The sequence below is a fragment of the Monodon monoceros genome, unplaced genomic scaffold, assembly GCF_005190385.1.
Source record: "Monodon monoceros isolate NGI ecotype Baffin Bay Population unplaced genomic scaffold, NGI_Narwhal_1 Super_Scaffold_12, whole genome shotgun sequence".
NCBI classification, from domain to species: domain Eukaryota; kingdom Metazoa; phylum Chordata; class Mammalia; order Artiodactyla; family Monodontidae; genus Monodon; species Monodon monoceros.
Genome location: NW_021703768.1, coordinates 113283589 through 113427389, shown reverse-complemented (window position 1 = coordinate 113427389; position 143801 = coordinate 113283589). Strand labels below are relative to the sequence as shown.

Here is a 143801-nt window from a genome sequence, read left to right as displayed (position 1 = left end):
CTGACACAGTGGACAAACTTTCTACACTTCAAACTGCAAGATACATTTTTTTCCTCAAGTGGTATTATATAGAGCTTTCTTTATTGGTAAATCATTGAGCTGTATTGAAAATTTTATTCACATTACTCCTTTTTACTACTTTCCACAATAATCTGGAGGTTCTCCACCTAGGATTAAGACTCTCCATGGTGTCAGAAACCCAGCCTTGTTCTACCTTGTTGTTCCACTATATATATTTTCCATTTTGAAGCTGCCTCAGTCCAAAATGGCTGCTGAAACTCCAGCTATTAGGATCACATTCCAAATGCAGGAAGGAGAAGAAGAGGGATTTCATAAGGTCCTCGTAAAAACACTTTCTAGAATTTGCAAGTACTATTTCTGCTTATATCTCATTGGCCAGAACTTAGTTACTTTCACATCTAGCTCCACAGAAGGCTGGGAATAAGTTTTTATTTTGGTTGGCCAAGTACCCAGCAAAAAAAAATTGAGGGTTTCATTGTTACACAGGGAAAACTATAATGATATCCAGATGCTGAAATAAAGAGAGGAAAAAAAAGATTCACATTTTATCTTATTTAATGGACATTTTCTCCAGCCCCAGCCCCAGCCTATCACCACCAACAAAAAACAAACAAACTTTGCTCCCTAGGATCCCCTCTGTCTGTATTCCTTTGTCGTCGTATGAAGGGGGACTGGATGGGGCAGGGAGGAACAGGCAAGCGAGCAATTACTAAGTCAAGCGAGGTTTGCATCCATACCCTAACATAGTAGGTTTAACGAATAGGCTGTGGAGGTCTTGCTTTGCAAGTTAAAGTGAGTGATTGCATGGAAACTGAAGTCATTAATAAATACAGCCTCTATTTCATGTAGGATGTCCAAGTCTAAATCAAATGCAACTGTTGAAAGGCCAGATGTTATTCCCATTGCTACACTGCAGTGTTTTCCTGGAAGTGATCTCACCGTGATGGTAACGCTGTTGTCCAACTGTTCATACTATTTATATCTAGAACCCCAGTTTTCAGGTTTAAAATGCATCAAGCTGCAAACAGCTATTGCTTTCAATGCCGAGCCTGACACGGGGAAATCAAGCAGAATCCTCGAGCTGTGAGGTGTTAACTTCGATGGCTGTCAACAAGGCAAAGCCTTACGTAACTTGTAAACACGTGAGTCTATCGTTACGCATGGTTCTGGGCCACACTGCCACATTAACCGATATGGGGGATTCAAGTCTTTGCCGTCCTCTACTATGAAGAAAAAAGTTAACTGCGATTATGTCCTACAGATTAGAAAGTACATAACCCCAAAGCCAAAAGGGTTATTTGGTCAGAGCCATAAACAGAGTGCCAATCCTTAAAAGAAAAAACAAAAGCAACTATCAGAAAGAAGTGTGAAGATGCCCTTTACCTGGAATATTTTCTTCTTTTTGTTTTTCTCTTTTAGAATTTGAGGGTAAAGAAAGGCATTGTGAGAAAATAAGCTGTTTTTGAAGAATAGATTTTTTTAAGGATAATTATATCATTTTGGTTTTATGTATTCATCTCACAAAAACATTATTGGTACAATGAAGTGAAAACAATACAGTTATTGACACATTGGTAGTTATACACACTCAATAGTTCATTCACATTATAAATGAGAAATAGAACATTTAGATGGTTCTTATGTTGAATGTCAATATGAGACAACTAATGCCTAAGACTGATAAAAACGATAGCTCCCATTTCTGGGGGTACTTCCTATGGGACAGGTCCAGTGCTAAGTGGCTTGTTTGCATTATCTTACCAAATAGAAACAGGTTCTATAATTATCCTCCAAGTTCAGCAGAGGAAAGTGAGGTGCAAGCAGGGTATATCACTTGTCCCAACCCACATGGCCCTTGAGAAGTGCAGCTGGGACTTGAGCCCAGGTTGCTTGCTCCAGAACCCATCCTTATAAGCCTGAGATTAAATGAGACATACTGCATTTTGGGAGTTTAGCCCAGCACCTGGCACATAATGAGCTGCCAATAAAGGTAAAATGAAGGATATTTACACAAAAACAGATTAAAGCAAGCTGCAAATCACATACCTTCCACATCACTGAAGGCACCTGAGAGGACAGTTAATGCAAGATAAGGGGAACCACCTGGTTGAAGGTCCCTTTTTGGTTCTGCTTCTGCTTCACAATTATCCCTGGGCTCCAGCCCTGAATCACCCCCTGAGAGGCTGTGTGGCTTTGGACTAATCACTTCTGCTCTCTGGACTGGACATTCTTCTGTAAAACAAGAGGATCTGGCTGGAATGATTCCTAAGGTTTCCCTCTGCCCTGAACTTCTACAATTTAAGTCACTTCTAAGATTTTGCCCGTGAAAATCAATCCAGGAGCCCAGGGAGGCTGAAACCTAGCTTTACTATGTAGAAAAAGATTAACTGCCCTATGAAGAAAGAGAGCAAGGCTTTAGAAGGATCAGCATTTTCCACAAAGGATAAACTCTGTTTCAATGGCAACAGGCCGTGGTGGCAAAACTGCAAAGCTTCCAGAATGGGCATGACTCAAAACCAGAGGGCCAAGGAAGACCTTTAGAAGAGCTGACGGAATCGAATTAATACCAGTGACTCTCATAATCCTGCTCCATTTCAGACCCAAATGCCTCCAGATGGGAAAGGCAAGCAGGCTGCTCCCGGGGGCAGTGGCAGACGCTCTGAAGTCTGCTCCATGGCGTCCACTAGTGGAAGACCACATTGTAGCGATGCAGACCTGCTGATTGCGGGGGTTCCAACAGCTCTACACTGTTTAAGCCCAAAGTCCACCCATGCAACTCCTGACTAGGGAAACAGGAGAAACAGGAAGTGTCTTGTCCAAGCCCATCAGCTAGCTAGAGACAGAGGTGACCATTTGGTCCACACAGAGAAGGTGTCTTCTGTACAACACACCAATGGTTCTCTATCATAACCTATCATTTAATATTCATTTGTTGCAAGATCCTGGTCACTACATTAAAAGAAAGAGCAAACTTGCTCTATCTTTCATCCAAGGAAATATAAAATGTCTGGACAAAGTCAGGTCTTCTGATTTTGTCATAATTTAATAGCTGTGCAATTATATTGGAAGTAAGAGTTATTTGACAGATATTTTGAACTTCTCATGAGTGACCTGGACAGCATATTGCAAACTCTCCAGTATAAAAAAATCCAACAAAATCCACCAAGTAGTCTCAAGTATATGGTAGTAATGCCATTTATTTACTGGAAATCAACCTATACTTGAAACATTAAGCATATTTGTTTTCAGTGTTTAACCACATTAGGAAAATAAAAGCAGTGTGTGACAGTTCTTATCCTGAGAGGCCGCACATCTTCACAAGGAAGTAAGATGTACACAATGGATACAATATATGACTATAATTCTGAAATAACTTAAATGCTCCAGAAAAAAAGTTGGGAGGGAGTCTCAAGAAGGGGCACTGACAAACCTAGAAAGAGCTAGGAGAACTTCATGGAGCAGACAGGACTTGAACTGAACCTTAAAGAATGGGAAGGGCACTGAAGTAGAAAGAAAGGCAAGTGATCAGAAAAGGCAAACGCACAAGGACGCAGGGTGGTGGTGGCTGAGGCAGGAAGGCGTTCCATGGACATGTCCTGTCATGGCTCATCTCATCATGACTTTAGTTTCTCAAACCTCTCCCAGTTCCCAGCTGGCTTCTTTCTTGCCTCTCTGTCCAGCCTAGATGTCATGGTCAGCCCTTCCGATCAAGCTTGTCGACGCTATGCTTTAGCTACCTTGGGGCCTCCCTCTGCTTATCGCGTCCTCTTCTCCCACCCCTGCGCAGCTGGACACTCCTGGAGCATCACAGAGACTGGCCTCCTGAGTCCCAGCTGCTTGGCAATCCTTTCCTTCATTTCCCATTTATCAGCTCCCATGGCCAGTACAAACCATGCTTAATCTCAAGCTCGAGGTCATTTCCTTGCCACTCTCACATTTTCTACCCATCTCAGCTCAGAAGATTGAGGCTCTTCTACATGGGCTCCAACATACCTTGTCCCCACTTGAAAATGTTTCTTTATTGCCACTTATTCTCCTTCCATGTTCCAGACCACGCCCTCACCTTCACACATCACATCCTCAGGTAAGACTATAATTAGGTCCCCCAACTCCCCAATATTTTCTGTCTCTTGCCGAAGAGAGCACTATCTCTCCTTTGGGGCATTCCATGAATTAGGTGAATGTGAGACTTACAAGGGACAACATTTACCCTACATGTTCAGTCCTGGAGCTCCTGTGATTCCAAGAGACCCGGGATTAGTAATTGCCCAGGGAGACCGTCCTTGGAGATAGGAGAATGGACGCAGGACAGCTTCTCAGGAGTCAGACAGGCATCGCTTCACGTGTCTGAGCTTCAGTTTTGGCACAAACAAGGAGCAGGGACAAATGACGCAGTAAACTTGAAAACAAAAAGGTGCTTTGTTTTCTTTAAAAGAAACACACCAAGGAATGAAGTCCCCTCAATCATGAAACGAAGATCGATGCGTAAGCCTTCTAATTTTGGCACAGTAACGTTTTTTCTTTTCTTTCTTTCTTTTTTTACAACAAGGTTTTGGGAAGAAAGGAACAAACTAACTAACAAAAAGATGTTTCAGAATATTTGATAATGATCAACAAAAACACGAAGTCATTTAGCAGGTGACTTGTTTTTCATTTAGCAGGTTTTTGTTTCAAAAAATATGGGCCAGAAATTCTTCTAACATTGCTCTTAAATGATAAATTGGAACAGCTTATCATTTGCTATTTGTTATTGAACACGTGGGGGGCTGCAGGCTAACCTCAATGCACATTCCCTTGTGGGATTCTCCATTTGCTCTCTACAGCACCCACTCTTTGCTCTTCTCTCACAGCCCTTCTGTTTCTGTATGGTTTGGCACTGGTAAAATACAAAGAGACGTGCAGAGTGCTCACAAAATGCAAAACATGCTAATGAAATGTGAGAATTAGGGCTCCATCATTTTCATTATGCCTTATTTCTCCTCTAACTCCTCATCAAAGGTTTTAAATTGAACAGACCGTAAGGAAAGTTTTCAGTGAGATTGTACTTGGGTATATAAAGCGTCCATAAATTAAACCAACAAAATGAAATTTCCTGAAGTCCCATGAAAGCCCCCATGGCATGCCAAGCTTTGCTTCTGTTCTGGTTCAACTCTTGAAGTCAAAGCACAGAGTTAAATTTTTATTCCTGAAGCAAAGGTGCTACAATGTTGCGATAGTTAATTTTATGTATCAACTTGCATAGGCCATGGTACCCAGGTATTTGGTCAGAGACCATATAAATGACTCTGTGAAGGTACTTTTTAGATTAACGCTTAAATCAGTAGACTTTGAGTAAAGGAAATTACTCTCTATAACGTAGGAAAGCCTTAGTCGATCAGTTGAAGGTCTTGAGAGAAAAAAGAGGGAGGTCCCCCAAGGAAGAGGGAATTCTGCCCCCAGACTGCCTTTGGACTCCAAGCTGTAACATCAACTCTTCCCTAGGTCTCCATCCTGCCCACCTGACCTGCAGATTTTGGAGTTGCCAGCCTCCACAACTGCATAAGCCAACTCCTTAAAATAAAACATACTCTCTCTCTTTAGAATATAGTATACAGAGGGTTATTTTGTGTATATATATATATTCTATATAGAAAAAATATATTCTGTTATTTGTGTATACACACACACACACACTCTACTAGTGCTGTTTCTCTGGAGAACCCTAATACAAATGGATACCCTTTTGTTAATTGCAGAGAGAAAACATCTCCAGCAGAAACAAATTTTCTGAATTCATAATTACAAAAGATACTTCTAGGCTAGCACTGTTACAATTTCCCTGAAAAGTTCTGTTTACCCTGTCGTCTGGCAAAGGTTTCCTTAGAGTCATCTACTCTGAAGGTCATGCTCTCTGTCTTTTATGTCCAACCAACATCAGGTCCAACCAAGTTCCTTTCCTTGATAGTTCCTATTTAGAAATAACAGAAAAAAAAGTTTTATATCTCCGAGATACCTTCTGATGCAACAATTTAAAAGTAAACTTTGAAAACAGATAAAAACACAAGTATATTTAGTCTTTGCACAAATATCTAAACATCCAACAATGACTTCCCTATCCTCTCTCACAGCATCCAACACGTATTCCTGGAGCAGTTCCAGATCTCCCTAGGGTCAAATGAAATTTTTAAATTCCATCTTTATTGTTAGAAACAAGCAACAAAGTGGGAAATCAACACACACAGTCTTGATTTCCAAGGCCCTCTGAAATGCTTCATGGGCTTGGCCAACTTCAAGACCATCAACACTCCCCACACCTGTTTCACTCCTCCTGGGCCTGCACTCACCCTCATTCTCACATCCAGGGTTGATTCCTGCCATGTTCTCAGTCTTTCCTGGCTTGCTTGCCTCCCTACTCGTCTTCACATTCTCACAGCGCTTAGTTGAGTGCCTTGCACAAACTACTCACTGAACGTGAACTTGAGTCATTGAACAGTGAAGCAGTACTGTAGCTTTGACAGTCACTCATGTTGACAGTTCCTTTTTTAGGAGGTATCAGTAGCTAGAGAGACAATTTAGTCCCCAAACAGGAGAGCATCATTTCTTCCATTATCATAATCCACTTGTTACTCAGTTTAAGATGTTCAGCTGGTCTGAGTCAATCCGAACAATGGCGCCAAGAATGTGTGTGTTATAACCTCTGGCAATGTTCTGACCATGTCTGTGTGTGGTGCAATTTCAGGGTTCAAAGCCCAGTGGGCCAATCACATCTGTTTACCATGGCTTGGGGTAATCTAAGTCTTTGTTTCCCTAGGTGGCCATGGGATGTTTGCTTTCTGTTGGTCAAAGTACTAGCAGATGGTGAAACTGGGTGAGGAAATATGCCCACTGTGGGTCTGTAAGTATTTGATAGAGTGAGTACTGTCTATTGACTGGGCTTAGTACATTCTGGAACCTTAAACTCAAATGGTCAGTTCTGACAAAAAATTCTCTGGCAGGATTTTAAAACCAAGAGACTCTCATTCGAAAAGAATGGATTTAAATAAAGAACAGATCTTCCTTGATTGCATATTTGTACCCAGTGAGATAAAGAACAGTTTTTTCAGTAAAAGTTCAAGTCTAATTTAAATTTCACAGGCTAGGGCTTCCCTGGTGGTGCAGTGGTTGACAGTCCGTCTGCCGATGCAGGGGACATGGGTTCGTGACCTGGTCCGGGAGGATACCACATGCCGCGGAGTGGCTGGGCCTGTGAGCCATGGCCAATGAGCCTGTGCTCCGCAACAGGAGAGGCCACAACAGTGAGAGGCCCACGTACCGCAAAAAAAAAAAAAAAAAAAAAAAAATCTCAGAGGCTAGAATGATCTTATTTTATTTTGTATAGATGACTACCACTCTCTTTTAGCTACAAAGGTATGCAAGAGACAGAGAATCAATTGGTTCACAAGTGTTCTTGACGGCAACCTTAGGTAATATTAGTGGTTGTAAGCAGAGGAGGCAGACACTGTAATTTAATGAGTTGTGAGGAGTAGCCTCCTCATTTTTGATCCTCTGCCCTTAGCACACAGTAGATAGAAAGAGGGAGGATGTTTACATCCTACATAGGTACAAGCATTTCCCCTGGGGTCATGGTTCTGATAGCCAGATACAGGCACAAGATTTCATGTAGGGACTACGCACAGAGAATAGCCAGTACATACAGTCCCTTAGGAAAACCAGACATTGCACATACTAGACAAAGACTATAAATCAGCTACTTTAAACATTCAGAGAACTAAGGCAAATCATGTATAAAAAAGTAAAGTATGAGAAGAATGTTTCACCAAATAGAGAATTTCAATAAAGCACAGAAATTATACGTATAAGAACCAAATAAGAATTCTAGAGTTGGAAAACACAATTACTAAAATAAAACATTCTCTTCTGCCCAGCAGAAGATTTGAGCAGGGAGAAGAAAGAATCAGGAAACTTGAAGATATGTCAATTGAGATGATCCAATCTAAGAAACAGAAAGAGAAAAGAATGAAGAGAAATGAACAGAGGCTTAGAGACCTGTGGGGAACCCCCAAGAATACCAATATATGCATAATGGAAGTCCCAGAAGGACAGGAGAGAGAGAGAAAGGGGCAGAAAGAATATTTAAAGAAATAATAACTGAGGGACTTCCCTGGTGGTGAGGTGGTTAAGAATCCGCCTGCCAATGCAGGAGACACAGGTTCGAGTCCTGGTCCAGGAAGATCCCACATGCTGAGGAGCAACTAAGCCAGTGCGCCACAACTACTGAGCCTGTGCTCTAGAGCCTGAGAGCCACAACTACTGAGCCCTCATGCCAGAACTACTGAAGCCCATGTGCATAGAGCCCATGCTCTGCAACAAGAGAAGCCACCACAATGAGAAGACTGTGCATCGCAACAAAGAGCAGCCCCCGCTCACCTCAACTAGAGGAAGCCTGCACGCAGCAACAGAGACCCAGCACAGCCCAAAAATAAAAAATAAAAATTAATTAATTTTAAAAAAAGAAATAATAACTGAAAACTTCTCAAATTTGATGAAAAACATTAATCTACACCACCAAGAAGCTCAGCAAAATCCAGGTAAGATAAACTGAAAAACTCAAAGATTGGACACATCATAATCAAACTTTCAAAAGACAAAAGATTCTTGAAAGCAATAAGAAAGAAGGAATTCTTCACATACAAGGAATTCTCAAAGAGGTTAACAGCTGATTTTATCATCAGAAATCATGGCGGCCAGAGGCAGTGGTATGACATATAAGAAAAATACTGCCGAGTACCGAAAGACAAAAACTGCAAACCAAGAATTCTGTATCTGTATCTGGCAAAATTATCCTTCAAAAAATGTAGGAGAAGTTAAGACATTCCTAGGTAAACAAAAACTGAGAATTTGTTGCTAGCAGATCTGCTCTACAGGAAATGCAAAGGAACTCCTTCAGGCTGAAATCAAAGGACACCTGACAGTAACTTGAATCTCTATGAAAAAATAAAGAGTACTGGTAAAAATAACTATCAATACATAGGTAAAGAAAGCAATAATTACAAATCTGTATGTTGATGAGCATAAAATGTATAAAGGTATAATTTATATGACAAAGCACGAAGGAGGAGGGAAAGAGTGAAGCCATATAGGGACAAAGTTTCTGTATACTACTGCAGTTAATTTGGTATTAATCTGAACTAGATTGTTGTAAATTAATTTATAATCACCAGGGGAACCACTAAGGAAATAACTCAAAAATATATAGTAAAAGAAATGACAAAGAAATTATACAGTACAATAGAAAATATTTACTGAACACAAAAGGCAGTAAATAGATGAATAAAAGACTATTTTCAGATTAAATGACCTTGTATATAGAAAATTCTAAGGACTTCATCAAAAAAATCCTGTAAGAGCTAATAAACTTATTTGGCAAGATCACAGGATACAAGATATATATACAAAAAGCAGTTGTGTTTCTATACATTAGGAATGAACAATCTGAAAATGAAATTAAGAAAGCAATTTCATTTACAATAGCGTCAAAAAGAATAAAATACTTAGTGATACATTTAACAAATGAAGGTGCAAGACATGTACCCTGAAACCGTAAAACTTATTCAAAGAAATTAAAGAGGGCCTAAATAAATGGAAAGACATCCCATGTTCAAGGACTGTAAGACTTTATAATGCTAAAACGGCAATAATCCCCAAATTGATCTACAGATTCAACTCAATCTCTCAAAATTTCAACTGCATTTCAATTTTTTTCAGAAACTGACAAGATGATTCTAAAATTAATATGGAAATGCAAAGGATCCAGAGTAACCAAAACAATTTGGAAAAAGAAGAAAAAGCTGGAAGACTCATACTTCCAGATTTCAATATTTACTATAAAGCTACAAATCGAGTCTGTGTGATACTTCCATAGGATATGCATATAGATCAACGAAATAGAATTGAGAGTCCAGAATGGCCAAATGAATTCTGACAAGGGTTCCAAGAAAATTAAACGGGGGAAATAATTGTCTTTTTAATAAATAATGCTGAGAGAACTATCTACATACAAAAGAAAAATGAATTTGGACCCTCTACTTCATACCATATAAAAAAATTAACTCGAAATAGATAAACCTAAATGCAAGAAATAAAATTATAACATTCTTAGACTAAAACATAGGCATAAATCTTCATGACCTTGGATTAGATAATGGTTTCTTAGATATGATATCTAAAGTACAAGCAGCCAAAGGGGAAAAAAAAGATACATTTAACTTCATTAAAACTAAAAACTTCTATGCTTCAAAGGACACTATCAAGAAAATGAAAAGACAACACACATGGGAAAAAATATTTGCAAATCATCATCTCACAAAGATCTTGTGTCCGGAATATGTAAAGAACTCTTACAACTCAAGAAAAGAAAGATAAATAATCCAATTAAAAACTGGGAAAAGGGGCTTCCCTGGTGGCACAGTGGTTGAGAGTCTGCCTGCCAATGCAGGGGACACGGGTTCGTGCCCCAGTCCGGGAAGATCCCGCATGCCGCGGAGCAGCTAGGCCCGTGAGCCATGGCCGCTAAGCCTGCACGTCCGGAGCCTGTGCTCCGCAATGGGAGAGGCCACAACAGCGAGAGGCCCGCATACCGCAAAAATAAATAAATAAATAAATAAATAAAACTGGGCAAAGGATTTAAATAGACATTTAACAGACGAAGAAAATATACAAAAGGGTAATAAGCACATGAAAAGATGTCCAACTTCCTTGGTTATGAGAGAAATGCAAGTCAAAATCACTATTAGATACTACTTTACATCCACTAGAATAGCTATAATTAAAAAGATAGATAATAACAAGTGTTGGTGAGGATGTAGAGAAACTGGAACTTTTAAACATTGCTGGTGGGAATGTAAACTGATGTAGCCACTTTGGAAAACCATTTAACAGTTCCTCTAAAAGTTAAACACAGAGATACCATATGACCCAGCAATCCCACTCCTAGGTATACACCCAAGAGAACTGAAAATATATGTCCACACAAAAACTTGTACATGAATGTTCATAGCAGCATTATTCATAATAGCCCAAAGTGGAGACAATCCAACTGTCCATCAACTGATGAATGGATAAACAAAATGTAGTATATTCATTCAATGAAATATCATCCAGTCATAAAAAGAAATATAGTACTCACATATGGTAAAACATGGACGAACCTTGAAAACATTATGCTAAGTGAAAGAAGCCAGACGTGAAAGATCACATATTCTATGATTTCATTTACACGAAATGTCCAAAACAGGCACGACCATAGAGTGAAAAAGTAGACTAAGAGTTGCCAGGGGCTGGGGAAAGTAGGGAATGAGGAGTGACTGCTAATGTGTCAGGTTTTTCATTCTGGGGTGATGAAAATGTTCTAGAATTAGTGGTAATGAGTGTATGATTTGGGGAATATACTAAAAACCACTGAATTATATATTTTAAAAGGATGAATGTTAAGATATGTGAATGAAATCTCAATTTAAAACACATCAAGTATGTTAGCAGATATAAAAACATACATTATATTTATATGTATATAAATATATACAAAAGTATACTGTTGTTATGCCTCTTCCTTTTGCCCCATTTCCAAATCCTAAAGAAATATTGACAACCTGTGTCACCATGTTTATCCTGCGCGTTTTTGTGTTACCTGGCCCACCTCCAGATACTCCTGGTTGAAAAACATGGGCCGAGGGAGCCAGAAAGGGAATCAAGGAGCAAGATGTTTATGGGCCCATTTGGTGTCACTGAAGGCAGAAACATTTTCTAGTCCATTTTATCACAGAAAAGGAAAGAGACTTCAGAAGGACCACAAAGTTGGTTGGAAAAGCCCTTAAAATTCTTTACCTCTTTTTGCTCTCATTCTACCTTCATCAAACCACTTTCCCAAGGGTTTTAACACCAAGAAGGGAGCATATCCTCCCATTAGAGAGGAATCATCTCCATTGAAAATCATCTATTTGTCTGTCTGTCTATCTATCTATCTATCTCTGTGTGCATTGGGCTTCCTGTAACTTGAATCACTCTCCCTGCGTCTAAGTCTTAGACAATGAAAAAACTAAGGGCCAGACTCTGGATTAAGGTAAATTCACCTCAATCAAGGGATAAATAGATTTTAATCTATATGCTAACTGACCGGGCTGGCACCATGATCTTGGACTTCCAGACTCTAGAACTGTAAGAGAAATTTCTGCTCTTTATGAGCAACCCCGTCTATGGGGATCTGTACAGCAGCCTGAACAGACCAAGACGAACACAAAATATTAACATATCAGAATCAATTTGTTCATAAACTCCCGCAATTTGGCCAGTATTATCACTTTGATATTTCAGCACAAGTTCACTACCTACCTCGTCAGAAGCAGAAGACAGTTACAGAGAAGCAGAGACAAGACAGGAGGAAACAACTGAGCCTTGCAACTGGGTGAGCTCTTACATTCCTTTATCTCAAGGTTTTCTAACAAAAGATGAGAATGATGTGCTGAAAGTAACTCTTAGTAAATCTCAATATAGGAAAAATAGTTTTATCACCACTGCCTTCAAATTTGAATTATAGCCAGTTTTGAATTTCTCCTCATCCTGAGCCTCCCTTCCTTTGGTGAAAGTGCTAAGAAAAGTAAAATGGTCAAGGCATGAGGCCTGGGGTGGGGCAGTGGAGGTGGCAGGAGGTGGGGGTGGATAGGAGAGAAATGTGAGATCAACTTACAATGCTGAGAGTTGACTACTTCTTGCAAGAGTTAAATGCCCGTCAGTAATTGTAGCCCAGTAAGAATGTGTACTTCCACATGTATTTCTTTATGAAGTATAGCTCAGAGAAGATAAAGGTCTCCTTCAAAGTTGCCTACTGGGCTTCCCTGGTGGCGCAGTGGTTAAGAATCCGCCTGCCAATGCTGTGGACACAGGTTCGAGCCCTGGTCCGGGAAGAGCCCACATGCCGCGCAACAACTAAGCCCATGCGCCACAACTACTGAGCCTGTGCTCTGCAATGAGAAGCCACCTCAACGAGAAGCCTGTGCACCGCAACAAAGAGTAGCCCCCGCTCACCGCAGCTAGAGAAAGCCTGCACGCGGCAACAAAGGCCCAACGCAGCCAAAATTAATTAATTTAAAAAGCTGTCTATTAACAGATAACTGTTTCTAGTCAAAAGATCTCTAATATATAGCAACCATCTGATCATTCCTCACAATCACTGATTATACACAAAGAACAATGGCAGTGCCTTCTGGCCCTGGGATCCTACTCCAAAATGGACATCTGCCAGCCTTATTCAGAACAAATGTTCAGTTAGCTAGCTTATATCTGCTTTAATTCCCTTACTATTTCCTTAGACACAATGGAGTTTAATTATTGTGTTCAAAAATACTGAGAGCTGGTGATTTTCTAATGTAAATTAAGGAATATAGTCCGGGTTTAATATGCTAATGCCCATCGTGATGTTTTTAAACCTGTCAGTAAATCACCTAGACAAATTTAGTTCAACATGTTCTTAATTCTTGTTACAAACAAAATATTGGGTATACCTCAGATCACAGTTTTGCAACCTTGGCACAATTAACATTTGTGGCCAGATAATTCTTTGTCGTGGGGTCTGTTCTGTGCCTGGTAGGATGTTTAAGAGTACCCCTGGCCTCTATCCACTATGTTCCAACAACACCCCTGTAGCTGTGACAACCAAACATATCTCTAGACATTGCCAAATTCCCTAAGGGACAAAACCATCCCGGGTGAGAATCAATGCTCTGGATAAATGACAGATGCCTCAGAGAGAATGTCTTTAGACGATTCTAACACAGCAAAACTTCCCCACTTCCCCATAGGTTTGAATCCCAGATCTGCTATTTCCTCCCTGTATGATCTTGAGTGAATTTACCTACTCAAGCTGTGCCTTTGGTTTCTCCTCTGGAAAATGGGAATTACAATAGTACCTACAACTCAAAGGCGTAAATAAAATGATCCACTTAGCAAATAGCAAGCACTCAGTAACTGCGGGCTGCCGTTATTGCCATTGTTAATATTTTCATCCCAATTTCAGCTTTTCGAGGTCCTCACTCTGCAATCAGTGAGCTAGGGCTCTTAGGATATTCAGCTGGAAATTAAGATTCTGACTGAGGGACAGTTGCTCTTTTGAACAAGCAATATGATGCAGGTGGTAAAATATGGATTTTGGAGAAAACTGGGATTCTAATTCTCATTTCCTTGGGATTTTCAAATCTCACACTTCCCACCTTCATGAACATTATCCTCAAAATAGGGCTGGTAGTAACATCATCAACATCGTGTGTGAAAATTAATGACGAAACCTATATTTTTAAAACTGCTCTGAAAATTACTGCAACGTGGAGCTGGTGGCTGTGAAAATGCTGCTCCCAGGGCCTCCCCTAGGGAGCGTAATTGACCAAGGTCCCCAGCTTCTGTGCTTTGAAATCCAACACCTCATTTGCACCAAAGACCATGCCTCCACCTGGCTGCTCCCCACCAATGACTGCATTGGAGGGAGGATACTAAGGTAGGCCCGTTCCTGGGAGACACAGCCCTCCTCTGTCCTTGGCTCTAGTGAGAATGAAATAAGATGAGCAGTGAGCAGAGTGCCTGACACATTCGCTGCACTACACAGTGCACGGCACTATAGTTAAAAACACCAGCCCGATTCCATATGTTAATTCCTCACTTTTGTTCTTAGAGATCCCAAGAAAGAAAAAGCATATTTGGACTTAATAGTATCACCTTATGGTTTGTGATACTGTTGCTGGACACCGTCCCACAAATCTACACATTTATACATTTTATGTGAATATGTGTTTGATTTTACGTTTTGATGGATTAAAATACATACATGTTTAAACCAAATAGAATGCAACCCAAAGGAAAAAAAAAACAATTTGGATTTGCTGGCACTGTTTTTCCTCTAGTACAGAGACTCAAGTTCTTTGATATAGTAAATGCATAGGCAGTTCGCACTTTACACATGAGATGCCTCCTTGAGAGACTGTGTGTGAAGTAAAAAAGTGGAATATACTCTAACTGGTATTGATTAGTTACTGCTACTTAACATACCATCCCAGAACTCACCCGCTTCAAATGACAACCAGTTATTCTTGCTCACACATTTGTGGGGCGTGCTAGGCTGGCTTCAGGGGGCTGCCTTGGCTAGGGTGACTGCTCCAATGTGACCTGCATTCTCTTCCTGAGGCCAGCAGGTGAGTCTGGGAACGCTCTCCTCACAGCGATGGCAGAACACAAGAAGGCAAATGGAAAGACACAGACCCTGTAGGACTCAGGCTCTACGGACACATTGCCACTTCTGCTTCGTTTTATTGGTCGAAGCAAGTCATATCACTGAACAACAAATCAAAGGTAGGGAAAGCTCCTCTGCCCCCAATGAGACACAGCAAGGGCACTGATGCAGGGAGGCGTGAAGAACCAGGGCTACAATCTCAGTCTCCTGCAGACCCTGACAAATTACTTAAATAGGGATGTTTCCATAGAAAATTCCAGGGCCTCAATTAATATTAAGCATAAAAAGGCGGAGGTGCTAATACATGTTTGGAATATACAGAAAAGTAAAGAGAATAATATAACAAATACCCATGTATTGACCTTCAATAATTAATAAATTAATGTTTTAACATAGTTGCTTCTGATCTTTTTCTCTTCTATAAAGTATTTTAGAGTTTAAGCACTTTGCATATCCTTTCACAATTCTCTCTCTCTCCCTCCTCAGAGGTAGCTATTATCCTAGAGTTAGTTTGTGCACATTTTTGTATTTTTACTATACATGCAGATTTTCACAAAGATAATACACTTGCTTTCAAAATTTAATAAGTGGTTAAATTTAATTCTGTGTATAACATTTTAAAAGTAGCTTTTTTATTCAAAAGTGTTCAACAGTAGATCTAGCTGTTTTAAAACATACAGACTGCCTTCATTTGAACTGTTAAATTATATTCCAAATGTTATTATTATACTCCATTGTATGATGATATCCTAAGTCATCTTTTCCTCTATTTATGGATACTTTGGATGTTGTTAATTTTGTAACATTGTTACAAACAAGCAAACATTTAAAATCGTATATTTAAAGGAAAAAAATATAATTTTATCAAAATAGTAAAATTATTTGCAAACATTACACACATGAAACTGAACTGATGCTCCAAAAAAAACCCAAGGGATATATACTAAAGAATATGTTATAGAGGGTCATACATTATTAATGGTCTTTTCTGAAATATGTCCTACCCAGGAAATGAAAGGTAGATCTTCTAGAAGATAGTACTAAGCATTCAATTTTTCACGGGATATTCTCCCACCAGTCACAGCCCAGGAAAGAGTCACTCTTCACCCAGCCTTATCACTTTCTGTTAATATTTAGTCAGCATTTCCAATAAAGTTAGCTTCCTCAGAACAAAAGCTTTTACATAGGTCCTACATATGAGCCAAACAGCTATCCATGGAATATCAGAATCTGATTCCCCCCCGTTCTCATATTTGTTTTGTGTGTCTCATAACAAATTAAAGATATGAGAGATGCAGCATTCTAAGGCTAAATAGCTAGAAAATACTAATTCAAACTTGAGTATTCTTCCAAGAGAGCATAGGGGCAATCCTAAGTATCAGAGGAAGAAGCACCCTAAGGGAGACCAAAGCCAAATGTTTTCCACAGGAGTCCTCCTTCCGGCTGTTTTGATTTCACCTGGTAAGTCAAAATTACAATTTTACAATCTTGGCTGACTTTTGAAAACTGATTTCAAGGATAGATTTAAAAGTCATTAACATCATAATCACAACAGAAACTTGTCTATTTGGTTATTAAAAGTGGAACAGGAAGGATACACGGGGGAGAGGGGTGGTCCTCAATGAGTTCCATCTGAATGTTCTGTTTCTTTAATGAGAGAAATAGAAAAGTCTTTCCGTCTTAGTCTAGGACTTAATCGGAACAAAATTAGAAAATAAAGTTTGTATAAGAATCTGATTTATAAAACTCCTGATACAGAGACTAGTATGGATTAGGACAAGGGGAACTGCCACAGCACAAGAGAAAATGAATAAATTAATAAACTGTCTAATATATGTCTCAATTCTGAAGGCTAAATATTAGTTGCCAAAGAGATCTGAAGCTTGGCTCCGAGGTATAAGACTTATGAAACCCACCTTTTAGAGGTATATTCAAGAATATGCTTAATGGCCATATTCTGTAGCTTCTCTTCATAGCACATATATTACTGAATAGCAAAATATCTTTAAATAAAATCAACAACCAAATTAGCAGATTCTTGCTTTTACTTGTTTTTGTTAGTCTGTCCTGAAGTAAAAGGACGAGTTTCTTAACGCATCTCTCTGTGAACGTTAACAATTGGAAATCCATGAAATTTAATTCAAATAAACATTTATCAAGTGCCTACTCTATTAAAGAGAAGTCGCGCTAAAAACAAAGTTTGCACAAAATACACAGAGAGAGCCAGCGCGCTCCTCCATGTTTTACTGCTTCATAATTTTTTAAATAATTGTTTTACTCCCTTCCCCACTTTCTCTTCTCACTCCACTCTAGGCTAAATTAGTTTGACATGTTCTTATTTCTAAGAATCTCCTCTTCTATGTTTGCAAATATGAAAGAGATTTATTTCCTGTTAAATAAACTTTGCTATAGTGCAGAGTTTGCTTCTGCTTTAATTCAAACATTTTCTTGGATTTGATTATGAAGACTAGCAATAAAGAAAATTTCAAAGTTACTAAAGTAACTAAAGAATTTCTAGAATTATTTGTTTGAGCCATGCTGTTTATTTTGTTTAACCTAAACATAGTGGTCCCCATACCAAGTCATGAGCAAAAAAAAATTTGAAAAGTGCAATCTATACCACTGTTTAATGAATAATCTGAAACAAACTATAATGATAAAGGTAAATGCTTATAAAGAAACACACAAATACTCTACATGTCATAAAACAGACTTCCGTGACCAGGGGAAAAGCCCATTTTATAGCTGAATCAGGAGTTAAAGGAAGCCCACCCCTTAAACTACAGAAAAATTAGAGAGAAAGTATAGTGAAAACAGAATTTTTCAATCTACTGGGAGACACAAGGATAGTAGAGATTGGGAATATGTGGTCAGGAAATGTGCTTCTCCTGTTTCTCCTTTTTAGCACTGGCTGGGCCATGGGCTACTATATGTGCTGGCAAGTCTTCCAATGAGATCAGGACATGTGATAGCCACGGCTGTGGCCAGTACACGGCTCAAAGGTAACAGGGTTTCACACATAACCATATCCTCTTTTGGCTCGTAACCTCTTTGCTTAGTGTCCTTGCCCAAAGTTCCTTCAAGTGCTCACCATCTTCTCCCTTCCTACAGCAGGAAAATTCAGAGATATAACCAGTTACATTACCACGTTTGGAGCAACTTCCAAGAACAGGGTGTCAACTCTGCGCTCTGAATTAGGAACAGAGCATTGAACAAGGGCAAGAGAGAGGAGAGCAGTGTTTTCTCTCAATGTTTTCACACGTTGACTCACCTCACCTGGCTTTTCCAAGGTGGAAGCCAAACATTACTGTCCCATTTTATAGATGAGGAACTTGAACTGGGGCACCAAAGGGTTAAGGGACTTGCCAAACACAGTTGGAGGTGGTGTAGGCTGGACTAGAATTCAGGCTTTTGAATCCTCTTCCCATCAAACCATGGTGTTACTGACCCAGGCTCTGGGAGGTGAACAACTGAGGCTGGCCCTAAGCAGGTCATCTCTTCCAGACAGTGAGAGACACACATGTGAACTTTCAACAGTGCACAGTACTACCTTGGGACTGCCACTTTCTGATGAAATAGCCATGTGTCCAACTGTATCACTGATCTCCATCCTAATCACAGAACAACTCTCACTCACACAGATACTACTTACAAAGCAACCTCACATACCTGGAATAGGGCTAAGAGACAGGACATAGGGGAAAGTGGCCGCTGAATTGCCAAAATTAAGACTCAATTAGTTCATATCCTAAACTTTATGCACTTGACTCATACAATAACTTACTGGCTCCTCACCTGGAATCTGCTCAGTGTTGCTTTACACATGATGCTAACAGTCCTAGTGAATCTGACTTTCAGGTAGACTATTAGAAGGGAGAAGAGGCGGGTGGAGAACGGGCATAGTGTCAACAGTGAGGACTGGTGGAGATGGCAAGAAATCTCACAACCTGGGATCATTTTGTGTTTGTGCTCCACACACTTTAATAAATGCAGGAGGTATCACTCACTATATTAAAACCATACACAATAAATGATGTTTATAATGACTTATGGATCACTGGGAGAAAAATAGGACTAGGGTAACATATGATTCTTTTATCATAGGTTCCCATAAAAAGTCATCTCTTTTCTAAGTGGTCTTGCAGGGGTCAAGATTCAGTTATCTATAAAATTTACTTACACGGATTGCCTCATTTCCCCAAAATGCCATATAATAATAATGGCTAACATTTTTAAAGGCTTCCTGTGTTTTACTATCTTAAATGTTTTAACCTTTATAACATCGTTATTACAACCTGCAGAGAAGGAGGTGAAAATTGGGTAAACAGGGTGAGGAAACCTGGGACATTCCAACACGTTCCAGCAGCTTCAACTTTTGATACCCTGGTCTGGGAACAGTGGGCTAACACCATGTTCCTGGGCAATAAAATTCCCAGGGCAGTTCCTCAGTCTGTTCATTCTTATTTACATCCTGGAAATCATAGGCTTCACCAGGGTGTGGATGTCTTGTGCTCGGATGGATCTACTGTGTATGCACCTTTCACCGGAATGATTGTGGGCCAGGAGAAACCTTATAAAAACAAAAATGCCATCAATAATGGTGTTCGGATCTCTGGAAGAGGTAAGGGGTGGTGTATATACCTGGAGCACATACTGGAGATGTTTGATGCTTATTTATTTAATGCATATTCTATACAAAGACGTTTCATTCTTCCTTCAAAGTGACAAAACCTAGGACCTAAAGGACAAAGGGTACCAAACTAAAGCAGCCCTTGCATTTTCAAAGATGTTCCACCACTTTCCCTGAAGTCATCTTCTTTATGCATACACTCCCCACCTAACTCTATAGTTGACTGAAGGGCTTTCTTCCTGAGGCCCATGTGGCTTTGCTTAACAATCTACAAGCAAAATCACTTTCAGCATTGCGGTATTAACTGTAATGAACAGACGCTTTCATTCACCAAAATCCCACAATTCGAAAATGTTGGCATCTCTGCAAGAGTTGATGTGAACTATTTTCAAATGCTCTATGTTCTAGGTAAAGCTGGGCCTCCTGGTACTCCAGGTGCTGGGCTTATTGTCTGGTTGTTTTAACTGGATTGACGTAGAACATACACACAGCAAAGTGCACAAAGCAAAAATGGCCAGCGCCATGAATTGTCACAAAGTAAGCGCACCTGTGTAGCCTGTTGGTTCCATCAGATCAAGAAAAAGAATATCAGCAGCAGTTCAAAGAACCCTTGTGCTACCTTTTAGTCATCACTCCCAGCAAGGGTGATTACTATCCCACCACACATTAGCTTTGCCTGTTTCTGAAAATGACTTAAATAGAATTAAACAGCATGCAGTCTTTTGAGTGGGGCTTCTTTTACTCCACATAAGGTTTGTGAGATTCATTCATGTTTTTGCATGTAGTTTAAGTCCCTTCACCCTTATCGATGTAGAGCATTCCATTGTATGCACATATCTTCACCTATTTAATCATTCTTCTCTAAACGGACATCTGGGCAGTATCCAGTTTCAGGCGATTATGAAAATGCTGCTATGAACTTTCTGTACATTTCTTTTCATTAACATAAATATGCATTCCTGTTGGGAGTGGATCCGGAAGACACTCCTCTCACTAAGGCTGTGAGAAACACTTTGTGAGGGAGCCCACATCCTTGAGGAGCTATCTGGTGGCTATCCTCTCTAGGCCTGAAATGACAAGAGGAACTACTGCCATTGAGTGGAGTCCACTTAGAAGCCAAGGCTGGCATGGTTATCCAACAGGGAGCAGAGCTGAAGCAGTAATCAGGTACATCAGAAGCAGAGACCTGTGGCATTGTCTAGTTAATCATGGTGACCTAGAACTGAATACATGGGCAGCCTGCTAAAGCCTTATTTGATTTGTATAAATGGAAACACTCTAGGTCTGATGAACAAAATTCTGACTTCAATCATGACAATACTGGGTCTCAAAACCTTCCTCCCAACACCATCCACCAATTCCCAGACTTGAGCCAGTTCACAGTCCCAGAGCCCCTTGAATGAAAGAGAGGCTGAGTCCTTCTGAGGAAGGGCCCTATTACAATGCCAAAAATTTCTACTGTAACCCTTACTTCTAGCCATCCCCAAAAGGACCTGCAGCCTTTCAGCAGGATGATTGTATACTGGGGAAGAAGAGACTCGCTCAAAACTGACAGTGATTCCTAAAGACCCAAGCCACTGTAGTCCATCAATCAGACTAGGGGCTTCTAGGGTCAGGTGATCAACATAGTTTTTTCCTAGGGTCCACCCTACAGTTGACCTAGTGCATCCACATATCCACCCTGTGGTAATTTCGCCGGTACCAGAATGCGTAACTGGAATCAATATACTCAGCAACTGGCAGAATGCTGGAGGAGTGGAGTTGCTGGGTTACTTGGTATATGTATCTGCAGTGCTAGAAGGTACTGCCACCCAGTCTCCCCGAGTAGTGGTACCAATTCACAGCCCCAAGAGGAGTGTATGAAAGTTCCAGTTGCTCCATACACAATACTTGGTGTTATCTAGCTACCTTTCTCATTTCAGCCATTCTGATGAGTATGTAACGGTATCTCACTTAAGTTTAATTTGCATTTCCATGATGGCTAATGATATTGAGCCCCTTCTCATATTTATTGATAACATGGATATTGTCTTTCGCAAAGTGCCTATTCATGTATTTTGCCCTGGCTTTTTTGCCTTTTTCTTATTGGTATGTGGGAGCTTTTTGTGTCTTTTGGATATGAGTCCTTTGTCCAATATATGTATTGTAAGTATCTTCTCCCACTTTATGGGTTCCTTTTCACTTTTCTAGTGTTTTTTAATAAACAAAAATTCTTATTTTTAATGCAGTCCAATTTAGTAATATTTTCCCTTACCTTTGATGCATTTTTATTACCCGTTTAAGACACATCTGCCCACCCTAGTCATAAAGGTATTGTCCCTATGTTTCTGTGTACAAGCTTGATTGCTTCATCATTCATACTTAGATTTATAATCCATCTGGAATTGGTTTTTGTGTAAGGAATGAGATAGGGATCAAAATTTCCCCCCGTATCGACATCTGACTCAGTACCATTAACTTGCCAAGACCATTTTTTCCTTACCACACGGCAGTATCTCTTGTCATAGATCAGGGTTTGAATATACATAGGTCTGTTTATGGTCCTTCTATTGTGTTTCACTGGCCAGTTTGTCAATCTTCCACAAATACTGCACTGTCTTAATTACCATAGCTTTAAAATACATCTTGATATAAATAATATAACTCTTCCAACTTTGATCTTCTTTCAGATTGTCTTGGCAATTCTTGGGTTATTTGCATTACCAAATAAATTACAGAATCAGTTTGTCAATTTCCACCAAAAATTTTGCTGGGACTTTGGGTTTGCATTCATCATACAGGATCAAACTGAGAAGAACTGATATCTTAAAAGTAATGAAAGTCATCCAATCAACGAACTTGTTAAATCTTCCATTTATTTAGGTCTTCTTACACTGTTGTATTAGTAACTTAATTAGAGTTGTATTAGTATCAATGTAGAGGTCTTGCACATATTTTTGTTTAATATATGTGCATAAAATGCACCTTATTAATTTTCCATAGATCTTCTATAGCAGTACTGTCCAACAGAAGTATAATAAAAGCCACATATGCAATCTTAACTTTTCAGTAATCATATTAAGTAAAAAGGAACAGTGAAATTAATTTTAACAACGTATTTAACTTAATACCTCCAAATTATTATTTCAAAATGCAATTAATATAAAAATTAGTAATATTTTACTTTTTGGGGAGTACTGTCTTCAAAATCCAGTGTGTATCTTATACTTAAAGCACATCTAATTCAGATTAGCTATTTCAAGCACTGACTAGCCACATGTGGGTAGCAGCTACTGTGTTGGACAGGACAATTCTATAGCCTTACTTATGTTTTCTGCCCAATTGACCTGTTTTCACTGATGCAAGTGTGTTGAAGTCTTCTGTCACTACTGGGTTTCTATCTATATATCCTTATACCTCCTGTATTCTCTCCTTTATATAGGTGGTTTCTGTGTTATTTACTGCATGGATAATTATATCTTCATTGGATTTAGCTTTATACATTGTCCTCCTTTGTCTTGTTTCAATGCTTTTTGGCCTGAATTTCACTCTCTGGTAACAGGATCATAATCCTTTTTCCTTCCATTTACATGGCAAATCTTTTCCAGTCCTGAATTTTTAGCCTTTTTCAATTACTGTTTTATTGTATACAGCACAGAATTGCATTTTGCTTTCCAAGCCAATAGGAAAATCTTTTTACTATATGAATTAACATTTATAGATACAACTCATATATCTGGTCCAAACACTGTCATTATTTTATGTTGTAATTATGGTATTATAATGGTATTATCTCTATTTCTCTATTTGATGGGTCTTCTTTGTTTTAAATTTTTCTTTTGATATTTAAAAAGATTTGCATTCTTGTGCCTGTTATTTCCATTTTTCTTTGTCTTTAAAGTCTAATAGTTTTATTGGAATCTGTCTTGGAGTTGACATCGTTCTGGGTCAATTTTCTCAGTTACCTGGTGTTTTTCTGCTATTCTTCAATGCCTTTTAAAATACTCATTTGAGTCCATTCTTCCTTAGGCATCTTGTAATTTTAATCTTCATTTCTGATATGATTCTGTCATTTTCTTCTACGCCCTCATTGAGTTTAATCAACCTTTTCCTTTTGTATTTTTTAATTCATTTCTGGCTTTTTTTTTTCTTTTTTTTTTACAATTTCTGATTCAAGGCTGCTAAAACCCAGATAATGAATAATTTTACTGCTTCTTTTCTTTTAGGTTTCTGTATTAAAGTGTTCTACATTAAGCCAATTAAATATAAAGGTTCTATCAAGAAGGGAGAAAAACTGGGTACTCTATTGCCCTTGCAGAAAGTTTACCCTGGCATACAATCTCACATACACATTGAAAACTGTGACCTGAGTGATCCTACTGTGTACCTATAAATGGAAGACAAATAACCAGATCTTCTAAAGAGAGAGCCATCTTCTTAAAACCTGGGTGCATATTCTGCTTTTCAAGAAACCTGTGTTCAAATAGAAACATGATGAATGCAAGAAAGAAAAAAGCATGTTGGTTTCAACTCATTGCCACTTTGATGTTTTGAGGGTCAATTAATCTCTCAGGTCTGATCTGTAATCTATGGGATCTGGGGTGTCTTTTTTCTTAAAGATTTCTCAGTCCTGAATACATAAGGTAAATAAATATGAATTCAAACTGGTCCCACTAGCTTTCTGCTTGAAAATAAGAAAAAGCCTGAAGTGTTTTTAGGGTACAAGAATAGAGTGTTGTACAATGCTAGACACATAAACCTGATAAATATTAGGTGAATAAACTGGAGGCTTCTTTTGAGTTAAGGTAGTAGAGAATTTCAGCAATAGCCTTAGGTTTGTCAAAGTGCTTGGAGGGTGAGGGGTTTACACGGATAAGACAGAGTTTGCTGGTCTTTATATCCACACATTCCCGTGCTCTATCTAAGCAGTTGATCTTCCAGGTAATGAATGACAGCAGTCCAAGGTAATATGGAATATTCTAGATTTCAGAAAGATTGCATTACAGGGAGTACTAGAGAGAGAAAGAGGTCTATCCTAACCTGAAGTGTCTCATGAAACCAAGTCAGTCAACCTCATCTAGCCATACGCCTATCATAGCTACTGATTCCTACACATCATCGTATATCCTTATTATTCCTTCCTGGTTATGCTGACAACAAGTACAAAAAAGAAATGAAACCATATGAATGTTCAAAGAACCAGAAATAATATGGCTCTGTAGATTTTAGGCAGTCAGTAAGAAATGAGTAAGGTGAATTCATCATTCTGGAAACTTTCTTCATGAATTTTTGCTTAAACTCTTTGGAATGTAGACAACTCCAGTAGAATGACTCCATTCCTAGTGTAGATATGCTATAGGAAATGCAGTCAATTGAACTTTTTTACTGGAGAGAAGTGGCTGCATTTGTATACTAGGACGTAATGTATAAGAATGTTCATGAATCACTATTTGTCATAGCAAAACCTGGAGCAACTCAAACGCTCATCAATTGGAAGATGGACAAATTGTGGTTTAGTTATAGATGGAATATTATACTGCAGTGAACTTCAGCTAAACATAACAAAATAGATGAATCACAGAAATATAATTCTGAGTAAAAAAAAAAAAAGCCCAAAAGATCACATATAGCATGATACTCTTTTTATAAAGTCAAAACAATTAAAGCCAAAATGTAATTTTTAGGAACACATATACATATGTGATAAAAATATATAAAAAGGAAATCAAGCAAATAATGAACACTAGTTATCTCAGGACTGGATAGGGAATGACCACACAGAAAAATTTAAGTTACTATCAATGCTGTAGTTTTATGGTTGGGAGGTGATTTCATGAGTATTTATTATTATGAAGAAGATGTTATGGAGGCAACAGGACTTACAGGTGGGTCTCCAGGAAGAAGAAAGAGTCAGTGACGGCTCTCAGACCGTTTAGAGTCTATATAACAACACAATTAGTACTTTCTCATATCCAGTTAGATACTATTCTCTACTGTGTCATAACATCTTATACAAGGCTAGCAAATTAAGACTTTAATTTTTGGTTAAAAAGAAGAAAACTAGGGCTTCCCTAGTGGCGCAGTGGTTGAGAGTCCGCCTGCCGATGCAGGGGACGCGGGTTCGTGCCCCGGTCCGGGAAGATCCCACATGCCGCGGAGCGGCTGGGCCCGTGAGCCATGGCTGCTGAGCCTGTGCGTCCGGAGCCTGTGCTCCGCAACGGGAGAGGCCACAACAGTGAGAGGCCTGCGTACCGCAAAAAAAAAAAAAAAAAAAAAGAAGAAAACTATAACACCAGCACTGTCTGGTTTGATCATCTACCTTGCTCATCTCCTTAGTGCCAAATAACTTTAGATTGTTTCCAAAGATTACATTTGTTTTCAACAGACAAAGGCTGTGTTCCCATTGAGATCCCAAAAAAGGAAATAGCATACAGATTTCAAAGGCAATTTTAAAAGGAGCTCTAAAATGTCTGAACAATGAAATATATGCTTAGCCTTCTAAATAATCAACCTTCTGAAGTGACTGTTTTAAAAAACAGACTCATTACCTGGAACGGAGAGCTTCTCCAAAGTAGAGCAAGAACACTGCCTTCTGCCTAGCTTTCCACAAGCACTCTCATATCTGTTGAATGGAAATGCAAACTTTAGACTAAAGGACTTCTTTCCTAGGAATCACTACAATACAGCGCCCTCTGGTGCATTATATCACAGGTTTTTTTGTTTGTTTGTTTTTTGTTTTAATTTCCTTTTCCTTTAGGTTTGAGTGTTAAAGTGTTCAGTTTAAAGTATTGTAAAGGTTCAAATGACAGAGAAGTAATAGCCCTGAGTAACTTAATTTTCTTTACTGAAGGTGATTATAATATATACTTAAAATTTTGGTGTGAGATATTAGGTTAAATGACTGTAAAATCCATTTTTATTTAGAAAATGTTTTGAGTTTTCTAAAAGAAAGTAATTTAATGAAAGAACAAGATAAGTGGCCAATTTAAGAGGCCAAGGCTAGAGAGGGAAGAATTATTACATCCTTGTGGCAACATTTATCACACTTAGCGCATATTAACAACAATACATATAACTTTAAAATCTGCCTATCTCCCCAATATTTAGTAAAATACAAATGAGGCAAGCAAGGCTTATAAGGAAGGAAAAAACCAAAGAGAATCCTATTTTTGTGTCTCTTCAATATAACCTACAATAGAACCTTCTCTCCCATTCTCTCCATTTACAATTTGCCTACAAAATTATCCTAACTTTTCCAGAACCCTCTAACACATGCAAAATAAAACATTTTAAAGAACAAGTTTGCTTACAGAACTAAAATATTTTTCAAAGGTTAAGGCTTGAAATCCATCTAATATTGAACTCACTCATTTATCTAGAAACCTCTATCCTTAGGTAAGCAGTACTTTTCATGGACTTCCAAAGTAATGGCGACATTTTCATTTGATGGAGCAACAAAAATGCTCTACTTCCTCATCTTGTTTATGGCTATCCTAAAGTCGTTGCTCTTCAATTTATCAAAAGTATACCAGATCAACCAGGGCCATTTAACTGAGCTGATCAATTTTACTCTGAGTTTTGTTCTAAGAGTCACTACAGCGCTTAGCTAACTAGGTTTGAATACTGGGCCACCAAAGACCACTATTTAGAGCAGCAACTGCTCATTCAATGAGAAAGAGGCCACTGGTACTCATTCTCCCTCTGTGCTAGTGGGCTCACCTCCCTTCTCTAGCCCCTCTCTGTTTTGCTTCATTATCCTCTAGTGCAAACACCACTGGCATTCTATCACCTCACCATTCAGGTATATACACTTCAAGTAACACCAGGTGAGACTGGAGGTTCATCTCTGCAGTGTTTCCACCACTACTCTGATCTCCAGTCAGACTGACCTCTCCATCTCACGCCGTTTCCTTTATGGTTGTTTGTCCTGTGGTTCTAATCAGACTTTAAGCTCCCTAAAATGTGCTGCTTCTGCACTCTCCTGAAATCTCAAAGTATAAATTACATGATCTGCAATAGTAATAGCTATCTTTAAGAAATGCGCTTTATTTTTGAACCAGAAATATCGGTCCCACAAGCATTTATTGAATGTGTTCTGAGACTTTCAAACACAAAGGTGAATGAAATGCCTGTTCTCAGAATCACAGTAACAAAGACCGTGGTACAGTGGTGACAGCGTATGCACAAGGACAGTGTCTAAATAAACGGATATGAACTGTGCTACTTTTTAAAATCACCATTTAGAAATAACAATATATTTTAATTCCTTAATAGATGAGAATATTTAAAAATTTTTTCCTATAAAAATATTCAAAACTGGAAAATAATGAACGTATTTCAATTTTTTTAGTTTAATTGACTTCTTAGAAATTTAAGGTATTGGGGAGAGGACTCAGAGGAAAAAGTCTGAAAAAGAAAATACTTATATAAAACTTGCCGAATGCCTACTATGTGCTAGACACTATGCTAGATGCTGGGGATACAACAGTGAGTAAAAGCCAACCTTGATCCTGCAGCGATGGAGCTTACAGCACAATGGTTGAAGCAGATAATAATCATACAAGTGAAGAGCAAGTTACAATAGTGATAAGCACCACAAAGGGAAATCACAGAGCACTGAGACTCACGGAGGCTTCCCTGAGGAAATGACATCTAAAGGAAAGATGGAGCAAAGAGAGTAACTGAAGTAGAAAGAATATGCACAAATGCACTCTGACTAGAGGGTTCACGGCAGTCTTAAGGAACTGAAAGAGAATGGGAGCAGAAGGGCAAAGGGCACTTGGTAGGAGAAAACAAGGTCAAAGAAGCAGGGAGAAGCCAGACCTTGTAGGGTCTTGTGGGTCATTTTAAGGATATATGTTCACCTTAAAGGCAACAAATACACAGCCGTTAAAGAGTTTTAGCTGTGTTACTAATTAAATTCTAAGATCACTTCTGCAAAGGATCTGGCATAGTTTCAGATACACAGTAAATATATTCAGTAAATGCTGACTCCCTCCCAAGCACACTCTGAAAAATTCACCTTTTTATCTCAGTACTGTATTTAATCAATTAGCAATCACAGTATCTTTAGAAAATGAATTAGCATTACTTAATTTTAATCTAATGCCCATTTTCTCCCAAGTAATATAATAAAGTAGAATTCAAAGTGCACTGAAAATTAGAAGTTATTTATTGAATCATAATATGATTTTATATAGTGCTAAAAATGGAGTACAATTAAGCCAGCCTCTGTATCTATATTTTGATTGTACTCTTAGTTTTTAGTACTGAATATTTTGTAAAATATATCAATACCAAGATGAAACAAAAATGGTTAACAATATAAAGTTGTAAATGACATAATTTAAGGGATCCAAAGCTCAATATTATAAATTTATTTAGCAAGCCAAAATACACCTTCAAGGAAGGCTGAGGAACTTATCTAGAAACCAACTGTTTCTATCAACTATCTAATACACAATACAGTGTCTGTGCCCTATATACGGTTTCTGTCTTTTCAAATTTCTCTTATTTTCTCAAATGTTTCTGCTGTAATCCATTAAGACAGTCTGCAAACAATAAAATATTTTGCCTAAGACATTTCAGCAATGCATCTTAAAATTTACATTTGCAGAGACAGAAAGAAGCTAATCTTATAGATTAAAAAAAAAAAGTTAAGAACCTTTGGTAATCAATTACCAGAGAGGCATGACATCAGGGAACCATACTCTTCCCAGGTATTTGGAGACTTCAGCATGAATTTCATCTAGGCTATAATCATCATTAGGGATCAAAACTTCCTCCATGATAGAGAGCTGGGTTAGCCTTCTCCCACATAGTCTTACAAACTCAATGAATGCACTGCAGCTAACTTCACATTCACTGAGGCCCAAGGCTGTTAAGTTTTTACAGTGTTCAGCAATACAAATAAGTTCATTATCAAGAGCCTGAAGACCATTAGCACATACTACTAACTCTATTAGTCGTGGACAGTTAAGACCTATCCGTCCTAGAACTGCTTTGCTTATGGAACGACCAAAATAAAGGTGAGTAACAGGGGTTTCTTCTTTGAAGAACGTCTCCAATTCCTCTTCATATAAAAAGAAGTACATAACAACATTAACTCCAGGGGAGTGTTTAATGAGTACATCCCAACTTTGTTTTTTAACAGAAAGAAATTTGATTTGTCCAGGATTTTCACTCACAACATCTATTCGAAGATGCTCAAGGTTAACATGGGTCTCACTTGAAAGTGCCAGGAGAAGTTCATCACTTAGCATGTAATAATTTAATGCCAGTTCTCTAAGACCTTGACAATGGTCAGCTACACAAAGGATTCCTGCAGGAAATGGGGAAAAATCCTTAAACACAAAGAATACGGATACTACTAATATAACATTTTGTGAATTTAAATTTGATATTATCCATTATTTGCTAAAATAGACGTAATGATTTCTGAGGAGATGGATGCCAAGATATATGTAATTATACTTGTAATAAATATCCATAACTAAGATACTCCTAGGAGAAGCAATTTAAACTATATGTAGCTTATACATTAAGAGGTCTTTTGAAAAAAGATTAATGAATTATGTCTCATAAGCATGTAGTTTTCAATAGGAAATTGCATTATTACTACTACTATAATAAAAAAACATCATGCAAGCGTAAAAAATATAACCTACCATCAGATGAAACATGAGGACAGCTACTCATTTTGAGGCGTCTTAGAGTATCACTATTATTGGCCACAAGAATCTTCAACGAAGGATCATCCACTGGTGTGTCTTCAATTTTGATTGATGATAATGATTTTGAGTTGACAAAAACAACTGTAAGTGCTGACACAAAATGAGACTAGCATGGCAATAAGAAAAAAATTACAAAGACATTTAAACATCTACTGCTTCAATTAAGTAATTCATTAAAACTACTTATATCAACATGCTTACACTAACATAATAAAAGCAATCAACATACTACTATTTTTTACAGTGCCATTAGCCAGTAGAAGACATTTCTATAACAAAGTACAGTTTTATACTTTTACCATTAATAAATGGAATGGTGAGGAAGGAAGAAATTTCAAAGATTTCATAAACACATCTTCCAATTATTTTCAATCTTAAGGATTTGTTTTTCAATATTAAAAGGATATAATCATATTTATTTCCTAGAATAGAGGTTGGCAAGTTATGGTCCACCAGCCAAATCCAGTCCACAGAGTTAAGCGTGGTTTTTACATTTTCAAATGGTTGAAAGAAAATTTTTAAGGAGTAATATTTTGTGATATGTGAAAATTATATGAAGCTCCTTCAGTGTCCATAATTAAAGTCTGACCGTAATACAGCCATGCTGCCTCATTTATGTAATGCTACGTCTGCTTTCACACTACAATGTTAGAGGTGAGCAGAACTATATCACCCACAAAACCTAAAATTGTGCTTTCAGGACCTATTCAACCCCTTAGCCTAAAAGAAATAGAAGTCTTATCTGTTTTATTCACTCCTGTATGTCCAGCACCTGAAATAGTATCTGGCACACAGTAAAAGGTCAATATTTATTGTTGATGAATAAATGATGTCATATTCTTCCAAATTTTTTTCTAGCAAATTATCTAAACAAAGATACAGTTTGAAAACTTTCTCTGTTTTGAAGATTGACAAACTAAAGCTTATTTACAGTTTGACTTCAAAATGGATGGAATTTCACAAGTTTTCAGATCCAGTATTTTTTGACACAGATAGAAAGTATGGAAACGAAATCCATGCATGATCATTTTTCCTTTTTCAAAATCAACTTGGATTCTATCAAAGGCTCTATTGTCCCTATCAGAATGACCAAAGTGGTTATACATCTTAATTCATTTACAACAAAACATTGGTTTATACTAATTGTAAACTGATTTACACAAATGTTTAAATGGTGGACAGCTAAACCTCTTTACTAAATTTTATGGTGCCAAAAATTATTAGAGGAATAGAAATAGATCACTCATTTTCCTTAAGAAATATAAGGTTTATTTTCCTTTTAATCAACTCTCACCCAACTCTTTTAGTACTGAAGGACACATTTAAGCATTAGAGTACGTATTTCATCACAGTAACAATACATTAGTTTAGTACTTCTTATGCCTAGCAAAATGCTGTATCTTTACATTACTTTCCCTCAGTTTACAAATGAAAAAACTGAGGCTCAGAGAGATCCACAACTTTGCCAGAAGCCACAGAGCTCATTTTGCTGTGGAGGCAGAGCTTGAAATGAAGCCTGCTAATCGCTGGTCCTCCACTCTGGAGACTGCATCAGCTAACCCAGAAGCTAGCCCTGGAAGCTGATGTGCAACGTGAGAGACAACCCAGAATCTAAGAATTTCAGGTTGATCTGATTCCCTAGCTCATAAACAAGGAAATAACTATTTAGAAGTAGTAAGTTTTCATCTGGTTACTTAAATTACTTGAATCCCCAAAAGACCCATTCTTTTCAGGCTAGCAGAAATGCTTGCTAGAAGAGAGCCATGACCCAGTTAGGGAGAAAGGAGATGCTACTATTCCTCTGTCCTCTTCCATAGGAAGGTTTCCATTAGCCAGTTTTACTGACAACCATAGTTTAGTGCTTATTACATATCAGGCACTATTCTAATTCTGGGTTTATAATGGTAAATAAGCAAAATAGAATCCCTGCCTTCAAGGAGTTGGTTGATGTTTTCTGAGGAGAAGAGAGTAAACATGTTAAATAAACAAGGTGATTTCAAGCCCTGATGAAGGATATAAAGAAAATAAAATACTGTAATACATTAGTGAGTAACTAGAGGAGGGGGTATTGTTTTAGCAAAAGTGGTCAAGGAGGGCCTCCCTGAGGAAATGGCCTTCAAGTTGAAGACTGAATGAAGAGAAGACAGTCATCAGTTTCTGTGGCAAAGACTGCTGGTTGCTTCCTAGGAATCATCCATCCTTTCTTTTTTGGTAATCTGGTTCCAATTTTTAGCTGGGCACATTGCCACCCAGCTAAAAGACTGTCCTAGCCTCCCAGAAACGTGGTGTGGCCACAGAGCTAGGCTGGCTGACAGACAGAAGCACCATGAGGTACTTATGGCTAGTCCTGTGGTACTTACAGCTTGAAAAAGGAGAGGGCACACCCTTCTCCCCCCATTTCTTCCCTCCAGCTGCCTAGAACAAGGACGTGACGGCTGGAACTGAGAAAGCCATCTTGGGCAATGAAAATGAAGAAAACACCTCAGAGAGAATGGAGCGCCTAGAAGGGGCGTGGGTTCCAAACAACTTCATACCAGCTATGGACTGTGGCACCTATGGATTTCTTTAGTGTAAGAGAAATAAACCTCAGTCATGCTTTCAAGCCACTGCTGTTTTAGAATTTCTACTGTAAGGATGCAATCATCAACCTCATCAGTATAGGACACTCAGTTACACATGATATTGTTCCACCTCCAATGGAGAGACTATAGAGTTACAGGAAAGGCACCCACTATTGGCCCTACACACTCTACATTCAAAGTAACTAAGTAAACTGGCACTTGAAAATTCTAAGTATAACATCTAACTTTTATATTAATGACATCTACTGTGAAACAATTACTAAAATTACAGAATATACCTAAAGAATGAAACCATGCATCAGCTATTTCATCAAAAATAAGTGCTAGTCAACAGAAAACGGCTTTAAATAATTATTTGAATGCAAGTAGGGTTATGGTCTGTTTTTAGGAATAGAATTATTTGTGACTAGTTCGACAATATTTGAGAATTTTAGTAGATCTCACAAAAATGTCTAGCATCTTTACCTTTGACACATTCATAAAACTTGGCTTGGCCGTTGAAATCAAGCCCAAAGTCTGTATAGAACAATTTACCAGCTGAGAAAGTATGTCACAGGCAGCTTCTGCTGATTCAGTACTACTATCAACCTACAAAGACAATTTAAAATCTTAATTTCCTGAATATAACTTATCAGAAAGTTATCGGCAATATAATTATTTAATAGAATTCAATTGCAAAACCGTACTTATCCCTTCAAGCTATAAATTAGAATTTTTTCTCTATACACGCTATCTCAGATAAAAAATGAAAAACAGAAATGATGACAAATGAATTTTCTAAGCACTTTAAACTTTCAAATCTTATTTACACTTTCAAATTGTATTTATACTTTCAAATACAATTACCTGAATTTTAATAATGGCATCTACATGAAGGAAACTGAAGTTTAAATTATTCAATTATAGCTCAAGTGCTACACCTAAATCTATGCAAGTAACTACAGAGAAATAGGAAATAGTTTGGGATTAAAATTCTGCAAAATTCATTGACTGCTTCAATATAATGATCTAGTTATACACAAATGTCAAGAAAACCCAAGTCATTGTTTTTATTTAATGTTTATTTTTCTTACCTTAAAGCTGACATACTGGAGATGGGCAGCATGCTTTTTAATGATCTGCTGAATGAGAGCAGGATGAGTGGAGTTAAAATATGAAGTAGCTGACTTGTTCAGTTCAAACTCAAACTTTCTCCAAAGGTCAGGAATATGAAAAACTTCATTCCATCTCCTACATACAGAAGATGCCCGGGCCCGATCCATTAAAGGAAGATACTGAAAAATGCGTAACACTACATAGTGAGGCAAACTCCCCCAGTCTAGAAGGACAGTGTATGTATGAGTCTGGTTGAGAGAAGAGTAGAACCCAAGTTTAGGCTGTTTCACTGCTGGTGAAGACTGGACAACTTTATTCCCAACAGATAAATTGTTCCTCTTCATTCTGTAAACATTAAACAATGTTAAGTGACCATTTCCCCCACATTTCCATCATATATTTTGCTTTAATTGTATGGAATAACAACATTAGAAAATGAGAAACAGTTTAAGACAATTTTGACAAGAACCTTCCACTTTCATGCGTTGATAGGTACTACTATGTGCTAGGGATACAGAGATAAATAGGAGGGGACCTGCTCTCAAAGAGCTATGATGAAATGGCAAAATACGGTGATACATGCCATCACTGAAGTTGGGACAAGTTGCAATGGAAGATTAAGGGAAGGGCATGTATTTGAGTTTGTATGTGGGAGCGAGTGGTTGGGGAGGCTTCCAGGAGGAAAGGTCCAAGGAAGCAGTGTAAGTGCCAGGTTTATTCCTCGTCAATGACTGTATTCTCACTATCACACTGCAATTATGCTAAGAACTCCCAGGGGGTCTGGGAGCCCGTAAAACATAATTAAAAGCATAAATCTGGGTAAGTCCCAGCTCTGCCATTTACTGACCATGGGATCTTGTCTGAGCAAATTAACAAGCCTCAGTTTCCTCATCTGAAAAGCAGGGAGAACTGCAGTACCAATCTCATAAGGCTATTGAGAGGATTAAAGTATCTTAAATGCCTGGACACAATAAGTGCTCAGTATATGCTACAGTCATTGTTGTTATATTAAATTGCCCAGTGAATCTTCCTGAATAAATTTCATGACGTTACTTAAGTTGGAGCACAATTCTAACAAAAAGTCAAATGACCTGTGACAATGTTCAGATGACACCCAGGACACATGAGCTGTAGAGAAGTGGGATATAGCAGGGACAGAAGCCGTATGACCAGCATACTGGTTCCTTACCAGCCAATGTAAAATAGCAAAGGAATGAGCATTCCTTCCCAACGAAAAGAAATGATGACTCTCCAGGTATTAGTCAGCTTGAGACACAACTAAGTTCCAACAAATTTCAGGTCTAGATATACCCAAGTATATAATCCTATACAAAGATTTTACATAAGAATCTAAAGTATTTTAAGTATACAATAATTTTAAAGGTAAAATAATGATAAGAGTAGTTCTGAACTTATGTTGACTATTTAACCCTCTCTTTACCCCTGAATGTTAGGAATGTATATGTGGAAGACTTGGTGTCATAATTGAAACCGACCTTCAACTCTAATGAAATATCTATTTAATATGTAAATATCTCTGTCTGTGAGTCACTCTGTCTGATGTGAAACATTTCTTAACCACAACATGGAGTTGGATCCCAGAAACAGGCATGACCTATAAAGCCACTGAACAAAATGAAAGGTCATCTTTAGGGTTTGGAGAATAAAAGGAAAAAACATGTATCTCAATCATCAGGCAAAAGAGCTACTACACACTTTAATCTGACTAAACCCAGTTATGTGCATAACTGAGCAATACAATGTAGAATACATGAAACTGCTGACATCAATAATTCAAAGCATATACTATTTTAAAGGGCTAATTCCCTAAAATGAAATACGATGGCCCAGGGAAGGTAAAGGAATGGACACTAGATTCTCAACTCTGGTGTGGAGCACATTTATTGACATTTGGCTTGTAACTGATTTATTTGGTAGCCTACAGAATAGAGAGTTAAAATTTTACTAAGGAATTACAAAAGAGTTATCCCTAACATAATCTGTCATTAAAAAAGCAGTGAAGCCAAAAATAAAACAAAGACTTCATCCAAATGTCCAGTTAGAAAACTGCCTTGCAGTTCTAAATAAAGGGATTGTGCTATACATTAAATCTGCATTAACATGGATTAAACGTTAAACCTGTTTATTTATTACAATCATTAAATTGCCAATTCAGTGACAGAATCACCATAAATAACTTAAGGATATTAGGTACCAATAATTCTATTAAAAATAACACCTTAGTTTTCTTTTTCCTCATGTACATTAATATTCAGAATATAAAATCCACCCACAAATCATAAATTTTATATATAATAATTTTATAGCAATGAGCATCAGGAAAATATTAGAACTCAAGACAAGTTGATCTTTATTAGCTTGAAATTCCAGCCTAAGCATATACAATCACTTTTCAAAACTGCTATTTCCTTTTCAAACTACCAACTGTCTTACCTAAAGAAGGCTTCCAAGTTAGAGTCCCCTCTGAACAAGCGAAATGAAGTCACTGCTGCTATGGGGTGCTCACCAACATCCATTTGACTTCACTTCCTAGCTTGGCAAAACACCACAAAAACACATTTATCAGAATATATGTAAGTAAAATCCCAGTAATTTTTAAGCTTAGGATATTTATATATCATTGTATATGCTGAAAGTTTTTGTCAGGAAATTACTGATTCCCAAACTATTTTCTACTCAGAAGAAAACCTGTCCATTAAAAACAAAACAAAACAAAAAAACACATTAGCCTGATAAATGGAAATACTGCAACACTTGCCAGGAATTACATGTGAAGTTCTGCTCAAATAAAAGGCTGTGTGTGGATCAAACAGTCAAAGGAGGGCTCTGAAAATCCACATTTTAACAAACACATATGGAGAGGTATTACAAAACATTTAAGGTAGCCCATGATTACATTTATTTGTTCATGGGCTGTGTACATCTTTCAGTTCCAGTTTTTAGCAGCACCTAACGCCACTACAGTTAAAATAATTAAGCAGACAGAACTTTGATTTTTTATCATTCCCATATGAATGTAGTTTGTTTGACTAGTCTGCTGTTAACATAAGCTTCTGTGGTTTTTATTTTTTCACTTATATTGAGACATATAATTGATTCGTTCATAATCGATTGATTCATACTCTCTTTGAGGTTTGATCAATTTTAGGCACAGTGACTTATCAGAATGAGGAGCAGTCTATGGACATGGAAGAAAATAATAACAGGTCTACACCAGGATAAAACTCACTGCCTGGACATCATGAATAAGTATCATAAGTAAAAATAAATAAATGCATTGTGCTAATTTTTGTAAGCCTAACTCAGTTACACACAGGAGCTGGAGGAGGCAACCTATCAATCCACTAAAAACTTCTCTTAAATCTCTAATGCCTACCACCTGCCAGTTCTCAACTTCTCTCTGAAGCCTACTCTTAAAATAGAACTTTGGAGGACAGACAGGGAGAATGAATTAGAGGTCAATATCCACAATTTGATTTCCCCACTGCCAAGCGTTGTTCTACTATCATCCAAAACACTATTTTCCAGATAATGGCAAGGCCATCTCTCTCTCCTTTACATTCCACTCCAGAAGTAGGCAGAAAGGAGCCACCAGCTACACTTTCAGAGGAACACCACAAATAAGAGAAAGAAAAGTCAAGTGACATACTTCCCTCATCAGACGACACACAATTTTATTTACTGCAGAAAATTTTCTACTGACTTATCAATACGGCTAATTCTGTGTGTGCAGCCCATTCTTTATGCTAGAGAACACTGAGGAGATCTGGTAAAGGTATATAAATAGGGAATCACTACCTAAGACCCATAAGGTGGTACCAAAGTACCTAACTCAGATCAGTTCACTGGAGTCGTTAAGATCAGATGAATTACTTCCCTGGTGGCTGAAGGAATTTGACTGCTGTTTTAGAGTCACTATCTGAAATTGTGAGGGCTGGTGGAAGACAAACCCAGAATTCAGAATCCCATTGGGTGGTAAGCCACAATTTGGAAAAGGGAGAGATGAGCAAGCCTGACACTGATCACAATTCTAGAGTATAAAGCAGGTTTGTAAGCACTTGGGAAAGAATGCAATGATGACTCAAAGTCCACTTGGTGGCTTCACTATCCACCGTAACCCAATTTCCTTTCTTTGATACGTTAATTAATTTGGTAGATAAGGTGACCCTGTGAATCGGAGCCTCTAAAAGCATCTAAGAAATCTCCCACAGTATTCTTGAGGGAAAGATAATCAAAGACAGGTTAGACGAAAAACTCAACATCCAAAGTCATATCTTTTGCACCATCACCAGATTCTTCTAGATTGGTGAAATGAATAAACAAAAGGCACTTTTAAAAGTTTCAAGTTTTTAATAGTCGCAACAGTAGAAATATTGTGTAAATACTACGGATAAAGAATAAAAATTCAAAACTATCTAAAAGGTTAGACAAATTCGTTGGAAGCAGCAAGATGAAGACGAACAGAAATAATGAGCAAATGTTCTTTATTTAAGCTACTTTTCTAAGGTGGTACACTGAGAAATCAGGCTGCTGCCACCACAGGCACATGGCCCCTGCTAAGGGGTCTGAAATCCCAGTCACCAGTGCAATGACCAGGGAGGCGTGGCCTGGCAGGAGAGCAGATTTATTCCAAAATATAGCTTTGAAACACCCAGCATTCTAATAGAAGCGAATTGTGTTGAGGGGCAAAATCCTCCCACTAAACATATCCCAAGCAGAGGACAAAACAATTTTTTAGGGATGTTTTCAAAAATATTTATGCTTTTTGCAGCCCACATGACCCCTAAGTTCCTTTCTAAATCTAAAACCTACAATTTCTTAAAATATGAAAGTCAAATTACAATATCATCAAGGTTTCAACAGGAGAAAAATTAGTATTTATGTCAAACAGATCTTTCCTAAAGCAGTAACTGCCAACTTTTTGGTGTTATATTTTTTCATTGATTTAGCAATTTTCTATACACTCTAAATAGTCTCTGTTGTATCAAGATATATTTATTTTTCAGGAAAACTTTTAATTTTAAAATAGGTATGTTTGCTTTTAAATGACTCATATGAAAACTGAAGTTTTCAAAATACACGTGGATTCAAAACACCTTTTGAGATGCAAGGAGAGGGTTAAACAGAACTTGAACTGAGTTATCTGTTAAAAATCCTTGAAAGGGGGGCCCAGCTGTTCCCCTCTCTTAACCCTCCCCACCTCTCCTCCCAACTCTGGAAGAGAAAAAGGAGCGAGCACAGGAAGCCAGGCCCTCTACGGGGAAGCCTTCTGACGTGGGGAAAGCCCTATCTTAGGGCTGGGTACACCAAGGGATCCAACAATTAATACAAAGAGTTCAGGAAGGCATTTTGCAACATTTTTCTGAGGAAATAATCATAATTTTTCAACTTTGGGGAAACTTTCTGGGCACAGGTGCTAAAAACAAAACCAGTATACCTAAAAGAATAGATTCTTCCAACTCACAGGAAAGGCTTGAGTCTACTTTTCTCCCAGACAAGCCTTTGTAAATTTAAACTCTTAACACGATCCTCCTGTAAAAGGAAAACCCTTCAAGTAGTCGTGCAAAAGCAACCGCGTGTATCAATCACTTAGCATTCTCATCAACTACATGGACTGGAAACATGTAATGCGCGTTTGAGAGAGAGAGAGAGAGAGGTTAAGACGAATGCAATCCTTTCAGAGCTTACCCTCCAAAGATGAACAAAATGACTGAATTCGGGAAACCTGGGACCCGAGCTGTGCCCTGCAGAAAAACCACCACGGGAAAAAACCAACCACCTGTGGCTGTAAAAATAAGACGGAAGACCCGACCTCAAGGCAAGTCAAATGCGGGGATGGAGGTTGGCAAGGCGGCCTGGCCTGGGGCCGGGTGGGGTCGTTAGCCAGGGGCCCCCCCTCCCTCTCCCCGCCTCGGGCGGCCCCCGATGGGCAGCGCCCCGGCTGCGGAGGCCAGGTCACACCTCCTCGTTCCCGGAGAAAGTGCGCTGGGCGGGGCGCCTCCCGGTCCCCAAACCACAACCCGCCCGAGTCAGGACGCGCGTTCCGGCCCGCGGCTTTTCCCAAAGCCAGCAGAGGCGCAATCCCCGCACACCTCCGCGCCCCCACCAGAAGGAAAGGCTACCTTGCAACACAGAACCGCGTGTGTTTCCGCGCGCGCCCCGGTGTTCGTGAGCCGGGCTGCGGCAGCGGGACCAGCCCACTCTGTCCCAGCTCGAAGCCACTACACTGGAGCGGACTGCGCTGGGCCCCTGGCGAAGACCCCTGAGCCCGCAGGCGTCTCCCAGGCCCGCCCCGCCCCGGGCGTTCACGCATGCGCGCAGCTCCACTTTTCGCGGGAGGCCGGTGCGCGCCAGCTCACACCTGCGCAGGAGTCCGCGGGGCACCTTCTTAGTTGGTTAGTGGGAAGTTTCTGCCCGCCGCCTTCATCGAAATCGCTGTGGCCACCTGCGCCGTGAAACTGACTACCAGCCTCTCCGAATGGGAGTGAATTTGTAATTCCAGTTTCTAGAACTTAAACCTCCCTGGAAAGTGCACCCTTTATTAGTATACAAATAATGGAAACTTAAAATATCAAAAGTGTTAACAGCTCAGTGTTAAATATGTATATATCACTTCCTTGTCCTGCTCCACATCTCATTCCCTGGGGATAACCACTGTTCATTGTGTAAATTACTAGACCTTCGGTACACACCCAAAAGTATCCAGTGAGAGGCAAGGATTTTATTATTCTCATTTGTTAGTTTGAAAAAAATCTGAGATCAAATTGTATATAATGTTCTGGCACTTCTTTTGCTTACTACACCATGGACATAGTTCTCTATCAACACATATAGATCCCCCTCATACTTCTTTTTTGTTTTTACAAACATCTTTATTGAGGTATAACTGACAAGATAAACTGCACATGCTTAAAATGTACAATTTGATAAGTTTGGACACCTTGAAACCATTGCTGCAGTGAAGGTAATGAACATACGAATTTCTCCCGAAAGTTTCCTTATGCCCTTCTGTAATCCCTCCTTCAACCCCTCCTCCATCTGCTTTCTGACACTATAGATTAGTTCGCATTTTCTAGAATTTTTTGTAAATTGAATCAGAGTGTGTACTCTTTTTTGTCTGGTTATTTGCACTCAGCATAATTGTTTTGAGATTCATCCATGTTGTTGCATGTATCATACATAGTTCTTTCCTTTTTATTGCTATGTAGTATTCCATTTTATGGATATAACACAGTTTGTTTATACATTCACCTGATGATGGATATTTGGGTTGTTTTTGGTTTTTGGTTATTATAAATAATGCTAGTATGAACATTACACATCTTTGTATGGACATATGCTTTCATTTCTCTTGGGTGAACACCTAGTATGGAAGAGCTGCATTATATAATACATGTATGTTTAGCTTCTAAAAAAGACTGCCAATGTCTTTTCCAATGAGGCTGTTTTATATTCCCACCAGAAATGTATTACAGTTCCATTTCCTCTGCATTCTCACCCACACTTTTTAATCTAATAGATGTCTAGAGGTATCACAATGCAGTTTTAACTTACATTTCCCTAGTGAAAAATGCTGTTGAGCATTTTTTCATGTGCTTACTTGCCATCTGTACAACTTCCTTGGTGATGTGTCTGTTAAAGTCTTTTGCCTAATTTTAATTGGGTTGTCTGTTTTCTCATTGAGCTTGGAGAATTCTTCATATATTCTGCATACAAATTCCCTCTCATATGACTTATAACCATTTTTTTCCAGTCTGTGACTTGCCTTTCTACACTCCTTCAAAAGGGCAGAAATATTCATTTTGTTGAGGTTCAGTTTATCAGTTTGACCTTCTAAGGATCATGATGTCAAATCTAAGAAATCTTTGCCTAAGCCAAGTTCACAAAGATTTTCTCCTATATGGTTTATAATTTTAGATTTTACATCTAGATGTATGATTCATTTGAGTTAACTTTTGTATATGAATCAAAGTTCACTTTTTTTGTATATGTATATCCAGTTATTTCATTACTAGCTTTTGAAGAGACTATTGTTTTTCTCCACTGAATTGCCTCTGCATCTTTTTGGAAAATTAGTTATCCATGTATGTGTGGGTCTATTTTTAGACCCTCTATTCTGTTTAATTGATATATTTGCCCATCTTTATGCCAATATCACACTGTCTTGATTTCTGTAACTTTATAATAATTATTAAAATCAGGTAGTTTTAGCCCTACAACTTGTTCTCTTTCAAGACTGTCTTGGCTATTCTATATTCTTTGCATTTTAGACTCAGATTGTCAATATCTACAGAAAATCTTGCTGGGATCTTGCCAGAGATAACCTTGAATCTAGAAATCAATTTGGGGAGAACTGATAACTTAAAAACATTGGGTTTTCAAATCGATGAACACAATATATCACTCCACTTATTTAACTCTTCTTTAATTTCTCCCAGCAATGCTTGAGTTTTCATCCAGGTCTAGCACACATTTTTTTCCAGAGATATCCCTAGGTATTTTATAGTTTTTAAAATGCTATTGTAAATAGTATTTCTTTTTATATTTTAAATTTCTAATTATTTGTTACCAATATACAGAAATATAATTGATTTGTGTACATTGATCTTATATCTTGCAACCTTGCTAAAAATCACTTTTTAGTTCTAGAAGCTTCCATTGGAATCTAGTACATTCCACTGGATTTTCTACATAGACAATCATGTTGTCTGTGAATAAAGACAGTTTTACTTCTTCCTTTCCAAAATACATGCTTTTAATTTCTTTCCCTTGCCTGACTGCTCTTTACCTACAGTACAGTGTTGAAGATTACTGGTGAGAGCAGACACCCTTGGCTTGTTCTTGAGCTTAGGCGGAAAGCATTCAATCTTTAATCAGTAAGTATGTTGTTACCTATAGCCTTTTGATAGATGCCCTTCATCGGGTTGAGGAAGCTCCCTTCCATTCTTACTTTGCTGAGAGCTTCCTTCTTGTTTTTTTAATGAATAGGGGATATTCAATTTTGTCAAATGCTTTTTACATATCTATTGAGATGGTCTTACGGTTTTCTTTTTTAGTTTGTTAAAATGGTGAATTACATTATTCCTTTTTAAATGTTAAACCAATCTTGCATTCCCAGGATAAACTTGACTTGGTCATAATTTATTATCTTTTTAATCTATCGTTTAATTCAATTTGCTAAAATTTTGTTTAGAATTTCTGCATCTATGTTCATAGGGGATATTGACTTGTAATTTTGCTTATAGTATTCTTCTCAGATTTTGATAACAAGTAATGCTGGCCTCATAGAACAAATTGGGAAGTACTTCCTCCTCTTCAATATTCTAGAAGAGTTTGTATAAAAATGGATTATTTATTCTTAAATATTTGGTAGAACTTACCAATGAAACCATCTGGGCCTGGTGTTTATTTTGTGGGAAGGTTTTTATCTACAAATTCAATTACTTTAGTAGACATAGAGCTACTCATGTTATCTATTTCTTCTTGAGTGAGCTTTGGACGTTTGCATTTTTTAAGAAATCTGTCCGTTTCATCTAAGTTGTTAAATTGACTGGCATAATATTGTTCATAATATTCTCTTATTATCCTTTTAATGTCTGTAGTATCTGTAATGATGTCACTTCTCTCATTCCTGATATTGGTAATTTGTCTCTACACTCTTTTTTTACTGGTTCAGTTGGGCTAAAGTATTAACAATTTTATTGTTTTTCTCCAAGAACCAGCTTTCGGTTTCATTGATTTTCTGAATTGTTTTCTCTGTTTTGTATTTCATTGATTTCTATTCTGATAGTTATTTCCTTTGTTTACTTTGAGTTTAATTTGATATACTTTTTCTAGTTTCTCAAGGTGGAAGTGGAGTTCATTAATTTTGAACTTTCCTTCTATTCTAATATAGGCATTCAGTGCTATAACTATCCCCCTAAGTACTGCTTTAGTGGCATATCACAAATACCTAAGTTCAGAGAGTCCACTAAACTCAGCCCGGGTTCCCCCTTCCTGTATAGCAGTCTAGAAGCTCTCAATGCAGTAAAATGGCGGCACTCATAGGGCTTCTGATGTCTTGTGTCTTGAAAGCTGTTGTTTCTAATATTTTGTCTCTTCTCCACCTTTTTTTCTTCCATAGAGGGTAAATCTAGTCCCTGTTTATCGTGGTTGGAATAGGAGGTCTCCCCCTCATATTTTGTAGTGGATGAGTGAGAAGTTCCCCTTATATGGAAAAATCACAATTCCTTTAACTATTATCCTATCGCTGAAATTTAGTTTTTACTATTATGAAAATCATGTCTTAGTGCACTTCTGCAGATATTACCGAATAATAATCCTAGATACGGAATTATTTGTTCAACTACATTAGATTTTGACAGATACAGCCATATCTAAAAGAATGCTGGACAGACAATTGTGATATACTTCATTTCAAGCTAAGGACCACAGAATTATGCCAATAATAATTTTTAAAAAGAGCATCTCTGTATAGTCCTTTTGTAGGGAATGTCATTGTCATGCTATGAACAAATAGTGATTCTGGTGGTTTGAATCAGAATAGTCTCGGTTATGCTGCGTAACAAATAACTGCAAACCACAAGGATTTAACACGATAACGGTTTAATTCTCAGTCATGCTATGTTTCTCTCATAATTCAGCTGGGAGCTCTGGTCCCTCCTGTCTTCATTCTGGGACCAAGAATGATGGAACAGTTACTATCTAGAAAGTTATCAGTTTGTGGCAGAGGGGAAGAGGCAGTGGGATGCATAATTGTATCTTATGCATCTAACCTCACATCAATTCCATTCTCATTTCATTGGTCAAAGCTCATCAAAATGGCCACACTCAAATTTAGGTGGGTGAGAAAGTGCAATTCTATCACATATCTAGAAGGAAAAATCTGGAATATTTGGGAACAACCATAAGGACTGTCATATTAGTAAAACTGTGCAACCAAAATGTCACCAAAAATATTTTCAAGGATAAAAGAATGTCTCACTTTGGGGAATTATCAAGTTCAGGAAAGGACTGTCCCCAAGACTGCAGTCACTTCTGACACCAACTACAGATATCAGGGATACCCAAGACTATCTTGCTTCTGACACCATTCAGGTAGTCCTCAAGACTACCCTCAGATTGATAATTTGCTATAAAGACTCACAGAAATCACTGAAAGTGGCTACACTCATGGTTATGGTTAATTACAGTGATAGGATACAGATCAAATCAGCCAAGGGAAGAGATGCATGGGGCAAAGACCAGGAGAGTTCCCCATGCAAGCCAGCAGTTGTCATCTCCCAGTGGAGTCATGGACAACACTAAATTCTCCCGGCAACAATGTATGGCAATATACATGGAGTACTGCCATCCAGGGAAGTTCACCTGAGCCTTGGTATGCAGAGTTTTTATTGTGGTTTGGTCACATAGACATGGTTGACTGCCAGTGTGACTGATTACTGGCCAGCCCCACCAGAGGTAGAGATGATACCACATGGCCCAAAGCCCTCACCATAAATCACATTGTTAGACTGTTTGGTGTGGCCCAAAGCCCCAGGTAAACAAAGACACTCTTATCAGGCAGAACATTCCAAGGACTTAGAGATCACATTATGGGAGCTGAGGGTGAAGGTGAGACCTCTCTTCAGGTAAGGATAATGCTGTACTACACAGGGGTTAAATCATATTTGATTCAACATCATTTCAGAACTCTACAATTAAGTTGTCTCTGTATCCTACTGGAAAGAAAAATACATTTGAGGGCTTCCCTGGTGGCGCAGTGGTTGAGAGTCCGCCTGCTGATGCAGGGGACATGGGTTCATGCCCTGGTCCAGGAGGATCTCACATGCCGCGGAGCGGCTGGGCCCGTGAGCCATGGCCACTGAGCCTGCGCGTCCGGAGCCTGTGCTCCGTAACGGGAGAGGCCGCATACCACAAAAAAACAAAAACAAAAAAACATTTGAATTATATCAGTAATAGTTGCTACTGAATAAAAAGTCTTTATTTTTGGTAGTGTGATGGGAAAAAACAATGTCACATTTGCCAAACACATTACCTATATAAAAAGACCCTCTAGAAGTTGTTTTTGTTACAGTTTGTCCCAATTGAACCCTAAAATCCATATAATTATGCTCTGAAGATCTATCCTACCTTCCTTTTAAGAACTTGGTTTTTAATATTTAAAAAGATATATAAGCTATTTTCTAAATAGGTTAAGACTTCCTGATTTCACTTCATATTCCTTTAGATTAAGCTTTCTCCAAAGGAAATTAGTAAAGGTAAAATTAGTAAAGTAAAAATTAAGGCTTTTAATTTTAAAATCAGAAATGCCAGTTAGTGTGTCCCTAAATGTGGAAGAACTTGCTGCTGTTTTTACTGTATTCAAACACAGTATGAAGCCCCTGTAAAAAGAGGGAATTATGAAATGAGCATTTCTAAATGGGTCAGGGTTAGTCATCACCGACAATACTGATTCAAAGCCACTATTCTGTTTTGAAAAGTGAATAAAATCAAGGGGATTGCATGGAGCTCAAGATTTCATAAACACCATGTTCTACCTGGTGTAAGGTAGCCTTGTTTTGTACCATCTCATGGATCTGAACTTATCATTTCTTAAAACAGAGAAGAAAAATGATTTTGAACCTGGTTGCTTTTCACTAATGCTTTTCTAGTCAAGCTTTTATATGCAAAGTCTTTAAGATAAAGTATAACTTTGAATTATGTTCAACTTTGCAGATTATCTGGTTTTAAAAGCTGTAACTCAAGTAAATGATTCTGCAAATATACTTTGTTTTAAAAAGAAACTAATTTATTGTTATGTTTAACTAAACATTTCATACAAATACTTCGTTAATTTAGAGATAATTTTCTGCAGTCACTTTATTTATGAAAGGCAAAATGTATATTATTAATTTGATTGTCAGCACTAATCCAGGATTATAGAGAGAAACAGGGTCAGCCATTTCAAATCATTTGATAAAAGTATGTTAGTAGTAGGTCATGTTTTATAGCTGTCCTGGTGATCAGCCATTTCTAGAGCATTTCAAGAAGTAGTCATTAGCAAGAATGAAAATGTCTTAGCTTTTTTAACAAGAGGAAAAAATTTAACGCTGAAATATTTTCCTTACATAGAGCAGTAAACACTTTCAGTGTATTAAATTTTCTTGTTTATGACATTTTCCTATGTTAATTTAAAATCTTTGAAAAACAACACCTCTTAAGATTGGAAATTAACTACACAATAGTTTAATTTGACTTACTGGTTTTAGAAAGAAAATGCTCCAAAGTAGGGTTGTTTTAAAAAAATGATTATTACTCATTATCGTAAGGGATATACTATATTGCCAGTCAATTACATTAGATCATAAAAGTAGAACAATTGTCAGAGGAAATAGAAAAAAATACTATAATATTTAGGGGAAGTAATATTTTAAACGCTACAGCATAGCAGTAGACTGGCAGCGAACACACCAATCAAGTACCCAAACAGAAATAGGGCAGCTCTTTGTTACCAAGGTAATAAGGAGACACTGAAAAAACAGGCTCATAGACATCAACAGAGTTTGCCAGTCAACACCAATGGTAACCAGTGCAAGACAGAGAACAGAGCAAGAACAAACTGAACCACACAGTCATCTGTGCAACACAGCCAGATGCTCACGACAATAATGTTCACTACTGCTCATGTCACTGCTGATCACACACCTACCACCAAGGCTCCTAGATGGTGGTATTAATTAAACTACTGCATCAGTAGACATTCAAACAGAACACAGCATGTCTGGTTTTTACATTTCCCTGTGTGGACTCCCCCTGTTGAGTAAACTTATAAAGCTCAACACTTAGAGAGAGAGTTACATCTTTAAATCTTTCAAATGAGTCTTCTTATTTGAGCCTTATAAAAATGGGGTGAGGTGTGCAAAACATGTCAAATAAAAATCTAAGTGAAACCACTTTCCGGACCACATGCATACCCAGCACGTGGAGTGGTGTGCGCTCATAAGATGGTCTCTGAGGAGGAGTCCAGGCTTTTGAGAAGGCACAAAGCTTTGGGCTTAGGGGGAACGATTTTCCTCCAGAAGCGGGGAGCAGATCTCATGTGTGAGAACTGGAGCTATTTTCTTCCCTTGATGGTGAGTCACAGAATATGTATTCAGTGTGGGTCAAATCATAGTGAAAGAGTATATTTTAGATCCTCAAATCCTTGTTGAGCATTTTTGCCCTTATGTTTAATAAAAGACGTTTTCTCTTCAGAGAAAACTCTGTTACTCATATTCCTTTATCAACATCGATCACACCTTCTTGCCTTTAGGGAACTTCTCAAATCTTTGAAAGGAAATCATGACAGCATCCACTATTGAATGAAGTGTGTTTCGTTCAGAGCAAGTTGCTGTTGAGTCATATCCTGAAAGTGATTCGTTCTTTCTAGCAGAAAAATTGTATGGGTACTTCAGAGGAGAACCGAGTCAAACTCTTATTATATTGATGTATTTCCCTTTGGAACAGTTTTCATTTTGAATCCAGAAAAAATAACAAATTTCAAGCTTGTAGAATGCCATATATATGTTACCTTTGACAAATGACAGTGATGATGTGCAACTACTTCACTGACTTCTGAGTATAATTCAGTTGCATTTCCTTGAATTAACTACCTAGAAAATTATGCTAAAAACATTAATTAATAAATCACAGCATTTCTTATGCAATATTCATGGCATCCCTCGCACTTTTCCTAAATGTTCTCAACACAGAGTTAGAACATTATCCATAAAAGGTAAAGGATTTGAGTAAAAGTTCCTTTTCACAAACTCAGATTGCCCTATATTCTGGACATTGTATAAAACCTATTTTCAAATAGCCTAAATTTAATTTAAAAATTTTTGGCTAATATTCCATAGAAATATGTTGAGAATTATAATGACTTTACTCCTGAATTACGCAGAAAAAAAAAATCCCCAAATAGTTTTTAAAACAAATGCTTCAAATTTTATACTTTGGTATGCAGCCTCTTGTAAAGCAGGAAAAATGATGGAAAGGCATCACCTTTCTCTGACCAGAAGACATCACATTTGCCTGTTCTTTTAGCTTTGGTTTGTCCTACTCCCAACCCAAATCACAGACACTTTTCTAAATATAGGACAATAACGTATAATGATGTTTTTAGTACACTATTTAATTATGTCCTATTCCATGGCAAAGACTATGGATGCAGTCTCTGGTTTTCCCTTGGTTCCTCTGGCTGTAACCGAGCAGGACCCTATGGGGCCTTCCCCGGACAGGGCTTCCCCCATATCCTCTGCTTTAGCTCCTCTCTGAAGTGCCTAGATAACAGTATTTGATGCAAATTTCCTGAGTTGTTTTGTGGATGTGAAACCCCACACCACCACCACCAAATGGAAGAACTACTTGGAGACCACGAGCACATAGCCCCAGGCCTTCTGGAACCTAAGCACTGATAATGTTAACCCCTGTGACAGCACCTTGCTGCCTCACCATCAGCCAATGAGAGAACTGTGCACAAGCTGACCACTTACCCTGTGACCCCCACCCCCCATCTCCTGGCCTTTAAAAATGCTTTACTGACCCTTCGGGGAGCTCGAGGCTTTTCAGGGCGTGAGCCACCTCCTCTCCTTGCACGGCCTTACGATAAGCCTTTCTCTGCTCCAAACTCCAACGTTTCAGTTTGTCTGGCCTCACTGTGTGTGGGGCACGTGAACTTGCGTTAACATGGCCACTCCTCTCCTTGGCTGCCCCCTCTCCCAGCTCCTCGACCTCTGCCCTGGCTCAGTTCTGGGAGCACTTTTTTCTCCATTTATGCTGATTCTCTCGGTGACGTCACCCCTTCTCCTGACTTCAAGCTCAACCTACATGTTATTGACTCCCATGTCTAGATCTCTGGTCCTCCCCTCTCTCTTGAACCCCAGACTTTTATATCCAGTTCTCTCTTGGACTTGGATTTCCGACAGTCATCTCAAATTTGTGCCCAGAGTGACTTCTAGATCCTCTTCTTCAAAACCTGCTTCTCTTGCTGTTTTCCTATCTCAGTAAATAGCAACACCATGTTTTCCGTTCAGGCCCAAAACTTTAGAATTCTCTCCTTTCTTTCCGTAAAATGTCAGCAAATCTCAGCTCTAACTTCAAAACATGTCCAGAATCTGAATACCTCTCCTCACCCTGACTGCCAAAATCCTGATCCAAGCCACCACCATCTCTCCTGAGTGTTTGGTGGTCCCTAACGGCCCCCCTGCCTCTGCTCTTGCTGCTATGATGTATTCTTAATGCGGTACCCAGAGGACTCCTATGAGAATGTCAAGTCAGCCATGTCACTCCTCTGCTTGAAACCCTCTAATGGCGTCCTTCCACTCAGAGTAAAAGGCAGTCCTTATAAGGACCTAAGAAGCCTCCCTGCAGTCCGCTGTCTGCCACCCCATCCCTTTGACTTCATCTACTACCTCCTCCCTCGTCTGTCCCTCACTCTACTCTCTGTTCCTCAAACCCTCCCAGTATACTCTTGCCTCAGGGCCTTTGCTATTCACTTTGCCCTCTATCTAGAATGCTCTTTCCATAGATATCCACAGGGCTTACTCCCTCTTCTCCTTCAAGGCTTTACTCAAATGTCACCCACTTTATTTTCTCCTTAGTACTAACCACTGTGTAATATACTATATGTTCTGCTTATCGATTGCCCCCACTAAAATGTAAGCTCTAGGCAGGCAGGGATTTTTGCCTGTTTCATTCACTGCTGTATCCTCACTACTTAGAATAGCGCCTGGCACATAGGAAGTACTCAAAGCATAATTGTAAAGGACATGAGTAAATGAATGTCTTGTCATCTCACAAAATTGTTCCAGTAGACAGAAGATGGATAGATGGATGGATAGACAGAGCAAGCCTATATATAGATAGGTTGGTATAACCTGTCACTACCACTCCCCCACCCCTACTCCAAGAAAAAACAGCAGAACTACTAAGACAGAATTACAGACAGAACTTCTCATTTTAGGCTAAGGACAGCATATAATCATTACACATTTTATATGTTTTGGAAATTAAGTATTAAATAATACCTTTCATTTGAACATCTTAAAATGTGTTTTAAAAAAAGAGTACCATAATTACATGTACTTATACATCACTTTAAACATCAGGTAGCAGTAGAAGGCTTAATGGATTCAAGATCTCACTGGCTTTTGACACCTTTGTAATAGAACAGAAAATGAAAGAGGAGCCCAAGCAGCAGGCTGACATTTATAATATGTCATTTAAGCCTTAGAAAGTCTATTGTTGCCTCGCTTATCAGCACGAGAAAAAAGTGAAATGAAGTGTTGACTATCAACAGAGTGCCTTGGCGACCTTGGGCCAGCCAGCGACCTCAGTTAACTTCACTTGGTTCTTCCTGTCTTCTTACCACATCACAGTTGAGCAGATTGCTCAGAGAAGGCTTGGCGAAGGAAGAGGGGTTCACTCTCGGCACGTTTTTCTTAACCGTAAGTGTTTTCCTGAGGTCAAAGTGTGAGTGACACATATGCTCTGTGTTGACCACACTTACAATCTAAAGACAAGTGGCCTTTATGAGACTGAGCCCCTACAAAGCTGTCAAATGTTTAGAGTGTGGCTTTGGTGCCCTGGTCTCCTAATGGCATGCCCCTCATCACCTTAAATCCCCTCTTCTCGTGCCCGGAACCCTCACTCTTCTTACTTTCAAAACTAGCACACAGGAAAGCCTCTGATTATGGCTTAAATAAGCTGCCTCTTCCAAAGTTGTTATATGTCCTTTTGGAGAGATCAAAGCCGGAAATAAAATGAATGAAGTACCAGCGGTGACGTTTCAGGAATCAACAAGCCAGGCCTCTGTGTTTGGGGGCAGGACTTTGACTGCCAATGCCCTGGAGATGGCGTCAAGTAGGCCAAACACTCACAACCCCTGCGCCCCAAGCCTCTCCAGCACACAGCTGCTCTACTTACTAAAATAAACTCTTCCCCATGGGTCTAAAGTCTGAAAGAGACTCCAACAGGCCTTGAATCATATATTCACAGACTTCTGGAGGACCTTAGAAGTCATTTAGTGTAACTCTCCCATTTTATAGGTGAGGAAATTGAAGTTCCTAAACGTTAACTGCTGTCCTCTGAGCCCCTCAGTGCACATTCCATGTCTTGCTTTTGTGTGTGCCTGGAAATGACTGACTGCATTTCTTGCAAAAGGTCCTGTAATTCAACATAATCATTCATTCTATACATCTTCTTAATCAAAAGCAGTGATTTTTTTTTTTTTTTTTTTTTTGCGGTACGTGGGCCTCTCACTGTCTTGGCCTCTCCCGTTGCAGAGCACAGGCTTCGGACACGCAGGCTCAGCGGCCATGGCTCACGGGCCCAGCCGCTCCGCGGCATGTGGGATCTTCCCGGACCGGGGCACGAACCCGTTCCCCTGCATCGGCAGGTGGACTCTCAACCACCAAAAGCAGTGATATTTGATTGAGCTTGTCAACCAGGATGCTCCAAAAATGCCTGTATTCTAGGAATGCAAATCATATAAACTAATAAGAAGATTTTCAAGCTGGGTCCAGGAGGAATTAACTTGTCAACTGTCTCCAAACTAGGGTAGCCCATGACCTCAGGCACCAAGTGGTAAATCAGTATTACCTGCTTGAGCAAAGAAAAAGCACGGTGGTGTGGAGAGGACACTGGACGGGAGAAGGTAGGTATGAGTTTTAGCCCAGACTTATTTGCAGTCTAGCCATTTCACTTTTGGCAAGTACCTCATCTCTTTGGGAAATAGAAACCCTCCTAGTAAGCAGACAAACTTACTACCATCCACTAGGACAGGGCAGAGAAATGAGCAAAGCAAATGGGCCACAGTTTTACTTTAAAGGAGAAATGTCTCTCTGGTTCAGTGTCTCCTCATCTATCAGAGGCTTGGAGAAACAGATTGCCTGGGAAGGCTGAGAGCATGCTTGTGCCATCCCAAGTCTTTCCAGCTCTTTTCTGTGGCCAGAAAACGGACACCAGGTGGCAACCAAGAAGATCCCTCCCCAAAACCAATTTCAGTGGTAGACATGTGATCTGTACGCAAACAAGGATAGTACCTACTCCCCTTAGCAACAGAAATAAGGCCAAAGGATAGCCATGCGACCAAAGCAAACCATTCTCAGATTTCCTCAGATTGGTATACAGATCTTGGGAAATAGGAGTCCTTACCTCTAGAGTTAGTAAGTTGGGATGGTGCAAACGTGAGGTTACAGTGGCTCTTTCCTTTGAGCCCATCCATAGTGGAAGTCCATCTGCAGGAGGAGAGGTAAGGCCAACACAGAGATAAGCAGAGCAGAGAGAAGGACAGTGTTCCAACAATGCTGTCTGATTCCCGGATTCAGCCATGCCTGAAGATGTTTGACTTGAAAATTTCTCTTTTTTGCCTGAATTAGCTTTAGCTAGATTTCTGTCACTTTTGATTAAAAGAATCCTGAGTAATACATCCTCTAATATTTCAAATGGGGAAAGTGGGGTTCACACAGAGGGAGTGATAGACTCAAGGTTATACAGCACACTGGGGATGAAATTTGGACTTGAAATCAGATCTATTGATTTCCATTCCAACACATTTTCTACTGCACAGTGCTTTATATACTCTATCTTGTGAATTATTCAACACTTTCTAAATGAAGTACAGGTCTTTTTCCATACCATACTGCATCATGGCAAAATTCATTTATTTAAGCAAAAGATGAAGGATCATTTGCCAAAGATTCTGTGATATAATAAGACAATTTAAACTAATTGATTTGTGCCTAGGTAACTCCAAATAAAAGATCCGATCATGCCAGGATCAAAGGTAGAAACCATGTACTTGATTCTATTCTTTTGCCAATGGAACATCTACTGTGTTCCAGGCACAGAATAAGGTCTTTTATAAATGTGTTCATGTGTAGTTACTTCACACTGGGTTTAATGCATAGTTGAAACTCAGTATACACAGGAAGGAAGGAAGGAAGGAAGGAAGATAGGGAGGGAGGGAGGGAGGGAGGGAAGAAAGCAGGCAATAAGGGGGAGAAAGAGGAAAGAAGAAGAAAAGTAGAGTGGGTTTCAAGTAAAAATCAATTGTTTTTTCTACTGTTCAACAGAGCGTATGTTAGTAACTAGTATCTTACAGTAATCTCAATAAATGCCATTAAACCTAGTCTGCTATGCCACTACTGCTTCTCCTAAATTGAACAGAAGAAACTGTGAGAAGAGAAACCTCAAGCCAGAGCCTCAGACGACAAGCCCATCTTTGGAGGATTGAACGTTAGGAACAAATAAGGTAACAGAAGATGGTGACTCTTGATAAATGCCCTAATTGCAGTAGTTCCATGAACTGGTTACGACAGGGCTCAGTCACAAGTAGTAGTATTCATTTACAAGGGCTGTGGAATAAACTGTGTGAAAATGGGCGGTTCCTGGATTTAGTAACACAATGAATAACGTTTTAGAAAACTTGAGCACTTGATGATGAGTAGATGTTAAGATTATTCTATTTGAATTATGGTTTAGTATGTGTTATTATCATTCTTTGTGATCAGACTTTTTAAACCACAACCAGGATGAAGACAAAAGGTGAAAAAATAAGTTTCAGAGTCAGAAAATAAGATGGTCATCAGGAGAATATGTTTTGCATGGCTTTGTAAAAGTACCCAGACACTTTCAAACTTGCTCTTTTCTAGTTTTAAATTGAGTAATGAAAAACAACAACCCAAAAGATTCCTTAATATCATAAACACAGAACTGAAGGACATCTTTTACCATATTATATAATTTAGACATTATAAAAAGGAAGGGGTGGGGAGATCTCACTCTCACCCTCATGAAATTAGCAAAATAGAATATACTACGTGAATTATTTGTTAAAATAAGTTTTTCTTTAGGTAAGAAATCTTTGCCTTAACTCATATGGTAATCTAGACATCAATAGTTTCTATCAACGGTTTTATATTACAAGTAGAGTACATCACAATAATTATTTCTGAACTTTTGAAATACTGATAGAACTTTACATAAGCATGACTTTTGTTAAGATTCGCCAATGGCACTGATATCAACTTGCCATGTCATTTATTATCGAAAAAGTTATAACATGAGTGTATGGTTCACTGTCCAGCAAACTGCTCACTGGTTTCTTGTGCTATTCTTCCCTCTGTGTATGTCGAGGGCCACGTCACTGTCTCTCAAAGAAACACTAAAGACTTGACTTTGCCAGCCAGCAGTGCAGTCTTTTTATGAAACACCTACAATAGCACCACATGCATCTTCCCATTCATTCTTTAATTCAAGTGTTCATTCAACAAATATGTGCTATTCATTGTTCAAGACTCTGAAAACAGACCAGACAGAAATGGTCCCTGCTTTTGGAACTTTTATTCTTGAGAGAGAGAGAGGAAATGTTTTCATTAAAAAGATGATTTTAGAGGTTGGTAAATGCTTTCAAGAAAACAAAACAGGTAATATGATAAAGGGTGTGGGAGGAGGGCAGTTTGAATAGGGCCATTTAGAGAAATCCTTCCTGAGGAGGTGACATTTGAGCTTGAACCTGAATGACAAGGAGCCAGCCTGCATTTCCCAGCATGAGGGGACAGCAGGAGCACAAAGAGTGGACCGGCATCGTGCAGGAGGGAAAGAGAGAGAGCGGCCACCAGTGAGCGTGATGAGGCTGAAGGAGGAAGCAGGGGTCCCAGCATGCAGGACACCGTGGGTCACGGGGTAGCAGGTGGTGGGGGGAGCTGAAACTCTGTGCTAAGGGTTTGGGGAAGACAGTGAGGGTCTTCCAGGGCAGTGATATCTGATTCGTGTTTTTAAAAGATCCCTCTGGCAGCTGGTGGGTAACAGACCATAGGGAGAAGCTTAGGAGTGAGGAGGGTGCTGGTTCTGTTTATGTAGGTTGGATCCTACGCGAGGAAGGCACGCAGAGTAGGTGAGTGGGCTTGAAATCCAGCTTTTGCACGACTCACCAAGCCCTGTGTCCAGCAGGGGCCTACGTTCACCTGGAGAAAGGCATATATTTTTCTACCACACATAATGCACCATATGGGCAGGAAGCAGCCTCAGGAGTGAGAACAGGGGGGGAAGGTATTGAAAGAATCTTTGTAGGGATAACAGTTATGGTGGAGAAAAAAAAGAAGTGGGTTTAGGATATGCCTGGATGAAGAGCTGGCAGGACTTACTGATGGATTAGACGTGAGAGGCGAGGGGAAAGGAGAAATCAATGCTGATCCTTAAACCCATGGGGTACGGTGCTGTCACTGACTGAGGGAGGGAAATCGGGGAGTGGGCTAGGTTATTTTTAGGAGAGGGGTCAAGAATTCAATTTCGGCAAAGTTAGCCAAGATGCATGTTAGGTGTCAAACAGTCAGACATATGAGTTGAGGAAATTTTTGATTCTATTAAGTAGAACTCAGAAGTGTGAAGAGATCATAGCCTCTTACATCTTCCTCGAGATTCCTGACCCACTGAGGGATGGGGGCAGGTGGAGGAAGAGAACTAGTCAGCCCCGTCTGCTATTCTTCAACTGAGGGAAGAATTTAAACAGGTTCAATCTCTCGGATTTCCATCCCATCACCCCTCTCTCCCCCAAGACGGTGGGCACCCATGGTGCACTCCCAGCAGTGCCTGGCAGGAGTCTTTGTTCCCTTTGGTGTCCTCTACCACCTCTGGCTTCTGCAGCAGTGCACCTTGTTTGCATGGCCCTGGTCACTGCTTGCCCTGCTGGTGTTCACTGCTGAAACTGGCAGCCTGTGGCTGGTGAGAGCTCGGTTCAGGCTCTGGGACTCCCTGGGTGATTCAGCCTCTTGTCAGCTGGCCCTGTACAGCCCTCTGGGTGCCTGCCATATTCTCCACCCAGCCCCTGACCCGAACCACACTGTGGCCCTATGAACGTTTACTAGCTCTCTACCCAGCCACGGTCCACGGACACTTTCGGAACATGTGGGCATTTCTGAGTCCCATCCTCATCACATGGGAACTGAGGATACCTTTAGAGAGTGACCACCCAGCCCTGTCTCTGCCTGACCATGGCATACCACTGATTGTACTCTGATATGTTTGTCCACCATCTGCCTCCCATCACCCAAGCTGGCACCCATCAGGCCCAGATGGGAGACAATCTCCTCTCTTAGCCTCCAAAGTAGCCTGAACAAAAACTCTCATTGTCTGCCTCTTCTGCTCCACCTTCTTTTCCCAACAAGCCCTTGGTACCAGAAGAGGTGGGCTTCCAACTTTCATTCATCCTGGTCCATTCTTCTCCTGCCCTGGGAAGCAAGCATCACAGCCCAGACAGCAGAGATGGGGTGGGGGCAGGGAGAATCTTCTCCCTATATACAGAATTCTAATATAATTGAAGGATACAAAAATTCTTTCCAGTCACATTGCTATGGCCAAGGGATTATGGGAAATGGTGATATGATTATTCAGAGGGAAATGCAATCTAGACATATTTAAATATATTACACTTGTAACACAAGCGTAGAGCTCACTGAAACTGCCAGTGCTGGAGATACAACTGAGAGAAACCAGCATGTGGATGGGGTAAAGCCAGGAATGAAGGAGAGCATCTAAGTCATGTAGAAAAGCGCTGAGAGCCCAGAACCAAGTGCTGGGGCAATCTAGTACAGAGAGGCTGGACGGAGCCAGGAGCCAGCAAAGGACACTGAGAGGTAGTGCGTGAGGCAGAAGAAAGTTACGAGCGTGTGCTGTCACTGGGGCCACAAGAGGAGCAAGCTTCCGGAAAAAGGGAGTGTGCAACTGAATCAAACATTCCCAGTGGGACAAGCCTATAAAAAGACCCTACCCACACTCTGATACTGACCCTGACCCTACCTCAGACCCCCAATGCTTCCTTAGAAGGATAATACGGACAAGTTGGAATGAATAAAACAAATATCTTATCTAAAAGGACCATTAGTAGCAAAACTTCATAAAATCGTGTAACCATTGTTAACTAAGATGATACTCTATTCAGCAATGTCTGCGCTCTTTGAGCCAAACTGAAACCCCATCAGGATGACTGAAGTGAGCACTGGCTATTGGAGATCCCCTGCCCTTACTGAGAACTTTTAGAGGTACTGCACAGGATCTCCAGTCTGCCTCTTACGCAGCGTCATGAAGAGCAAGGTGACTTTCTTTGCCTTGCTTATCTTTTTTTCTGAAATCAACTTGGAAAACGCATTAGTCTTTCATTCTTTTAGGCAGACACTAAAGCACATGGTTTTGTGGGTGAGGCCTCTGGTGGCTCCCATGCTTGGTGTCCCAGGCATTCTGGAAACAGTAGAAATGTAGCCAGAGATGGTGCCTTTTTTTCCACCAAAAGGAGCCGTGAAATAAACCCCTGGGATGTGCATGGTGCCTGTGGCCTCATGCTTCTCCCCACCATTGCTCTGAGTTCATGGTGCCTGCTACCCCTACCCTGACCTTCACTTGTAATTGTGACTGTGGCCACAGTATCTTTATTAAGTTCCTCTATTCCATTTTACCTATTTAATCAAGTTAATACTATCTAGACTATGGAAAGAACAATACAAACAGTGATTGAGTTTGAACTGTTTACTTTAATGGTCAACCTGAGAGACAGAATGAGATAATACAAAGAGCATGGGTTGAATCCTGGCTCTGCCTCTCACTAGCTTAGTGACACTGGAGGTCTAAGTAATCCAGTGGGTTGTGGGGTGGGTAGTGAGAAACCTGCCCTCTAAGCTGGGCTGGGTTTCTAGGACCTGTCACTAGCCGTGGAGGAGGAGCAGGGCTTGCCATAATTATGAGGAGACTGAGTCAGGAACCAAGGAGACAGTCATTCTGATGCATCCCATCCAAGGGAGCAGGATACAGAGGTGGAAACTGAGACAGAGGCCAATCGTTTGCATATGGGGCCAATCACATAGAGTTAACAGATCTGAGGGGGTGCATAGGAAGTGGATTCTACCACAATCCTCAAGTGCTGATACACAGAGCCCTGTCCCCTTTGAGATGGAGACTGCCGCTGGATGAGTCAGCCAATCCTGGGGCTGGGAGGGAGCTGCTTAGGGTATTGGCATGCCCAGACATTGGAAAGTTACCTCAATTCTCTATACCTCAACTTTCTCACCCCAAAATTCCAACTAGTAATGCCTTCCACAAACAATTGGTGTGAGGTTTAAAGTGAGATAATGTACACAGAATATCTAAATTAAAAGCTGGCTTACAGAAAATGGTAAAAGAATTATTGTTAAGTGAACAACAGAATGAAAAATTTCACCTGAAGCTCTTTCTATAATTTCAAACTCAGCATATAAAAAATAAAGTTCATCATATCCAGGACTTAGTTAGATAAATGTTTTAAGCCCACTTTTTTAATGTGCATTCTTTCCCAGAGTCCCACAGAAACAACCCAACCATACCAGATAAAAAATTATGTATCCCAGCTGGAGACTGGAGTAGGCTCCATCCTTACATGTGGTAGGCCAACTTCTAAGATGACCCCAATGTTCCCCATCTCCTGGTATTTGTGTTCTTGTATAATCCTTTCCCCTTGAGTGAGAGCTGGACCTAGTGATAGGGTGTCATTTCTGTGATTAGGTTATAAAAGATCTTTTGTTTTATAAAAGATCTTTTGTTTTTTTAGCAGATGCTCTCTATTGGTCACTTTGGTGAAGCCAGCTGCTATACCGGAGAGACCCACGTGACAAGGAACTGACAGCAGCCTCCATCAAGAGAGGAATCAAAGTCCTCAGTCCAAAGAGAGGAACTGATCCCTACCCAAACCATGTGGGTTTGAAAGTAGATCCTTCCCCCAACTGAGCCTTTGGATGAGACCACACAGCCTTTGTTGACATTTGATTGCAACCTTGTGAGAGACCTTGAAGTAGGGGACCCAGCTAAGCCATGCCCAGATTCCTGACAGATGGAAGCTGCGAGAAAATAAATGTGTGTTGTTTTAAGCTGCTAAGCTTTGGAGTAATTTGTTACGCAGCAGTAAATAACTAACATGCCAACCTTGTTATTTTATAAGGTTTCAGTTGGAATGGCCCAGGTAGGAGTGGAGTAAGGGAGGGCTGGTCAGACATCCCACCATGAGAGGACGTTCACCTGGGGTAACTGAAAGGATTGCCATTGTACCCTCTCAGGGAGCTAGAGATAGAGCAGGTTACTATAAATGGAGCGAGCAGACTTTTGGTGGGGATGTAAATTGATACAGCCACTATGGAGAACAGTACGGAGGTTCCTTAAAAAACTAAACACAGAACTACCATACGACCCAGCAATCACCCTACTGGGCATATACCCTGAGAAAACCATAATTCAAAAAAGTCATGTACCGCAATGTTCATTGCAGCTCTATTTACAATAGCCAGGACATGGAAGCAACCTAAGTGTCAATCGACAGATGAATGGATAAAGCAGATGTGGCACATATACACAAGGGAATATTACTCAGCCATAAAAAGAAAAGAAACAAAACTGAGTTATTTGTAGTGAGGTGGATGGACCTAGAGTCTGTCATACAGAGTGAAGTAAGTCAGAAAGAGAAAAACAAATACCGTATGCTAACACATATATATGGAATCTAAAAAAAAGGTTCTGACGAATCTAGGGGCAGGACAGGAATAAAGACAGACGTAGAGAATGGACTTGAGGACACTGGGAGGGGGAAGGGTAAGCTAGGATGAAGTGAGAGAGTGTGACATATACACACTACCAAATGTAAAACTGATAGCTGGTAGGAAGCAGCCACACAGCACAGGGTGATCAGCTCGGTGCTTTGTGACCACCTAGAGGGGTGGGTTAGGGAGGGTGGGAGGGAGACGCAAGAGGGAAGAGATATGGGAACATATGTATATGTATAACTGATTCACTTTGTTATAAAGCAGAAACTAACACAACATTGTACAGCAGTTATACTCCAATAAAGATTTTTTTTTAAAAAAAAGGAGTGAGCAGAGACAAAGTTCAATACTTTTCTGTTTTGAGTCTTTTACCTAAAGTACCTAGAGCAGGTGCTAGAGACCAAGGGGAGTGGAATCCAGTAACCTTGCTTAAAATCTGCATCCTTGAGGCTGCTGAGGACAGGGTTTGTCCTCTGGGTGGAGGAAGACTCTGTGATGGCCAAGATGTCACCTAGAGGGAGGCTCTGTGCTAGCTGACGTCCAACTTCCAAGACAAGAAGGAGACCTTGCTCTTGAGCTAACATGAAATTCCACCCAAGCAGCTTAGCACTGCTTACAGCACCATCCCTGTCCTGAACAAACTATTCAATCTGTAAGCTGCTAAAGAAAAATTATACATCTAAATTTGTCTTCTATGTTTGTTAAGGACTGAAAGAAATTACACTGGCTTACATAGTCTCTGTTGGAACCCATCTCAGCTGCCCGTCCTGATTATCCTTCTGAACAACTGTCCATATGCCTCAGCGGTTACCAAAAAATTACCAAATATATAAAAATACTTAGCGGTTTAAATGGAACATTCAGAGTAAATAATACTGAATGAAAAGTGCTTAATAAAAGAGCTTCTCCCTCCCCCACTTCCTGTGCATATATTTTTAACAATTCTTATTCTTACATTGTATCAATAAAGCAAGAGCAGGCTGTTAGGAAAACAAATAATACGTAACAATTCTTGAAGATAAAAAATACAATTGCACAACTGAAAAGAACAAAAACAAAATCCCAGCAGCAATGAACAAAGCTAGCTTCCATCTTGCTTTCTAATACCATTCCGCAATAAAAGGAATCTGCACTCTTTGGAGAAATGGCTGATTCTAGGACTAGGGAAGCAAATAGACAAGAGGAGCCTGGAATATCTTACAGTGCCAGAAAGTAATACAGTGCTCAAAACACGAAAAAACCCACAATGATAGGGTCAAAAGGGACGCAGAAGACAATTCAAACATCTCCAAGTGGCTAAAGCTGGAGCAATTTGAGCAACCAAATAAATAAGGCAGTACTGGATTGTAACCCAAAGTGTAAAATAAACATTCATGAGTCCATACTGATATAAATAAATGAGGAGACAAATCTACCATGCAAAAGAATCCCAAATAATTTATGTAGATACTCAGCCCTCAAGAAAATGGAACACAGCTCCCTGCTCCTTATGTGTGGGCTATGTATGGTGACTTCCTTCTACAGAGTACAGTATGGAAAAAGGAGAAAAGAATAACCAACAGTAAGAAACCTGACAAATGCTACCTCAGCCAGATGATCAAGGTCAACATAAGTAGGGATAAGTCATGTTGATGTATGTACCTTTAATATGATGTGACAAAAACAACACTTGACTTCTGTGGTCTTCCTCCCAAAACACACAACCTCAGTTTAATCGTGAGAAAACCATCAGGCAAATCTCAACTGAGGGACATTCTCTACAAAATGCTTGACCAGTATTCCTCAAAACTGTCAAGGTCATCAAAAACAAGGAAAGTCTGAGAAATTGTCACAGCCAAGGAGAGCCTAAAGAGACACAACGACTAAACGTAATGTGGTGTCCTGGATGGGATCCTGGAACAGCACAAGGACATAAAGGAAAAACTAAGAAAATCTGAATAAGGTAAGGACTTCAGTTAATAATAATGTATCAATATCGGTTCATCAATTGTAACAAATGTACCATGTACATAAGTAACAAATGTAAGATGTTAATAGCTGGGGAAACTAGATGTGGGCTATATGAGAACTTTCTGTACTATATTCACAACTGTGTTGTAAAGCTTAAACTGTTCTAAAATTAAAACTTTACTAAAGATCAAAAAAGAAGATGGAAAGATGCTGAAGTAAGGTATGGGGGAGAGTGAGCCTGAACCAAATAAGTTGGTTTAGGGTCTGACAGTGGGTGTCAGATTTTGGAGAAAGAGAAGTTGGATGGCTGTATCCAGGGTCAAAGAACTTTAATGGAAATGAAAGCTTTGGTGGAATTCTTAATTAATCATTTTTATAAAAATGGTGCATGATGGGCTTCATGAGCTTATTACATACTATTTGGAATGCACATTGAAAATTTTAAGTTAAAATATTCATTGATGGGGAAAAAACCCTCAATAGAGGCGTTTAAACAACAGATTGGATTCTGCAAATAATTGAATTGGGAATTAAAGGACCCAATCCAAAAGTTCCCCTAGAAATCAGGAGTAAAAACAATGGTAAGAAATTTAAGGGAAAAACAAAGGCAAGAAAACTAAGTTTAAGACATTTCAAAATATGTACAATAGGAATTATAGGAGGACAAAAATGAAGATTGGTGATCAAAAAACTAATAGAAAAGATTTTAACTGGAAGAAAGATTATGATCTTAAGATCAAATGGGCTATTTGCTGGTCAGGAGCAAAAAGAATAGCCACAACTACACAAATTCTGGTGAAATTTCTGAGTTCCAAGGATGAAGATCACGTGGATAGGAAGAAACAAAAAGGTTTCATTCAGAGGAAGAAACCAACAGAAACTTCATGAAGAAATCAAAACTGAAATTATAGACTATTAAGAAACTAATGAGAACAAGCAAACCATACCCCAAAATCTACACAAGGCTGCTGTGTTCAAAAGACTGGCTTCTTATCTAGTAATAACTATGTGATCCCGGGCAAGTTACTTAACTTTATAAAGCTTCAATTCCTCACCTTTAAATAATAATATCAACTACTTCCATGGTGCCAATTATGTGCCAGACACGGTTCTAGGGGCTTTATGTGTATGAATTTATTTATCTCCCCTAACAGGCCTATCTTGTAGATATGATTATCCCATTTTACAGGTGAAGAAGTAGGAGCACAGAGAAGTCACATGCACAAATTACAAATGGCAGCAGCTGTGGCTCGAGTCTGCACTCATAACCACTATACTAAAGACTTCTTATGAGGCCTTATGGGGTGTTATGAGGATTCAGTGAGATAAGACATGGGATAGTGTACTCAATAACTGGAGCTACTATCTGTTTAAAAAATGAAGCAAACACGTGACTTAAGGAGCTAGCAGAGGAACAATAAAATAATCTAAATCAGGTAAGAAAGAATTAATAAAGGCAATAATCATTTATAATTTAGCAAAAATGCTAAATTAGAATAAGAAAAATCATACACAGTATTGATAAATAAAAGCATAACTTGATTCTCTGAAAATAATCAACTATACAAACTTTCCTACAAGTTTCACCAAAGGGAAAATGTGGGCAAAATGACAATATCATTACTTTGTTAGCAAAAATCTGGGATCATCTTCTAGGAAAATGCACAAAAAAAAAAAAATCAAGAAGTGAAAAACCTAATAGAGCACTAAAAAGATAAAAACAGAAAATGCCAGAGTTAACCTCCGAAAGTCATCAGAACCAGGTTTTATGGACAAGTTCTTATAAGAACTTAATTCGTTCAGCAATGCCTTTTTTTTTTTTTTAAAGAAACGGTTGTTTTCCGTCAACCTGATTTGCATTTTCTGTTTCACAGTCTGCGGAAGAACTGCTTAAGGTGACTTGGCGGATGTCCCTACCCACTGGCTGCAGTGCCGTCCTGGGAGGCGGGCTGACTCGTCTTCAGCGGGGAGTCGCCGAAGAGGGCAGAGGGTCCCTGTGCCTGCAGCCCAGCCTGCCACCTCCGGTTGAGGGGCCGTAAATTCGGGAGCTGGAGCAGTCCGTTCACCCAGAAGTTCCTCCGTGCTCTCAACCTTTTCAGCTGTAGCCGGCTCTCCCTCTGCCATCTCTTCAGGGTCTCCGTAGACGTAGAGCAGGTGTGACTTTCCGCGGGTGCTCACGGGAGATGGCGCCGCGCAGGCGCAGAACTTCCCCGGCTGGCATCCAGCACATCGGATGCACTGAGTGAGCACCCTTGCGCATGTGTGAGACGGCAACGTCCACATGGCGCAGAGGAGAGCGTGCCTTACCCAGAGAGATGCGGGGCAGGCCCTGGGATCAGTAACCACCGGAAGTTGCAGGTCCCAGAAGGCTGCCTGGATCTGGTTAGTGACGTTTCCAGGAGTGAAGTGTCCAGCAATAGGAGTGGCCGCACTGACTGCAACAAACTTCAGCACAGCCCACTGGCCAGTAGTCCTGGAGGATATGACACCAGCAGGATTTTCAAAGGCAACAACGGCACGAGCTGCCGGCAGAAGCTTCTCCCGGTTCTCTTCAGATTTATGATGTAGATACCATTACTTATTCTTGTGTAAACGTACCGTTCCATTTGGAAGTCAAGGTTGGTGCCACCTAAGTGGGTTCCTGCTGCTAGGAATTTGAGGACATACCCTCCTTCATTTGCAGGACCTCAAGGGCTCCAGACATTGTGAAAGTTTCCCTTTAAGTTACGACAGGAACCCAGAACAATGCCACGCACCCCTGTCTAGGTAGAACAGAAAGGACGGCAAATAATCTAATTGCTGTGTCCCAGGCACTGTTGTCACTGGGTTTGTGGAAATGAACAAGAAAAATCCCCTGCTTTCCATGGAGGCGTGACGGAACACTGAAAGTTCTCAGGCTGATTAAACTCTTACAAAGTATAGAGAAAAATGGAAAGCTTCCTAATGCACTTTATGAGGATAGCATAATCCTGACCAAAACCTGAAAAAGCACAGAAAAGAGAAAATTAAGAATGAACTTATGGATGTAGATGATGCACGTAATGTATTAACACAACAGTTTCCCCTTCCAAAAGAGAATTTGGCCTTTCTGTTAATTTTTTAGTTCTGTTTCTCTGAAAACCAGATGAAGGTAAAATATAAACTGGGCCTGATTGGCAGAGTGTGTCTAGACTGGGAGGACTACCAATGAACTATAAATTCCTCATGGGGACATCACAGCCTTGGGCTCCCCTGAATGCAGGGGACTTGGAAGCCCCCCCCCATTGGAACTTTTCCAAGGGATATTGACTCCTATGGGGCACAAGGCCTTTAAGCCACCACCATCCTATCCCCTTGCAGTGGGAGTCTTGCTACTTCACACCTGAGCCATCTCAGGTGGAGGGCTAAAGGAATGGCTGCTGGATGACCGCTCCCATGGAGAGAAGCAACCAATGCTGCCTTCCTGCAAATTATGTCCATCCTCTACCCTTCGGAGGAGGCAGGTACTGAGTGTGACCTAGGATAGTCTTGTGAGTCTGAATGTTTAGCTGAGTCCACATTTAGCTGAATGTTTGATTGAGCCTAGGAAGACCTCCCAGTGTGCATTACAAATAAAAAATTCAAAATAAAGGAATAGCAAATTGAATCCAGCAATGTGTTAAAAAGGTAATGTAGTATGACCAAATAGATTTTATTCAAGGAATGTAAGGATGATTCAACATTTGGTAATCTATTAAAATAATTTATCACGTGAATAAGTGAAAAGATAAAACTCACGGTCCTGACAGGAACTTAAAAAGACACTCTGTAAAATTGAGAGACATTTCTAATAACTTAGTAAACTAGAAATACAAAACCATTCTTTATGATGAAATCAATAGCAAACATGATATTTAAATGGAAAACACTGAAAGTATTCCCAGTAAAGTGAAGAAAATGGCCACGAGTCTTGCTATGACAAAAATGGCATTTCCTTAATCCTAGCTGTGAAATAATAACAACAAAAGGAAACAGGACATAGTATTCTAAAGAAATTGATTATAGCAGCAGGGGTCAGAAAACGGGCTGACTGCTTGTTTATTTTTAAATAAAGTTTTATTGGGACAAAGCCAGAGCCATTAATGTATGTAATGCCTCTAGCTACTTCCCTGCTACAGCAACAGAGTTGAGGAGTTGGGACAGAGACCATATGGCCTACAAAGTCTGAAATATCCACTAGCTGGACATTTAAGAAAAATTTGCTGATCCCTGGACTAGAGGATTATTATTTTCAGATGAGAACATCTACTTAAGGAAAAAAACCAAGAGAATCCATTGAAAATCATTAAAACTAATAAGAGGGTTCAGTAGTTGGTGGGTATAAGATAAAGATACAAACATTAATCATTTTTCTCTTGTGTTGGATTGCATCATTTGGCCTAGTTCCTCCCTCCTCCCCATATCCATGCCCTTTGCCATATAACTGCTACATCTCCTCTCACCATGGGCAAGGTGCCCTGCTTTGCTCATTGATCAGCCATATGACTTGCTTTGGTACTGGCATGTAGGCAGAAGTGATGCAAGCAGAGGCCTGAGATGAAACTAAGCACTGGGCTTTACTCCTACATGTCTTCCACTACCATGAGAAGAACTTTTACATGGGATTATCCCAACAGTCTCAGGTATGTGGAAGCCAGGCCCAGCCTAGATTAACCAACTCCTGCAAACCTGCAGATATATAAGTGAACCCAAACAAGATCAGCAGAGCTGTGCAGTCAAGCCCACCTGAAGCCCATAAATATATGTGAAATTAACGATTATTGTGGCATGCCACTAAGGTGTTGTGGTCTTTTGCTACATAGCAAAAGCTAACTTCTATACCTATAATATTAGCAATAACCAGTTAGAAAATGTAACCCTGCACTCAATACCTATTAAAATAGAAAACACTTCACCTCTTTCTTTACCCTTTTTACCCAACTACCTACTCAACATGGCCCCTGGATGCTTAATAGGCATCTCAAACTAAACACGTCCAGAACAAAATTCACCCCATCGCAACTCCTCCACTCCAGTACCTGTTTCTTCTGCAGTCTTCCTTATGTCAGTTAATGACTCTTCTCTTTCTCTCTCATCATTTAGCCAGCCCACCAGCCTACCAGATCTAACTGTAAAAGGCGATCAAGTCTTCCACTCCTGTGTCCCAGCTATTCTCCATGCAGCAGCTATGCTTCATGACCTAAACTACAGGTCAGATCATGTTATTCCTCTGCTCAAAGCTCTCCGATGGCTCCCACCTTATTTCGAGTAAAATCTTAAGTCCTCCTCACTGCCTATCATGCTCTATTTGATTTGCTTTCTGGCCCCCTCTCTGACCCCAATGTTTCCATTCTTTTCTTCAATCACTCTGCTATAGAAACACTAGCCTCTGTGCTGTTCCTCCTGCATGGCAGACACACTCTATCCTCAGGGCCCTTGAGCTTTCTATTCTCACTGCCTGAAATATTTTCCAAGATATCTGCCTGACGCACTCACCCACTTTCTGTGGACCTCCACTCAAATCACCGTATCAGAGATTTAATACTGATCAAAATCACTGACCACCTTAAAGAACATAACTCCCACCTTCTACCACTCACTGTTTCCTTACCTGCTTTTGATTTTCATGGCACTTATGACCACCTGACATATTACCAAGATATTTGTTTGTTTATTGTCTTTCTCTGCTTTCTAGAATGTAGGCTTCCCAAGACCAGATACTTTGTTTTGCTCACTGCTTTATCCCCAGAGGCCTAGAACAATGCTCAGGATATAATAAGTTCTCAATAAATACTGTTGAATAAATAGGTAGACCTAGGAATAAACTTCACAAAACTCTGCAAAACCTGTATGAAAAAAGAAATATAAAATTGAATTGAGGGAAATAAAAAAGGCTTGAATATATAGAGACATATCATCATCCTGGATGGAGAGATTCAATATTTCAAAGACATCATTTTTTCCTAACTTCAGTTTATATTGAACACAATCCCAATTAAAATCCTAGTATCATTTTTTGGGGAGAGGAAACTTATCAAAAGGATTCTAAAACCAATCTAGAACTATAAATGTTTGAAGCCATCTAAGGCACTGTTGAAAATGACAAGTAATAAGAAGCAGGCAGATATTCCCAGCCATATATTTAGATATACAGAAGAGCCACAGAAACGAAAGGTCATGGTACAAGAGCACCAATATAAGTAGACGTGTCATTGGGACGAATCGGAGAGTCCAGCTAAGCAGATAAATCCAGTTCACACTGCCAGCTGTGTGACTAAGGTGACTCTCAGCCTCTCTGAGCTTCAATTTCCACATCTATAAAATGGGACTAGTAGGGGCTTCCCTGGTGGTGCAGTGGTTGAGAATCTGCCTGCCAATGCAGGGGACACAGGTTCGAGCCATTGTCTGGGAAGATCCCACATGCCACGGAGCAACTAGGCCCGTGAGCCACAACTACTGAGCCTGCGCGTCTGGAGCCTGTGCTCCTCAACAAGAGAGGCCGCGATAGTGAGAGGCCCGCGCGCCGCGATGAAGAGTGGCCCCCGCTCGCCGCAACTAGAGAAAGCCCTCGAACAGAAACGAAGACCCAACACAGCCAAAAATAAATAAATAAATAAATAAAATTAAAAAAAAAATGGGGCTAGTAAAGATTGTCAAGAGGCCTGAGTCAGATAATATACATAAAGTGCTTAACATGTCACCTTGTATGTAGTCAGGGTTCAACAAATTCTAGTGCCTTCCCCAATGGGATCCAGAACAGGAGTTCTTATCCTTTCTTAATTAGATGGACACTAGTAAACTAGCCACAGCAAAGGGGGTCCCACAGTCTTTAACTAATGTAGGGGCAGGTTTCAGGTAATGATGGGCTGTGTCGATAGGAGGGTGTGAAAATTCCATTGACAAAGGTAGTCTGGATTGTTATTCACCAACAGTGCAGAGGAGAAGAGGGGGGGAGGGAAGAGAGGATGCTGGTCTCGGAGCTCTGGAAACTGCATAGGGGCCAGTCTGGGAGCAGTAGGCTCTGTGTCCTTGGGACCCAGAATTTCCTTAGGAGGGATAGATGCAAGGGGAGGGTGCTGGGCACCCAGCTAGAAATCACCTCCTTGGGGGAGAAGCCCCTAAAGGGATGACAGCACATCCAGTGGGGTTTGCCCCATCACACTTGATTGAGAAATACTAACTTAGAAATAACTATTTGATTAAGAAATTAGTGCTTGAGGATTCTCATAACTAGTTATCGCTTGGTTGTTTACTGAAAAAAGGAGAATGGGTTTTACTTAGAAATTGAGTGCCTTTTTTGGGGTGTATCATTTTGTGCTGTGGCTTCCTAGAACAAATAACCATTTTGTTTTATTCCCAGAGAAATAATCCATGACACATGAGTTTTTATCACAAAACAAAAATGTCAAATTTTATCTTTAGAACAAAATAACTGGTTGAGTATAGCCTTTTGTCATTTATTGTAAAATATGTTATCTATGCTAAATCTTGGTAAGCATCTTACTCTCCAATCTTCTTGATAAAATAGGTGAGTAATTAATTTCTGAGCTTGGTGTATTTCCTTTGTAAGAGATCATTTGCATACGTACATACATTTTGATACTGAAAGAAATCCTAGAAGCTAAACTTCAAAAGTTGTAGACTTTGCGTAGATAAACATCTGCTGTTTAATGGTGTTTTGAATTGCAGAGCTACCATTTAAGTACTTTTAATTCTTTTCTTTTTTATAAATGAGTGGGTGGGGAGATGGGAAAGAATTGTTAAGAACAGTCACCTCTCTTTCTCTCTATCTGTTTCATCCTTTACAGAGCTGGAGTTCCCACACCTGACATGCCTTCCTCATGTAGTTCAATGAGAATTGAAAAGAAGAAGAGATGAAAAAGTACTTCAAATTTCTCAAGGGACTACAGAACAGGAAGGTTTATTTTGTTCATTGCTGAATCACCTTCCTGGCTCAGGTTTTTAAAATGTTATATTTGCTCTTTTTTTGTTACTGGTCCACGGAGAATATGTATTGGTCATTTCGTAAATAATATAAATTTAATAAGCTTTTACAAGATTAAATGTATTCATCATTCATTCATTTAACCAGTAATTCCTAAATACTTAATATAGACTGCACCCTGGGAATACAAATGAACAAGAGTCAGTCATCGTATTGGCTCTCATGGAACTTACAGCCCACAAGGAGGAATAGACCGTAAGACAGAATCATGCAGATTGCAAAGACTACTATGGTCATGGAGGGCTTCGTGGAGGAGGTGGCTTTTGAGTTGAAACCTGAAGGATGAGAACGGGCCATACATGGAAGAGCTGAGGAAGAATATTCCAGGCAGAGCTCAGCAAGAGCAACGGCCTGGAGGCTGGATATAGAAAGAAACCAACATGACTGGAGGGTGGTAGGTGAGGGGAGAGTAGAGACTGGATCAGACCAGACCAAATTTCCAAATGGAAACGTGGCTCATTCCTGAAGAAGTATTCCAAATGGAACACTCCTATCCCTCCGTGAGGTAGGCCTAGGTGACCTGCCCCAGAATCCTGTGTGAGTGAGTGTTGATGGTACACTGATGCTTGGAAAGGCTAGATAACCTGCCCAAGTAGCACCAATGTCCACTGATCACCTATCCCCAGCACCAGCTCTTAGCAGGTAGGTAGGAGGGTGGGTGACTCAAGGCTAGCTGGTCAGGCCAGGATTTGGCCCAGGAAGAAAAGGATGTTAGTTCACCCACTTTTCTTCTGACTTCAATATGCAAAACTGTTCCCAGTAAACCAGGGCCAACTTTAGATACCACTGATGGTGGGTCATGGCTACACCAAGAGAAGATGTTTTGCTCGTGGGACCATCGAGCTCATTCCACAGACAGCTGCAGGAAATGATGGGCCTCCAGCACTGCAGAGAATCAGGCAGCCAAAGACTCCAGGGCCCCCACTCCCTTCCCCTCTGTATGGAGGCCTGACCTGAATAAGAGAAGGACGGTGGGAGAAGAGACACGTGAGCCACCAGTTCCTAGCTGTGCCCTTCCCAGGAGTGGGAGATAACAGATTGTATCTTCTGAAAATGAGGAATGTGGTATGTGAACTACCCTTTTTGGTAAAGGGTCAGATAGTCAATATTTTAGACATCACAGGCTATATATGGTCTCTGGAACACATTGTTCTTTGTTTTTATCTGTTAATTATTTTTTAATAACACTTCAAAAGGATTAAAAACCATTCTTAGCTTTCAGGGTTTACACTGAATCCGGCCAAGTAGGTTACAGTTTGTTGAGTCCTAAGCTAGACTACATTGCCCTGTCAAATTTCAAACTGAGGCTATGTAATCTGCATGACATGCTGCATAAACATTTCTTTTAATCTTTACAAGAATTCTCTGAGATAGGCCTTATATGACAACCCTATCCCCATTTTCCACACTCATCGGTGTTTTATGGTCAGGAGATGGAAGCTTGGAGAGGTCAAGACATCCACCCAAGGCCATGTGTCTAACAAACGATAGAAGCAAGGTCTGAACCCAGGCAGTCTGTTCTCAGGCTTCCTGGTCTTAATCACAACACTATACTATCCCCCACCATTAACTAGAGATACGGCTTTGGACAAATCCATTCGTCTTTCTGGGTACAGCCCCCATCTGTGCAGTAAGAGGGGTCTTCCTCAGTGTGAGAGGCACGCCCGATGCTGTGTGGAATGATTTCCATGGTTCATACACACGGCATTAAATAATGTTGATTCCCACAGTGAGATGACTGTCCTTTCAAGTCTCTTAAATCTTCCAATGATGTCAGGGAAAAAGGTTCAATATGACCCTCGCATATCTTTTAACATCTCTCCAGCACATGGTATTTTCCATTTCTATAACAGCTTTCCATTTTTACTGAGTTTCAAGGCTCAGCGTCTTCAGTAGGTGGTGACATCTAGCTAGAATTTAGTATCACTCTTCTATTCTTACTACTTTCTGGTGTTGCTTTCATGGTTTTATTGTTACTGTTTTTTATGATTAATTTCTATTTATGTAAAGTGTTAGTGCTGCTATTGCTGCAATTCTCTTTTCCATTCCTTCATGGTTATAAGATTGCTGCTGAAGCTCCTGCCATCACATCCATGCCCAAACTGGAACAAGGGGTAAGGGCAGGTTTCAGCTACTTTTATCTCCTACTACCAAGAAAGCAAAAGAATTATACAGACATTGCATTGATCAGAACATGTCACATGGTCACCTATAGCAGCAAGAGAGGTTGAAAAAGTGAATGTTTGGCTGGACACATTGCCACCCTGAACTAATCAGGGTTCTACCATCAAGGAAAGGGCATAGATACTGGACTCAGTAATAAAAGTGTTTGCCATAGGCTGGGAAGCCTTTGAACCTTCTTCTTAGTGCCTGCAGAGGACAGGCCTGGAAGTTAGAGATGCGGGAGGATTTGGGGAATTAAGCAGAAAGCCAATTTCTTTTTACCTTGTTTGCCACCAAGATAGTGTGGCCACATAGAGCCACCAAACACCAATGATCCGTCGTCGCTCGTAAGGAACAACATGCAACGAGAAAAGCAATAATGTCACACGCTCTTACAGTAGTAAGAGTAGTGGTGAGAAATCTTACGGGTTTGTCCCCGTTGGCCACTACGGCACAAAGTGCCAAGCAAATTGCCTTTTCAGTCCCTATTATGTAGAAGATACATTTTCTTAAGCACACACACCTCCAAATATGTACCCTAGAAACTAGGTCTGAAGTCTTATAAAATCTGTTTATGTGCACATTTCTTACTATTTCAAAAACTTTTCATATTAATGATTTGACCCAACAAGGATTTAGTGATGGCCCACTGTTCCCCCCACACCTTCCCAAGTGCTAAGGATACAGGGGTGAAGTAGACCCACAAGAGGTATATATCCTGATGGAAGAGGCATACAAAAAACATAGAGAAGCAGGAAAGCCAGAATATTAAGGACTGAACCTGGGAATCAGACTTCTGGGTTTGAATACAAATTTTGTTGCTTTCTGGCTGTGTGGCTTTGGGCAAATTGTTTGCCTCTCTGTGCCTCAGTTTCCACAGCTATAAAATAAAATAATGAGGATAATTATACTACTTCCTTCATAGGGCTACAGTGAGACTGCTTCCTGGCTCATAGGGATCAGAATGACTTCTCCAAAGAACCAAGAAGCTAAGGGGCAGACAGCGTTTTAAAAGGTAAAAAAATGGGGATGACAGATTAGTACAGACCTCATTTGATGACTGTACACATTACATGGTCTAATTCCCATAAAGTGCTTAGGACTGTGACTGGCATGTAATAAGTACTCAATAAATGTTAACTATTATCTTATTTTGAGCATGGAGTTTTTACTGGCTGTTGCACAGTGCTGTGTAAGTTCCCTAAAGACACTAAGGAATCCTCCAGGCCAGTTTTAACAGGCACTGTTGCTGCATTCTTGTGCTTAAGTTGAAGACTTCCTCCTTCAGTCACTTGTTCCAGGATGCATTTGTGTGAGGTAGGGAATCTGGCCCCAAGCATGGAAGACAAGTTTAAGATTTGGAAGTAAAGTATAGTAAGATTGAGGTAGCAATGACAAGACTGAGCTTGCAAAAACCCTGATGACAGAACCGCTCTCCTGCACTATTTCTCATCCTCCACACCCGCCTTCGTCAGAACACCAGTGACTGGTTATTATATCAGCATTTATCAGTAAAAAGGGGAAAATACAGACCTGGGCCTTCATGGAAAGTATTTTCACTCTCACAACCAGAATCTCCTGCCTTCAAAAAAATTATTGTTTTAAGATCTTTAACTTTTCCTGCAGCATCTTGATACCCAACTGTTTGAAAAGCATCTTTTCTGAGGAATGGTATTTCGTGGGACAATGTAACGTAGTCTTTGCCAAGTGACTCAGTTTGAGATACATACACACACAAATATTTTTTCGATGTCAAGTGGCCCAAATTTACAGAGAAAAAGTGGGCATTGGTATCAGTTTGATGTCAGGGATTTTCCATGTTTGCAGGGCAGCTTTAAATACAACTTGATTTGAAGGCATTTGAAGGCCAAGCTCCAGCCCCTTGTCAAGATGCTCCTGGCTGTGGTCCTTGCCTCTGCCCTACTCCTCTGCTCTGCGGCCAGCCAGAGCTGTTTGACCTTGACAGGGATCAAGGATGTCGAGTACCTCATCAACAACCTGCAGGTAAGCTGCAGACGGGGGCGCCAGCGGGAAAGGCAATTATTGAACATTTAAGTGAAATATAAGAGGATGAAAAATGCACCACCCACCATGGGTTCTTGTTTCTCCACTTACTTTTTTAGAAACATCCATCTTCAAAATGCAACTGCAGCACCAATGTGAGTAAATGCTCTTCTAAGATCTTTCCAAACTAATTTTAGTTTTCACATCTGGAATCTTCACTCTGAAATTTCTCTTTCGCAGGTGACTGATTGTTCGTGTCTGCCCATTCCTTCTGTAAGTATAGTAAAAGAAAATAATCTTGATCATGTTTTTTTAAAGGCTTTAAGTCAAAATTAATTGTTCTATTTGACATCTGAAATAAGAAACTGTTACTTAGTTACAATTGTTACAGATTATTAACAATTTTAAAAAGCTTTCAAAACCTTGAAATTCTATGCTATTGATATATACATTTCTTTGCATTTAGTCTCCTTGAGAAGTCTGAACACTTTTCGATATTTAAAAAAGAATCTTGAATGTGTTTTTAGATTAGTGGCCATGTGCACAATTAAATCAAACTGGGACTGAGAATATAACAAATGATATAGTTCATATCACAGTTTTCTAATCCATTTGCTGGTATCTCTAGGGTTGCAAAACAATGTAAATAAAATGACGTCCTTTTGTCCTTCCACTGGCCTAAACTCTCTACATACTTTGCCTTCTCCCTCCCTCCCTCCCTATCCTTCTGCTTAGCTGATTTAGAGTGGCTATTGCAAGGTTTGAAGCCTGCCTTCCAGGAGGATAGGGTGTCTGAGATTGTGGGTGGAGGGAAAGTGAAAAGGGTTTCCAGGGAGTCATTCCCCACTTTGGCGGAGAGGAAGCGTGGCAGGAATTTCCTGGTTAAGGTGAGGAAGCAGCACCTACCCAAGGTGCTGTTGTGCTTGACTCTCTCACAAGCCAGGCCTGGGAGAACCTGAGCTTTTCACCACAGCTGAGGTCAGGTGTCACTCCCTATCACAGTCCATCTGTTATGCCTTCTGAGGAGGAACCACACATTTATGGCCCAGCCCATTCCCTCAGTTTTTAATCCATGGTGTTAGCTACTGCTGAAACAATGGCAGTATTCAACTGGCACATCCCATCAGGCTGGTGTGAAAAGGCTTTTCCTTTCTCTGTACTTTCAAACTCACTATGACAAGACTTGGAACAAGGAAGCGTCCTTTGAAAAGTAGACTCAGCACTGGCTGTTTCCTGGGGTCCACAGGCCTCATGTTCCCTGGGGCACAACATACTGGAAATCTTCAGGGAGTATCACTGTGGGAAAAGAGCCTTACCTTGAAATATTGAAGATCATTTCCTAGCCTGGCAAGGGACCTGTCTAAAAAACAATGCAAGTTTAGATTACATTGGTTAAGTTAAAATAGCCTCTAAAAGCATTCTCTTTGTGATTCCTACTCAAAGCTGTCCTCTGTGTGTTTCTTTTCCTAAATCCTTGTTATTTACCAGGACACCTGCACCTCAGCATGCTTCCAGGAGGGTCTGTCGCAGATGACCAACACCACAGTGAAAACAAGTTTCCCGCTGATTTTCAATCGGGTGAAGAAAACAGTTGAGGCCCTCCAGAGCAACAAGTGTGGAGTGAGTGTGTTTTTATCTGTGATGTGCTCTGGTTAGTTATTTTTGTGTGAATGTCAATGCCAACTCCATCTGAATGAGAAAGGGTGATAAAGTTGGAACTGGTAGTTCAAGGTTGATTAGGGACATATAAGAAATTTAATCAGAGCAAGAGAATTAAAGTGAGATCTGCCCGGATGGCTCATTGTTTCCGCTCCCTTTAAAAAACACTCACCCCTGTGTTGGCTTTTACTTCTCTCCACCTCTTGAATAATGAAAGAATCTAGCCTGATTGTAATTAGAAGCTAAAATCTAGAGAATCAGGGCTGTAGGCCATACAGTTCTACATAATCGTAGAGATTCAGTTTGCCGAGTGGATATTCTGGCCTGTAAGTTAAAGTTTTCTTTCCATCGGCCAAGGAGGTGTTTAAGGGAAGACACATCCACATCCACGTGGAAGCTTGTCATCTGCCCTAAATGTCCATCAGCGCATCCTCTTCTTGAGCATACACCCTGCGCTGGAGGAGAGGGGAGGGAGTGAACTTTTTTCATTACCGTCACCCTGTGAGGGCCCCTCCTCACTCAGCTACTGAACTGCGGGCGTTTCTGCCATCAACAGCATGCAGTTCTAAATGCTTAATATATACCGTTTCATTGAATACCTACCTTAATGACAATTGTCAGATTTACCACCCTCACATTGTAGAGGCAGAAACTGAGGCTCAGTGAGGTTAACTGATTTGCCCAAGGCTGCATATTTAATAAGTGGCAGTGCTGAGATTTGAACTCTGGTCTATGGGACTCCTAAATCCCGCTCTTAGTCATTGTGCTATAAAATGACCTTGGAAGGACAGCCAAAAAGGACAAAAACAAAATTTTAAGCCTCAAAGCATCCCAAGAAGGTTTCCTCAAATGAGGAGATTTAGAGATTTAGGGTCACTTGATGTGTGTGTGTCTGTGTGTGTGTGTGGCAAGCAGACCCCTGAAATCCTACTTCAAAGTCAAGCACCTATGCCGCCTACACAAAATGTTAGCAACTCCCCATCCATTTGCTCCATGCCTCAAGCCCCCCACTGCCAGCACACCCCCCCCCCCCCTGCCCCCCCCCCCCCCCCCCGTCCACTCACCAGGCTCTGGGCAGGGTGGTTCCTGGGGCTGCTGGGTTCCATACTGTTTTAGTCACTCTGCCTTTGTCAACTTTTATCCCAACAGTCTTTTTCCTGTGAACAGCCATGCAACCAAACCACAGCAGGCAATATGCTGACATTTCTGAAGACTCTCCTGGAAAGTTTCCAGAAAGAAAGGATGAGAGGCAGAGTGTGAAGCTGAAATGTTATTTATTCTATTTATTGAATTTAGAAAGCCTCCTCTTTAAGTTGTGGCAATTAAAAAATCAAATAAGCCATGCTAAGTCAAAATCAGTTTTAATAGTTTGTTTAAAATTTTATATCTTTATTTTGGAATAAACAGATCTTGGAAAAAAACTCAAGTCTGGTCTCCAGGTGCTTATTTGTTCCTTGATGCTCAGAACAAAGAAAGCTGCAAGTCTGTCAATGGGCTGATGGGTCGAATACTCCTGTAATAACAGTAAGACTCGTTATCCTCAACACAGACTTGAAGCCTCGTGAACCGTGTCTGGGCTGTTAGGAACAAGGCCGCACAGCAGGAAGAGAGTGGCAAGCGAGCAAAGCTTCATCTGTCGCTCCCCATGGCTCACATTACTGCCTGAACCATCCCCCAGCCCCCCCACACACCCCCATCTGTGGGGAAATTGTCTACCATGAAACTGGTCCCTGGTGCCGAAAAGGCTGGGGGCCACTGGTTTAGAGGAATCTACTAAGGGCAGTATTTTTCTAGGTACTGGTAAAATTAAAATTGCTTCTCCCTATGGGGCTAGACCATCCTTTGGTACTTTTGGTGTCAATAATACATACAGTTCAGAGCACCCAGAGCCAGGATTCCTCAAAGGGATTTCTGTCGGTTACAATGTCAAGAAATATCCATGTGACCTGCACAGCAAACAGGCCTTGGCCAGAGGTGAGGTTCTCTGATGATATGGGCAGTGTGGTCCCTGTAGCTGTGCAGCTCCATTAGTGACGGGGGTGGCGTGAAATTCGCCTTCCACCTGCAGCCACGCCCCTCCCGCATAGGGGAAGTGGAGGAGTTTTAGCAAAGGGCGCCCAGGTCAGGGGAGTGTTTTATTATTTGGTGCAGAAATGGTGGGTCCATGGGTACGTCCAATCATAATTATTTTAGTCTTAGTTTTGACAGAAAGAGCCAAGTTTCTCAGTGATTAACTGACGGTGACATGTCTATCAAAGGGCAACAAGCTGGATCTCTAAGTCCAGAGGCTTTCTGCTCACTGGTTTAAACTCTGTCTTCCCTCAGTGCTGAAGGTCATCAGGCATGTTGCAGGGGACACAGACCTCCATACAGACAGACAACAGTCATAGTCTGTTGACCCATCGGCTTCCCGAGAAAAGGGAGAACATCACGTGGCAGGGGGGTGGGAGTGGGGTATAGGTTCTGTCGAGGACGTTTCCTCAGGACCTCTCATAGCATGAGAATTCGTGCTCCAGCTATTACTGTTTAAATGAGTATCGCCCAGCATCTCCTATATTATTTCCTCCCCGAGACTCACAGTCTGACCCCTAAGTGTCCTCAGTGCCCTTCCTCTTGGCACCCAGCTCCCAGCAATGGAGGCCTGCCCTGCAGGGTGAGTCGAATGCGGGGTCCGGCTGTGGCTGCTGTGCCAGCTCCCTAGCTGGCCTGCGGATTCCCATGGACAAAGCGCTGAGAAAATGGTCTATCAAATAACATAGTTACTATTATTTATTAATATTAATCATGTAATGATTAAGCCCTTACTCTATATGTACTAAGCATGCATTACCTCATTTAATCTCCTAATAAACCGTAGGAGGTAGGTATTATTATTTCTGTTTTACAGATGAGGAAATTAAGGCTCAGAAACGTTAAGTGACCTTCCCAAGGTCCCACGGGTGGTAAGAGTTAGAGTAGAGATCCAACCCCAGCTACCTCTGATTCCAAACTCTTTGCTCTCTCCATTCTGCTTTTTTCTTACTCTATATATCGTGTCTGTGTTGTGTTCCCTCTGACTACAGCCTGACAGTAAAAAAGATTCATAATAATATGGGTCCACATTCCATTTTCCAAAAACCTGGGGACCAGAGAGCTTTCAGAATTCAAACTGTTTACCTGTTTAGAAAGAGAATACACAGTTCACACTTCTTACATTACACAACATCCATAGCAGGGCCTGGGGCAGGATCCTGTAATTAAACACATTAATATTCTGCAAAAAACAGAGGAGCAATCGCATGAGGTAGTCAGCTTTGGCAACCAAATGAATCTCAACAAATCTTGGGCTTTCAGAGCTGCTTGGATTTCAACATTATGATGAGGGATTTGTGGGCATTTCTTTAGCTCTGGCCCCACTTACAGAAAGGGGGGGCCCTCTCTTTGCACTGGGCACCTCCAGGAGGGACGGAGACCTCTGTGGCTCCCTGGACAGCCCGCTGTGGCATCCAGGTTGTGGCAGCAGGGCCTTCTCCTCTCCTCTCCTCTCCTCTCCTCCATCTGGGTTTTCTGAATGACTGGCCCCAGACGCAGAGCTGTGCCACGTTATACAACATGGTTTACAGCCTGCAGCCTTGGAAGCCGCCCCCTCAGCAATGCTCACCCCACACGGGCATCACAACAAGGACAGACGCTAGCGGTTGGTGATGGTTTCACAACACAACCTGGGGATGCAATCAGCTGCCGGAGAAGATGGGCAGAGAGATAGGCTGCAACCCACTGTCACAGCTTAGTCACCAGCAGAGCTTGGCGGTTTCCCTTGGCTTTTCTGCAAAGGTGGCGTTACCCACCGGATGCACCCCTGCAGCCAGTTCAAAGCAGGATTCTCAGGGCCTGTCTGTGACGAGGTGCCCTGTCATTGCTCTCCTTCCTGTGCCAGAGGAGTTGAGATTTATCTAGAAGTCACCTTGGAGAAAGGAGAAAAAAGAAGGACTAACATTTATTGTTTGCTGTGTACCAGGCACTCGGTTAATGATGTTTTGTTCAACATCTAGTTGGATCTTTACAACAAGCCCATGAGGTTGGTGTAGAATTATTGTCTGCAATTATGCCTAGTGCACAGATGGGGAAACCAAGGCCCAGAAAGTTTACCTGGTTACATAACTTGCCAGGGGCAAACTGCTCACAAGTGGAAAAGCCAAGATTCCAGCTCAGGTAACTGACTCTAGAGCTACATTCTTAAATCTGACCCACAGGAGGGTGTCGGCTCTCAACACAGTCAGTCTCAACAACCTGGCTGCCTTGTCCAGGTTGCCAGGCCCCCAGCAGAGTTGTGCCCAGGAGATTCCAGATCAGGGCACATTGTCACTGGCCAAAGCCAAGCCCAGATGCTTCTGGCCTGAAAGCTGACCAGTCCACATCCGTCTGTCTGTCTCTCCCTCTCTGCCCATCCATCCCATTTGAGGCAGGAGGATACTGTGCAGTCTCAGCCCTGCAATTCCTTTCCTACCCTGCTCCCCTCCTCATTCACCCCAGACCAACACCTTTCTTCCTCTGCAAAGGGAGCGCTCAGCAGAAATGCAAAGACCATTCACCCATTGAAAGTGTACAACTCAGTGGATTTGAGTATATTCACAGGGCTGTGCAACCATCACCACAATCTGATTTCAGAACATTTTCGTCACCCGCAAAAGAAACCCTGTACACATTAGCAGCCATTCCCCATCCTCCCTTCCCCCAGCCTAATCAACTAATAGTCTACTTTCTGTCTCTGCTGTATAAATTTACCTCTTCTGGATTTTTCCTATAATTGGAATATGACGTGTTCTTCTGGGACTGGCATCTTTGACTTACCATGATGCTTTCAAGGTTCATTATGTTGTAGCACGTATCAGTACTTCATTTCTTTTTATTTTTTTAATTTTAATTTTATTATGATTATTATTTTGGCCACGCCGTGCTGCATGTGAGATCTTAGTTCCCCCACCAGGGATAGAACCCACGTCCCATGCAGTGGAAGTATAGAGTCTTAACCACTGACCACCAGGGAAGTTCCACTTCATTTCTTTTTATAGCCAAATAATATTTCTTTGCATGGATATACGGCATTTTACTTATCCATTCATCAGTTGATAGACATTTGTGTTGATTCCACTCTTTGGCTATTATGAATAATGCTGCTATGAACATTCATTTAAAGGTTTTTTGTGTGAACATGTTTTCATTTCTCTTGGGTATATACCTATGAGTAGAATTGCTAGGTCATAAGGTAATGCTATATTTAACTTCTGAGGAACTGCCAAGCTGTTTTCGAAAGTGGCTGCACCATTTTACATTTCTACTCAGCAATGTATGAGGGTTCCAATTTCTCCACTTCTTTGTCATCATTTGTTATTTTCTGTCCTTTTGATTATAGCCGTCCTAGTGGGTATAAGGTGGTCTCTCGTGGTAGCTTTGACTTGCTTTTCCCTTATAACTAGTGATGCATCTTTTCATGTGCTCATTGGCCACTTGTATAGAAATATCTATTCAAATCCTTTGCCCATTCTTTTTAAATTTTTTAATTTAATTTTATTTTTTTATACAGCAGCTTATTAGTCATCCATTTTATACACATCAGTGTATACATGTCAATCCCAATCGCCCGATTCAGCACACCACCATCCCCCCCTGCTGCTTTCCCCCCTTGGCGTCCATACATTTGCTCTCTACATCTGTGTCTCAACTTCTGCCCTGCAAACCCGTTCATCTGTATCATTTTTCTAGGTTCCACATATATGCGTTAATATACAATATTTGTTTTTCTCTTTCTGACTTACTTCACTCTGTATGACAGTCTCTAGCTCCATCCACGTCTCAACAAATGACACAATTTCGTTCCTTTTTATGGCTGAGTAATATTCCATTGTATATATGTACCACAACTTTTTTATCCATTCGTCTGTGGATGTGCACTTAGGTTGCTTCCATGACCTGGCTATTGTAAATGGTGCTGCAATGAACATTGGGGTGCATGTGTCTTTTTGAATTATGCTTTTCTGTGGGTATATGCCCAGTAGTGGGATTGCTGAGTCATATGGTAATTCTATTTTTAGTTTTTTAAGGAACCTCCATACTGTTCTCCATTGTGGCTGTATCAATTTACATTCCCACCAACAGTGCAAGAGGGTTCCCTTTTCTCCACACCCTCTCCAGCATTTGTTGTTTGTAGGTTTTCTGATAATGCCCATTCTAACTGGTGTGAGGTGGTACCTCATGGTAGTTTTGATTTGCATTTCTCTAATAATTAGTGATGTTGAGCAGCTTTTTATGTGTTTCTTGGCCATCTGTGTGTCTTCTTTGGAGAAATGTCTATTTAGGTCTTCTGCCCATTTTTGGATTGGGTTGTTTGTTTTCGTAATATTGAGCTGCATGAACTGTTTTTATATTTTGGAGATTAATCCTTTGTCCATTGATTCATTTGCAAATATTTTCTCCCATTCTGAGGGTTGTCTTTTCGTCTCCTTTATTGTTTCCTTTGCTGTGCAAAGCTTTGAAGTTTCATTAGGTCCCATTTGTTTATTTTTGTTTTTATTTCCATTACTCTAGGGGGTGAATCAAAAAAGATCTTGCTGTGATTTATGTCAAAGAGTGTTCTTCCTATGTTTTCCTCTGAGAGTTTGATAGTGTCCGGTCTTACATTTAGGTCTCGAATCCATTCTGAGTTTATTTTTGTGTATGGTGTTAGGCAGTGTTCTAATTTCCTTCTTTTACAGGTAGCTGTCCAGTTTTCCCAGCACCACTTATTGAAGAGGCTGTCTTTTCTCCATTGTATAACCTTGCCTCCTTTGTCATAGATTAGTTGACCATAGGTGCGTGGGTTTATCTCTGGGTTTTCTATCTTGTTCCATTGATCTATGTTTCTGTTTTTGTGCCAGTACCATATTGTCTTGATTACTGTACCTTTATAGTATAGTCTGAAGTCAGGGAGTCTGATTCCTCCAGCTCCGTTTTTTCCCCTCAAGACTGCTTTTGCTATTAGGGGTCTTTTTTGTCTCCATACAAATTTTAAGATTTTTTGTTCTAGTTCTGTAAAAAATGCCATTGGTGATTTGATAGGGATTGCATTGAATCTGTAGATTGCTGTGGGTAGTATCATCATTTTCACAATATTGATTTTTCCAATCCAGGGACATGGCATATCTCTCCATCTGTTGGTATCATCTTTAATTTCTCTCATCAGTGTCTTATAGCTTTCTGCATACAGGTCTTTTGTCTCCCTACGTAGGTTTATTCCTAGGTATTTTATTCTTTTTGTTGCAATGGTAAATGGGAGTGTTTCCTTAATTTCTCTTTCAGATTTTTCATCATTAGTGTATAGGAATGCAAGAGATTTCTATGCATTAATTTTGTATCCTGCAACCTTGCCAAATTCATTGATTAGCTCTAGTAGTTTTCTGGTGGCATCTTTAGGATTCTCCCTGTATAGTATCATGTCATCTGCAAACAGTGACAGTTTTATTTCTTCTTTGCCAATTTGTATTCCTTTTATTTCTTTTTCTTCTCTGATTGCCATGGCTAGGACTTCCAAAACTATGTTGAATAATAGTGGTGAGAGTGGACATCCTTATCTTGTTCCTGATCTTAGAGGAAATGCTTTCAGTTTTTTACCATTGAGAATGATGTTTGCTGTGGGATTGTCGTATATGGCCTTTATTATGTTGAGGTAGGTTCCTTCTATGCCCACTTTCTGCAGGGTTTTATCACAAATGGGTGTTGAATTTTGTTGACAGCTTTCTCTGCATCTATTGAGATGATCATATGGTTTTTCTCCTTCAACTTGTTAATATGGTATATCACATTGATTGACTTGCGTTTATTGAAGAGTCCTTGCATCCCTGGGATAAATCCCACTTGATCATGGTGTATGATCCTTTTAATGTGTTGTTGGATTCTGTTTGCTAGTATTTTGCTGAGGATTTTTGCATCTGTGTTCATCTGTGATATTGGTCTGTAATTTTCTTTTTTTGTAGTATCTTTGTATGGTTTTGGTATCAGCATGATGGTGGCCTCACAGAATGACTTTGGGAGTGTTCCTTCCTCTGCAATGCTTTGGAAGAGTTTGAGAAGGATAGGTGTTAGCTCTTCTCTAAATGTTTGATAGAATTCACCTGTGAAGCCATCTGGTCCTGGACTTTTGTTTGTTGGAAGATTTTTAATCACAGTTTCAATTTCATTACTTGTGACTGGTCTGTTCATATTTTCTATTTCTTCCTGGTTCAGTCTTGGAAGGTTATACCTTTCTAAGAATTTCTCCACTTCTTCCAGGTTGTCCATTTTATTGGCATAGAGTTGCTTGTAGTAGTCTCTTAGGATGCTTTGTATTTCTGCGGTGTCTGTTGTAACTTCTCCTTTTTCACTTCTAATTTTACTGATTTGAATCCTCTCCCTCTTTTTCTTGATGAGTCTGGCTAATTATTTATCAATTTTGTTTATCTTCTCAAAGACCCAGCTTTTAGCTTTATTGATCTTTGCTATTGTTTTCTTTGTTGCTATTTCATTTATTTCTGCTCTGATCTTTATGATATCTTTCCTTCTGCTAACTTTGAGTTTTCTTTGTTCTTCTTTCTCTAGTTCCTTTAGGTGTAAGGTTAGATTGTTTATTTGAGACTTTTCTTGTTTCTTGAGGTAGGCTTGTATAGCTATAAACTTCGCTCTTAGAACTGCTTTTGCTGCATCCCATAGGTTTTGGATTGTCGTGTTTTCATTGTCATTTGTCTCTAGGTATTTTTTGATTTCCTCTTTCATTTCTTCAGTGATCTCTTGGTTATTTAGTAACGTACTGATTAGCCTCCATGTGTTTGTGTTTTTTATGTTTTTTTCCCTGTAATTCATTTCTAATCTCATAGTGTTGTGGTCAGAAAAGATGCTTGATATGATTTCAATTTTCTTAAATTTACTGAGGCTTGATTTGTGACCCAAGATGTGATCTATCCTGGAGAATGTTCCGTGCGCACTTGAGAAGAAAGTGTAATCTGCTGTTTTGGGATGGAATGTCCTATAAATATCAATTAAATCTGTCTGGTCTATTGTGTCATTTAAAGCTTCTGTTTCCTTATTTTTTTTCATTTTGGATGATCTGTCCTTTGGTGTAAGTGAGGTGTTAAAGTCCCCCACTATTATTGTCTTACTGTCGATTTCCTCTTTTATAGCTGTTAGCACTTGCCTTATGTATTGAAGTGTTCCTATATTGGGTGCATATATATTTATAATTGTTATATCTTCTTCTTGGATTGATCCCTTGATCATTATGTAGTGTCCTTCCTTGTCTCTTGTAATATTCTTTATTTTAAAGTCTATTTTATCTGATATGATTATTGCTACTCCAGCTTTCTTTCAATTTCCATTTTCATGGAATATCTTTTTCCAACCCCTCACTTTCAGTCTGTATGTGTCCCTGGGTCTGAAGTGGGTCTCTTGTAGACACCATATATATGGGTCTTGTTTTTGTATCCATTCAGCAAGCCTGTGTCTTTTGGTTGGAGCATTTAATCCATTCACATTTAAGGTAATTATCTATATGTATGTTCCTATGACCATTTTCTTAATTGTTTTGGGTTTGTTTTTGTAGGACCTTTTCTTCTCTTGTGTTTCCCACTTAGAGAAGTTCCTTTAGCATTTGTTGTAGAGCTGGTTTGGTGGTGCTGAATTCTCTTAGCTTTTCCTTGTCTGTAAAGCTTTTGATTTCTCCATCGAATCTGAATGAGATCCTTGCCGGGTAGAGTAATCTTGGTTGTAGGTTTTTCCCTTTCATCACTTTAAGTATATCATGCCACTCCCTCTGGCTTGTAGAGTTTCTGCTGAGAAATCAGCTGTTAACCTTATGGAGTTCCCTTGTATGTTATTTGTCGTTTTTCCCTTGCTGCTTTTAATAATTTTTCTTTGTCTTTAATTTTTGCCTATTTGATTACTATGTGCCTCAGAATGTTTCTCCTTGGGTTTATCCTGTATGGGACTCTGCGCTTCCTGGACTTGGGTGGCTATTTCCTTTCCCATGTTAGGGAAGTTTTCGACTATAATCTCTTCAAATATTTTCTTGGGTCCTTTCTCTGTTCTCCTTCTGGGACCCCTATAATGCGAATGTTGCTGCGTTTAATGTTGTCCCAGAGGTCTCTTAGGCTGTCTTCATTTCTTTTCATTCTTTTTTCTTTATTCTGTACCGCAGCAGTGAATTCCACCATTCTGTCTTCCAGGTCACTTATCCGTTCTTCTGCCTCAGTTATTCTGCTATTGATTCCTTCTAGTGTAGTTTTCATTTCAGTTATTGTATTGTTCATCTCTGTTTGTTTGTTCTTTTTATTTTATTTTTCTTGCGGTATGCGGGCCTCTCACCACTGTGGCCTTTCCCACTGCGGAGCACAGACTCCAGACGTGCAGGCCCAGAGGCCATGGCTCACGGGCCCAGCCACTCCGTGGCATGCGGGATCCTCCTGGACCGGGGCATGGACCCACGTCCCCCGCGTCGGCAGGTGGACTCCTAACCACTGTGCCACCAGGGAAGCCCTGTTTGTTTGTTCTTTAATTCTTCTAGGTCTTTGTTAAACATTTCTTGCATCTTCTCGATCTTTGCCTCCATTATTTTTCCGAGGTCCTGGATCATCTTCACTATCATTATTCTGAATTCTTTTTCTGGAAGGTTGCCTATCTCCGCTTCATTTAGTTGTTTTTCTGGGGTTTTATCTTGTTCCTTCATCTGGTACATAGCCCTCTGCCTTTTCATCTTGTCTCTCTTTCTGTGAATGTGGTTTTTGTTCAACAGGCTGCAGGATTGTAGTTCTTCTTGCTTCTGCTGTCCGTCCTGCCTTTGCCCATTTTTAAATTCAGTTATTTGTCTTTTTATAGTTGAGTTGTAAGAGTTCTTTGTACTTCTGGATAAAAGTCCCTTATTTGATATAAGATTTGTAAATATTTTCTCCCATTTTGTGGGTTGTCTTTTTCCTTTTCTTCATGATATTGGTAGCACAGAAGTTTTAAGTTATCATCCAATTTGTCTATTTTCTATTTTGTCACTTACACTTTTGGTATTCTAAGAAATCTTTGCCTAACCCAAGGTCACAAGATTTATTTGTTTGTTTTCTTCTATGAGTTTCATAGTTTTACCTCTTACATCTAGGTCTATGATCCATCTTGGGTTAATTTTCATATATGGTGTGAGATAAGGTTCCAACTTCACTCTTCTGGCATGTGGATACTCAGTTGTCCCAACACCATTTGTTGAAAAGGCTATTCTTTCTCTATTGAATTATCTTGGCACCCACATCAAAAACCAATTGACCATGAATATAAGGGTTTATTTCTGGACTCTCAATTTTATCCCATTGCTCTACGAGTCTATCCTTATGCCAGCACCACACTATCTTGATCACTGCAACCTTGTCATAGGCAAGAGTGAGTCCTCCAACTTGACTCTTCCATATCAAAATTGTTTTGGCTACTCTGGGTCCTTTGCATTTCCATATGAGTTTTAAGATTAGCGTTTCAGTTTTGCTTGTTTGTTTTTTTTTAAAGCTATCTGGGATTTTGAGAGAGATTGCATTAAATCTGTATGTCAATTTGGGAAGTACTGCTATCTTAACAATATTTAGTTTTCTGATCCATGACATAGAGTATCTTTCTATTTATTTAGATCTTTTAAAATTTCTTTCAGTAAGGTTTTGTAGTTTTTAGTGTAAAAACCCTGTACTTTTATTAAAATGTGCCTAAATATTTCATTATTCAAATACTATTGTAAACAGAATTGTTTTCTTAATTTCATTTCTGGTATGTTCATTGCTAAGATATAGAAATACAATTGATTTTTGTAGGTTGATCTTATATCCTGAAACCTTGCTGAACTTGTTTATTTGTTCTAATAGGCTTTAGTGGATTCCTTAGGATTTTCTATATACCAGATCATATCATCTGTAAATAGAAGTAGCTTAGCTCTCCTTTCCAATGTGGATGCCTTATATTTCATTTTCTTGCCTAATTACCTTGGCTACAACATCCAGTGCAATGTTGGATAGAAGTGGTCAGAGTCTTGTTCCTGATCTTAGTAGGAAAGCACCTGTCCTTTCACTATAAGTTTGATGTTGGCTGTGGACTTTTTGTAGATGCCCTGTATCAGGCTGAGGAAGCTCTCTTCTGTTCTCAGTTCATTGAGTGTTTTTATCATGAACAAGTACTGGAGTTTGTCAAATGCTTTTTCTGCATCGACTGAGGTGACTGTCCTTTACTTATTAATATAGATGTTAATTCTTGGCTTTTGAATTTCCAAAGGTAGAGCTCCTAGCTCTAGGGGGAGGAAGTAATATCGTATGGACCGTGGAAGAGAAGTTAGAGAAGATGATAGCAGACACTGGTGAGTGCTTCTCCCCCAGCTGAGCTTGGAGTGGTGGTGGCAGAACTCCAAGGAGGCTTGAGGACCTGAGAAGGGAGGGCTCCTGAGCCACATGTCCTGTGTACCCTGGGAGATGACAATTGGAAAAGAAATTGTCTCCTGCCTCCCATTACATGGTGTGGCATAGGGAGCCCCAGGAAGGTGGGCCTGATGCAGGCCCTTGAGTAGTTCCAGTGTGGAAGGCAAGGCTTTTCCCATAGGACAGAGAGGGGCATGGATGTGTCACGGAGCATGGTAAGGCCAGAGGGGCCTCGGGGTTGGCAGATATGGCAGGCAGGAACCATATGGCCAGGACCAGATGGGAATGAAGATGCTTCCACAGAAGCCACCATGGAGGGAAGGCCATGCCCCAGGACTAGACAGGAAGAATGCTAGCATAGGATGGAGCATCTCCCAAGAGCAAGAAGCCTCTCCCTGTACCCCAAACCCTGAGAATCTAAAGTCACCCCAGGAGAGGGAGAAGAAGGAGAAAATCCTGAACTGGCTATATTTAACTTGGAATTTCTGAGTTTTACATCTGAAATGGCAAAATTACTTTTTCTGCCACCAGGTAGAATGGAAGCTTGAAAAAAACTAAATTTAAAAAAAAAAAAGCAAGCTTCTTTTATTTTTTGTACGCCTGTGGCCAAGTCAATCAACAAACACCAGTAAAGCACGCAAGGAGTGCCAGGTGCTGGGCTTGCCACAGCGGTGAGTAAGACACAGTGGTGTCTTCATAATCTACAGGTGTGGAGGGGAGCGACACCCGGCACAAGGCAGTTAGGGGTGGGTGCTGTGACTGGTGAGGGTGACTGGGCCCAGAGCACGCTGGCTTCTCCCCACTCTCCACCAGCAGCCGGAAAAAGTAGACATTCTCTGGATGGTTTTTCTGGCTCCCAGGTGCTCACGGGTTGGACTCCTCTGCTTGACCAAATGTTTCCTGGAAACTTCATTGATATCAGCCTGTCAGAGAGAGGCACTGGGAGTCAGAACCCTGGAGGACTTGAATCAATGACTCGACAGATATCCTGGGCATCAGAAAGGTCACATCAGCATCTGTATCCACCCCCCCCCCAAGCATGCATATCGGAGGTCTACTTGGGGGTCCAGAGGCCCAGGAGCCAAGCATCTGTAGAAGTCAGAGTTTTAGAGGCAGAGACAAGGCTCAGGGACCACTGATGCAGCCACTCTGTGTCACCCCATGAAAAACGCCAACAACCCAGACTCAGAGAGAGGAAGACAGCCTGAAACCGAAACAGGAAAAATCACAGAGTACCCAACCTCCACCACGTTCCTCTGACCCCTATGTTTAGCACTTCACAGTTTAGAAAACCACTTTAGCAATAGAGTCTTACTGAATCCCTGGAAGATAGGTAAGGGAGGTCCACCCAGTGTGGCCACTTTACAGATGAGGAAACTGAGGTCCAGGAGGGCCAAATCTTGCCAAGTTCATGCAGGTAGCTGATTACAGACCCGGAGCTGGAACCAAGGCAAGGTCTCCCTGGTCTGAAGTTAGTTCCACCACAGAGAAGTAAAAGAACAATGACAACAACGAAGATGATGAGATCCCAAAAAACAGGAAGAGAAGTGTCATGGGGCCCGGATGCTCTAACCACTGAAACCAATGTCACTAGGTAACAGGAGCCACGACCTGCGGTGTATTTAGTTGACCTCTGCTGCCACCTAGTGGCTATTCTACAGTTCATCAGCCGAGAGCGCTTTTGGGTGACTGATTTTGTTTTGTAGAGCAGGAGTTCTCAAAGGGAGACCCGTGCTCAAAACTATTTTCATATGACACCAAGATATTATCTGCCTTTTTTACCCTCACATTATCACAAGCTAACAATGGAGTTTTCAGAAAACTACATGGCAAGGGATATCGCAGCCGACCGAAAGCAGAAGCAAATATGGGAATCCAACTGTCCTCTGTTTAAGCCAGACATTAGGAGATTTGCAAAACTGTAAAACAGTGCAACTTTTCTCATTATTTATTTTTGTTTGGAAAGAATAACTGTTTTCATTAAAATATGTGTGCTAAAATGTAATGGGCTTTTATACTTTAAAAATTCTCAGTTTTTACAGATGGCTAAAAGATGCTTAACATTACTAATTATCAGAGAAATGCAAATCAAAACTACAATGAGGTATCACCTCCCACCAGTCAGAATGGCCATCTTCAAAAAGTCTACAAACAATAAATGCTGGAGAGGGTGTGGAGAAAAGGGGACCCTCCTGCATCGTTGGTGGGAATGTAAATTGGTACAACCACTATGGAGAACAGCATGGAGGTTCCTTAAAAAACTAAAAATAGAGCTACCATATGATCCAGTAATCCCATTTCTGGGAATATATCTGGAAAAAAAACATGGTTCAAAAGGATACATGCATCCCAACTGCAGTGCTGTTTACAGTGGCCAAGACATGGAAGCAATCTAAATGTCCATTGACAGAGGAGTGCATAAAGAAGATGTGGTACATACATACACTGGAATATTACTCAGCCACAAAAAAGAACGAAATAATGCCATCTGCAGCAACATGGATGGACCTAGAGATCGTCATACTGAGTGAAGTACCGATAAGTCAGACAGAGAAAGACAAATATCATATGATATCACTTACATGTGGAATCTAAAAAAATGGTACAAATGAACTTATTTACAAAAGAGAGATAGAGTTACAGATGTAGAAAACAAACTTATGGTTACCGGGGGGAAGGGGGGGGAGGAATAAATTGGGAGATAGGGATTGACATCTACACACTACTATATATAAAATTGATAACTAATAAGGACCTATTGTATAGCACAGGGACCTCAATACTCTGTAATGACCTATATGGAAAAAGAATCAAAAAGAGTAGATATATGTATTCGTATAACTGATTCACTTTGCTGTACACCTGAAACTAACACAACATTGTAAAAATTCTGTTTTAATTTCTGTAAATGTTATAATCTACATAAACAAAAATTCCTTGCGGCCCTCCGTAATTTTACAGAGTGAAAGGACTGCTGTGGAGAGCCTCTGCTGTAGAATAATGGCTATTGGTATTCTTTTTGCTGTCCCCAGAAAGGCAAAAGGGCAAGTCTGAAGTTCTTCAAGACCAGGATACAGGCACCAAACCTGGTGCTTAGCGTGAAATTCTGTTCTGTCTTCAGCCTCTCTGAAAAATGGAATTCTGGGACTTCCCTGGCGGTCCAGTGGTTAAGACTTTGCAGTCCCAACGCAGGGGGCACAGGTTCGATCCCTGGTCGGGGAACTAAGATCCCACATGCCGCAGGACTCAGCCAAAAGAAAAAAGAAAAAAAATGGAATTCCATTTGTAAACATATTCCTGAAGATGACACAGATCAGCCTGTACTAAGGTTCCCGAGGGCAGGATCCCTGCCATGGTCACCCAGCATGCCTAGCACAAGCACCTGGTACAGAGTCAGATTCAACACACATCTTTTGGGTTGAGTGTATGACGTGTGGACTAAGGAAAACCCCCAAACTGTTGGTCCCAATTATTCCACAAGATTATCTCCTCCAGGAGAATCTAACAGGAATTGGGGCCATTGCTGGTTGACCCCTCCCAGTACTGGCCACACATGAGGTTTGTCTGGGTTGGGGTCGAGTGCCTTCATTAAGGTTGAGGCCCATCCTTTTGCTGTCCAGGTGTTCCTGTGTGTGTGTGTGTGTGCAGAAAGTGTGCTGCAGGCTGTGTATAACTGGCACGGGGGTGGGCAGGGCAGGCAGAGGAAGGGCTGTTACTTAGAGCCTGAAGTTGGCCTGTGCAGCTGAGCCAGCGGGAACCCGAGAAATAAGTGCCCAGCATGGAACCCAGCTCTGCAAATAGATGTGGCTTTATTTTTAAAAATTATAAAATCAATATATGCTCACTGTAAAAGATTGAAACACTATAGTGGTGCACAGAGAAATCACCATCATCATCAAAGTAGAAATTGAAAGCCTTCCCCCAATTCCATATTCCCAAAATAGCCACTATTAAGTTTGGTGTGTATCCTTCCAGATTCTTTTCAATATCTATATAATTATGCATAATTAGAATATATTTATATAACATATATATATTTTAAAAATTAATTTATTTTTATTTTTGGCTGTGTTGTGTTGCTGTGCGCGGGCTTTCTTTAGTTGCGACAAGAGGGGGCTACACTTCGTTGCAGTGTGTGGGCTTCACGGTGCCTTCTCTTGTTGCAGAGCATGGGCTCTAGGCATGCGGGCTTCAGTAGTTGTGGCTCACGGGCTCAGTAGTTGTGGCACGCAGGCTCAGTAGTTGTGGCGCACAGGTTTAGTTGCTCCGCGGCATGTGGGGTCTTCCCGGGCCAGGGCTCGAACCCGTGTCCCCTGCATTGGCAGGCGGATTCTTAACCACTGCGCCACCAGGGAAGCCCCAACATGTATATTTTTAAAGGAGTAACATCACACATTTTACCCTTCCACTTCATTTTTGCACTTAATATACGGCCAGCATCGTATTTCCATGTTAACTTCCCTCCTTAAATCACGCAGAGGAGCCAAGATGATCAAAAGAAACTGGGACAGGTTCTGACACCTGCAGAAGGTTGTTGGGGATCTCAGCTCATCAGGAGCACCCAGCAGAAGACCCCACCTGGCCTCGTGAACACAATACTCTTCTGAACAAACTGGCCACCAGCAGCAGCGCCAGGAAATGGTCTAGCTGAGGAGGACTTAAGAAACATGTTCTGGGTTGTGCTATACAAAACATCTCAGGTTCCCCCGGGAATGAACCAGATGCTAGTCAGCCTCTCTTCACCAGCATCCATAGTGCCCGCCGGGCCCAGCGATGCATGCAGACCCATCTCTCATGTAAACAGAACCGTCTCTAATACGCCAGAATGGAAGTACCACAGGGGCCCTTCATGGCTGTCCCCAACATCAAGGACAGCGTCTGCATGTAGTAAATGCTCAAAACTGTTTGATGACCGAAGGAATGAGCAAACATCCTGCTGCTAGCGGGGTGAAGAGTTTAGACCACAGCCTACAGAGCTGCCCGGGGACCCCGCAGTGCCAGGGATAGTAAAGGAGAAAAATCAAAGAGACCATACTGAGGGTTTTATTTCAAGCAGGGAACGCTTTGCTACAGTAACAGCATAAGCTGAGGAGATTGAACACTTTCAACTCGGTGCCAGAGCCATGCTTTGTGTTGGTGCTGGGTCTGCTGGGGGAGGGGATTTTCAGAGACATTCTCCAAATCACTCAAGGGGGATGGGAGACAGTGGAAAAATCAAGGAAGACCCTTTCAAGGGGGAAAAAAGGGGTGGTGGTGGGGGAATCTAAGGATATTTTCCCCACCAGGATTTAAGCCAGGAATAGATGCATCGCGCTGGCTGGTGGCGGCTTCCCAGGGCACTGTGTTGAGAAGGATTCGGGAGCTGCATTCAGCTCACGAGGAAGGGGCTGTATGACTGATTAGGGATGCTCTTGGGGGCGTGGAAGTGGCAGTGACATCATGGACACAACAGCAAAAGAGCAGTGGCCTCCCCACGTGGTCCCAGGGAGAAGTAAAATTTAGATTAATGACATCATAATGGAAATCAGACTGTAGACAAAGAGTTCATTTTGTTCTGTTTTGTCCTCCATGTGAAAATAAGGCCCAGAGAACGCCCACCCGACCTGCGCTCAATGCCGCCATCCCGGAGATGTTGCAGCCGCGCATGTCACTGTCCGGGGAAGAGAAACCTGCTACAAGGCTTCCCTGCCGCCCTGCCCACCTGAGGCAGCTGGGGAAAAAGAAGCGAGCTCACCATCTGAGTTCCTCTCCTCACCTGTGTCGAGCGGGCTCCTCTCTGGGCCGGTGACATCCACAGGGGTCTAAGCAGAGGGAAGAATGAGGGTGGTCAGTCTCTTGGAAGCCAGGCGGAAGCATCTGATACAGAAATGTTTTTATTTGGGAGCTTCGAGACAACTCCAGCTCCTCTGTGAATTCCCAGTGAGTTTACAGCAGTCTTGGGGGCAGGGTCTATTTGATCCTGCTTGATATCAGGTGCCAGTGAGGATCTGCAATAGATGGTCATGAATCAAAGGTCCTTCCAAGGCAGCAGCTCAGCGGCCCCAGCCCAGAGGTGAGGAAGAGTGCTTGCAACTGGGAAAGCAGGGATTCCGGAGGTGAGACCGGTTGGCTGAGGGTCGGCGGGGAGGCGTTCTTTCTCTTCAGTAAATTCGCTGCCGCAGGTTCTAGAGATGCCGCCATCAGTATCAGCTGTAGCAGAATGAGGCCCTGGTCAGGTGATGCTGGCTCTGGGAAGAAAGAGGAAAGGTAAGACTTTCATCTAACTGGGGTTATCAGTCAGCGAGATCCAGGAGTCAATCCATCTGAAAACTGTTTTAGTGAAGCAACACTGGGCAAGGTATTGCCATGAGAACAGACTGGGGAAAGGCTATGAGGTTGTCCAGGGTTATCTGTAAAAGTTCGATAAAAGATATTGTAGGAAAACATGTATCTTCCTGCCTTGAAAAATGAATTTTCCTGAAGTTGAAAGTGGGCCAATAAAGTTTGAATATCACAGCAGAGGGCGGACCAGCATCATTCCAGGAAAGTTCTGGGGGCAGGGGATGCTGGCGGGCCGGTAGGGATGGTGCAGTTGGATTCACAGGCCTCGGACCTGAGAATTCAGGTCAGTGCTTGGATTCACAAGCGCTGACCACTGAGCAGTGGTTGGGACCCCACTTCTACCACCAAAGGTCATCTTCCTCGTACAGTCTGATACTGGTTTCTCCATGTGAACAGACAAAACTAACCACATCACAAAACCACCACCTTGTGTGGTATTTACTGGGTTTCAAATGATCCTTGGGTCACTCATATGTGTGATCTGGGAGCGAGATAACTGAGTGGATGAGTGAGAGGGAAGTGCTCTTCCTTCCCAGGACTTCGTGGGAGCGGGGGGGGGCGGGGGGAGGGCTCTGTATACGGTAGTTGGAAGGGGGCTGGAGCTGTTTGGGGCTGGACTCTATTCCCTGCAGGCACCTGGAAACAATTCCACGTCGTTCCCACCACCTGTGCCCAGGAATCGAGATAGACAGCGTCCCACCACTTTTTAGGCTCCCTAATTCTCTAACTACCTCATCCCACTCTGTCCTCAGTTTAGGTTACGAGGCGGGCACTGGCTGCCTTGTCTTCAAAGAGTGGGTTTTACTGCTGCCTGGGGCATGACCTGCCCGAGACCTCAGCGTGACTTGATAAATTCAGATCCAGGACTCATTAAAGGGCTTTGGTGTTCTTGGATTAGAGGAGGAAGTTGAACTCCTTGGGTGAGGCTTGTTCAAGACGAGGCTCCGGAAGAGTCACTGGGAACGCCCTCCTCCACCTGAGTGGCACCAGCCCCCTTGCCACCCCAGCAAAGAAAAGGCACACAGACAACTGTGCCCCTTGTCCTATCAGAGTGCTTTCAGAAGGAAAAGCTTCCAGTTGGGGCACTGCTCTGAAAGGTCAAATCCAGGACAGTCAGGATGGGGCTTGCTAGCAACGCCTTCTTCCCTCCTGAAGCAGCCAATCACCAGGGTGGCCACAAGTGGCAGGGTGCCATGGCTCAGGCAAGCGTCCAGTGACTCTGGCATCTGTGAAGCCTTGGCATTAAACCCGCTTTGCGGCTGAAGATTTAATGACATGGAAAAATGGTCCTGAACTAGTAAATGGGAGGAGTGAGTTATAAAATACTGAGTAAAGTTGGATCCCATTTGGGGGATAAAAAAAGTTGGAAGAATATTAACAAGGTCATGAGATTACAGGTATTTTTATTTTGTTCTTTCTGTTTATTTGTATTTTCTATTTTTTCCTACAGTAAAAATGCATTGATTTTATGATAGGATTGTTTTAAAGTCACTTTTATCTGTTAAAAGGGGGATGTGGCCAGTATCTGAGCACAGCTTTAAGAACCAGACTTCTCTTCCCTGTCTTGGACATAACCCAAGTTCAGTGACTCTTTACCCAGGATATTTAATTATGCAAAATGTGTTGCTGCCCTTTTCCTTTAGTAAGAGAAGGCAAAACGCCAGAAAGCTGTGGATATAGGTGCTTTAGTGAAAAGCTCAAGCATGTGATTTAAAGCCAGCGTCCAGGGCTGGGCCTGGGCTCATTCTCATGAGCCTGATCCATCCTGCCCTTCCCTTGGCTCTAGGGTCTGGCCCCATCCATGCATCCTAGCCAGACTCTGATGCCCCAGGGCAGTCAACAGGGAGGTTGGCTAGACCTTCCTAATGAAGACAATCCTTTCTGAGAGAATTTGCAGTCACCACGACTGAAGCAAAATGGTCTCTTGTCTTCTAGAAAATTCAGTGACTCATCCCACTTTGTCTTCTGAGCTCTGCACACAACTAGTTTGGGGCTAGAGAAGGAGAAACAGGGGAGGAAAAGAAGGGGAGGAATTGAGGGGATATTGGAAGTTGATCATCCGTCTACTCAACGGTGTTTCTGAGTGGCCATTTGTGTTTCAGGCTTCGTGAGAACCACTAGTGATACAGAGGTGAAAACATAGTTACAGCTCTCCTGGGACCTTCGTGCTGGCTGGGGAGTGAGGAAAGTTGGCAGGCAGTTATAATGCAAGGGCATGTGGTAGGGACACAGCAGAGCCTACAGCAGGCACACATCCTCCTGGCTGAGACATCAGGGCAGGCTTCCTGGAGGAGGAGACCTCTACACCAAGGCTTGGACAACAAAGAGGAGTTGGTGAGGCCAAAAACAAGAGGAAGGCCTGAGCAGAGGGTGTCAGGCAAGGGCGGCATGCACAAAGACCCAGAGGCGAGAGTGAGGATGGTATGCTTAAGATGCTGGTGAGAACGAGGCTGTTAAGGACCGAAACATAACCTAGAGGGCAATGGGAAGCCATTGAGGACACTGGAGCAAGGGAGTCACTTGTTCAGATTTCTGTTTTTAGATCCCTTTGGCTGCAGTGACCTTTCTACAATGAGAACAGGAAAAGGAGAGGGTGAGGGAGGCAGGGATGGTATAGCAGAGGCTGTCCTCTAGAGCTCTGGGAGCCTGTCCTCAGACCTAGACTGAGTTCAGTAGGGAGGTGGGGAGATGCTGCCTGTGTAACAGGCTGTGGGTACCCTGGTTCAAGTCCTCAGTCTTGAGCCTGGGTTATTTAAATTGTACAGTGAAGCTAAACACGCGTCTCTTCAAGGGCTGTTGAAGCTACTGAATGGGAAACAAGATAGGTGAGCTCACTATAAACAGGTTAAGTTCTGTGTCGACCTCAGTTACTGAGCGTCCAGCTCACCATCAGCCACAGGTGGGCATTTCAGAAGGGCTTTTTGATGACAAGAAGGGTGGCAATTCTAGCCCAGAATTAACACAGATTAAACAGGAAACAAATGACAGAGGGATATTTCAGAAGGCCACACCATTTTCACCTCAAAGAACAAAGTTTTAAGCTTCAGGAGGGCACAAGTGGCTGGGAAGGAGGTGCACTGACCTTGCGCTCAGGGGCTGGTCGCCACGTGGTCCCCGCGGATCGCCTGCAGCGAGAGCTCGTACCCAAGGAACATGGCCGCGCTCATGGGGAAGCCCCGCACGGCATTGACCGTGATGCCTCTGAAAAACACCTTTGGCAGGAGGCGGCGTTATCACAGGGCACTGACCTGCACCTTCCGCAGGCCTGCCACCGAGGGCAGAGCCAGGGCCGGCGCTGCTGCCCACCCACGCAGCCCCCTGTCCCAGGCTGGACCCTACAGAGCCCAAAGGACGGGGAAGGTGGAGACCCTCCCCCCTCAGCACACACACACCCCAGCCACGCCCCCGCCCTCAGCCACGTCACTTCTGAAGGCGCGTTCCTTCGCAGGCCCGGTACGCATGCGCTACATACTATGCACCAACAGGTGAGTCCCGCGAACACCACATACACTCTGCTTAATTGTTGCGCTCTCTCGTGTGCATGCGCACACATGCTCGGTTCTTGGGACTCTGCAAGTCAGAGCTCCACACGCTTTGCAGTGGTAGAGCACCCGGCCATGACCAACAACTGTGACAGGTGCTTCACAGGACGTCCCCAGAGGGGCAGGGTAGGGGGAACTCAGGCCCTGCTCAAGGTGATACACCTGGAGTCCAGGTACAGTTTGCCAGTTAGTAGCTGTGTTACTTGGGAAAATAGCAAAGTCTCTAGAAGTCAATTTTCCCAACTGTCAAACGGGGGTAATAATACCATTGACCTCCTACAGTTTTTGAGGGAAGAGATGAGACGTTGCTTTTAAAGGCATTTTCACAGTGCCTGTTCAGCAGTAAAGCACTCCTTAACTGTTGACAATCACACCACCATCCTTATTATCAGTAGTCCACTTCATACAGAGTAAGCACTCCACTTCGCTCATTAGTATGAGTGCTGAGGGGTATTAGTACCAGTGGCCTAAACCCGGCCTTTAATACAAGAAGACTGTATTTGTCTTCACCCCTAGGGAATATGGTAAGATGCTTTCCTTCCACCCTGAATCTTCCTGCCTGGTGCTGGGTAGACACTGGTCTCTGTGATGTGGCTCCAGCCCTTGGGAAGTTGATAACCTACTAGGGAAGATAAGCCCCATTCAGGAGTAACTACAGCATAACCTAGAACATGATGAGAATAAATAAAGGCCTTGGTGAGGGGTGGAATGGGGAGGAGCTGTCATTAAATGTCTTCTCTGGGAAGAGATCACGTGTCTGAAGGCAAATCACTACCCAAGTGTGAATGACCCGAGAACTGTCAGGTGTAAGATGTAAACTTGTTTATTGATGCCTGTATAATTTACTGTTTACGGACTAGACCTGGTACTATAATTTTCAGAAGGTAGAAATCCCTTACATGTCCCCAGTTTTCTTAGTTGTTGAACACTGTGATGTCAGGGTAGGTGCAGGCCACTGTCATGGGCCAGGACATCAGGTGACAGACATCCCTTCAGGAGAGGTGCCTGCACCATGGCACTCGTGGCAGCCTGGGACATGCAGCTTTGTCAGGAAGGAGAGAGAAGGGCCTCAGTGTACCTTGGGGGGTGAGGGAGCCTTGGCCCCAGGGAAGGGAGCTTAAGATCCCCAGAGGTGAGCAAGTGGCCCAGCCTAACCCTGGAGCAATGCAGGAAGGCTCCTTGTAACATTAGGACTCCTAATGTCTAACCTTTATGGAATTCCACAGGCTCAGCCAGGGTGACTGAATAGCAGCAAGGAACTGGGTCAGCCTCTGAGAGGAAAATTCCATGCCGGGTGCACAGAGAGGCTCCCGTGTGCACCGGGGTTTGGCTCTGCAAGGCGAGGCAAGCCAGGCAGGACGCAGCTTGGAATGTGACCCTCATCTCCCATAGCACTGGGCCGTGCAGGAGCCGTGGGCCACTTCAGGCAGCCAGAGTTCATGAATGCATGAACGAACGAACTCCTTGATGTGAAAAAAAATGGTCTCTGGGGCTGAAAGCATCCTGGTGGTGGTTGCGGTAGTGGGGGATTCCTGGAGTGGAGGGAGGCCTTCAGATCCCCCGAGTGGCAGAACCAAAGAGTAACCAACACTGGTGCCTACTTACCCCTAGCTATGGCCTGCTCTGCTGTGAGGCCCAAAGATGGCAAAAATAGTGCAGAGCTACTGGCTATCACCTTGGCTTTTGGAACACAAAAACAGTAGACAGAGTCTTTCCTCATGAATCCTCAATGGATCCCCACTTCCCAAGGTCAAGTCCATACCCTTCCCTGGCCTGCCAGGACCCACATGCTCTCTCCTTGCACTGCTCTGAGCTGCCTCTTACACTTGACACTGTGGGCAGTATATTGGCCCGCTATTCATTCCTCCTAACAGGCCAGCTCTCTCTCACCACTGAGCCTCTTCTAGTCCCCTCTGCTGGAATCCTCCCCAGACTCGGCTATACCCTCTGGTAGCCCTGCCATGACCACCCCAAGTAGGATTATGGCCCGCTGTCTTCTGTGCCCTCAGTATCTCTGCCATCACAGCACTTCTCACACCATCCTCCAATCACCTATGACTTGTCTATCCCTTCATTAATAGTCCCAGTCAGAACTTCCCTGGTGGCGCAGTGGTTGAGAGTCTGCCTGCCGATGCAGGGGACATGGGTTCGTGCCCCGGTCTGGGAAGATCCCACATGCCGCAGAGCGGCTGGGCCCGTGAGCCATGGCCGATGAGCCTGCGCGTCCGGAGCCTGTGCTCCACAATGGGAGAGGCCACAACAGTGAGAGGCCCGCGTACCGCAAAAAAAAAAAAAAAAAAAAGTCCCAGTCAGAGTAGTGACAGCAGGGCTGTGTGTGGCCCACATCTGAATCCCCAGCATCTGCGTGGTGCTCGGCCTAGAGGATCCTCTATGAATCTTATTAAATGAATCAGTGGATGGATGGACAGGCAGACGAATGAAGGAGTCAATGAATGAATGAATGCATGAACGAACAAACTCCTTGATGTGAAAAAAAAAATGGTCTCTGGGCTGAAAGCATCCTGGTGGTAGTGGGGGATTCCTGGAGTAGAGGGAGGCCTTCAGATCCCCCAAGTGGCAGAACCAAAGAGTAACCAACACTGGTGCCTACTTACAAATGGTCCCCTCCATCTCTCCTTAGAGTCATCCAGTCTCATCCCACTGTCACAAATCCCCTCACAACAGTCACCTCTGTGGAGCCAGAGGACATCAAGTCACTCCTCCAGCCTCCTTATTGCAGATGACAGCTCTCCAAGTGTGAGCCATGGCTCATGTGGTTTAGGACGATCCTCGCAGCAGGCAGAGAATGGATCCAAGACTACCCCACCTTTCTTCCGTTCTGACTTGGGAATGCCCCAGAAGTCCATGGACTTACTAGTTCCCCTACCATAAAGACTGCTTTACTGGTAATCACTGAGTTACAAGGGGCTACTAAAATTGGGTACCATTGCCATTATTTCACTCCTTTCCAGTTCTTTACTATCACTGAGTTCTTCTTCCATAGGGAAGTGAGAATAGGTTGCAGCCTCAGTGAGCTGCAGTAAAACTGTTTGGGAATGCATACTCCACAAAGCCAGCACTCAAGCTCACTAGGATTGGAGCCATCCCTCGGCCTTGGGAAAAGATGCTCCACCTGCCGCAGCTGGGGATCTGACTGTGAGACCACCCAACTTTCCAGGGCTGTATAAGATTATTTTTTTAATCATGTTACTATGTATGTTTATATGCAAGCACATATACAAACATACATAAATATACATACACACATATATGCTTGCATAGGCTGTGAATATTTTGAAAATATATCACAAGAAACTTATAACAGTGATTGCCTTTGAGAGAAGACTGGCAGGGGGTCACAGGAGGGACATGTAGACAGTATATCCTCTTATACCTTTTGAAGCTTCCTATGTTCACATACTACAATTTTTTTTTTTTTTTTTTTTTTTTTTTTTTGGTACGCGGGCCCCTCACTTTGTGGCCTCTCCCGTTGCAAAGCACAGGCTCCGGACATGCAGGCTCAGCGGCCATGGCTCACGGGCCCAGCTGCTCCATGGCATGTGGGATCTTCCCGGACCAGGGCACGAACCCGCGTCCCCTGCATTGGCAGGCAGACTCTCAACCACTGCGCCACCAGGGAAGCCCTACATACTACACATTTTTTAAGCAACTAATAAAAAATAATTTCAGTCAATGATGTGGTTAATCAAGTTGAATATTGCTATCTCTGCTTAAAACCTGTCTCTGACTATAAACTTTGGGTCAGACACTTTTGAGGTTAAGAAATCAACCATCTGACCTCAGTTGTTTTCTAGGACTTTGCTTTTAACAGAAGACAGTAAATTTTTGGAGGAAATAATATCAGCAATATATTTTGCTTCTACAGGACTTTTTGGAAAAATGATACATTAATATTTGGGGAAATAGAAAAAAAATCTCAAATAAAACCTGAGCATCTCTTTTGAATCTCTCTTATGTGTCACTCTGTATTTGTTGGTTGAATCACAAACTGTGCTTCTGCTAAAAAAATACAAAAAACAATTGATTCAACATCTATTTATGATAAAAGTAATAAAGGCCATATGACAAGCCCACAGCTAACTTCTTAATCAATGGTGAAAAGCTGAAAGCATTTCCTCTAAGATCAGAAAGCATTTCCTCCAAGAAGATCCACTCTTGCCACTTTTATTTAGCATAGTATTGGGAGCCCTAGCCACAGCAATCAGAGAAGAAAAAGAAATAAAAGGAATCTGAATTAGAAAAGAAGAAGAAAAACTGTCACTGTTTGCAGATGACATGATACTATACATAGAAAATTCTAAAGATGCCCCCAAAAGACTACCAGAACTCTTCAATGAATTTAGTAAAGTTTCAGGATACAAAATTAATATACAGAAATTTGTTGCTAACAATGAACTATCAGAAAGAGAAATTAAGAAAATAGTCCCATTTACAACTGCATAAAAAATACCTAGGAATAAATCTAACTAAGGAGGTAAAAGGTACTTGGTAAACTATAAGACATCAATGAAAGACACTGAAGATGACACAAACAGTTGGAAAGATATACCATGCTCATGGATTGGAAGAATTAATATTATTAAAAAGACCATACTCCCCAAAGCAATCAACAGATGAAACGCAACCCCTATCAAAATATCAATGGCATTTTTCATGGAACTAGAACAAATAATTCTAAAATTTGGATGGAAAAACAAAAGACCTTGAATAGCCAAAACAATCTTAAGAACAAAGAACAAAGCTAGAGGTACCATGCTCCCTGATTTCAAACTATACTACAAAGCTACAGTAATCAAAACAGTATGATACTGGCACAAAAACAGACACATAGATCAATGGAACAGAATAGACGACCCAGAGATGAACCCATGCGTATATGGGCAATTGATCTATGACAAAGGAGGCAAGAATATACAATGGGGAAAATAAAGCCTCTTCAATAATGGTGTTGGAAAAACCGGACTACTTTCTCACACCCTATATAAATGCAAAGTGGATTAAAGACTTAAACTAAGACCTGAAACCATAAAACTTCTAGAAGAAAACATAGGCTGTACATTCTTTGACATCAATCTTAGCAATATTTTTTGAGATCAGTCTCCTCAGGTAAGGGAAACAAAAACAAAAATAAACAAATGGGACTATATCAAACTAAAAAGGTTTTTCACAGTGAAGGAAACTACCAGCAAAATGAAAACGCTGCCTACTGAATGACAGAAGATATTTGCAAATGATATATCTGATAAGGGGTTAATATCCAAAATATACAAAGAACTCATATAACTCAACATCAAAAAACCAAACAACCCAATTAAAAACTGGGCAGAGGACCTGCAAAGACATTTTTCCAAAGAAGACACACAGATGGCCAACATAAACATGAAAAGATGCTGAAAATCACTAATCATCAGGGAAATGCAAATCAAAACCACAATGAGATAGCACCTCACCCCAGTCAGAATGGCTATTATCAAAAAGACAAGAAATAACATGTGTTGGTGAGGATGTGGAGAAAAGGGAACACTTGCACACTGTTGGTGGGAATGTAAATTGGTGCAGCACTATGGAAAATAGTATGGAGGTTCCTCAAAAAAAATTAAAAATAGAACTACCATACAATCCAGCAATTCCACTCCTGGGTATTTACCTAAAGAAAATAAAAACACTAATTAGAAAAGATACATGCACTCCTATGTTCATTGCAGCATTATTTACAATAGCCGAGACTGAATTAAATATTGACATTTGTGAAAACATGGATGGACCTAGAAGGTATTATGCTAAGTGAAATAAGTCAGAGAAAGACAAATACTGTATGATTTCACTTATATGTGGAGTCTAAAAAACAAAACAAATGAACAAACATAACTAACCAGAAACAGAGTCATAGATACAGAGAACAAACAGGTTGTTGCCAAAGGGGAAGGATGTTGAGGAGGAGAGAAATAGGTGAGGGAAATTAACAGGTACAAACTTGCAGTTACAAACTAAATGAGTAATGGGTATGAAATGTACTGTGTGAGGAATATAGTCAATAATTATGTAATATCTTTGTATGGTGACAGACGGTAATTAGACTTATCATGGTGATCATTTTGAAATGCATAGGAACATCAAATCACTATGTTGTGTACCAGGAACTAACAAAGTGTTGTAGGTCAATTATACTTCTAAAACAAACAAATAGAGAAAAAGAGATCAGATTTGTGGTTACCAGAAGTGAGGGGTGGTGGGAGGGCATGTACAACATGTAATGTACAACATGATAAATATAATGAACACTGCTGTACATTATGTATGAAAGTGGTTAAGAGAGTAGATCCTGAGTTCTCATCACAAGGAAAAAAGTATTTTTCTATTTCTTTAAGTTGTATCTATATGAGGTGATAGATGTTCACTAAATTTATTGTGGTCATCATTTCATGATATATGTAAGTCAAATCATTATGCTGTACACCTTAAACATCTACAGTGCTGTATGTCCATTATATCTCAATAAAACTGGAAAAGAAAAAAAAACAACTGAGGTGAGAATTCTAGGAACATGGCAGAGTAGAAAATACCAGGACTCTGTCTCCTCACCTAGATAACTATTACACAGACAGAATTTGTCTGATGTAACTACTTTAGAACTCTGGAGTTTACTGAAGGCTTCCAACTTCCAGGAGAGGGTTTGGGCAGTGGTTAATTTCAGTCAATGTCAGCATTTAGCACAGTAGCAGCTACCCATCCCCCATCCCAAGCCCTTTGGCAGGCATCTATGCACATGTTCCTGGAGTAACCTGCACACAGCTTGTGGGAACCAGGGTGGGCAATGAGAACCTTGTCCTCCAAATACTGGACATCTGTGTTCTGGTCACTGATTGCTCTTTCTGATCATGAGGTGCAAAGAGGAGGGCAGTCATTCTTGTTTAACCTCCCCCTCCATCTTGCAACCCCCTTGTTCACTGGCTGAAGTGACTTCCAGGGAATTTAAAGGGATGGTGCCCCTTTCCCTTCCCTTCATTTCTCTCTTTTTCCTCTTTTGGGAGTCACACATTAAAGACTAGGACATTCAAAAGTGACTGCATGTATGAGGAAAATTAGAAAGTGACTGCGCATGCCCAGGGAAAGGCACAGGCTCAGAAAAACACTGAGAAAACCTTAAGTTTACACCTCAGATTGATCATTGGCACAGAGATAGTCTACAGCAATCAAAAATAATAACAAAACCCACCACACCCTGGGGAAGAGGGAGAATTGGATTTCTAGAGTTACCACATTATTAGATTCAAATGTCTAGTTTCCAATAAAAAATCACAAGGCATATAAGAAACAGGAAAGTGTGGTCCACTCAAAGAAAAAAAATCAAAATAAAATGTCCCTGAAAAAGACCTGATAGCATATCTACTTGACAAAGACTTTAAAATATCCTTCTTGAAGATGCTTGAAGAACTAAAGAAAGATGTGAAGAGAGTCAAGAAAATGATATGTGAACAAAATAGAAATATCAATAAAGAAATAGAAAACCCAGAGAGAAAGCAAACAAATTCTGGAGCTGAAAAGCACTGAATGAATGAATGAATAACTGAAATGAAAAATTTACTAGAATGATTCAAAGGTTTATTTGAACAGGCAGAGGAAAGAATCAGCAAACTTAAAGATAGGACAAGAAAAATTATTGGGTCTGAGAGACAGAAAGAAATAACATTGAAGAAAAGTAAACAGAGTCTAAGGGACTTGTGGGAAACTATCAAACAGAGCAACATATTCATTGTGGGAGTCCAAGGAGAAGAGAGAGAGAGAGACAGAGAGAGACAGAGAGAGACAGAGAGAGACAGAGACAGAGAGAGAGACAGAGAGAATATATGAAGTAATAGGGCCAAAAACTTCCCAAATATGATGAAAGACATGAATATAAACATCAAAGAAGCTCAATGAACTCCAAGCAAGGTGAATTCAAAGAGACCTACAAGAAGACACATTATAATAAACTTTTGAAAGGCAAAGAGAGAATCTTGAAAGCAGATAAAAAGTATCCTCTATAAGACTTTCAGCAGATTACTCTTCAGAAACTTTAGCAGCCAGAAGGCAATGGGTGAATATATCGAAAGTTCTGAAAGAAAAAGAACAAAACTGTCAAGAAACGATTCTATATCCAGAAAAACTATCCTTCAAGAGTGAGAGAGAAATCAAGACATTCCCAGATAAACAAAAGCTGAAGGAGTTCATTACCACTAGATCTACCCGTAAGAAATTCTCAAGAGAGCCCTGCAGGCTGAAATAAAATCACTAGACAGTAACGTGCAGCTGTATGAAGAGATACTGTAAAAATCTCACAAAAGGTAAATACATGGGGAGAGTGACACTAGCATCATGGCAGCCCCAAATGTCCCTTATTTTGTCCTCAGTTCAACAACAAAAATTCAGCATCCATCCATGAACAAAAGTGCCTCTGTGGGAGTTGTGGGATCCAGCACCATATACCAAGGGGCCCAAGAGGAGTCTTTCCCGCCTGTGCATCAGCTAATAGGCAGACAGACCTCAGTACTGGCAGTGAAACCTGCAGTAGCCTGTGGATTGGCTCCAGCCACTCTTGGCTGTAGTCCAGGAGCAGCTGGAGAACACTGACTTGGGAGGTCACACACAGATGAGAGAGCCTTTGTGGAAGTCCAGGTTTCCAGAGGACAAGCTCTGGCACTCCATTGGAGCAAAAAAACAGAAGTTTGGACACACTGGAGTGGCAGTTAGTAAGGATTGGAGGGCTTGGGATGAGGCGGTCACGTGAGATAAGGCCCATAGGTCAGTAGTAACATTAACGCTAATAAAACTACTAATACTAATGCTAATGATAAACAGATGACTCTTTCTAAATGTTCTCTATGTGTTATACATTAAACTGAGCACTTTTTATATGCCTAATTTAATTTAACCTACAAATATCTCTGCTGCTCATGGTAGGGGTGATTATCATTGGAGAAATTGAGGCCCAGAGAGGGGAAGCTTGCCTGGATTCCCCCAGTTCACAAGTAGCCAGGCCTGGCTTTGCACTTAAGTCTGCTGACTAAGAGGCATGCCAAGAAAGCCAGGGGCCCATTCAAGGAAGAACAAGCATGAGGGTACTAGGGGGTATAGTGGGAGGCAAGAAAGATGGGGATGTTTATAACTTTGGACACTAGATGTGGAAACCTGATCTTCATTCTGAGATAGTTTAGAGGCAAGTAGAGGCTTGGGGTTAGGATAAGCCCTTTAGGTTCAGGAGAAGGAAGACAAGGCCAGGCTGGAGGCTGCCTCAGTAGCCGAGACCGGAGGTGATGGGGTCTGGACTTGTGTGGGGTGGAAAGCAGAAGACAGATCAGGGAATTGGAACCTGCAAGATGTGATCATTGAGGTGGTTCTGGGAATTCCCACTTATAGGAGGGGTGAGGCTGAGGTGCTAAGCAGGGAGTGAGGAAGGAGCTCCTAGCCTTTCTGGATGAGGAGGCCAGCTTTGGTAACACAGATGTGGGTCCAGACCCCGGCTCTGCCACATACCAGCTGTGTGACCTCAGGTAGGTTACCGGTCCTCTCTGAACCCATCAGCTGGGTGCACACCCACTTCTTCCTCCAGGCCGGGGCAAGGACTGGATGAAACAAGTGCTTCATAATTTAACAGCCAGCACCTCGGTTTCCTGATTCCCTTCTCTGTAGTCTCACATCTTCCAAAATCTCTGACCCTACCTTCCAGGGACTGACACTGACCCTTGCATGACTGCTGTGGGGCTTACTTTAAGACCTTCCTTCTGGTAACTCTGGGAGATACAGTCCAGGACACCTTTGTATTTGTTTATATAAACCCCGTCAGCTTGCAGTCGACTCTTCACGACATCCATAGGAGTTGCTGTCCCCCAAGAAATTGCTCCTGTTAAGAGAGAGACAAATAGGTATCAGGGGCTGGCTGGTTGGGGTCTGGAGGGGACCCGGCTCCCTGCAGATTTCCACCATTCAGAGGCTTAATATGCTGCTGGGGGACGTGGAAGGAGCTCAAGGTCAGGACCTATGAAGGGGGTTCTTGATCCTCCCTCGCCACTTGCTGTGGGACTTTGCAGAAGTCTCCTGCCTGCCACCTCTAGGCCTTGACTTGTCTTCTGTAAAATGGGCCAGCAGCACCTATCTTCATGGGGTTGCTATGAGGACAAATAACCTGATGCATGTGAAGCATTTAGCACAGTGAAGCTAGTGCTTCCTAAGCAGAAGGATTTATTAGCAGCTTTTATTGGAGGAACAGGAACAGGCCCCATAGTACTTTCCGGGCACAGGGGAGGGAGACCAGGGTGAGGCCTGAGGCTGAAGGCTGGCAGCTCCCCAGAGGCAGGATTTACTCTGAACATGAAGAAGACGCTAAACAAACACTTTCACATAGCCTGCTTGCCAAGGAAGGGTCAGCTTAGGGATTGCAGAGAAGAGCAGGGTCAGGTCTTTAAAAAGCTCTTATCTTTTCCAGTGATGTGGAATAGAAGCCTTAGGACCATGTGCCACTGGGTCATCTTCTTTGGATAAGTTCAGGTGTCCTGGTTTGAGTACTTTGTGACTTTAACGGACTCTAAGAAAACAACGCCAGGTTATTGTATAAACAGAGAAATTGGCACATTCTTTGATGGGGAGAGAAAAACAAACCGATGTCAAAGTCCAAGGCAGCTGGTTTGCAAGGTTTTGTAACTGCTGCCCAGCGGCTCCCAAAAGAGGCCTTAGCCTGTCCCCAGCCCCCTGCCCATCCCAGCCTCCTGCCCTTGGTCCTCTGGGAGCCCTCTGGACCTCTCGTCCCTCCTGCCTTCTTCCAGGATAAATGGGGCCGCTTTCCCTGGAGTCAGCCCAGGTGCTGCCCTGGCACACTCCCCTGTTCTCAGCCCATGGGCGAGGGTATTACAAAACCAGGTTTGACTGCCAGGCCACACGCATCTGCTCTCACCAGAAATGAGAGCAGTCGGGGCCTGTTTGCCTTCTCAGTCAAGAAGTACTTATTGAGCACTTACTGGGAGCTGGCACAGGCCAGGCCTCAGGCACAAGGCGGGGAATGGGAACACTGGGGTCTGGTGGCTAAGATGTGGGCTCTGTTATGTGTTTCCTGAGTTTCAAGCACAGCTGATTAGATAATGAGGAGGAGGGATGACAATTTTCTTCTGTCCGGTGGATCTTTCCCATCAGCATCAAACATACCATGTTATCTGCCTTTTTTTAAAAAATTTTTATTGGAGTTTGGTTGCTTTACAATGTTGTGTTAGCCTCCACTGCAGAACAAAATGAATCAGCCATACACATACAGACATCCCCTCCCTTCTGGACTTCCCTCCCATTTAGGTTACCACCGTGCATCAGATAGAGTTCCCTGTGCTATACAGTATGTTCCCATCAGTTATCCGCCTTCTTGAGAAGCAATCCTCTCTTGACTTCCGTACCCCTCTCTGACTATAGCTGTGTTTCTCTCTTTCCTGATACAGCACATTCAAATCTCTCAGAAGTGTTTTTTGTCCTTGGGTTCTCCAATTTCTTTCATCCCATTCTCTCTTGATCCCACTTCCATCAGGTTTTCACACCCTTCTCTTTATCAAAATGGGTCTTGTCAAAGTCCCTGGTGACCTATGCATCGCTAAATCCAAGCAGTGGGAATAGCAAGTGCAAAGGCCCTGTGGTGGGGAGAGAGCCAGGCACGGTCAAGTTGCAGGAAAGAGACCAGCATGGCTGGAGCAGAGCAAAGTAAGGGGACGGTAGCAAAAAAATGAGTGCGGAAGGGTAACAGGCAGCTGGAATGCTGATGGTCTTGAAACCATTGCAAGGTCATTGACTTTTACCCAAGGTGAAATGGGGATGCAGCGTGGGTTCTGAGTAAGGAGGTTAAGTCCAGTCCATGGTCACAAAATGACTAAGTGTGGATTTGAACTTGGATCTTTCTGACTGCAGAGTCCCTACTATACTGTCTACATTAGCTGTGTGACCTTGAGTTGGTCACGCTGAACCTGTTTTCTCACCTGAAAAATGGGGAGACTGATTCCTACCTTCTGGGGCTAATAAAAATTTCACATTGGAAAGGTTTGCAGGGTGCCAGTATTCAAAAAAGGTGAGCCATGATAACAGATTTTCTTTTCAAAGCTCAGTGATACCTGACACAGAGTAAGTGCTCAAAATATACCTTCCAGCTGAAAGTTGTAAGAGTCCAAATAGGGACTCAGAGAAAAGGGGATGGGAGAAAGAGGGGGGACCATTCCCCATTCCTAGCCATTCATCTGCCTGGCTAGGTCTGGCCATAGCAGGTGCTTAACAGAGAATTGTTGGATGAGTGGCTGGATGAACCCTGCCCTTCCCCAGGGCTGAGAAGGGTATGGTAGGCTCCCCAGCTGTCTTGCTGCCATGGTCAGCATGGGGGCAGGGATCAGCCATGCCCCCCTTACCTGCCATGCCTCCCGCCAGCCACACAGCACAGGGGCTGGGGCCTGTGTGGGCCTCGGGCGTAATCCAGTCACTCAGGAACACATAAGGGATGAAGTAGAGGCAGTAGCCCGGGACGTCCCGCAGCAGCATGGCACTGGCGCCCCGGTACAGCCCTGCCAGGCCTTCAGTCCGCACGATGGTTATGATGCAATGCACAGGCCCCTGGTAGGCTGGCTGTTCCCCAAGAGCTGCCACCCTGGGCTTCAAAGCGAGGTTGGCTGCAAAGACAGGGCAAAAAGATAGCAAGTGACCTGGGGGCAAGAGAATGACCACTGTCTGGCACTGGAGTCAGCCCAGCCCATTGACAGTTCCTGCTCACGTCACCAATTGATTTTTACCGAAACTTCTGACCGTCTTGGCAACTCAAATGGGGATTCTGAAGTCCCAACAAGGAGCTCCTGCCAGCATGTGCAGCCAGACTGGACAAAATCCCAGCCAGGTGATAAAGCACCTGTTGCCTTAGGATGCCCAGAGGTTCTCGGTCAACCATCACTATGTCTTTTTGAGTAGATGTGACTGCACGATGCCTTGGATCAAATATGCTGAGGCATACCAAGCTCCTTCCTGAAGCAGAGGCTGGAAAATCCAACATACTCTGTGTGTGTGTGTGTGTGTGTGTGTGTGTGTGTGTGCGCGCACGCTCGTGCCTAGTGTGGTAAAAAGTGTATGAGATTTGGACCCAGACCATCCTGGTTCCAAATCCAGGCCCTGCTTACCAACTTTCTGACCTTGGTAGGCACCTTTTTAGCCTCTGTTTCCTTACCTTTGAAAAGGGGACAGGCCAATACTGTATTGTATACTTGAAAGTTGCTAACAGAGCAGATCTTAAACATTCTCACCACATACACACACAAAATGGTAACTCTGTGAGGTGATGGATGTGTAAACTGACCTTATCTTGGTAATCATTTCACTATACATACGTGTACCAAATGATCACATTGTGCGCCCTAAACTTACACAAGGCTATATGTCAGCTGTATCTCAATAAAGTTGGAAAATTGTATCTTTTAAATAAAAAAGAGAACAGGCTGTTGTGAGTATAAACAAGGTAATACCTATAAAGAGCTCAGCATGGTGCTAGGAACATTGTAGGGGCGCAATGTTATCACCAGATTATTACTGAGACCAAGTTGACTGGTGTGAGTTGGGTGCAGGATGCACTGGCTGGAGGGCTGGACATGTTCTCACTGACTCTCTCCAGCCCTGGCCAGGCTGTGCCCTGAAACAGCTGTAGGGCAGTACTGGTGCCATTGGCCCTCAAAGTCCAGGGGCACAGGGTGCTGTCTCCTTAGCTGACCTCTGGGGTCTCTGCTGGCAGATCATCAGTTGTTATATCAGTAGCTTCTTTACAGGATGTGTGTAGACAGCAAGTAGTGACTCTGTCTGCTTCTCTAATTCTTCCATCGGGCTTCTTCCATCTCCCTGCCTCATGCCTGTCTACTCTGCTACGGACCTTTTATTTATTTTTATTTATTTATTTTTTTTTGCGGTACGCAGGCCTCTCACTGCTGCGGCCTCTCCCGTTGCGGAGCACAGGCTCCGGACGCACAGGCTCAGCGGCCATGGCTCACGGGCCCAGCCGCTCCGCGGCATGTGGGATCCTCCCGGACCGGGACACGAACCCGTGTCCCCTGCATCAGCAGGCGGAATCTCAACCATTGCGCCACCAGGGAGGCCCCCGCTACGGACCTTTTAGCACAGCTTTGACTCACGGCCAGAGAGACCTCCTAGTCCCAGTGCAGATAAAGCGGACTCATGTTCTCAACTTTCCCTTCTTGAAGAACTAACATGACATGGCCAGGACAGAAACAGAATGAAGCTTGCCTGTGACCACATGCGTATTTTGCCACCTGGGTTTAATTCCCTGTAAGCACCCTCTCAATGGGGTTTTACACATGCTGGTTAAGAGACAGATCACTTTTGTTATATAGGTGAACATCCAAGCCCCCTACATAGCCCCATCTTTATCAAATGAAGATTAGGAAAAAATACTCAGCTTCATGATGCCACAGTCCAAACCGGAGATTTAGGAGTAAAGTACAACCTGTCCTTTTCACTCAACCCAGAAGTAGACGAGGTCCAGGGGGAGGTTCCTATTTGCCTGGAAAGTATGCTTGAACAAACTAATCCCGTATTTTCTTTCTATGTTGGGGGAACAGAGGCATCCTGGCCACGTACATTAGGCCAACTACAGCGTGGGCAGGAGGCTGAGTCTCATTCTATAGTCTATAGCAGGGAGTGAGCAGGAGTGGTGGCCAATTTTAGGGGCACAGGGCCCTCTGAGCTCAGAGCAAGATCAGACACTGTGGTCTTTGAGAATCCACTGAGAGGTCACTGAACACCCCTTTCTCTCCCAAATCCACTATGATACCACCAGGGTCATCCTGGGAAATTTTGACATTAGCCCACATAGATGTTAATTGTCCCAACGTATAAACTTTGCCTGGGCCATGCTCATGTCGAAGTAACAGTGATCTGTCCCAGGAGTCAAGGTTTTCATGAATCAACTGTGGGTATGATGTAGCTTTCAGAAGTTACTGATTGAAAGAGAATGTCCTGATAACATTCTGCTTGTGTGGGGGACAGATGTTGAAAAAAAAACTTGTCCAACCTCCAACTGACTTTGTCAACAAAAAACCTGTACTTTTTTCCCTTTCTTTTCAGGATAATCAATAAGGAAATTCTCTCACATTCTCCCAGGGTTGTAACATAAGTGATCTAGCTTTTATTGCTTGAAAATGATCCATTTACCATTATTACAGCAATAGAATTGTCATGGTGACCTGGAGTACTGACACGAGTCTGAACTGGTGGCCAAGGCCTTCTGGACACAAGTTGATACTGTGAAGCCCTTGGAACTCCTTCCAGCTCCCTCAACCCCAATATTTTTAAAGAAACTTCTTATTTGGAAATAATTTCAAATTTGAAAAAAAAAAAAAAGTACAAAAAAGGAAAACTGTACACAGAACACCTTTACCCAGATTCACCTATTGTTAACATTTTACCTTATTTGTTTTATGGTTTGTATGCTCTCTCCCTCCCTCCCCCTCTTCTCCCACTCCGCCCCCCTACTTTTCACTCAAACACGTGTGTGCAATTAAACTGAACAGATGCCTTTGTCCCAGTGCCTAAACTTTGCCTGGGCCATGCTCATCTCCAGGTAACAGTGACCTGACTTGGAGTCAGGGTTTTCACGAATCAGCTGTGGGTACAATGTGGCTTTCAGGAGTTACTGATAGAAGGAGAGAATCTGATAAAATTGGAAAAACACTTGGCCAAACGAGAACCGGCCTTGACATCAAGACCCAAACCAGAACCAAATCTGTACTTTCATTTTTTTCTCCCAAAATAAGCAATAAGGAAATTCTTTTGCACACACATGCATACATAATTTTATTCTCTGACGCATTTCAGGGTGAGTTACATACAAAATGGTCTTTTACGCCTAAATACTTCAGTCTGTGTTTCCTAAGACTCGGGATACCATTCTACATACTGTGGGACAACAGCCGGGTTCATAATCTACATGGACAATACTTGTATCTAATGTACTGTCTATGCTCATACCTTCCTGTGATCTCATGCTGACCTTTAGAGTGTTCCTCCCCAACCCCCAGGACAGGATCCAGTCTATCATGTATTATATTTAGTTGTCAGGTCTCTTTAGCTTCCTTTCATTTGGAGCATTTCCACAGCCTTTCTTGGGTGTTTTTTTTTATGACACTGCCATTTTTCAAGACTACACCACCCCCTTTCTTGTTAACAGAACTTTCCTTATCTGAGGCTTGTTTGATGTGTCCTTGTTATTACATTGAGATGATGCATTCTTGGCTGGACTTCTTCCCTGTTCTTAAGTCTCACCTTTTTTCCCATGAAGACCAATCACTCTTAATAGCCCTTGTCTTCTCCTCTGGCCTCCTCTGCCTGTCGTTATTAGTTTGTTTTTTAACTGAGGTATAATTTACATTCCATAAAAGGTGTAGCTTGTAAGTGCACAGTTGGTGAGTTTTGACCATGGCATGCACCAGACACCATATCCTACTGAGAAAATGACGTCTTAGACTTGAAATAAACTGTTTTGGTTACTCAGGCAGAGCAAAGAAGCCTACCTAGCCTCTCCTGCTTTTCAAGGCAAAAGGATTCTGTGACATCAATGACGTGTCACTCAATGAGAAGCAAATCTCTTTCGGGTGACAGTTGTTATGGGCCCACCTACTTTAGCAATAGTGGTATGGACAATTCATAAGGGACCACAAGGCAGAAGACCGCTGGGATTCTGATCAGTTGCTCAGACCACAAGATGCTCTGTGGCTCAGCTGGGGAAGGAGTTGCCCAGGAGCCTTGGCAGCTAGACTTAGAAAAGCGCCGAATCAGAGCTTCCGGTAACTCTAGCAGTGGACCAAATTTAGTTTGTGTAAAACAAATTTTGGTGACCCTTAAGAACTGACTTGGGAGGTTGCTGGCAAGCAGCTCTTGGAAGTATGCACAACTGATGCATGTGGATTTGTCTTTGTGCAAGGAACCCAAGGAAGGAAGTAGGCACCCTGTTCACACTGAACCATTGCCCCTCAGCCTGTTGTTCTAGAACCTTCAGGGCTTTGGCTTGGGGTGCACACATGCAAGTGAAGGGTTCACATTAGGTATATTTCCTTCTAGAATGAAATGTATTTAGTTTCTCTAATGAGAATTTTTTGTTAGAAAATGAGGATAAGATGATGAATCAAATTTTGATTATTTCTTATCATGAGCACTTTGTCATTAAGGCCATTTTTTGCTGTACTCTCTAAATCAAGAGTCTTTTACTATGATAGGTAGAGTTACACTCAGGATGCCTGTGGTTTTCTTTGTTTTCCCAAATTCATTTAGGGTCAACTCAAGCACCCTACACCGAGACGAGCAGGATGTTCAAAGTTGATAAAATTGCCCCCCACCCTGCTCCTAACCTTCGCCTAGGAGCTTAGGAAGGCCTACACAGTTCTAAAAAGACCCCTCCTCTGGGCTCCCCTGCCTTGTCCAGCTCAGTCCCCGCCATCGCTCCTCGGAGCACACGCTGTGGCTGTCTGGCTCAGCGGCAGTGTCTGGTGCCTTGCTTGCTGGCTCCTGCCTGGGCCAGGAGGTCCCTCTGTAGGCAGGTGCCTCTGCAGGGAGCTCTGCAGAGAGTACGGGTGTCCAGGTTTGGCCAGTTCTAACAGGTACACATGCAGCCACTCCTTGGGGGGTCCTCCTACCTCAGAGAGGCTGCACTGGCCCAGATGCAGGCTGAGGTCCCCACAGATCTGCCACTAGTGCCCCTCTTCTCAGAACCCAGGGTCCTGTCACTGCATCCCGCTGTACCCTTCCCAGACACAAACACGAACAAGTTTCACTTCTTTCCTTTTTCAGGCAATGCTGTTCAATTTCTTCAGTGGGTCATGACCTTGGAAACAGGAAAGTCAGCTGAAACACAGTGACTGGTCACTGATCCACTGAGGTAAGGAGGGCCCAGGCCTCAGGAGCCTCTCTGGAAGGGAGAGCGTCACCAGTCCTCCTCTGTGTGCCTATGTTAGGGTGGGGTGGAAATACAACATCATTTCCCAACAGGTCACTTTCTCCAGAAAATCCTTAACAAGTCCGCCACCCACTGATGAGGTCCTGCTGGTCCCCAGTTAGCGACGTGCAGGCTCACCAAGCGTTCTGTGCTCGAATGCCTCTGGGCCAGCAGGCTCTCAAATGGAAGGGGGCAGCATGGGGTTATTTCAAGGGACCCACCAATCCACAAGCGTTATAGATTGACAGAATTCCTAAAATATCTCACATACATGTCTGGCCATTTTTCTCACATGTGTAGGTGCTATTGTGGGAACACAATAACAATTACTTAAGTACACTGATGATCGATGGTAGCTTCTTGTCATATGCGTTTTCTTAATCTGTGGACACAAAGTGAACAGCTGTTCTGTGGGTTGGTCTCCATTGTATATATGTAAAAGGTACTCGTGGAAAGAGCTGGGACCCCTAGTCCATGCCAAGGCTGTGCCCCCTGTCGTGGTCTGTCCTGGCTGCTGCTGTTTCCCGAGCGTTGTTTTGCCTTAGCCGTGAGTTCAGTGATGATAGGAATCACACACTGTGGCCTGTCCCAGGCACTGTGGCCCTGTGCCTGACACTGTGGGCCGTATGTGCCTCAACATCCATTCAGTGAACACGTGAGCATCTGATCGGCAGCTCTAGCACCGGGGCCTCCCAAAGCTTCACCTGTGTTCGGCACTCCTCCAAGCCCAGCCCTGTCTGGTCCTTGTGCCAGAGACTGGAGATGCTAAAAGAAACTTCCAAATCATAAGCTGTCTCGCTTGTCGAAGATGCTATGGAAGCATCCAGTAATGTAGATGGACATCCTCCAACAAGCAGGTTGGGTATAACCTCTGTGGTTTGGGTTTCAACAAGCTGAGGGACCCCTCAGGTCACTTCCCCAGGGTATTACCAACTGGGAAGCTCTGGCCCAGTTCCTGTTTCTAAAGAGTCCAGCAGTTTTCTCATGAGCTAAAGAGTCCACGATAGGCAGATGGTTTAGTAGAAAGAGCCCTGGATTAGGAGCAGCTGGGATCTGCTGTTTCTCAGTTGCTATTTACTGTACAACCTGGTGCAAAGGACTCAACCACACTGGGCTGCAGTTTCCTCATCATACACAAAAGGGGAAGAATCAGTGGCCTGTCCACATCATTCGGCTTCTGTGAAAATTAACTGAGAATGTTGGCAAATGTACTTTACTAAAATGTGTGTTGTGCAAATGTACTTTACTTGAGGCAAATAATTATCATTCCTGTCTTTATTACCTTGCCCTGATGTGACTTCAGATTCCGGAAGTGCTGGACTTGCTAATCTCAGGCAGCCATGCCCTGCCAAGCCTACTGTGGAAAGATTGTAGATACCGACCCAGCTCTGAGAACTACCAACACTAGTGTCAAGTCTAGAAATCAGGACAATATTTGCCCTTGTCAATTGATTGAAAGAACAAATGGGTGTGTCCCCACTGTATGTAACTTACACAACGGTGTGTTATGTTGTGTACACCTTCATTAATCTTGGCAAGCTATGTGGGACCACAGTTTGAAAAATATTCAGTCACACTGCCCAGAACTCAAGGGCACCTCTTGAACTGCATGGCTATATACCTGGCCTCTTCACAAACCTCCTCCCTCCACTTTTGGGCTGCCATTGCTCCAGCCCTCACTTCCTACTGGCACACAGCCTACTTGAGAAGAAGGCCCCGACTGTACGGTCCTGGCTAGTCTCCAGGTTTTTGTGCCCCTTATCACATTCCAAGGGTTCCTGCCTTCCCAGAGGCTTCCTTCTTTAGGAACTGAATGGAGCAATGTGTATCTCTTTACGGAGCTTAGCATCAATAATTCCTGCCCTGAACTGGGAAATTCTTAGAAAGTCCACTGTATCAAAAGGCTAACCTGCCTGGAGATAAGTATGCTTCTTGGCGGTCACACATCTTTATGGGAGCAATAAAACTGTGTTGCCAAAGAGACAAACTGATGTACTCAGGGCCTCTGAGGCACAGCTGTTGACCTTCTCAGCCAGACATTTCAGAAGATCCAGGGAGAAATGGTTTTGCCCCATTTTGTCATCATGCAGATTCTTGAGCTCAAACGGGCTTTGTGTTCAGGTGTGTGGCTGATGATCTTACTTGCCCACATCACCCCTCAGCTGGCACTCCCACCCTTACCATCCAGTCCAGCTTGTCTCCTCTCGGCATGTCCAGATATTAGGACCTTCTCCTCCTCGAATCCTGGCCACACTCTGTCCCTTTCATTCCATCAGATTATCTTAAGTATGGTAGAGTCAGGCTTCCTCAACTTCCTTCCTCTTGCCTCAAAATTCTCTCACAATCGTCTCTTGCCTTCTCCCCCTCCCAACTTGGAAAAGAAAGTCTTTTTCCTTCTTTGCCCATTGGTCTCCGTCCCCACTGTCACCCTGACTTCAGCAACTCTCCCTTCTACCCTCTCCTTCCCCACGTTGGTGACACGAGTCTCTCAGGACTGTGTTTCCAGGGTGTGGAGCTGCATGGCCCGGGGCGGAAGAGCCCAGGGAGCATGGACAAGTCACTTAAGCCCAGCTTCAGTCTCCCCACCTGTCAAATGGAGAATGTGCGGATTTCATAGAGTTGCTGTGGTGACTGAATCACGGGATTTGTGTTAGCACAGAGCACATGGCTGGGGCGCAATACTTGTTAACTACAGCTATTAGCATCAGTATAGCTCCCTCCCAAACTCCTTTACAGCGTTTTCTCATTGACGTCTACCCAGGTCTTATTGCAGCTCACCTTGGCATTTGCTTCTAACGCCATGACTTCAGCTGTCACTTCTATGTCTGTCACACCCCTGTCTAGACCTCCAGCCCTGACATTCCGTTTGCAGTCCCTCCCTCGACAGGAACCAAGGTCAAGTCCCCACAGTTCTCACTCCAGCCTACCCCTCCAGCCAGGGTCCAAACCAGCAGCAGCAACGATGAGTATGAGTGCTCACCCACTCCACGCCAAGCTCTGTCTTGCATGCTTCATCTGCTGGTTAATTCCCTGCGCGGGAGGTACCACCTCCCTCATCGCCACCCAACTTTGAAATCCTGGGTCATTTTCGACACTTTCCTCTCTCCTGCTTGGCCTGTTGGTTCTACATCATCAATGCCTTTTCCATCTGCCGCTCCCCTCTACTCCCAAAGCCCACGGCCCTGGGTCTGGCGTTCCCAGCCTCTCGCCTGGTCTGTGGAGCAGCCTCCAAATCAGACTCCTCACCTCTACTATTCCCACCCCCTTCCATCCCTGCTGAAGGCCAGGCTCACTTCCTGCCACACAGCTGTGCTCAGGTCATGCTGCTGTCCAAGACGCTCCACTGCCGGCAGAATAGAAAGGAAGCCCATACTCGGCTAAAAATCCAAGCTCTTCACAACTGACCCTGCATCTTCCACCCCTCCCCCCCATCCTGCCACATGCTTGCTTTCCTGCCACTGACTTTTTTTTTTAAGATTTTTTTTTTAATGTGGACCTTTTTTTTTTTAGCATCTTTATTGCAGTATAATTGCTTTACAATGGTGTGTTAGTGTCTGCTTTATAACAAAGTGAATCAGCTATGCATATACATATATCCCCATCTCTCCTTCCTCTTGCATCTCCCTCCCACCCTCCCTATCCTGCCCCTCTAGGTGGTCACAAAGCACTGAGCTGATCTCCCTGTGCTATGCGGCTGCTTCCCACTAGCTATCTATTTTACATTTGGTAGTATATATAAGTCCATGCCACTCTCTCACTTCAAATGTGGACCAGTTTTAAAGCCTTTATTGAATTTGTTACAATATTGCTTCTGTTTTATGTTTTGGCTTTTTGGTTGCAAGACATGTGGGATCTTAGCTCCCCGACCAGGGATCGAACCCGCACCCCCTGCACTGGAAGGTGAGGTCTTAACCACTGGACCACCAGGGAAGTCCCCTGCCACTGACTCTTTCCTTACATCGTTTCTCAGTCTGAAACAGCTCTCCCTCCCTACATCCCCACCCCCAAATCCTAGCCAGTATTCAAACACCCAATCAATAGCCACTTCCTCTCTGGAGCCTTCCCGGTCTGCAGAGCCAGATTCTGAGGTTCCAGAGCCTTCCTGGGGCCCTTCTCATTCTGGTGCACAGCTGATTCCCCACCAGACTGAGTGCTCTTTGAAGGCAGGGGCTGTGCGTGTCTGATGCCTGGTTTACCTACTCTGCTTGGCTCAGAGCAGGGCCTCGGGAAATGCTAGTGAATGAATGAAGCAAAGAGTGAATTCAGTCAGGTGTAACCCTCAGCCCTTTGCCTCCAGCTGTGCCTGGTGAAATTACTATGCTGGCCAGCACGGAGTTAATGCTGAGTCCTCCTCTGATTCCACAAACTCTGGCCTCCTGCGGTGTTGAGGGCTTTGTGATCTGCACATTAATTAGGCTCTTAATGAAAACACAGACCTGAAAGCTCCCAGATGGGGGAGGAGTGAGTGTCATTGGCCACCGGGCTCCAGGATGTGACTTGGCCCAGGCAGCAGAGGGACCTCACCCCTGAATTCCAGCTCGGGCCCAGCAGGGTGCCTAGTGAGGCTCATGCCTGGGCGAAGGGTAATGATAACTTGAAAACGGCACCTTCACGGGCACCTTACTGTCAAGGACAGACCTGAATTAATTCAGGCCAAGCGACAGAGGCCCCAGGAGAAAACCTCCGTGAAGTTGGAAGAGTTTTCACGAGGATAACTGCCGTCTAGCATGTACTGGTAGGCAGCGCCCAACGGACACTCCCTTTAAACTTTAGCAACTGCCTATGTAATTTGGTAAAACCCCTCTGTATAACAAATTTCACAATATGTACCAAGAATCTTAAAAATGACTGTACTCTTTGACCCAGTCACGAATCAAAGAGCCCACACATTTGGGGAAATGACTGTAAATGAAGGCAACTCTTTATGGACAAATTTGCTGATCACATCACTATTTTTAGAAGAGGAAAAACTGTAAACAACCTAAATGTTCACTAGTAGGAAGACTTCTAAATAATAAGTTTAATTGCATAGCTAACATTTATTTCGTTTTTTCAATGTACCAGACATTGTGCTAAGATCTGCCTGTGTTACATGTTATCCCATCCCATCCCAGTTATGAAGGAGCTACTCCTGTTACGCCTTTTATGCATATGAGTAAACTGAGGCTTGGCAACAACAGGTGGGGGTAAGATTAGAAGCAGGTGGCCTAACTCCAGAAACTGAATTCTTACTACACTGTATCATCCCTCTCAAAGTGTGTGTGTGTGTGTGTGTGTGCGTGTGTGCGTGTGTTTATTTGATGGAATATTGTACATCTATTTTAAATATTATCCATTTTAATTTTATAATTCTATTTTAGTAACATGGAAGATGCTTCTGTTTTACGTTGAATTAAGAACAGGATGTGAAACTGTCTATATAACATTAGTACAACCACTTAAAACATTTAATCCATGCATACAGAACAGGAAAAGGAAACATATTAATGTGTTAACGGTGACTGTATTTGGGTGGGTGGGCGCTTTCTCCCTCCACATTCAGACAGTCAGAATGAACTCAATGGCTTTATATTTGCACGTCTCCAGCGTGGCGTAGTCTCTCATAGCCCGTTGTCACCACCTGGGGAAGTGGACTGGCAACTCTGGGGTAAAGCCACAAGCCATGATCTATCCCACAAGTCTTGCACAGGGTAGCCTGCAATTACCCATCTCAGCCCAGTTATCAGGGAGAGCGGGCCTGACTCAGAGCAGAGACCACAAGCTCGCAGCCAACCACAGCCCCACACTGTCCAGCCCACACAATGCTTTGGGCTGCATGGTGTTACGCTGGTTGGTGTTTGGTTTTGTCTTTACTTGAATTATCTGACAATTTCCAGTTGGAAGACCCTGGGAAAATCTAGCTTTCTGCCTTCTCTTAAAAAGCAGAAGGTCCAGGCCACGTGGCAACAGTCAGCCAGAGCAGGGTTGCAGCCACCCCTCCCACAGGATCTGGGCAGCTTGCAACTGTGCGCACCACTCCCGACTGCCTTCCCAGCACCAAGGCTGACACATGTGCTTGAACTGCTGTGTTTCTAACAGCAGAGTGATGTGGAAAGTGAAGTATGTTCTGTGTTTCAATAAAAAGAGGAAAAACGAAACACAGGTTAGGAGGGCTGTAGGTGTCCCAAAAATGGAAAAGGGTCCATTTTCCAGGTACCTGTGCTTACTTATGTTACCTCCCTGGTCCCAGTGAGTCTTTGAGGTTTCTACCGCTGGCCAAGAGGGTCCCCGAGGAACAAGTGAAAGATAACTGCACCCTTCCTCATCTTCTGGAGAGGCCCCTGGCGGAAAGTCCTGCCTGGTGACCCACTGCCTGCCTCCCATGCTTTACCCCCAGTAGGTGACCCTGACCAGCACCTGTAGTCACCAAAGCCCTTTCCCCATGCATCTGGGGGGACAGTGGAAGGTAAGGAAGAGTGGGCCACGCAGAGCAGAGCTGCCCAAAGCCACAGAATACAGACCCATCCCTCGAAGCCCACAAGCTATGCCCACTACTTGAACAATGTCATTTTGGAGACATCCTCCAAGTCCCCTTTCCTCCCTCAAAGTTTGCAACTGGTTTTGTACATGATGATTTTCTGCAAAGGCCCAGATATTACCAAAGTTGTCGTAGCCCCAGCTTCTACAAAACCCTGGGGCAGAAGCAGAAACAGCATCAGTGGGCTCTGAGTCATTTGCCTGGGTCTGTATCCCAGCTCCACCTTCCACTAGGCCAGTGACCTCAGGCGGGTGATGGAATCTCTCTGTGCCTCAGTCTCCCCTTTGTAAAAGTCTAGGAATTGGGTTGTCGTGAAGATTAAACACACACCAAGTTCTTCGCACAGTGCCTGGCGCATGGTGAGGGCTAAGTAAATACTGGCTGCTCGGCCCCCATGGCTGTGACTATTCTGGGTTAGTCCAGATCAGAGGCTCTAGGGGCACAGCTGAGGCGGACCCTCCAGTCTTGGTTTCTACCTTCCCTCCGCCCACTCAGGTCAACCGTTTTGCGTCCGCACTGCCAGCTAAGCCCCTGGGATCAGGCGCTGATGGCTTGGAGCTTTGCAGGGCTGAGAAAAATCTGTGTGCAGGACCTCCCTTGGTCTCTTATTAAGAGCCTTCCCTGAGCTCCCCAAAGATCAGCTTCCTGGCACACACGGGAAGATGGAACAAACACATTTTCGTTTTCTGTTGCTGCCTCAAGCGGTTTACTTAAGAACCGGTTTCCTTCTGGCGCCATGCGGATAAACTTACAGCCTGAGGCCATGGTCCCGTCTGTACAGGAGTAGGGTCACGGAACCGCCTCCTGCCCAGATGCTGGAGGAGAGGGGGGGCACACCATCCCCATGTTCTCCCTGCTCAGCGGGCTTCTCCAGGAAACAAGGCTCCAGAAGGGTCCCGACTTCCTGGATGGGCAGTTCTAGAGAGTCCCAGCCCAGGTGGGCTGTGCCTCAGGCTCCCATGGCCCAGGAGAGCAGGCATGGGTGGCCCTCGGTGCTGCCCTAACCAGGTGTACAGTCCTGACCTCTACGCTCTCCTTCCACCCCTCCCACCACCTGCCCCGGAGCCCTTCCTGACCCCCAGCCTGGCTGAGAGCCCAACCCACTCCCTGCCACCCACCCTATTTGGAGTGGCCCAATTCCTGTCTGCCCGTCTGCTGGACAGAGCACTACAAGAGGGATGGAGCCTTCTGTTCATCGCTGTGTCCCCAGCACCTAGCCCTGAGCCTGGCACGCAGCAGGTACATAACTATTGTGTGTTGGGTAGATGGACAGGGCTAACAGTCATGCTGACCTCCCACTGTCGGGTGGATATTAAATGAGATGATGCACATCCAGTGCTTAACGCAGTGTCAGGACACGATGAACACTTAGCCACTTTGGCAGCTGCTAATGGAGGCTGCTCAGCTCCCTCAACGTGAGGCTCCTGCACTGGCTGTTCTGCTCCTATCCTTCCTCCAGTCTCCGGAGGCTTCTAGCCTGGCCTCAGGACCCCTGTAGCTCAGGCCTTAGCCTGCCAAGTCAGCCACCATTCTAGAACCCTCTGCAGGGAAAGTGTAGGTGGGCGAGGACAGAACAGAGAATGGAAGCAAACACTGTGAAGAAAGTTTACCAATTAACTTGCCTCCAAATGCCCCGGCATTTATTGAGAAACACCTTCCTTGGTGTCTAGGCTGGCTGAGGGCCCCCTCACACGTACACAAGCATGCCTACTCCTCTCTCTTCCCCTTCCATGGACAAGGTGCCCTGGTTGTGAAGGAGGTGGGGCTGCCCCCAGGAGCCTCATCACCGAGGCTCTTGCAACATCTGGACCCCAAAGAGCTTTAAGGCTTATGGAGAGATTTCCTCTGCACCCTAGACTAACACAGCTTTTTGGAAGTAGACAGGATAGCGCAAAAAACCAGCCTGGGGGCCAGGACTCCTGGGTTCTAGGCCTGTCCACGACGCCCTTCATTTCTCTACATCTTTGCTTTTGCCTCTGGGATAGGACCAGATCAGTGAGCTTCAAACTCTTCTCAGAGGTGTGACCTCTTTGGTCAAACTGAGCTGTACCAAGACACGATTCAGTATGTCAGGTGGATGGAGGTAAGGACCTGCCTGCCCCGTGTCTCCCTGGGCGGCCCCCATGGGAGTATGCTCTGTGACCCTCTGGGTGAGCCAACCCGCTTGTTGCCCTGCATCTCCCCGCATGCTGACAGGGGCCCTGAGCACCCAGCAGGTGTGACTCGTGTTCTTGGGGTAGCAGGGACCCCTGTGAGGAGTATTAGCATTGTGCTCAGAGTGTGTGCAGACCTGCCCTGGACACCTCCCCGGCTGAGCAGGGAGTGCAGGCTGAATCGAGGAATCTGGGTTAGGGGCAGGAGAGGCACTGGCCTGGGATGCTCCTGAGCGAGCTTTTGGGGCTTCAGCCATGGGGCAGAGCCGACCCCCCCCCACCTCTGTGGGCAGAGGGTTCACATGGAGGCCGTTCAGGAGGCTGCCAAGGAGAGGGGTCTTACCCATGAGATCTGTCAGGTATATATCTGAGGTGACAGGAGGGACCTGGGATGCAATCCTTCCATTATACAGAAAAGAGACCGAGGCCCAGGAAGGGATAATATCTTCCCTGAGGAGACAGAGTAAAATGAGAGCCAAGGACCAAACCCCAAGGTACTGAAATTTGTCTAAGACCCCCAGCTCATCCTTCCTCTGGAGCTGGCACTATCTACTCTGCACAGCAAATGCCTTCCCACTCTTTCCATCCTCCTTTATCAAAACTGCTCCAGGAGGAGTCAGAAACCTCTTTCCCAGCAGGGAGGAGATGACAGCTCCAGCTCACGGCGCAGGAGTAGCTACGTAGCACATAAGAAATGAAGCTCTGGGCTTCCCTGGTGGTGCAGTGGTTGAGAGTCCACCTGCCGATGCAGGGGACACAGGTTCGTGCCCCGGTCCAGGAAGATCCCACATGCCGCGGAGCGGCTGGGCCTGTGACCCGTGGCCGCTGAGCCTGCGCGTCCGGAGCCTATGCTCCGCAACGGGAGAGGCCACAACAGTGAGAGCCCCGCGTACCGCAAAAAAAAAGAAAAAAAGAAATGAAGCTCTAATGGAACATCAAGGGTGAGGGAGGGGCGGCCCGCTTCATAGCCCTGCAGCCAGTCCAGCTTGAGGCCTCCCTGGCTGCACTCCCTGGTGTGTGTGTGGGGGTGGGGGCAGGTGTGGGTCTGAGACCTGGGCAGTCACACAGGGCCCCCCACTGGACAATGCTCTGCTGTCGCCCTTTTAAAATTCTTACTAATTTGTGATCAAAAGATCGCATTTTCATTTCACCCTGGGGGACTGCAAGTTATGTAGTTGGTCCTGACTGCCCAGTCATTAACTGTGTGTCCTTGAATAAGCATCTTAACCTCTGGGAACTTCAGTTTTCTCATCTGTAAAACGGAAAAAATCACAGCACCTGCCTCAGAGAATTGTGCTGAAGACGAATTAAGAGAACCCACGCGGGGCTCTTTGCAGGCACCGGGCACGTAGAAAATCCTTAACCAGTGAGAGTTACCACTATAGATAAAATGATTCAACATAGATGCCCTGCTCCATAAAAAGATTATTAACCAAGTTCCAGACCTGGGAAACCAGGAAAGGGTCACAGGTCCCCAGACACCAGGCCGCCTCCCCTGGCCGCTTACCTTCCCGAAATGGCCGTGTTTGCATCTGCAGCCGGATCTTGATGAGGTCCACGGGCGCACCCAGCCCTACAGAGACCACGCCAGCCACCATGCTGGCTGGGAGCAGGTCAGACAGCACGCGGGGTGAGCCGGCCTCGGGCTCCTGGCACCGGTGGTGGCTGAGGAACCTCTGTGTGTTGCTGAAGACCCCAAACACCACTGAGTTGTAGACAGCGATGCTGGTGAGGGGGAAGGCCATGCCCTTGAAGAAGCCAAACACCTGTGGGGAGACCCAGGGGGAGGAAGCATGAGGGCCTATGCTGCCCTTGGCAGAGACCTTGCCCTCCTGGAGCCTGCAGGCTGGCGGGGGAGACACCATAGGAGAAGCAAACCAGTACGTTGGTGGAAAGAATAAAAGAGGATGCTGATGTGAGGGGAGAGACAGGGGAGGGCGAGAGCATCCTTAACCCGAGGAGGAACCGGCTTCTGCATGAAGCTTTGGTTCCTGAGCCGTGATGTGCTGGGCCTGGAACCTGCATTTGTCACTGGAGTGGCAGTGTTCTTGGGCTGTGGCTGAGGGCAGCCCATGGAGCCCCAGTGGGTAGTGGGCTTACCAAGCACCACACACTCTTTCCTCATGTGTCACTCCAACAAAAGCATTCTCTGGGCACGTGCCAGGCCCTGGAGGACAACAAGAAAGTCACACTCTCCGCCCTCACTGAGCTCACAGTCTGGGGGCAGGGGAGGGAGGACCCAGACAAACTGACACGCAATTAAAATATAATGTGCTAAGCCTGTGGTGATGGGGTAAGAAGGGTCCCACAGCATCCCAGGGGCACCTGGGCCAGCATGTAGCTGGGTGCCCCGAGCATGGGAGTCTATTGGAAAAAAGCCAGAGGGGGAGTCCCCGGATGAACAGCATGAAGTGGCTTCTGTCCATACACACTGCATTCTCAGCAAACACCACAGATGCTTCACCGAACCTGGAAAATTCCACAGGCTCTTCGAGGAGTCAGTGCAGCACACATGGCACCAAAGATGAAAAAGCACCGGGAAGCCATTGTAAAATCTCCAGGCTGTACTCAAACCCACTAATCCTGACCTGAATGCATGCCCCCTATTTGCAAGGAGCAGGACACCTCCTCACACAGGCGTCCACACACACATGTGCACGCAAACACATATGCACGCACGCACCATGCTTCAGCCTCTTCCTCTACAACAAGGTCCCTCAGATAACTTGAGACATCACTTAGCTCTGAGCTGCTGTGTGTCAGAGGAACGCCCACAGTCCCCACAGAAACCCCAGAGCGGAGATGCAGGCTGGCAGACACTGTGGAGAACATGTGCCAAAAAGGAGGCTCAACAGCTGCCATTCAGGGGACGCGGGAATCGGACAACATTACCCCGGAACAACGAGTGCTGGGTTTACAGCGCTCACCCTGATTTTAAAGCAGACGATCAAGAGAGTCAGAACAACACCAGGACACAAGACATATTTTGACTGAAGAGAAGAACCTCCAGGTGCAGGCAGGAGGCTCCCGAGCTCCAGGGCACTTCCTAGGATGGAGCCTGGGGGGGGGACAGCAGTCAATAACGGGGCCACATTTCCAGTGACTCAAGGAAAAGCCCAGGGCTGCCACAGGGCTTACACCTGACTATTTCTTTAAACCAACAGGTCATTTCATTCTAAATTTTAAAATTTATTTTAAATTCCCCAAGGAGGAGCCTTGGAAAGTCTTCCAAAAGCACATACTCATTCTCAAGAAGGTCACCTGATGCTTCTTCTACAAAATGTTATTCAGAATTTCCCCTTTGCAGAGAAAACCCCTGGGTCCATGGTCTGGAGCGACCTGGGGTACAAGCCCGTTCGGGGTGTCTGGGATCAGAAGAGCCTGCTGTCCGCACCCTCCGCCCCATGCTGGGATAAAGGGAGCCTGTGGACACATGGTTTACTGCCACACATTAGGTTTTGAAAACCTGGCAGGTCCTCCTGTTTTTGTAGGAATTTTCCACATTGTGGTTCTAAATGCCTCCGAATTTCTCCAGAGAGGTGACGCCAAACCAGCTTTTTTCCTCAATAACATCCCACTTGGGGGCAGGGTTAAGTTTAGGTAACACATAATATTTGAGGAGTGGTGTGAGATGAAGAGAGAAAATTGAGCCGAAGGTGATGAGCAGAATAAACAGGCCTCCTGCTGGGCGTGCCGGTGTGAGGGGCTGTGACCTCGGTCCCCAGGAGGAGACCCCACCCCGGGAGCACTTACGCTCTCCCTCCTGTACACAGTGCGGATGCAGCTAAGGGTGCTCCCGTAGCCAGTGCCGGCCTGCAGGCGAGCCTGCGGAGAAAGGCAAGGGCGTGAGGGCCAGCCGGAGACAGGTTACATCCCCACCTCCCTCACGGCTCTGGGCTCCCAGCACTGAAGCCCAGAGACGGGAAGCCCCTGCCCCATTGACCTCCAGGAAGGAGGCCTGGACTTCAGTCCTGGCCTGGCTGGCCTTGCATCCTCTACCTGCACCAAGTCCCGTTCCCACCTTGCTAAATGCAGCAGGAGTCCCCTTGGTCTGAGAGAAGAACAAAGGCCAGTGTGGTGTGCAAGAACAATGCTTGTGTGGGGACATACGATGCTGCTGCATCCCGAGTACAAAAAGCTAACCCGTGGCTCTGGCCCACCTGCTGTCCGTCGGTCTGCCCTCCTGAATACTGCCAGGAGAAACCTGCTCTTCCCATCTCCAGAACCCCTGCATCTCTCACCCTGATGATGGGCTGGGCCCCTCGCTGGCCTCCTGCTTCCCCCACCCCAACTCCTCTGCCTGTGTCTACACAACAGTCAGACTATTCTTTTCCAAACAACGATGAATGTTTGTCACTGCTGTTTCAAGCTCTCCAGTGGCCTCCCACCAAACTCAGAAGAAATTCCACCCTTAACCAGCACCCAGAAGCGTGGCTTTCACCACCTGCATGTCATTTCCTCCGCACCCGTTGGGCCTGCCACACGGCATGTTCCTGGATCCTGGAGCATCCGTTGCTTCTCACTTCCAGAACGTTCCACCTGCTTTCCTCCCCTGGAAGGCTCTTTCTCCAGCTTCTGCTCATCTCTTGGGTCTGAGCTTACATGCTGCAATGATGTGATCTGTTTGTCTGTTTACTTAGGGTTTATTTGGGCTCCCCCTCTGGGGCAGGGCCGTCTTGTATTTCCCTCTCGTCCCCGGAGCCGAGCGTGGCTGTGGCACTCGGCCCTTTGCACTGGCTACCCGAGGGGCCGGAAGGTGAAACTGTGGCATCCTCTAATGGAGGCTGGCTCTGGTGACTGGGGGCATCCGTAGACAGGCAGAGGGTCTGAGAAAAGCCACAGAAGAGCCCAGGGCACACCTCACTCTGGGTCTAGACCAGAGCAAAAGTCTGTCAGCTCTTGAGGAAGCTGCCACCGAGGCCAGCAGCACAGCTCAAGCCTCTAAGGACTCCAATTGCAACAGGAGCTAGCATTTAGTATGCACCAACTGCATACTTGGGAAAACACTGGAAATCTTATGGAACTTTTCTCACAGAATCCCACAAATGCTCTGAGGCATGGATACTATCCCCACTTCACAGATGAAGAAAGCTGATTCCCTGTATATGTTTCCGATTGCTGCTGTAACAAATTATGATAAATTCAGTGGCTTAAAACAATGCAAATTTATTCTCTTACAGTGCTCTAGCTGGGCTATATAGAGCTGAGCCCTGAGCAGAAAACCCTGGTCACATTGCATCAGACATAAACTTTAAATGCACCAGCTCTGCCAGGAGCCAGCAGTGAATCCTGACCCCAGCTCTACTGCCACCAAGTAGCCAGTGCTGGCTCTCCCACCTGTGGTGAGGCAGCTGCGGGCAGGGAATGAGTCTTTGACCCAGGTCAGCAGCCCAGATTCTTCTAGCTTGGCTCTCCCAGGGGCGAGCCTGGGAACCAGGAACAAGTCACTCATCTGCCTCCCCACACTCCAATGTGTGTATTCTTCAGGACAGGAGGGGATCGCTCACTGCTCTATCCTCACTGCACTTGACAATCCTCATGACAGCCCCACCGGGGAGGTGCTCTTTGCCCATTTTACAGACAAGGAAACCGAGGCTTGGGGAGGTTAAGTGCTGTGCCCTAGGCACAGGAGAGTATGTGGGAGGCTGGAGCTGGACTCCAGGTTATTCTGACTCTGAGGCTCTTGCCCAGACCTTTCTCAGTGAACAGGAACTCTAGAGAAAATGCCAGCCAGAATGAAGGAGGATGTTCTGGAGAGAAACAAGGGCCCCAGGCCACAGCCCTGGGCTGGACCCAAAGGCCAGCCATGTAAGCCAGCATCTTTAGGCTGAGACCCTCAGCAGAGAGGTTCTCAGGCTGAACAGAGACAAGGTTTTATGTATCAGGAAAGGTTCCCTGCAGAGGCTCAGGGGGCAGAGTGGAGAAAAGAAGGAGAGTCCTGGTCTTTACAGGTGACATGTGGCCAGGCTTGCCTGTGCCAGGGGCAGGGGATGAGGATGGGGGTTCCAACGAGCTCTATCCTCCCCTAACCAAGCTGCAGGTGAGGGAAGGATGCTCTACCAGGGAGAGACACTGGTTGCCTGGGTCAGAAATGTGGCTGTTAGGCCTGCTGGGGCAAGGACTAGACTGGCTTTGTCCACCACTGCTGCCCTGCCAGCCCCACAGTGCCTGCACAGAGAAAGCATCCAAGATGCATTTGATGTATGAGCAAAAGGCTGGGCCTGTGTGAGGGGCCAGGAAGTACCTTTAACTATTTAGACACATAGGATGACCTCCCCATCAAGAAGAGAGCAGGCCTGGGCTCTGACTGAGGAGGGGCCCACGGCCACGCAGGGAGGAAGATGGGGAGAAAGGGGACCACAGTGACCACTGGAGAAGGGCCTGGCAGGTCCTCGTTGTGCACGATCCTGGCACAGCGTTAGATACAAATGTGGAAGTCAGGGTGAGGAGGCGCTATTTGTGGCCACGTTCTCAGGGTTCAGCTGTTAGTGCTGGTCACCATGGGGACAGGTGGCAGGGGTAGGGGTGGACCCAAAGAATGTCCCTTTGTAACATCTCGCTCCTCAATGCTTCGATTTGTTGTATGACCTGAGGTGACACCCTTCCCCTTTCTGGGCCAGTTTTCCACACGTGTAGAACAAGAAGCGTGGATGACCCCAATGCCAGGTGGCTTTGCTGGCTCCGTCAAGTTATAACGGCTTCCCATTCCCAACCTAAGTCTAGAGTCCTAACCTGAAGGTCAAGGCCTCCAAGGATTGAGTGCCGACCTACTGGTCCTGGATTCTGAGCCGTAGCTGCTTTCAGAAACCTGATGCGTCAGCAGAAGTGGCCATGTTGGCCCTTCCGAAGCATGGCCCCCCCCGGGCGGTGTCCCCACCTCACTGTCTTTGCCCGTGCCGTTCTCTGTGCCTGGAGTATCTTTTCCAATGGCCCAACCTTAGATTATGGGCCCAGATTCTGGTTCCTTCGCTCCATAGAGGCTTGCAGGAGAGCACTCACAGCGCCCCATCCCTCCTCTGCAGCTCATGAGAGCCTGGAGGCAGAAATGGAGCTTCACAAAAACAAAATCACTGCCCAGCAAGGACGGGGGAGCATTCCAACTGGGCCTCCTAGCGCTCCGCCCCCGTGGACTGGCACAGAGAGCCTGCCCTGCGCTGGTGGCTTTCTGGGGGTCAGAAACAGCAGGCACATTCCCGGAGTCAGACTCACTCCAGGCCCCTTTCCAAAAGGTAATGGCAACGTGGCTACCGTACCTTGACTGTGTCCAGAGGGTGGCCGACGATGACACTCGCTGCACCTGTGGATCAAAGAGGACGTCCTGGTTACTCAGTCCCTGGACTCCTCGCTTGTACTGGCTGGTTCTTAGGACAGAACAGAGGACTCAGACACTTACATTCACTTATTCAGTCAATGCCCAGTCACCAGAGGGGACAACCCCCACCCAGTGTGTTAGGCACAGGCTCACGCATGGAGGAAGGCAAGAAAATGGAGTAAAACCTGGGCCCTGCCTCAAGAAACAAGTACCCTAAAGAAAGGGAGGTAAAGGTGCCGGGATAACTGGGTACCCACATGCAAAAGAATAAACAGACCTCTACCTCATACTATATACAAAAGTTAAAAGAAACCAAAGACCTGAATGGAAGCACTGCAACTATAGAAATCATACGCTAAAATATAGGGGGAAATCTCCACGAATGGAGATTTGCAACAGATTCTTACATATGACAACAAAAGTACAAGCAACATAAGAAAAATTGGATAAATTGGATGTCATAACAATTAAAAACGTTTGTGTATAAAAGAACACTCTCAGGAAGGTAAAGAAACCTACAGAAGGGGGGGGGAATATTTGCAAATCGAACATTTGATAAGGGTCAAATATACAGAATATGTAAAGAACTCTAACAACTAAAAAGAAAAAAAACACTTTTTTAAGGGCAAAGGACTTGAATAGACATTTTTCCAAAGAAGATATACAAACAGCCAAGTAGATGAAAAGATGCTCAACATCATTGGTCATTAGGGAAATGCAAGTCAAAAGCACAGTGAGATTCTGCTTCACACCCACTAGGATGGCTATAATAAAAAAAAAAGAAAAGGAAAATAACAAGTATTCATGATGATATAGAGAAATTGGAACTCATATATATTGCTGGTGGAAATGTAAAATGGTCCAGCTGCCGTAGAAAACAGTTTGGCTTATTACAAAGTTAAACATAGGATTACCCTATAACCCAGGGATTCCACTGTTAGAAATATACCTAAAAGAACTGAAAACAGGCACTCAAACAAGTACATATTCACACATGTTTATAGCAGCACTATGCAAAAAAGCCAAAAGGTAAAAACAGCCCAATGTCCACTGCTGGATGAATGGCTAAATAAAATGTGGTGCATCCATACAATGGAATATTACTAGACATAAATAGGAATGAAGTACTGATACGTGCTGCAGTGTGGATGAACATGGAAAACATTATGCAAAGTGAAAGAGGCCAGACAAAAAAGGTCACATCCTGTATGATGCCATGTATATGAATTATCCAGAACAGGTAAATCCATAGAGACAGAGAGCAGATTAGTGATCGCAAGGGTTTGGAGGAGGGGAAATGGGGGTACCTGCTTAATGGGTCCAGAAACTTCCTTGGGCATGAGAAAAATGTTTTGGAACTAGATAGATGGTTGCACAACACCGTGAATGTACTAAATGTCACTGAATTGTATACTTTCAAATGATTAATTTTATGTTATGTGAGTTTCACCTCAAAAAAAAGAGGGAGGGTATGAAGAGAAAACCCAGAAACTTTTCAGGTACCTGCAGGTTATTTAGCTTTTCTACGCCTCCCTTTTAGCATGTGTAGTGGGAATAACATTAGCACCTACCCCACGGTTCCATTTTAAGAAGGAACTGAAGTAAAAAATGTAAAGGACCAGCAGAGCTTGGCACTTACAGGACGCTCAAAAGGGGCTGCCATCCCTATTGATTTTTTTTTTTTAAGAAGACCTCTTTGAAAAGGTGATGGATACTCTGGATCTTTTCAATGAAAAATGCCCATCCACACACACATTCACAAGGCCAGAACGATCCTGGAGGCAAGCAAGACCGCCCTGAGGCCATACCGCAGGAGGCAATGAGTGTGAGATTGAAACAGGAGCCACATCCTTCTGAGACCAAGTCCCCGTCTGCTGATGAGGAAGAAGTGTCTGCTAGCAGGAGCAACTGCACCAGGTAGGGCAGATCAGGGGTCCTGGAATATTAGATATCTACAGGGCAGAGAGACCAGCTATTCCAGAACCAATGTTCCCTTGGTCTAGAACCTCCAGGCCCCTCTCAACCCCTCCTTCCCACAGAACGGGGCAGAGGCAGAAAGATGGTGGGCAGCGGAACGCCGGGCCATTCACTCTACAGGAACCCCTCCCTTCAGGGGAAGGAAGGAGCTCTGGTCCTCGGGCTCTGGCTGTATCCCTCAGCCCAGGGCAGCAGCCCCAGACCCAGCCTTGGGCCATTATCTCCCTGCACACTCATTAGTCTACCCATCTGAAAGCAGGGATACAAGATAAGAAACAGAATTATCAGGTCAGTGGTTTCCAAAATGTGAAGGATGTAATGGTGAAAGTTTATCATGACAGGTCGCTGAGAGAGAAAGCAGCTATCGATGAGTACAGGGCTTAAAATGGCCCTGGTACCAGACTGTCTGCGTTGGAATCCTCGTGTTCATCCTAGATGTATGGTTTGGGGAAAGTCATTGAATTTCTCTGAGTATCCATTTCCTCATCTGTCAAATGGGGATGTGATGATAGTAGCTACCTCATTAGAGCTATAAAGGAATATACGTAGACATGAGACCACATATTGTATGATTCCGTTTATATAAAGTGTCCAGAAAACACTAATTTATAGAGCCTGAAAGTGGTTGCCCAGAGACAGAGGGAGGGGATGGAGTTTAATTGTAAATGGGCATGAGGGATCTTACTGGGGGATGAAATGTTCTAAAACTAGTTTATGGTAATGGTTGCACCACTTGGTAAAGTTACTAAAAATCCCTAAATTGTACACTTGAAATGAGTGGATTTTATGATATGTAAAATAACCTCAATAAAGTTGCTTTAAAAGTATCCATGTAGCATTTAAACAGCACCTGACACTTAGGAAGTATTCACGGCTACTACATTCATGTTCATTTCATGGAAGCGAAAACAAAAACATACAAAACCATGTTGACATCAACAAAGTAAGGGCAATCTCAGAATAAAGGACAACCCACTACTTGCTGTGTGAGTTGGGGAGGGTCTCTGTGTCATCAGAGATTTTGAGCTACTCTGACAGTCTTACCCTCCAGGACATTTCTCAAACCAAGCCCCTGGCAAGCCCTACTGAAGTTGGTCTGACTATTTAAAGGGCAGCCGAGGAAAGCCTCTCCCTCCGAACAGCTGAAAGGTTGTCCGAAGAGGGTCTGGATGTGCCTGGTAGGTCCCTGGGCACAGTCCCCTGACTGGCAAAGTTAGGAGAGGCAGGTCTCAGCCCTACCCAAGGGAGCCTGTGCAACGGAACTGCCCCCAGGGAGAGGAATCACCTTTGCTTGGGAGGGTGAGAAGCAGGGGCCCTGCAGCCACCTGTCACCTGTGGGGGACAGACATGGACTCCTGCTAGGAGATGGGAGGGTGCCACCAGAAGGGGAACCACCCGGGATCCTAGCTGGTTAGTTGCTTTTTTCGTTTTTTTTTTTCTTTCCTACAAATCTCCTGGTCTCCATACCTAGAACACTTAGTGGGGCACAAACACGCTAGCCATAGCCTCTACCTGAGCGTCTCAGGATTTTACATTGGGGAGGGACTGCATTCGCCAACAGCTCTTTTCTGATGGTCCTCTTAGATGGAGCCAAAAGAAAGGCTATATCTGACAATAAGCAAAGTCCCTCAGCCCCGCCCCCCCCAATAGCTGAGCAAAGAGGAGGGATAGACCTATTGGAAAGAGAAGAGTGGAGGAGCAAGGCAATGGATACGACTATTGCCCAAGCAAACCCCAGGCTCAGCAGAGAGCGTCTCCAGGAGTGGTAGGAAGGGACCGGCGGACCCAACAGTGCCCGAGGAGAGGCATGACAGTTGGCTGTGGCTGAAAACGTGAAGGGTTCCTCCTATCTGGCAGCGGACACCTGCAGCCGGTGCTGGGCTCCCAGCTCTGCGCTCCGCTCCCCGCAGCCGGACGCCACAAGGGCCGGCCTGACCGCCAGGCCGGGCTCCGCATCCCGCGCGCGGGGGCGGGCGGCGGTCAAACGCCACCCTCACACACGAGTTCCTGTGAGCCCAGAGTCCCCAGACTCAGGTGCGCACCAGGGCGCCGAAGGGTGTGTACGCGCCGGGACGTTCCATTGGCTGTCCGCTTTGACCACTGGTTTAATCATTACAGGATCAAGTTCCGCGGACCCAAACTCTGAGGCAAATCGCAGGCTCGGGATGAATCTCCCCCGGGGTCGCGGCAGCAGGCGAGGAGCGGCAAGACCAGCCGGGCGGCGGGCAGCGAGCACCCAGGGCGCGTGTGGGCAGCGCCCGGGCGCGGAGCTCCCTGACCCGGCACGGCGTGGAAACTCCGCCTGCGCAACTCCCGGCTGACTCGCTCTTTTCCTCTCGGGCCGGGCTGTCCCGTCAGCGCACTCACCTCTGGGGGTCCCTCCCATCCGGGGATGCGCTCACCTCCGATCCAGCCCGCCACAAAGTCTTCCAGCTGGAAGTTGCCCATGGCCGGGGCCGCGGAGCCTCGCGTTCCCGGAGCCGGCTCGGTGCCCGTTCAGGGTCTGCTGGTCATGGCCCACGGGCGAGCGCGCCGGACGGGCGAAGTCAGGGACGCGGAGCTACCGGCAGGCAGGTCCTTCTCCACAACGGGTTCGGAATGGCTCGGAATCGCCGAAGCGCGCGGGCCGCCGGGCTCGCGCTCCAAGTGCCCGCGGGCAGCTGACATCACGCCCCCAGTAGACCTTAAAGGCGCAGCGCGCGGGCCGGGCGAGGGAGTGTCCACCGGTAGTTATGGTGGTTCTTCACATCTCCTCCGAGACACTGGAAATGATTTAGGGACATTTCTCAAAGTTCATGACAAGAGGTACAGAGGAAGGCTTTATCCGAGGTCCAGAAGTATTTGATTACAAACACCAAGGTCTCTCTGTGATAGGATTATTTAGCTGGGTGGACACATCCTCTTTTTAGCGAAAACAGAGCTGAAATAATTATAATTGAATGTCCAACTATCAACTAAACCAGAAGTTCTCAATTCTTTGAGCTGATTGAAAGCCATGGACAGTTTCTCTATAAAATACAAAGGACACACAATCTTCCATAACAACTTTGGTGGTCAGGGGCTCTTCTCTCGCCTGTACTCCACACCTTTCTCTAGCCCCCAGGTTTCAAAACCCTATCTATTCCTGAATTACTGAAATAATGTGTGGAAAGCACCTAGCCCAGGGGCAGGCTCCAAATCAGCGCTAAGTAAGTACTCGCTCTTAATAATGTTCAACATTTCCTGGGCACTGACATCGGGCCCCCTTCACTGTACCTGGGCTTACCCCTCACAGCAGCCCTGTGAGATGGGTGTTATTATTATCCCCATTCCTAGGGAAATGATTGTATGACACATAGATTTTAATCTTTTAGAAAACTGGTCCAGATTAGGAGACGAAAGTTGTCGCACCTGAGTTATAGGTTTAGCTGTGTGAGGACAGATTTGAGCTTTTTCCCAGGAGATCCGGCTGCCACGGTGGAGAGCCCAGGGGAGACCCCACCCAGACTTGAAGGTCCTGCAGCACCCCCGGCTGAGGGCACACAGCCCCCTGCTGAGAGCACCCCGGGCCAGGTGGGAATTTCCAGAGCCCTGAAAACTCTCAGCCTGCCCCTGGCCAGGCTTTCAGGAGGGATGGGGCTAGCCTGGAAATTTCCTCTGAGAGCTGCCTGGGCGTGAGGTCTGGGTGGCCAGGCAGCTCACTGTGCCTCTGGAAGTGCCTGCCTTGAAGCTCCCCGAAGCCGCTGATGCCCCACCCACAAAGCCTCCAGGGCTCTCTGAGCCAGTCCCCACCCCCTGCGGACAAGCAGACCCAAACCCAGCTCAGCCTCCTCGGCTCAAACACTTCTGACCAGCCTGCAAACGCACTCCCCGCACGCCCCAGACAAGCACAGGGAGCCAGAGCTGCCTTGCCCTGAGGATGTTTTCAAGCCACAGTCTTGTGCAAAGTCTTACTTCCTCACTCCCCCTCACAGCAGCTGTGAGCAGGCACTGGGGGTCATCCCTGCGATGGTCACTTTTATGTGTCAACTTGGCTGCGTGACACTACCCAGTGATTTGATCAAACGCTCATCCAGGTGTTGCCGGGAAGGGATTCTGTGGAGGTGACGACCAACTGATTTTAAGTCTGGGAGCTCATCCTTGATAATCTGGGTCAGCTTCGTCCAGTCAGCCGAAAGCCTTTAGAGCAAAATGGACGTTTCCCTGAGAAAGAAATGCCACCTGTGGGATGAGCATTTCCAGCCGGCCAGCCTGCCCTCCAGATGTCACACTTGCCCAGCCGGACCCCACAATTATGTAACATAGAATCTCCCTCTGCTTCTGTTTCTCTGGTAGAACCCTAACTGTGTACACCTGTAAAATAGAGACGAGGCGGCTCGTAGGAGACTCAGGGAGGTTTCATGAAAGCCTAACCAGTCAGGGGGTCTCATGCCCCCCAGCTGTGAGCTGGTGGAGAAATTCTAGAGACAGCCTTGCTCTGGACCTCTCTCCACACACTTCTCACCCCACCCTCCACTTTCCTATCCCGCCCCTTGTCCTGAAATGGTGCTTCACGGTGTGCCCATGTCTCCCTGAGCCTGTGCTGACCCCCATCAGCCACGGGCTCTCTCTTCCCTGTCTCACCCCCAGGCAGTGATGCTTATTGACATTCCCGCCACATCCTAGGCCCTGGCCCCAGAGCAAGCAAGACCTGGAAGGCCAGGGTCTGACTCTGCAGGGGCCCAGCTCCCTCCAGGCCCAGGCTCAGCCTGAGCCAGCCCGGAAGGAAGGCAGAGGGGGTGGTCACATCTCTCTCAGACTTCCTCTCTGTAGGCAGCCCTGCACCCAGCCAGGTCCCAGCTGGAGGCCCATGCTTGCTGGGAAATGTGACCTGGCTACGTGGAGGTGCTTTTGGTCCAGTGAGAGCTCCCTGGCCTCCCTCCAAGAAGGAGGAGGACTGGTGTACCTCAGTGTCCTGCTAGTTTCCAGCAGGGACCCAGTCGTAGCACCTGGGATTGCAAAAAATGGTGAGGGTTAATGTCTGAAGGAAGGGGCCTCTGCTGGGCCTCTCCCACTGGCACATTTATGTCACATCATCAAGACCATCATGGTGTGGAAGCTGCCCAGGGCTCCTTCTTCCAAAGCAAGACAAAGTTTGCCACTGAGGCTTGATCCGAAAAGGGCTGAGAGGAGTGGGGCTACCAGTAGCACCTCTCCCCCGTCACCATGCTCTGCCCTGCCATGCTTGGGACGTGTGCCAGGACAGTTATGAGAAACGAAAGGTCTCCAAAGAGTGGTCACTGTGTGAACTCACCTTGAAGCCAGTCCACAGGTGGAGAGCCTGCCAGTTCACCAAGGCCTGCCTGCTCTTTTGGAGGACCACCTAGAGGGTGCCAGGCAGATTGTCGTCCCCTCAGTCCTGTGTTGGCACCAAGTAAGAAAGCCTTGAGTTGGCAGGCAGAGGCTCCGGAGCCCTGGGACAGCCTCCCGGGCCCAGAAAGCGGCTGCTTGAACTGCTAATGAGCTGCAGCAGAGCGGAGGGTGTGGGCTCCTTTCCAGAAGGCACCTCTGTGCTCCATTCCCAAATGTGGGCCACAGATCTGCCCAGCAGGCACACCTACAAGGGAGGTAGGGGGAGGACCCAGGTCTGGTCTCGTGGCAGCCAACGGCCTGGCCAGAGAATCCTAGACCCAGCAGAACGCTGTCTCTGGGGAGGGCTCTGAGCTGCTACTTGTTCCTGGCTTCCCTGCTTTGGAGCAGCATTTGTAGTGCTGCCATGCACACTTGTATTCCGCCCTTGGGAGAGAGCAGGTAAAGCAACTGAGGCACAGAGAGATCAACTCCCTCGGTTGCTAGGGTCAGAAAGAAACCCAATTTCCTTTCTTCTTCAGCTCCTTCCCCAAAGATAACCCCCAGAGCATCTTCCACCACAGTGGGGATCGGCAGGTGGGCGGTGCTGACAGTCTGATAATGAGTGGCGCATTTCCCATTCCTCATTTGCCCTTTCAGGTAAACAGTTTCCCAAGCACCTAGTCTGTGTCAGTCTCTGATCTTGGGAAGGGCTCTGGCAGAGAGGGGACCATTTGCCTGAGATGCCACGTGGGGGCAGCTGTGAGAGCACTGAGGGGAGTCAAGTGTCAGTCAGCAGTCAGGGAAGGCCCCCCACTCCCCACCCCCCGGCTCCCAGCCTGCAGCCTCCTGGCTGCACCCTGAGTCTCTCCAGCCCCATGGCTCCACCTCCTTGGCCAAGCCCAGGTCCCCCACCTGCTACACCTGGGCCAGGTGCTCCCACCTGACACCCCGTGGCAGAGACCCGGCCCTGCTCCCTGCTCTCCTCTGTCTTCTGGAAGCTTGCCCTCACCCGGTGGGGCGGCCTTTCTCCCTGACTACTGCGCTCTCCCTCCTTCTCTCTGTCCGCAGTACTCACTTCCTGCCCCTCGTTCTGTTTGGGGACTCTCAGGGCCCTCACCTGGACCCTCTCCCAGCCATACCCATCACCTCTCAGATCACAACCTCGACACCTCATCTCCTACCTGTCTCTCCTCTCCTCAACTCCTCTACTTGAAGAGTAGATGGCCCCATGTCATCTCTAACTCAGCACATCCTTTTATGGACTCTTTGTTTAACTAACTCTCTATCCCTCCAGTGCCCCACCCAGCTGGCCACCCAAACCAGACGCTGGGCATCACCCTCAATTCTGTGCTCTCCCCCAAGGCCTCATTCCGTCAGCTGTGAAGTCCAGGGTCCATCTCCTCCCTGGCCCCGACATCCATCCCTCTCTGACGTCTCCCAATGTGGCTCAGCCCAGCCCTGTGCCTCTGCCTGTCTGGATCATGGTGGACGGAAGCCCCTGGGTCCCTCTGCCCCAATCCTCTGTCGCTCCAGCAGCTGCCACAGTGAGCTTCTGAGACCTTGAATCTGTTCCTGCTCTCCGGCTGACAGACCTCCAATGACTCCCCACGGCCTTGAGTCTAGTTCCACTTCCTTAGCTTGGCATGTGAGGGTCTGTGGGCCTGGGTCCGGCTGCCTTTCCACTTCTCACCTCCTACCACCCCAGCCCTCCCCTCAGGCCAAAGCCCCAGCTGAGTAGTATGTGCTGCACGCCCCACATGCTTTTCACATGTGTGCCCGCCCACATGTTCCCTTGCTGGGAACGCCCTTTTCCCCATTTCTTCTCTAGCTAACCCTCACACCTTACTCCTTTGAAACTCAGCTCAGCTTCTCCTGATAGGCCTTCCTTGAAGCACTGACGGCCCACTCCATGCTGGATCTGCTATCTTTCAACTGTATTTCCAGAACATTCCAGGCATATGCATAGCACTGCCGTCACGCTCTATGGATTATAGTCTGCCTTCCCGTCAGGACTGTGGACACGCCGAGAAGAGGGCACTGCCTTATTCTCCTCTGGACCTGCAGAGCCTGGCAGAGGCCTGGTGGACATCACTGCTCAGCGGGCCTTAAAAAGGAAGGCCATGGAGACCAAGTCTGAAGGGCCTGCTGACTGCTGGCAGTCAAAGAGGGAGTCTTGATACAAGGCAGAGCAGAAGAGACCAGGGTCTTTCTTGGCGTGTCACAGAAGCCCGGCTCCTTGCAGGCCCTCAAAAGTTCCAGATGCTTTTCCAGCTCAGGGCCTTTGCACTAATCGCTCCCTCTGCTTGCAGCTCCCTCCTCTTGCCATCCTCAAGGCCAGCTCTACCTCCCTCAGGACTAAGCTGAAACAGCCCCTGCAGAGAGGGCTCTCCCATTGCCCCTTTCGAGGCTCCCTGCTTCTCCTTCCAGCCCTCGCCGTGTTGGCCAGTCTTTGTGCAATGCCTGGGAGGCCCAGGAGGGTAGGAGCTGTCCGCCTTGTCCACTGCCGCTGCATTCTAAGCCCCTGCTGCAGAGCAGGTGAACGGTAATGACTAACGATTGAGTGCGAATGAATGAATGAAGTGGGACACACGCATGCCTTGTCTTTCTTCTTTGGGTGTTTGTACCTGCTGCACCACTCCTGTGCCGACCTCAGACAATGGGAGCTCTGGGGTCCCTTCCCTGACTCTGATGAGTGATTTTGAAGGTGCCACTGGAGTTTCCCATTTGGGGCAGGATTCTTTCTTTTACTGACAGTTCTTTGAGAGAGTCTGTTCAGAGCATGTTCTGTATTTGGTCCAGTGCCCCTTCAATTTGATGCTCCAAGTCAAGTAACAGAGGCGAGCGGCTGTGAAGTGAGGGGGCAAAGCAGCTGCTGGGAGGCTGGGAGGCTGGGCTGCCTGGGCTCTGCTTCTGGTGCTGCTGCTCACTGGGCACCTTGGGCAAGTCCAGGGCTCAATTTCCCCTCTGCTTTTTGTAGAGTAGAGACGGGCCTCCTCAGTGTCCAGAGAAGTCTAAAGTTCTGGGCCACGGAGATGCCGGCTGTGGGTGTCTTCTTAAGATCTGTCAGCAGAGGGCGCTGCTGCACAGCACTTGGAACTCCCAGGAGGAAAGGACAGGCTTGGCTGCAGCAGGGGGAGAGGTTCCTGGCCCAGTTTCCCTGGCACTGGGCTGGCAGAGTCAGAGCCAGTATACACTTGGGCAACGGAAGATGCGCTGACACGGGAGGCTCAGGAGGAGTCTGAGGGTGCCAGAGTGGACCTCTGAGGGGCTTGATGTGGACCCATCTGAGGCTTCCTGGGAGCTGACTCTGTACTTGGAGGGAGAGCCCCCAGTAAGGAGAGGTGACACCTCCATCTCTTCACCTGCCTTGACTCATCCAGGCCTCAGATTTACCAGGTTCTTTTCCACCTCAGGGCTCCAAGCTGGGCCAGTGCTATATGTTCCTCCTACACTAGCTCATCAAATTCTGTGAGGCAATTCCCCACTTTGCAGGTGAGAAGAATGAAGTTCAGATTAGTTAAGCAATTTCTCCAAACCCACACAAAACCTCCGTGAGTGGAGGATTAAGGCTTCACACCTTTTGTTTGACTCCA

General features: G+C 43.6%; 4 protein-coding genes and 1 pseudogene across 14 annotated transcripts; 2 read left to right on the top strand and 3 right to left on the bottom strand.

Moving 5' to 3' along the window:
- The first annotated feature begins 16686 nt into the window (after positions 1-16686).
- On the top strand, positions 16687-24880 carry LECT2 (leukocyte cell derived chemotaxin 2). Of its 2 annotated transcripts, none has more exons than XM_029216270.1 (4): positions 16687-16732; positions 18177-18272; positions 19746-19892; positions 24107-24880. In XM_029216270.1, the coding sequence occupies exons 1-4, from the start codon at positions 16687-16689 to the stop codon at positions 24271-24273; spliced, it is 456 nt and encodes a 151-aa protein (XP_029072103.1). In that variant the 3' UTR covers positions 24274-24880. The 2 variants fall into 2 exon arrangements, with proteins under 2 accessions (XP_029072103.1, XP_029072102.1); XM_029216269.1 differs by having other exon boundaries at positions 18177-18273; positions 19756-19892.
- Positions 24881-29274: 4394 nt separating this feature from the next.
- On the bottom strand, positions 29275-88693 carry LOC114891839 (F-box/LRR-repeat protein 21). 7 transcript variants are annotated; one of them, XM_029216262.1, is made up of 11 exons: positions 88656-88693; positions 80496-80611; positions 79825-79898; positions 77733-77886; positions 76326-76369; positions 75121-75280; positions 36745-36840; positions 34269-34635; positions 33661-33783; positions 30548-30719; positions 29275-30201 (listed from the first exon to the last, which is right to left on the bottom strand). In XM_029216262.1, the coding sequence occupies exons 7-11, from the start codon at positions 36825-36827 to the stop codon at positions 29558-29560; spliced, it is 1389 nt and encodes a 462-aa protein (XP_029072095.1). In that variant the 5' UTR covers positions 36828-36840; positions 75121-75280; positions 76326-76369; positions 77733-77886; positions 79825-79898; positions 80496-80611; positions 88656-88693; the 3' UTR covers positions 29275-29557. The 7 variants fall into 7 exon arrangements, with proteins under 7 accessions (XP_029072095.1, XP_029072094.1, XP_029072092.1 ...); XM_029216261.1 differs by lacking the exons at positions 79825-79898; positions 88656-88693 and having other exon boundaries at positions 80496-80604; XM_029216259.1 differs by lacking the exons at positions 79825-79898; positions 80496-80611; positions 88656-88693 and adding an exon at positions 80069-80147.
- Positions 64651-73875, bottom strand: LOC114891841 (annotated as a pseudogene).
- On the top strand, positions 74172-77937 carry IL9 (interleukin 9). The gene is made up of 5 exons (XM_029216271.1): positions 74172-75009; positions 75129-75164; positions 75250-75282; positions 76498-76629; positions 77818-77937. The coding sequence occupies exons 1-5, from the start codon at positions 74896-74898 to the stop codon at positions 77926-77928; spliced, it is 426 nt and encodes a 141-aa protein (XP_029072104.1). The 5' UTR covers positions 74172-74895; the 3' UTR covers positions 77929-77937.
- Positions 88694-94941: 6248 nt separating the features above from the next.
- On the bottom strand, positions 94942-137523 carry SLC25A48 (solute carrier family 25 member 48). 4 transcript variants are annotated; one of them, XM_029216264.1, is made up of 8 exons: positions 137301-137522; positions 132863-132906; positions 129363-129434; positions 127117-127375; positions 111370-111627; positions 108712-108845; positions 98485-98614; positions 94942-95308 (listed from the first exon to the last, which is right to left on the bottom strand). In XM_029216264.1, the coding sequence occupies exons 1-7, from the start codon at positions 137344-137346 to the stop codon at positions 98492-98494; spliced, it is 936 nt and encodes a 311-aa protein (XP_029072097.1). In that variant the 5' UTR covers positions 137347-137522; the 3' UTR covers positions 94942-95308; positions 98485-98491. The 4 variants fall into 4 exon arrangements, with proteins under 4 accessions (XP_029072097.1, XP_029072099.1, XP_029072100.1 ...); XM_029216266.1 differs by lacking the exon at positions 129363-129434; XM_029216267.1 differs by lacking the exons at positions 94942-95308; positions 98485-98614 and adding an exon at positions 104531-104612 and having other exon boundaries at positions 137301-137523.
- Positions 137524-143801: the final 6278 nt, after the last annotated feature.

Bases quoted from the DNA above. Each gene is read 5' to 3' on its own strand.
- LOC114891839 (XM_029216262.1), bottom strand. From the start codon at position 36,827: ATGGATGTTGGTGAGCACCCCATAGCAGCAGTGACTTCATTTCGCTTG. The intron at 30,720-33,660 runs GTAAAGATGCTA...TTGCCATGCTAG, and splicing joins GTTTTATGAATGTGTCAAAG to TCTCATTTTGTGTCAGCACT. The intron at 30,202-30,547 runs GTAGGTTATATT...CATTTCCTGCAG, and splicing joins TCCTCATGTTTCATCTGATG to GAATCCTTTGTGTAGCTGAC.
- SLC25A48 (XM_029216264.1), bottom strand. From the start codon at position 137,346: ATGGGCAACTTCCAGCTGGAAGACTTTGTGGCGGGCTGGATCGGAG. The intron at 129,435-132,862 runs GTACGGTAGCCA...CTTTCTCCGCAG, and splicing joins ACCCTCTGGACACAGTCAAG to GCTCGCCTGCAGGCCGGCAC. The intron at 98,615-108,711 runs GTAAGCCCCACA...CTCCTGCCAAAG, and splicing joins ACCAGAAGGAAGGTCTTAAA to GTGTTTTTCAGAGGCATCAC.
- IL9 (XM_029216271.1), top strand. From the start codon at position 74,896: ATGCTCCTGGCTGTGGTCCTTGCCTCTGCCCTACTCCTCTGCTCTGCG. The intron at 75,283-76,497 runs GTAAGTATAGTA...GTTATTTACCAG, and splicing joins CGTGTCTGCCCATTCCTTCT to GACACCTGCACCTCAGCATG. The intron at 76,630-77,817 runs GTGAGTGTGTTT...TTATCCCAACAG, and splicing joins TCCAGAGCAACAAGTGTGGA to TCTTTTTCCTGTGAACAGCC.
- LECT2 (XM_029216270.1), top strand. From the start codon at position 16,687: ATGTTTTCCACAGGAGTCCTCCTTCCGGCTGTTTTGATTTCACCTG. The intron at 18,273-19,745 runs GGTAACAGGGTT...ATTTACATCCTG, and splicing joins TGGCCAGTACACGGCTCAAA to GAAATCATAGGCTTCACCAG. The intron at 19,893-24,106 runs GTAAGGGGTGGT...CTTTTCTTTTAG, and splicing joins TGTTCGGATCTCTGGAAGAG to GTTTCTGTATTAAAGTGTTC.